Here is a 143832-nt window from a genome sequence, read left to right on the forward strand (position 1 = left end):
TTCTGGGTACTGCAGTAAATAAGATAAACAAATGGGAGAAAATGTTTTGTTTTGTACTTGTAGTCAGAAATACAAAATGTAGGCAGGGTATGAATTTTCTGGTCCAAGGTGCTGGGAAGAATATATGAATGGAGCTTGGAGCACCATGGACAGTACAGACAGTCGTGCTAGCATGTTTAGTTGGCAATAATTATTCTAATGCAGAGATCTGGAAGAGTAGGAACCAGAGATAAATCTAAAACCTAATTTGCAGCTATGAAGGTTACAGGAACAGATTCTGTCTCCAAAAAATATGTGGTTCTCCCACTTTTTTCCCCAATGAGTTGAGGTTACTCACTAAAAGACTTCATGATACTATTATTCATTTTCTGACCATTTTTTACATTTTTTTGTGTTACAAGTATAATATTTCATTCCATTATTGAAATAATGTACAATGTGTAATTGAAAAAGTAAATGATTAGACATTATATATGAATGGAGTTATAGCTGAAGCCTTGTTTATTTCTTTCCATCCAAGCAGGACCAACAGAACATCAAAGAGGTATTAAAATATGAAAAAATGTTGCTATGTGATGGAAAACAGCACCTTACAGAAAGCCTGAGAGAAAAGTGCTTTAGGATAAAAGTAAGTGCCCCTGTTCAAATTACAAATAAATATTGGGGCCCTTCCAAAGGCCTGTGGAGTCACAGGCACCTCTATGGAATGAATAGATAATGCTCAGTATTCTTCTAAACTTCATAATCTAGTACAGATATGTGTGTGCATACATGCATACATACACAAACAAAACAGTGGGGTTTGGGGCCGGCCCTGGGGCCAAGTGGTTAAGTTTGTGCTCCCGCTTCGGCAGCCCAGGGTTTCCCCAGTTCAGATCCTGGGCACAGACATGGCACCGCTTGTCAGGCCACGCTGAGGCAGCATCCCACATTGCAAAACCAGAGGCACTCACAACTAGAATATACAATTATGTACTGGGGAGGCTTTGGGGAGAAGAAGAAAAAAGATTGGCAACAGATGTTAGCTCAGGTGCCAATCTTTGAAAAAAAACAGTAGGGTTTATGACTTTGAGGCTTCACTGGAAAGGTGGTATTTCAGCAGATACCTGAAAGGAGTCAATGGTTGAGACATACAGGTATCTGGTGGAGAGCAGAACAGGCAGGGAGAACAGCAAGGACAGAGCTCCTGAAGCAGAAGCTGCCTAGTGGGCTCCAGCAACATCAACAAGGGGGAAAGCTAATGAGAAACGAGGTCAGAGTTAACAGGAGGAAGCAGGCTGTGGGGCTTTTAAAAGACTTTGGGTTTTACTCTGAACGAGATGTGGATCCACTGGAGAGTTTTGACCACAAGAGAGACATGGTCTGACTTACATTTTAAAGGGATAGCTCTGATTGTTGTGTTGAAAATTAAGTGATAGCAGGAAGACTATTTGAAAGACTAATTTCAGTAATCATGCGAAGATGGTGATGGCTTGGCCCAGAGAGGTAGTAGTGGAAGCAGTGAGAAGTGTGTGGATTCTGAACATGTAGTGAGGGTAAAGCCAACAGGATTTACTGTCACCCCTATTAGAACACAAGATCCCTAAAGACTTCTGTGTGTTGTTTATGGCTGCATCACTTAGCACAGTCCTGACAGAAGTCAGCCTTCAATATGTATTTATTAAAAGTACAAATGAATGACTAGACAGTGCTGCTCCAACCATAAGGTGATTCCTCCTAAGACCAAAGGCAAGAATCCCCTCTCCAACATCCCAGATTAATGAACATCTATCTAGGTTTTCCTTAAATTATTAAAAGGAGAGCTCATTATTGTCAGAAGCCCCTTACTCTATTGTTTAGCACCCTGAACTAAATATGTTAATACCCGATTGAATGTAAAGTGTTCTTCCACCTGTGCCCTGACCAGCTTGTCACCTGTCTGGTCTCTAGAAAGTTGAGCTGCTGGGCCTAGGCCTAATGGGTGTCTGCCATACACAAGGCACTAGACTGGGTGCTTTACCTCATGAGACAGAGTTTATTGTTCCATTTATAAACAAAGAAATTGAGGCCCAGGAGGAAGTTTAGTCATTGCCCAAGGTCACACAGCTGGTAAATTGGTAAAATTAGGATTTGAAACCAAGTCTAAGTTTAAAACTTGGGTATAGAAGCATTTCTACAAATGTAATTTTATTTCCTTTAATTTATAGTGTCTGTATGTATTTTATAGGTTATATTTAGATATTATCTAACATTTTACTTAATTCCCTAGAAAACTTTGTGGAAATTATTGTAGTCTTCATTTTGTAGTTGGGAGAATGGCTCAAGGATTTCCCCAGTCAGGAAGTGACAGGGCTAGAACCTGAACTCTAACTCTGATAAAAGGTGAGAAATCTCAGATTCTAGGCAGATAATAGAACGTAGGTCATGTGATTTGTTGTCACTCGTTTTGATGCTGGCTCAGTGAGCTGAGGAGTCGAAAGAAACATTTCTTGGACTCTCAAGGTCTGGCAGTAGTGCTCTTTTATTCAGGAAGTAGCATGGAGTAGCATGGGGACAGGACCTATGGGCAGTGAAGAGCTGCAAACATGGGTTGAGGGTAGGGCTAAATTTATAAGGCATAAGTATGTGAGTTGCTTCTTTACAAGACAAAGGAAAAATTAGGTAAAAAAAGTATCAGTGCAGGTGGAGTCTGGTTATCAGGTGGTCTTATAACTTTGGGTAAGAATCAGATTGAATGAGGTCAGGATGTCCCATGCTTCTGTGAGGATGATATAGATTGGTATGTAGGCCAGGAAGCCTTGGGCTTTTCTCCCTGAGGCATCCTTGATCCTCATCAGTTTTATCTGCTCACTCACACCACCTATTGTCAACAGAAGCTAGCATTCAGCCTTGAGCTACAATACATACTAGATTGAATTCATGCAAATTTCTCTTCCAACTTTGTAAATGTTCATTCAAATCATGGATGTTTAGAAGACTAAAAGAAAATGTATCAAAATGATAACAATGGTTGTTTCTGGTTTTCTTTGTTATAGCTGTTTTATAGAGGATTAGAATTGGCCACCCCAAGATATATCTCTTTGGCATGAAGATTATTTTGGGCTGGTTACTTTCAAAAACTGCAGACATGAGAGAAACTCTGAAAAGTAGAAGTTACCCTTTGTAAGAGACATTTCCATTTGTAAGGGAAATCTCCATCTGTAAAGATGTCTCCCTCTCTGTACCAGGAAGAAGGGGGATGACCTTACCTCTAGAAACTCTTATCAATGCGGAAGGCAAGGACTTAAATCTGCATAATAACCTTACTCTTGTTTACTGTACTTGTCTGGTAACCTCCCATACTGACTCCCCCTACCCACAACATCCTCCTTTGTCTTTAGCTGAAGATGATATTTAAGGTGAGAGCTTCCGCCATTTTGGTGAGTTGCTCAGTTTTCCTGGGTCTCTCCCATGTATACATGTTATAAAGCTTTGTTTAATTTTCTCCTGTTATTCTGTCTCATGTGAATTTAATTCGCTGTCCAGCCAGAAGGACCTAGAGCGTGTAGAGGAAATATCTTCCTCCCCTACAGTTTAAACTTCTTAAATTTCCACAATGATTATAATTATTTCTATAATCCAAAATCGACAATAACATTTTCTTTTTGTTTTTTATACACAAAAGTCTCAATTTATTTCTGCCCTATAGAAAGTGTTAAAGCATAAATTTTGTTACAATTCCAGAGCTAGGACTACTTATTGTTAAAGTAGAATGAATTATTAAATTGAATGAATTCTCACTGCCTTTAGGAGCTTCTGAAGAGATACACAGAGATGGATAGTCATTATGAGTGCTTAAATGGACTCTGCCTTGACTTGGAGAGGGAAATTGAAACCCAAAGAGAGCTTTCAATTAGAGTAAAAGCAAACCTCTCACTTCCACATCCACAAACCAGACAGATTCAGAAACTTCTCACTGTCAACCAGAGATGTTCCATGGAGTTCCACAGAGTCATGAAGAAACTCAAGGTACCACCTGTTTTAGTAATATCTTTGTAAATATTGCCATTAATTTCAGTTACAAACCAGTATATTTAAGTCCTGCTTTGGGAGTTGGTGTATTTGCTAATTAGTACATTTGCTACTGAATTAAAGATGGCATGGGTCTGAGAATAGCATGTGCAGGATCCTCAGTGCATCTAGGACCTGCTCATTCAACAAAACCTGAGCTCTGCCTTTGGCCTTAACAATGTGTCAGGGTGCTGGGGAGACAGAGATGAGCAACCGCTAAATCTCTCCTAGTCCAGTGGGTGAGGCAGACATTTGAACAGGTGAGAAGTGCAGTAGTGGACAATGTCCTGGAGAACAAGTTGAAGACAAGACTGGACTGGAAGCTGGGCTCAAGCAGTAAAGCTTAGAGTTCATTTTAGAGATGAGGAGGGGTCACTGGACAGTTATTTTAAGTGGTGGCAGTAATGTGATCAGGTTGCCATTGTAGAGACTTCACTACAGACAAAGAAGAAATGAGTCTGCAGGGGATGATAAGCCTGGTGGCAGAAAGAAGAGACAAGAGGCAGTTACAATTGTCCTGATGAGATGTGATGGGTGACAGTACTATGGGGGAAGGATTCATAGGGATGGAAAGGATGAAAGAAGTTAAAGAAATATTTGGCAGTTTACAATAGTAGGTCCATGTGCTTGACAGTGGAGGGAGGGGAGGGAAGTTCAGACTGAGCCACAGGATTTGGGCTTAGCCGGGTTTGTGGATAGTGGTGCCATTAACTGATAGAAAGAAAAAACGAAAGGGAGAAGGCAGGTGAGGCAGGAGGAGAGATCTGGTGTTTAATTTGAGATGTTTTGAGATAGAAATACCTATAATGGAACATCCAGGAAGAGAAACCAAGTAGGCTTTTAGTTGTGAATCTGAGGTTTGTCAGGAGAAAAATCAGGACCACAGATAAAGATGTGGGATCCATCAGCATTTGGTGATAGATAGTACAACAGGTGTGAATGAGGCCACCCAGAAGCATAATAGAGTGAAGATAAAAGAGAACTCTGGAAAAGATCAGTTCTCAAGAGGCAGTAGCAGAAAAGAGAGCAACACATGAGTTTGAGGTTGGAAAAGTCAGAGAGATAAGAGAGAACTGAGCAAAAGTGCCATTGGTCAAGTCAGTGGTGGAGAGTGTGTCAAAGATGAAGTGGTCAAGAGTGTCAGATGCTTCAGACAGCCAGAACATGAATGAAGAGATCCCCTCAATTGTTGACAATAGAGCTTACTGGTGACCTTTGTCAGAGCAGTTTTAGTTGAGTGGTTAGGAAAGAGGCCAGATTGTAAATTGTTAAGGAATGGTGGAAGTTGAGGAAGTAGGAAGCGGTATCTTCCCTACCTAGGTAGATTGCCCCTCAGGCTCTAATAGTCTTCAAAAGCCTAACAATCAGATATCCAGAACTTATTCATGAGGTCCATAGAACCAGGGCATTCAAATTCTTGTCCCCTTTAAGCCACACTTGACAGGTAAGTCCTGAGGCAGGGCACACTCACGTTGGCCACCCAGCTGACATAGGCAGGAGAGGATGTTGAAATGAATCTCACTGGGAAAACTGCGTGATATAATTAACCAAAAGGAGGCAATAGAAAAAGGTGGGTTTATAGGGAAAGGCATCATGTTACATTGTAAACATATTGAATCTGAGGTAACTGTAGGACATCCCTGAGGTAGCTCCAGAAGGAAGTCAGAAATAAGAAACTAGAGGTCTGGAAGTCACTCTCCGAAGACGCTGAGAGTAGAAACTTGGGAATAGAGAGAGGTTCTTCCCTTCTTCCTCACTCCTCAGAGGATAGAGACAAACAAGACAAGCCGCCCCACCTCTTAGTCTTGAGAGTTTAGAACTTCCTCTAAACGTGATAAAAGTTTCATTTCCCAATTTGTTTCATGTTTTCCTGCAAGTATGTGTTAAGCTATGTTACAAAGATAAAGGAAGAACAACATGAATCCATCAGTAAACTTGAAATGGTTTTTATTGATGAAGTGGAAAAGCAAAATGAACTGCTAAGTAAAATGCAGCATCTTCAACAAGATGATGATGTACCATCCAGAGAATTAGGGGACCTCCAGTTGAGCCAGAAAATGGATCTACATATTGAGGTATGATTTATTTAAAATGGATTTAATTAGATTTTAAGTCTTTTTATCAAATAGAAAGGTACCTCTTCATGTGCTTAGAGTCATTTTCATTTATGAAATTAAAAACAGCTTGCAGAGGGGCCAGCCTGGTGGCGTAGCAAGTGGGTTCCTGTGCTCTGCTTTGGCAGCCTGGGGTTCACTGATTCAGATCCTAGGCGTGGACCTGGCACTGCTCGTCAGGCCATGCTGTGGCAGTGTCCCACAGAGAAGAACCAGAAGGACCTAGAACTAGGATATACAACTATGTACTACTGGGGCTTTGGGGAGAAAAAAAATAGGTTGCAGGATGACAGCTGGCCAGATGTAAAGAGTGCCAAGTCATAGACTAGCCTCCTTTCAGAACTACACAGATATAGAAAAGTAGACTTAATATCAGCAAGTAGGATTTTTTGGAAGCCCAGAATAAGTTTCCAAATGCCTTCTAAAACTTCCTAGATCTGTGACTGGGAGTCACAGACATTTGTATTGTAGCAACCCCACATGGAGTGTCCTGCTCTCACCCAGCAGTGTGAGGCCCCTGCAGTTCCCAGTATGCATGCAAGGCCTGCTGTATGCACAGAAAAGCTGCATCCAGAAGCACTTCAGACACTGTCACAGATTCATAGTTTCGAACAGGTTTTAAAAATGCCAAAAGGCAGAATTTGTAGATGTGCCTCTGTTACATAGCCTATACTGCCAAAATTTTATTATTTAAATTAGAATTATATTTCTAATATAATGAGGATAAATTAGAATTATGTTTACTTCAAAATATTAGAAGTGAAAGTTCAGTAAGGTTATTTTCCCCTTTTTATGATATTTGTCTGATATTTAGATAAAAACTTTCCTAAGATTCAGGAGATTCAATGCTTATTTTTCACACAGGAAATTCTCAAAGATTTTTCGGAATGTGACTTCCACAGCGTAAAGATGGAATTTCAACAAGTACTGAATAATAGGAAAGAAATGACCCAGTTTTTGGAAGAGTGGTTGAATACTCATTTTGATATAGAAAAGCTTAAAAATGGCATCCAGAAAGAAAATGATAGGATTTGTGAAGTCAATATCTTTTATAATAAAAAGATAATTGTAAGTAGTACTTTTTTTGTGCTCATTCTTTTTTTTTGTTTGCTTTAATTTTTCTGCCTCATTCTTAAAAAGACTTAGAGCAACTTAATTTTAAGTATATTTTCTTTCATTTATTTGTATATGCTTCTTTATTTTTTTATTTGAAAAAGAGTGACTGTAAATGTGTTCTTCCTCTAACACATTTTGCTTCCTTAAGGTAATTAAATATATCAACTTGTAAAGAAGATAATAAAATGTTGCAGTATAACAATCCATTTCCACTGGTGAAACCTCAAATCTTGCCATTTTCCTCTGTCCTTTCTCGCTTCCGTAGGACCTGAGCTTTTTCCCCCAAGTATCCTCAAACAAGGTGAGATGCTAGCCTGTTTCAGGGCTGTGGGCAGCACCTGTGGTCAAGCCAAAGACAGCTCTAGTCCACTAATTAGTGAGGCCTTGTGCTTCTCACCTCGGTGCTGTTGCTATCATACGTGCTGATCCTTCAACTGTGAGGTTCAAACATGTGGTTTGTATCATTGTTCCCAAGGTGACCAGCCCTTGTGGACAGATTCATATGAACCAAGATTGCTTGAGATCAGTTTTATTAATTTGTTTTACTTTCCACTGATGAGAAAATTCATTCGGCTTTCTGAAGTAATCTCTACCTCATACACCTGGTAAAATTGTCATTAATCAGAAAGTTGCTTGTTATATAGGCAGTTGGAGCAAAGGGAGCTAGATTAATATTATAGCTCCTAAGATTGGTTTTATATTTCATTTGTTTGGGTAGTTCTTTCCTGACACTTTAATTTCATCTGGAAACTATACTTAAATCACATTGAAATGTAGATAACATTTTTAAAAAAGGTTTTCCTGTGGATAGTGAATCCCATTTGTCGAATACCCCAAGCTAGCAAAACAGTAAATGAGCTTTTAAAATAAAAAAAAATGGTCCACAATCAATGAAGAAAAGCATAAAACCAGTGTTTGGGATAAGATAATTTCCATATAATTCAGTGTTTTTCTCATAATATTGAGGGCTCACTTGTGGTTAGAAAGTAGAGATTTCTGCTCTGTGGATCAGCATGGATATGTGGCTTCTTCCACCATCTGAGCATAGCAATTGATAACTTGGTGTGGTGTGGGGTCAGTAGTCCAGAACCAAGGAGAGTCCAGGGTGCCAGCAAGAACACAACTAATTTAGGATCCGCATCTCACAGAACTACCATAAAGCCACAAAGAAAGATACAGGTAAGGCCAAGAAGGCATTCATGATGAGAGCAAAAAGTACATCCCATAAGAATAGGAAGTAAAAAGATGATAGAAGCAATTTCAGAGTGAGTCAGCCTTTGATGTAACGAGGGTATGGATTGGCTGTTACTCCCTGCACGGAAATAGAAGATTTTCAGATTATGAAAAGTCAGTAAATTTTTTTCCTTATAAACACTGAGGTTTGAAATGAAAGAGGAAAATAGATTGTTATTAAGTTTACTGGGTATGCTCTGCTATTAGATGTCAGTTAATGTTTATATATGACATTATATATGTCATAACATACATAATGATTTTAACCTGACCAGTTCTTCAGATTCCTCTTCATATGTCAGTGCTGATCTAATAGAATGAGATTATCATCTTGCAAATCAATATGAATCCTCTCTAGTCCTTATTCTTCTTTTATTCTCATAATCAATATCCAGCGTCTTCTGAAATGTCAGGAACTGGTGCAAGCCACAAAGAATGTTCACATTCTTTTAAAGTACTATTCTAGAATGTTCTGAATAATGAATTTCAACATATGCCTTGTCCTAGAACTCTAGTATTTTCCATAGTGGTTTTTTTAATACGTAATTCATTTTAGAAGCTATAGTGTTGTCTTTACTACTCAATAGGCTATAATAAATGAATCAACAGAGTTTGAGGAAAGAAATGTGACCATCACCAAAGAATGGGAACATGACCTGAAATCAGTGAAAGAGAAAAATGAAAAACTGTTGAAAAACTATCAAACTTTGAAGATCTCTCGAACATCTGGTGCCCTTGTTAATCCTACTACACAAGGCGATAAGAATCTTCATGTCACATCAAGAGCTACACAACTAACCACAGAGGTATGAGATTTCTTATAAGATGTTTTTCAATTTGCAGCTTCATTGTAGAGTTAAAGATGTATCATATGTAACATTTCAGAGCAAAATCACAGTATTGAAGGTATTAGGGAACATGCATGATGGACTTGTTTTTTAAATATAGTTCTATTGGGGCGCTCACTCAACTAATTATAAAGCTACATGTTACATAAGATCTTACCTTTGAATTATAAAATAGAAGTAACTCATGCCTTAATTTGATTAATAGGTATGTATACCACTTAAGGTGTTATTACCATACATTATAAGTTTTCTAAATCATGTGACTTTCTATTAAATTATAATCTATGTCTATAGTACCAAACTAGTTTAGAGAGAAAGAGCAATTTAGCTTTTCTCTAATTATCATCAGTGTCTTTAATATTGGTTAATGTGATCAAAACAAAAATGGAAGAGGCTAAAAGTATAATAAATTTCTTATACAGATTAACCTGTGCCCAAGAATCAGTACATTATTTGAATAATCCAATAACTGTATTAACTGCCCTTACTTGGGAATCTGTACAGCAAACACGCTGTTTTATTTTGTTAGCACACACGTCTTAGTGGGGAACCCGAGTGAATTACAACTTAGCATTTTTACCAAAATAAATATTTATAATAAAACATCAACTGCCAGTTTAATAATTATTACTAGTGGAAACTAGAAGATCACTAATATAGAGTTTATTGATTTGCTGATCACTACAGACCTCAGTCAGCTGTAGAGGTAAAAATAGTGGAAATATGAAACCCATCTTCCAAAGCAATAAGATAAACAAGCACAAGGAAATCCCATTTTCAATGACCCCAGGAAATACCCCATCAGATAATAAATCGTATGTTATTAGTTTGATAATTAGGCCAAATCAGAGTAGCACAGAGCAGGTCAGTGATGTGGAGGTAGAGCAGTGGGGCAGGCAGAGAGTTGGGCAGTCCACCCAAACAAGTAGGAGAATTCAGTGCATGACAGTAGGAGCAGTCAACTCAGGGGGGAAAGATAGTCTGCTTAATGTTTGAATCAGAACAACCAACTAGCCATCTTAGAAGAATAAGTCTGGACTCCTACCTCATTCATTAAACAAAAGTAAATTCCAGGTGGACCAAAAAGAAACGTTTTCCAGGAAAACCTGCATGTGTGTATATGTGAACAGTCTTATATTATGAACAAATTAAGATATTTTTGTACTTATAAAAAACTGGAAATAACCTAAATGTTCATTAGTAGGTGACAGGTTAACTAGTTTATAGTACCTCCATGAAATAGGATATATTTACCCATGAAAACAAAAATGCGAGAGATCTATGTGTTGATAATGAAAAGATCTGGAAAATATATTATCAAGTGAAAATAAAATTTTTAATTTTTTAAAAAGCAGGAGGCCAGCCCCATGGCATAGTGGTTAAGTTTGCATGCTCTACTTCGGCGGCCCAGTTCATGGTTCAGATCCCAGGCACGGACCTACACCACTCATTGGCAGCCATGATGTGGCAGCAATCCACATATAAAATGGAGGAAGATTGACATAGATATTAGCTCAGGGCTAATCTTCCTCAAGCAAAAAAAGAGGAAGTTAGCTCAGGGCTCATCTTCCTCAGCAATAAAAACCCACAAAAAACCAGAAGTATATATTTATTGTTGTTATGTGCTGTAGAGTCAGCTCTGATTCCTGGCAACTCTATGAATGAGTGATGTCCAATATCCTGTCCTCAAGAGCCCTACTCAGCTCCTGTAGACTCACGCCTATGGCTTCCTTTCTGGAATTACGCCATCTCGTATTTCGTCTTCCTCTTTTCCTGCTGCCTTTTACTTTTCATCATGTCCCCAAGGTAGGATAGTCTCAGTTTTACAATTTTTGCCTCCAGAGATAGGTCAGGCTTAATTTGCTCTTGGACCCACTTGTTCATTTTTCTGGCAGTCCAGGGTATCTGTAGAGCTCTCCTCCAACACCATATCTCAAATGAGTCCATTTTTTCCTGTCAGCCTTCTTCACTGTCCAGCTTTCGCACCCACACATAGTAATTGGGAATGCGAGGGTGTCGATAATCTTGGCCTTGGTCTCTAATGATACTCCCTTACTGTTGATGATCTTTCCTGATTCTTCCATCGCTGCCCTTCTGAGTCACAGTCTTCTCTTGATTTCTTGGCTGCGGTCTCCATTTAAACTGATGACTGAACCAAGGGAAACAAAACCTTTAACAATTTCAGTGTCTTCATGGTCTACATTAAAGTTGTATAGTTCTTCTGTAGTCATATCTGTCTTCTTCATGTTCGAATGCAGTCCTGCTTTGGCTCTTTCTTCTTTCACGCTATTCTGTGTGAACTTTCTTCTTACACACTATTGTGTGTGTGACTTACTGTTTTTGTAAACTGTATATTCACATGCGTAGATACATATAGAAAATTTCTAGAAGGATACACTTGAAAGAGTTTAGTAGTCATCGCTTTAGAGTCAGTGGGGGTTCTGAGATGGGGGAACTTAATCTTAATTATATGCCTTTGGATTTTTCCACATACTTGTATTTTTCAGCATAAAAACTAGGTAATAAAAATAAAGGGAAAGATATGTTACATGTATTCCTCTAAAGTGTCAATTAACAAATATACTTTCTGTAAGTAGTGTTAATTTAAAATGTAAGTGCCTATTTAATATGCTTAGCACCATGCTAACTAGTAAATAAAATAAGTACTAACCTTATATAAAATCTGGGCCTCTTTTAGTCCTAAATGATCAGCTTCTAAATGAAAAAAATAATACATGTATAAATTGAGTGACATTTGGAGTCTCCATCTATCCTATGTTGATGCAATCTGAAAGATTAATACCTATATATGATCTTTGTTTCATATAAACTGTGATTCTGTCTTCAAGGCACACCTTATATATGTGTGTTTTTTTTAATAGAAGATTCAAGAGCTGGAAACTTCACTACGTGAAGCTAAAGAAACTGCCATGCAAAAGGAAGACAAGATTATAAAGATGCAGAAAGAGCTTGAGATGACTAATGATATAATAGCAAAACTTCAATCACAAGTTAATGAATCAAATAAATGCCTTGAAAAAACAAAAGAAATGATCCAAGTACTTCAGGTAACTTAAAACTCATTTTATAAATAAAGGCATAATTTTATAAATTATGCATAATAAATATAAATAAATGCATACGTTTATTTTCATGCCAAATAATGATTGTTTTCATCTTCCTGTAAAAATTATTTTTAAAAAACATAAATATTCTTGACAGTTTAAAATATATCTTATTTTTTTAATTTTTTTTAATTTTTTTACTTTTCAAAGTAAGGAAATTTTTTATTTTCACTTTAATTTCTGAATGCCAAAAATGTAGAGGATGTATGTTTGTATATCTCTAGTAGTATATTGCAACATTTTTTCATAAATATGTTTTTTTTAAATTTTTTATTATTGCAGTAACATTGGATTATAACATTATATAACTTTCAGGTGTACATCATAATATATTTCGAATTCTGTGTAGATTACATCATGTTCACCCCACAAAGACCAATTATCCATCACCACACGTGTGTCTAATCACCCCTTTTGCCCTTCCCCCTCCTCCCTTCCCTTCTGGTAACCACCAATCCAGTCTCTCTTGCTCTGTGTTTGTTTGTCATTTTTATCTTCTACTTATGAGTGAGATCATATGGTATTTGACTTTCTCCCTCTGACTTATTTCACTTAGCATAATACCCTCAAGGTCCATCTATGTTGTCACAAATGGCCAGATTTCATCATTTCTTATGGCTGAGTAGTATTCCATTGTGTATATATACCACATCTTCCATTCGTCCCTTGATGGGCACCTAGGTTGTTTACAAGCCTTGGCTATTGTGAATAATGATGTGATGAACATAGGGGTGCATATATCTTTTATGCCTTTGTGTTTTCAAGTTCTTTGGATAAATACCCAGCAATGGGATAGCTGGATCATATGGTAGATCTATTCTTAATTTTCTGAGGCGTCTCCATACTGTTTTCCATAGTGGCTTCACCACTTTGCACTCCCACCAGCAATGTTTGAGGGTTCCTTTCTTTCCACATCCTCTCCAACACTTGTTGTTTCCTGTCTTGTTAATTATAGCCATTCTGACCAGAGTGAGGTGATATCTCCTTGTAGTTTTGATTTGCATTTCCCTGATAGCTAATGATGTTGAACATCTTTTCATGAGCCTGTTGGCCACCCATATATCTTCTTTGCAGAAATCTCTGTTCAGATCTTTTGCCCACTTTTTAATTGAGTTGTTGGTTTTTTTCTTGTTGAGACTTTCTTTTTATTTTTCAAAAAAATATGCTTCTTATCTAAATATTTAATACTCTGTTAGATAAGTACATTTTAAAATTATATTTTTTTCTACTTAATCCCCTGTTATTGAGTCCCACCTGGTAGCCTATGGGCTTAATCTAACCTGTTTTCTCTAGAAAGAGCAGAGTTGAAATGTTTTTGAGCTTGAATGCCGTTACACAAGTCGCACCCTCCTTCATCACAGCCTTCCTTCCTCGTCTGAGCCACAGCTACTTCTCACTCTTCTGCTACTTGGGTCGGATCCTAATAGGCATTTTGTTCACTGTTCCTGCTCCAGTGTCTCTTCTCTTCATTCAAAAATTAGAAACAAGCCAAGAATGCCTACTCTTTTCATTATTTAACATTGTTCTAAAAATTCTGGTTCTTTCAATGAGACATGAAACAGAGAGGCAAGAGAAAATAATCTTAATTTTGTTTTTAGAAATTGTTAGTATAGCTAAAAACCAAGAAAATCAACTGTAAAGCTTTAAAATCTTTGAGAGTAATTTTTTAATACTTCAAATAACTAAATGATCACATTTTTATTCATTCAACAAGTATTTGTTGAATACCTACTATGTGTTGGTCATTGTTCTAGATGCCATGTGTACTGCAATGGAAAAAAAATAAAGCCTCCTTGAAGAGGCTTACATTCTGCTTCATGAAGTCAGAAAATAAACAAGTATATATGTTTGTTAAACGGTGAGAAGTGCAATGGAAAAATATTAAGCCAGACAGAGGTATATAGGTGCAGGGTGAGAGTGGGTGTGAGTAGGAGTGTGATTTTGTAAGGGGAGTTGAGGAGAGCCGCACAATTAAGATGACGAAGTGATGGTGTGAGCTGTCTGGTAGGGAAGGGCCTTCTAGGCAAAAGAAGTAGCAAATGCGAAGGCCGCAACACAGAAGTAGTTGAGATGTATTCAAGGAAACAGCAAGAAAGCCAGCGTCTCCTGAGCAGCGTGGGCAAGGATAGAAGGGGAAATAGGTGAGAAGTAGCAGAGAGCCAAATCATAAAGCATCTTGAAAGCTATTTGTAAGCACTTTGGGTTTTATTCTGGATGAGATGGGAAGTCATCAGAGGATTTTGGCAAAATGATATAGTCTGACTTAAATTTTTAAAGGCTGCCCTTTGAAAATAGAATCCAGGAAGGCGTGTTTGTTAGTGACGTGCCAGCTCCTACAACAAAGGGAACCACAAAATGCAATGGCTCAAACAAAACAGAAGCTTATTTCACACGTAAAAGTGTGGGTTCCAGCTTGGCAAGTGGCTCCTTTCCACATGGTCATTCAGAGGCCCCCGTTTCTCCCATCTTGTTTCTCCAGCACTTCCTTGGTGCTGTTTTCATCTGCATGGTTAAAGCCCAGTTGTAAGCTGTCCGTGCTCAGGCTCACAGAAAAGGGACAAGATGGAGAAGCTAAAAATTGTCTTAAAATCTGTACTCATAAAGGCTCTGGCCCAGAAGTGGCACATGTCTCTTCCTCTCATATTTCTTTTTTTTTGCAAAATATTTAGATTCAATTTATCAAAGAGAAAGCCAAACACGTACCTCTCGTATTTCTTGGAGTCAGAGATGATTCCAAAGTTTTTGGCCTGAGCAGCCAAGAAGATAGAGTTGCTACATACGGAAATGGGAAAGACTGCCAGAAGAGGAAGTTTGAAACCAGGAAAGTTCAGTTTTGGACATGCTGAATTGGAAATGCCCACTGGGGACACCCAAGTTGAGATATGACTTAGGCAATTGAATATCTGAGTCTGAGCAAGATATAGGCGAGAGGTTTAAGTTTGGGGAATCATCAGCGTATAAAAATCATGAGACTGGACGAGGGCATAAGCATAATGGAGAGGAGATGTGGAGTAACCAAATGATGCTGAGATGGAGCAGCCAGTGAGTGAAAAAGAAAAGGGGGTCTGGGCAACAGAGTGGTTCCAGTTTCTTCATATAAGTGAAGCTAGTGTTTCAAGAAAAAGGGAGTAAGCGACAAATTTCTCCACACTCAGTATAGATTGGTACAGGTGTCTATGGAGAGAGGAATATCTTTCCTGCATACTAAAAGTAACCATTTAGATAATATAATAGAGTATGCCATTGTACAGCATCCATGAGGAAAGAAAACAAAGTATAGGGTATCCATAAAATCTTTATACAGTTTGAATTTTTAAGAATCTGTTTCTGTATTTTATATAAATATTCTATAAAATGCAACAGTATATTTAACTCGAGATTTGGCATAGTAAAATGCAAAGATATTAACTTTTAACCTATTCACCACTATTTTAATTCACCTGGATATAGCTGTCCAATATAATGTAGGGTTTATTAAGTGAATATAGAAGAAAGTAATTTGAACAAATGACTCATTAACAGTTTTGTTTAAATCTTGATACATTTCCTCTGTTGTATCTTTACAAATTATTTATATCAAGTAGCAGTAAATTTGTTAAAAATTCAAACTGTGCTAGTACTTTAGGGACATCCTGCACAGTGGGAAAAAAAGATCTTATTTATAACTGGCACAAAATATAAAATGCTCAAGTGACTAACCTTAACAAAAAATGAGACAACATATATGAAAAGAACAACAAAACTCTAAAAGGAAATATAGGAGAGCATGTGGTTTAAAATAAGAAATATGCCATTTCCTAGGTTGTAACCTAAATACTGTACAACCATCAGTTTTTCCCAAATTAATTTCTAAAGTTAATGTAATTCAAATCAGAATCTCAAAGGAATTCTTTTTCTGGTAGAGCAAAGAAAGTTTCTCAGCAGACTCCATCTAAAATAGGATGAGCAGGTGCTGTTCACTGAGAACACAGGCGCTCAGACTCCTCAGGCGGCTAGAGGATGTTTAAGGCTGTCAGCGCTTCTGAGTGCAGCTTGGGCACACGTCATGTGTTTGAAATAAGGAATTCTCACTGTCTTTCATTTCTAAGAGAGTATTTCCAATTTCAATTTCTTTTACTCAAGAATTGTTTTAAAACTGTTATATATGACTAATTTATTTCATTATATTGTGGCAAAAAAATTACTGCAATTTCTCCATTTTTAGAATATATTGAAATTTTCTTTTAGGTGTCATAAATGAATAAATATTTTTAGAGTTCTTTGAACTTTTAAATCAAAATGTATACAAGTAGATCAATGGAACAAAATAGAGAGCCCAGAAATATATACACACAAATATAGTCAGGTCATCTTTGACAAAAGAGCAAAGGCAATTCAATGGAAAAGGATAGTCTTATCAACTAGCGGTGCTGAACAACTGGACACCTTTCACAAAAATTAACTCAATTGATTGTAACCTAAATCTAAAACACAAAACTAGAAAATGCCTAGAAGATAACGTAGGAGAAAATCGAGGTGACCTTGGGTTTGGCATTGACTTTTTTTACATACAACACCAAAAGCATAATCTATGAAGGAAAAAAATTGATAAACTGGACTTCATTTAAATTAAAAATGTTTGCCCTATGAAAGACAAGCCACAGACTGGAAGAAAATCTTTGCAAAACACATATCTTTCAAGAACTGTTATCCAAAATATACAAAGAACTCTTAAAACTCAATAATTAGAAAGCAAACAGCCTGATTTAAAAATAGGCAATGGATCTGAACAGACACTTCACCAGAGAAGATACACACATGGCAAATAAGCATATGAAAAGATGCTCCACATCATATGTCATTAGAAAATTGCAAATTAAAAAACAATGAGATACCACTGTACATCCACTGTATCTCAAAATATAATGGCCAAAATCCGGAACACTGACTACACTAAATGCTGGCAAGGAGTGGGGCCAGGAGCTCTTGCTCACTGCTGGTGGGAATGCAAGTGGTACAGTAGCCACTTTAGAAGAGAGTTTGGCAGTTTCTTACAAAACTGACACCACTCCAGCCAGTCATATGCTCAAGGAGTCCCTGATATCAGCATCTGGTCCAGAAAGCCAGGGTATTTTACTGGTGCCATGACTGAGCAAATACTGGGCTCCTCCCAGAATGGGCTTATCTGACCTAGTCAGCAACCTCCTTAAGCTGAGCATCTCAGCTTTGGAAGCTTGCATCTTTTTAGTCTTTGCTAACTACGTGTGTGTGCAAATGTTTTTATAGGCACTGGGGGTAACGCCTAGAGGAATGAAGAGCTCTCTGGGTCCCTATTTAGATGGGTTTATTTTTGTATTCAATATATAATAGTAATCCATAGTATGGCTGTGGTAACAGCAATAAAAGAAATGAATGATTTATTCAGCAATAATAAGAAATGAGCCATCAAGCCACAAAAGACATGGAGGAACCTTAAATGCACATTGCTAATTTTAAAAAGCCCATCTAAAAACACTGCATACTGTATGACATTCTGGAAGAGGCAAAACTAGGCGAACAGGAAAAGATCAATGATTACTAAGGGTTCTGGGGGAGGGTGGAGGGATGGATAAGTGGAGCACAGGAGATTTTTAGGGCAGTGAAACTATTCTGCATGATACAGTGATGATGAACACGTGTCATACATTTGTCAAAACCCATGGACTATACAATGCAAACAATAGACTCTAATGTAAACTGTGAACGTCAGTTAATAATGTATCGATATTGGCTCATCATTTGTAACAATCATACCACACTAAGATGTTAATAATAGGAGAAACTAGGGGAGGACACGGGTATTACCAGGACTCTATGTACTCTGCTCAATTTGTCTATAAACCTAAAATTGCTCTAAAAAGTTAAACCTATTTATTAAAAAAGATTTTTGTATATGTTTGTATGTATATATGACTGATTTTTTTTCTGAGTCGAAGTAGATGTATGGCTAGATTGAACCAACCTTGAGTACAGAATATCCCCAATAATGTTATATAATATTTTGTGCCTTGAATTCAGTTCTACTTTGATATTTATATTACTGTTCATCTCTTGTCTTATTTTCCTGATTTACCTTTATCTACCCATTTCATTCGTTTCAACCTTTCTGTTTCATTTTGTTTAAGTATATTGTTTTTTAATTGGGAAAAATATTTGTTTTAAGAAATAGAAGTCATAGGTTTTCTAATTACACATTAGCTTCCAATAGCTTCACATGTACTTCACATCAAATATCTATTTGTTACTCATTTTAGGGTTAAAATTTGTGCCTTTCCTCCTTTTCATATGTTTGGAGTTTGCTGTTTTAAAATGTTCCTACTATATTAGGTAGTTAACAAGTCTTTGAAACTGCTCTAAAATTACTTTATTTCTCTTTTCTCTAAAACCTTTAGGACAAAGTTGCTTTAGGAGCTAAGCCCTATAAAGAAGAAATTGAAGAGCTCAAAACAAAGCTGGTGAAAATAGACCTAGAGAAGATGAGAAATGCCAAGGAGTTTGAAAAGGAGTATGTCTTTGTCTTAATTGAATATGACTTTAGTAGCTTAAATTTCCTTTCTAAACTGTATAAATTTAAAATATATTAAGATATTGTTATTGCTTTTTATAAAATAAATACAAACATCTACAGATTTTAAAGTTATTAAATTCTCATTATGTATGCAAAGGTTTTGAAAACAAGCACAATTCTGATCAATTACTGACATACTATGTCTTTGGATACTTCTTGTTCAATCATATAGGAACAGCTTAAAAATGGCCTTTTTTGTTTGAAAGTGAATATTAAGAACGTGTGTGTGTTTTTAGCAGTTTGTCTAAGGTTTCTGTTGGTTCTCTTAATTTCATTTGTTCTTCCTATTGTATTTTTGTGTAAGGTTTTATTTCCTTTTAAATTGTAGTACTTAGTGCCCAAGAGCATATTCCCTTTTTATTGATTTATTTATGTATAGTACCATATACAATAGCATGCCTAAAGTTCTTTGTGGTATAGCATAATGAAAAGAACATTAAACAGAGAGTCAAGGAAACTGAATTAGAAATATAATGTTGCCACTTATTAATATGTCACCTCTGACTCCTCACACTTTTTATTCTTCCTGTAAATGTTTAATAAATGTTTAATGATGATATCTAATTTTGCCCAAAAAGTCGCACTCTGAATCTTCATGCATTCTAACCAGCCTTCTATTGATAGGACTGTTGGTTTTAGTGGAGCATCATTAAAAAGGCAATTTTAGTGGCCAGCCCAGCGGCACGGTGGTTAAGTTTGCACATTCCACTTCGGTGGCCCAGGGTTCACCATCCTAGGTGTGGACCTACACATCACCTGTCAAGCCATGCTGTGGTAGGCATCCCACATATAAAGTAGAGGAAGATGGGCACCGATGTTAGCTCAGGGCCAGTCCTCCTCAGCAAAAAGAGGATTGGTGGCAGATGTTAGCTCAGGGCTAATCTTCCTCAAAAGAAAAAAATTTTTTTAAATAAATGCAAAGCAATTTTATATAGAATAGAATCAGCAGATACTTTCAGTCTCTAAGAAAGGCAGAAAGTCTCATAATTTAGCATTGCCAATTAACACTCAAGCAAATAATTAACAGAATGTCTTTTTCTCCTGGGTGCAATGAGCAGACTGTGACCTCTGACTGTGTCACCTCAGATCAGAGCTGCAGTCGAGTGTGCTTTCCTTACAGTGTATACAGAAGGTGCTTTTGGTTTTACGCTTTGGTAATTGTTGTACCTTCAAGAGGTTTCTAGGACCTCATGATAACAACCCAATTATTTGTTTTATGGTGCCCCTGAATGTAATTTTGCTCAATATCCAGTTAATGATACCTATTGGGCTTTCAGAAATTTTAAAAGAATTGGTTTCTCAATGTTAAAAAAAAATTGCCCCTGCAGCCAAACAGAACACTTCCAATTTGATGGTGTTATTTATGGCTATAAAGTGCATGATACCAGGGGGTATCGTGAGGGCTTACCTACTGCTGCTTATGCATATCATATCAATGTGATGTATCTTATCAGAAAATTCTTGACAGCAGTTCTGTTTATTCTTCCATTAAAAATTAGTTGCTGGCCTTTTACATATTTCTGTTGTTATTCTTAATAGAATTACTTGTACAAAAGCCACTGTAGAACATCAAAAAGAAGTTATAAGGCTATTGAGAGAAAATCTTAGACGAAATCAGCAGGCCCAAGATACTTCAAGTAAGTAGAAAATGCTGATATTTCCAGATCTTTTTCCATCTTACTTCTCAGTATACTTACACATTTTGAAGACTGCTATTATATATATGACAGTCAAGAATAAACCTGTTAATCACTAATTTATAAAGAACTATTTTTAAAATGAATTCATTGAGATCATATTTATCCTGTGATACCTCCTTAAGTTTCCTGTAATCTCAACTATTTATCCATTATAGATTCTTAAAAACTATGAATGTAACCTGTGCGCTATCAGATCTTTACATATTAGTGAAGATACCTTCAGTAGTATACAAGAATGACTTACCTGTCAAGGTAGACGTACCCTTCCCAATAAAACACAAGCATATCTTAATAGATTTTAACCATGTGCACTGTAAAAACATAGTCAGTATACAGTAAATATTATCCTACTTGTTGTTGGTACTGAAAATACAGACTTGATGCTTACTGGCAAACTCTTTGAAACTTATCTTAGATACAGTTTTCAAATCTAATCATCAAATTTCTGCATATACATTCCTCAAACTGTATCTTTTCCCATATTTCTGTCTCTTATGTTTCATTTGAAAAGAGAGAATGCTGAACAGTACTTGGGGCAGCTTTGTGTAGTGGGTCCAGCATCGAAATAACGTCACGAACAGTTCTCTAAGCTGACTGCCCTCACTTAACAGCCTGTGAAATCATGAGGAGAACGCCTGACCTTCTAGATTGGATATAGACTTGTAAGGATCAGGCTAAAAGTTGTGTGTGAAAGCACACTGAAAATTCTAAATGTCAGGCAAATGCAAGATGATGTTTGTGTGTATTATTGTCCACGCATTGTCTGGTGCTTGTTTAGTTTGAACTGCCCTAGTGTCCATTGCAGGATAGTTGCAGCTCCTACCTGGAAAACTTCAAGGGGTAAAAATAGAACTTTTGTTGTTAGAGAAGGGTCAGGATGATTCCTTCTAATTTGTGACTTTCAGGTACGTGTTGTACCTGAATTCAGAATAATTCAAAAGGAAATGGACATTGAGTGTCTTCCCCACACTCATCTTGCCCCTCCCTTGTAAACAGTCAGTGACCCAGTGGATCATTCCACTTTCTAAGCACCTCACACTTTTATGCAATTTTACCTAAAATTTACAAAACAGTTCTTTACATTACTTGTACACATATGGTGTAAAATACTGAATAGTATATTCTTTAATAGCAGTCTAAGGTTTATTTAGTTAACAAATACGTGTTGAGTATTGGGAGCACATTGACTGCCTTGGGGTGGACCCCACACACGCTGTGTGGTGGAAGCAGCCCTCCAGGGGACCCCACTGGCGTCGAGAGTAGACAGTGAAGGGCAGCTCCGACTGCTGCCGTCACCGTGAGTGATCCTAGCAGGTGGTGGTGGTGGAGGTAGTGGGTGGAGAGAAGCAGGGGTTCCGCAGATACTTAGAATCCATGATGGAATTGGCATAGGAGGTGAGGGAAGAGGAGGAAGTCAAGGATGACGTTCAGGGAGATGGTGCTGAGATGTTTTGTTTTTTATAGTGATTTATTGAACTTACTAATGTTTGCTTTATTGTGAACTTTGGAGATAATTAAAATTATCACCTGTCTGTGTGTTTGCCTCCCACAGTGATATCAGAACATACTGATTCTCAGCCTTCAAGGAAACCCTTAACCTGTGGGGGTGGCAGCGGCATTGTACAACTCACAAAAGCTTTTATTTTGAAAAGTGAATATATATGGCTAGAAAAGGAAATTTCTAAGTTAAAGCAGCAAAATGAACAGTTAACAAAGCAAAGGAATGAACTGTTAAGGTAAGATCTGCTTACCTGATACAGGAATTATGCTTATGGTGGTACGTGTGGGAGAGGATGATGCCTACACATGCATATATATTTTTTGCAGTGGGCAACCCCTCACACATATAGGGGAAGTAATTTTTAGAGCTCATGTAATGTGTCTTTTTTAAAAGGAATGAGAATATGGTAGCACCATTCCAGAGGTTTGCTATCCATCAACTGACCTTTTTTTTTTCCTGAGGAAGATTCGCCCTGAGCTAACATGCCAATCTTCCTCTATTTTTAGTATGTGGGCTGCCAGCACAGCATGGCCACTAACAGAGTGATGTGGGTCCACACTCGAGAACCAAACCCAGGCTGCCAAAGTGGAGTGCCCGGAACTTAACCACTAGGCCACAGGGCTGGCCCATCAACTGATTTTAGCTAAGCCTGTTTTTAACTAAGCCAAGAACCAAAAAGTAAACCAAGATCTTTGAGGGGAGCTTAAATATGCCACAAATATGCCCAAGTCAGTGAGGCTTTACTCAAAGGAGAATCCCTGAGGTCCATTATTGTAGCCCATTAACCTTTATAAACAGTTGTAAAAAATTTAATTAATTGGCTTCTACCAAAGATTAGAATCTTGTGCTAATCTTTACTAATGATGCAATAGAAGAAAAATAGGCATTAAATAAATATGCAAATAGCTACTGTTCTGTGTGAGGCTATTAAACAACAAAAAAAGCAAACAGGACATTATGAAAGGGTCCAACAGAGGGATCAGACCTTATCTAGATGTGGGGAGGGGCGGTGATCAAGAAACTAATATGTAAGAGTAGATCTGAAAATGAGTAGCAGTTAGGCTTGATGACAGGAGAGATGGCTAAGCCTTCTAGGCTGAGGGAACAGCATGTGCACAGGCTTTGAGTCAAAGAGGAAAGTGGAACAGAAAGACATGCAGTGTGGCCAGAGCATACAGAATGAGGCAGAGTAAGTGCAAGATGCGATGCCAGAGGCCACTGGTCCAGATTACACATTGCAGGTCATTCTGAGGCAGCTGGGGTGGTCTCCTAAATGTAACGGGAGGATTACCACCACTGGAGGATTTTAAGCTGGGGCCTAATGAGCTCATACGGCGTCTCTAGCTGCTAGAGCAGAATGGGGGGGAACCCAAAAGTGTGAGGTTGTATCAACACACTTGGCTGACTGATCAAAGAAAGGAGAGCAGGGCCTAGGATTGCTTCCCAGGCTTCTCTGAAGGAGTGAATAAATGCAGGCAGCATTTCCTGTGGGAAGCAACACTATAAGTAATCCAGAAAAGCACAGTGTAATATATCTTTTAAAATAACAAAGGTACATTAAAGATTCATCCATCCAGAAGACTAACTTATCAAATTATTGCCACAGAGTATCAGTAGATAAACCATGCTGGACGACATCACTGATTCATTTGAAACCTAATATCATACTTTTCAAGATTCTGTGATCACGGAGATTTAGTACAATTTTTCAATTTATATTGACCTCATTTCATTTTCTGAACTGTGGAAATAATCCAAACTTAGGAAGCATTAGGTTGAAATTAAAATGTAAATATGATAAAATGGTAAATTATATGTCACATATATTTTACCACAATTAAGAAAAAAAATTTTATGTAAATATGAATATATTTCTGGAATTGAGCAGTCTTACAGTCTCTTTTATTTTTCCCCACATTTAAGCAATAATCATCATCTTTCCAATGAGGTCAAAATGTGGAAGGAGAGAACTCTTAAAAGAGAAGCTCACAAAGAAGTGACTTGTGAGAATTCTCCAAAGTCTCCTAAAGCGACCGGACCAGCTTCTCAAGAGAGACAGCATACGCCTTCTCAATGCAAGGAACAGAATTTACAAGATCCTGTGCCAAAGGACTCACCGAAATCTTGGTTTTTTGATGGCCGATCAAAGTCTTTCCCAGCACCTCACCCAGTTCGCTATTTTGATAACTCAAGTCTAGGCCTCCGCCCAGGTGGGTAAATATACTGGTTACTTGGGGATCGGGGATAACGGTTGGAACTCATTTGTCACCTGTGGCCCCAAAGGGCAAGTTTAGACAAGAGAAGATGTCATGGAGAAGCTGCTCTGCAGAGATGTCATTTGCTGTCTCTGTGAGAAGTTTCTCCAAAGCACAGCACTGAAGTGAAATCACTTTTTACCCCGAGGGAAGTCTTATTCTGCCTCCTGAACCTTCAACTTTTCCCTCAGATAGACAAGCAGCTCTCGAGGACACAGAGAGACACCATCCTACAAACATAACTACTTTTACTGCAAAAGACCTTCTTATCAATTCAATGGGCCAGTATTTCCAGTAGCATTATATTCATTTTACACAAGCCAGATCATAGACTTATATCATTTACATATTCATTCAATGAACAGAAATTTTTGGTCTCCACCTATGTGTCACATATTGCACCCTGATGGTACATTGATAACCAAACCAGATATGGCCCCTGCCTTCCTGGAGTTCACAGTCTAGTGGGTATAGACAGTGATCAAGTAGTCAAAAAAGGTACAGTTCTAGAGTTCAAAAGCCTATGAGTTTTTAATAGGTTGTTTTAGGAACATAAGGAAGTCTTCCTTGAAGAAGGGGACTGAGATCTAACAGGTTAAGGTGAGTTAGCTTAACAAAGAGGGGAGGGGAAGGCGATTCAGGCAGAGGGAACAGGGTCGGCCCAGCTGGGAGAGACCGTAACCAGGGGAAGGGTTGGAAAACCACGTGTGGCCAGAGCGCAGTGCACACAGGTTCCTCTGGGTGAAGTCGGTGAAGCCAGAGAGAGAAGAGCCAGATGCGCAGGACTTTGTGGGTTGTGGAGAGGAATTTTTACTTCATCCTGGGAGCATGCTAGAGGAAGCTGTTAAAAGATGTTAAAGAACAGCAGGAGAACATAATGGGTTATCAATTTGAAAACATTACCTCAGCTGTAAGGTAAACTGTATATAAGCTGTATGTTGTGTTGCAACCAAACGTGTTTTTTAATAAGATGACTTTTGCTTTCCATTTTTTTCTCAGAAGAACAAACTGCTGGAGCAGAGAGTGTGGATCCTCAGCCAGGCCCTTGGCACGCCTCCTCAGGACAAGCTGTGCCCGAGTGCAAGACTCAGTAAACTCTGCTGTCACTTTTCTAGGGGCCTAGTGTTCCTTATTTAGAAATGACTGTATTTGTTACTTTATTTTTCTATCCCTGGCAATGATGTCACAGTCCAACTTAATTTCAATTCAGTTTGCACTTTGCCATTAGAAATTGAGGCATTCCAGTCATTTAGAATGGTGATAGACTGCCTTCTTCCTGAATGTGGTAATACTTTAGAAGTTGAATTGTTTTATTTATTTATATATTTTGTGAAGAATAAAGTTATTGAAGGAAATTTCCAGTCTTTCCGTGTATACATAAAATGTATACATTTTCATTAATCTCGTTATCCACATGTGACTTAGATAATACATAAATTAAAGCATCATTTAATTAACAAAATTCCTAAACCTGGGCTCCCCGCAACACATAAAGCATCTATGGATGGGCTTCACACAATCTGTAAAACCTCTGAAATTTTATCTTTTGTGTGTGGATTCAGTTTTCTAGGATACTAGGGTCCCTACTTTCTTATAACATACTCTCTGAGAGGTCTGTTACTCTATAAGAGGTTAAGAACTGTGGTTTTAGAGAGTATCTGATAGTACTTTTATATCATATGACTTTGAAAAACCATATAAAACAGCAAGTTGCATAAGGTTTAGAACAGAGTTAGTGATTTCAAGGCATTCTTGGCTCTTTGGTAAGAAGACTTATTCAAAGGGAGAGATTATTAATTGTATCATAGCCATCACTGTTAAAGTCTATGAATTGGTTATTTCCCTTACCTTAACACACTGTCACAGGTTCACTAGGGTGAAGTGAAACTGTGCCTTCCTATAACGCTGTCCCTCAGGCCTGTCCCTTGGGAGTTTGGTTTCTCCTCTGCACCCAAACCAGACATGATTACAGAGCTGCAGGTTGATTCTCTACGATGTTCACTCCTCCACTGAATAAGAGTATTGCAAAGTAGTAGGTATGTTCACCTGGGTAATAAAACGACTTTAAGGCCATTAAAAATATAATCAGTCTTAAAAATAGATGATGACATAAAGAGATGGAAAGAGATTCCATGCACATGGATTGGAAGAATAAACACGGTTAAAATGTCCATACTACCCAAAGCAATCTACAGATGTAATGCAATCCCAATCAGAATCCCAATGACATTCTTCATGGAAACAGAACAGAGAATCCTAAAATTCATATGGGGCAACCAAAGACCCCAAATTGCTAAAGCAATCCTGAGAAAAAAGAACAAAGCTGGAGGTACCACCATCCCTGACTTCAAAGTGTACTACAAAGCCATAGTGATCAAAATGACATGGTACTGGTACAAAAACAGACACACAGATCAGTGGAACAGAACTGAAAGCCCAGAAGGAAAACCACACATCTATGGACAGCTAATCTTTGACAAAGGAGCTGGGAACATACAATGGAGAAAGGAAAGTATTTTCAACAAATGGTGTTGGGAAAACTGGACAGCCACATGCAAAAGAATGAAAGTAGACCATTATCTCATGCCATACACAAAAATAAAATGGATCAAAGACTTGAAGATAAGTCCTGAAACCATAAAACTCCTAGAAGAAAATATAGGTAGTAGACTCACTGACATCAAACTTAAAAGGATCTTTTTGAATACCAGGTCTTCTCAGACAAGGGAAACAGAAGAAAAAAATAAGTGGGACTTCATCAGACTAAAGAGCTTCTGCAAGGCAAAAGAAACTAGGATCAAAACAAAAAGACAGCCCACCAAGTGGGAGAAAATATTTGCAAATCATATATCTGACAAGGAGTTAATCTCCATAATATATAAGGAATTCACACAACTGAACAACAAAAAGACAGCACAATCAAAAAATGATCAGGGGATAAGAACATTTTTCCAAAGAAGATATACAGATGGCCAAGAAACACATGAAAAGATGTTCAACATCACTAATCATCAGGGAAATGCAAATCAAAACTACACTAAGATACCACCTTACACCTGTTTAAATGGCTATAATCACTAAGACTAAAAATAACAAAAGTTGGAGAGGGTGTGGAGAAAAGGGAACCCTCATACACTGCTGGTGGGACTGCAAACTGGTATAGCCACTATGGAAAACAAGATGGAGGTTCCTCAGAAAACTAAAAATAGAAATACCATATCCAGTTATTCCATTACTGGGTATCTACCTAAACAACTTGCAATCAATAATCCAAAGAACATATGCACCCCTGTGTTGATAGCAGCACTATCCACAATAGCCAAGACCTGGAAGCAACCCAAGTGCCCATTGACCAATGATTGGATAAAGATGATGTGGTATATATACAATGGAATACTACTCAGCCATTAAAAGAAGACGGATCCATCCCATTTGCAACAACATGGAAGGACCTGGAGGGAATTATGCTAAGGGAAGTAAGACTGAAAAAGACAAACACCAGATGATTTCACTCACATGTGGAATATAAACAAACACATGGACAAAGAAAACAGTTCAGTGGTTACCAGGGGAAGGGGGTGAGGGGTGGGCATAGGGGGTGAAGGAGAACACTTACGTGGTGACAGACAAGAAACAATGTACAACTGAAATTTCACAATGATGTCAACTCTTATGAACTCAATAGAAATTATATATATATATAAGATCAGTCTTCAGATATCCAGTCTAGTAGAATGTTGCTTAACTCTTGAATTTGGATATCTTTCATTCCTCAGATTTGGGAAGTTTTTGGCCATTATTTCCTCAAATAAATCTTTTGTCCCTTTCTCTTTCCTTCTGGAAGTTCCATGATGCATATATTGGTCCACTTGCTGATGTCCCATAAGTACCTTAGGCTCTCTTCACTTTTCTTTATTCTTTTTTCTTTTTTCTTCTCTAACTGAGTAATTTCATATGACCTGGTTTCAACTTATTGATTCTTCTGCTTGATCAAGTCTGCTATTGAACCCCTCTGTGAATTTTTCATTTTAGTTATTTGTATTCTTCAGCTCCAGAATTTCTGTTTGGTCCTTTTTTATAGTTTCCATCTCTTTAATATTCTCATTTTGTTTGTGCATCATTTTCCTGATTTCATTTAGCTGTCTATTGGTGTTCTCTTGTAGATCATTGAGCTTCCTTAAAACTATTATTTTCAAGTGTTTGTCAGGTATTTGTTCATAGGTCACCATTTCTTTGGAGTTGGTTTCTGGAGATTTAGTTTGTTTCTTTGATTGCATCGTGTTTCTCTGTTTCTTTGTGTGCCTTTTGATTTTTTTGCTGACTTTTATGCATTTGAAAAATAGCCACCTCTTCCAGTCTTTATGGGCTGCTTCATACAGGGGAAGACCTTCATCAGTCAGCCCAGTTATAGATTGTGGGCCCTCTGAAAGCTTTTGGGCAGATGTGACTCTCTAGGCTTGTGTGTGTGATTTGCCAATTAGAGAGGTTTGCCAGTTTCTTTTTCAGGAGCTCATAATCTCTTGCTCCCTCTAATATCTGTCTGTAGTACTGCAGCTTCTTTGGTGCTGCAGCAGGAAGCCACCCCACTCTCCTTTGTTCTCATTGGCCCCCAGGCATCCAAATTACGTCAGCTCCCATCAGCACCCCAAATCAGGTGAGATAGAAACCAGTCCCAATGGCAGCCCTCCAAAACGCTGGCACATAAGACACACGCTCTGCTCTCCTCCCTCCCTCCCTCCCGAGGATGAAGCTTCGAGTTGGGCACCTACTCCTGATGGTGCTGAGCCACGCTAGGCTCTGTCTGGTGCCAGACCATGCCAGTTCCATCAGCAGTTCGGGTCAAGTGAGACAGAAACCAGTCCTTCAGGCAGCTCTCCAAAAAGACGGAACTGTGAATGAATTTTCCTCTCTTTTCTTTCCCCTGCTCCTCACGATGGAGGAGCTGTAAGCAGGGGTGAGCTGTGCTGGCTTGGGGGAGAGGTGGTCGCAGGGAAAATGAAAGGGCTCTTCTGCCTAGTTTCAGGGTGGAAGTTGTTAGCTTTGCCCTTACCCAGGGGACTGCAACTTCTTACCTGGCTTCTGAAGTTCTCACAAAGATACTTTGGTCCATGTATTGCTGTTAAGACAGTGTCTCTGTCAGGGAAGAAGAGCTGGGACTTTGTATTCCTCCATCTTGCTGATGTCTCCCTCAGAATGTTGCTTAACTCTTATGACCTGAGTTTCAGTGTCATGATGAAAGATTGTGAAGGAACAATGATGAAAGTTAGCAATGGAAACTTGCGAGAATGTTAAAAAGCAGTAAGATGGTCAGACGACGCTAAAATCTGAAAAGTCAAGTCAGGACCAGAGAAGACAAAATACAGTATTGTTCATAGGAAACATTTTCTTGAGAGCCTAGCAGAATCATGTTCAGGAAACTTATTGAGAGCCTGCCATTCATACTCAAATATTTAACTACCTTCTACTGTGTGCTGATCACTGGTCTAGGCACCGAAAGGCACTGCCTTTGTGGGACTCATGTTGTAGCTGGAAAACAAATAACTCATACTTTTAATATGAGCTGATCACAATGTAAGGGTGAAAAAGATATGGTCCCTAACCTTAAACAAATTTAGTCCACTGACTATACAGGGGGTAAGCAAATATCTGCAATACCATGTGACTTAGGCGGTCGTAGAGTAAGCATAATTGTTGAAGATCTGTGAATAAAGGGAGGCTGAAGACAGCTGCATCGAGAAAGAGGTACCTGAGTTGGCCTTGATTAGGGAACTCTCATATTCATAAAAAGTCTATTCCAAAATCCTCAAAAGTCAAAGGAAAGGTATTGGCGCTGGCCCCATGGCCAAGTGGTTAAGTTCGCATGTTCTGCTTTGGTGGTGTGGGGCTCACTGGTTCAGATCCTGAGCGTGGACCTACCACCGCTCATCAAGCCATGCTGTAGCAGTGTCTCACATAGAAGAGCTAAAATGACCTACAACTAGGATATACACCTATGTACTGGAGCTTTGGGGAGGAAAAAAAAAAAAGGAAGATTGGTAACATGTTAACTCAGGGCCAGTCTTCCTCACCAAAAAAAAAGCATAAAAAAAAAAGAAAGGAAAGATGTTGTTAGGAACACAAGGAGCACAGCTGCGTGTGATTACAGTCATTAGACCCAGTGTTAGAAGCTACAGTGGGGCAATGAGAGACAGTTTTACCAAAGACCTTATGTGAACACAAGCAGAAACTAGGGCAGGGTTTTAAAAAATCTTTAAGGGTAATTTTTACCATCCATTATAATTGAATTTCTAATAATCATTCACATTTTTAAGTACAAATGTAACAACTATTGTACATGCCAAGTCCTTCCTCCTCACAACATCCCTGAGGTAGGTGCTATGCCTACCTTCATTTTACAGATGTGAAACAGGTTTGGTCAGCTGGGTAACTTACTCACTTAGCTGGTGAGGGAAAGATGTGGGACTTACCTGCATCTTTCTGACTCCACAGTCTGTTCTTAACCACTGTGACTGTTACGGATACACTTAGCTCCAAGAACAAAAAACCTGAAAAGTGACTAAAGTTTATTTTTCTCACATAAGAAGTCCAGAGGAGTTACTTTAGGGATTTTGTCTTAAGCCTGTCTTCAAGGAACTAGGTTCCTTTTCTTCCCTATTGTCCTTAGTGTGTGCCTCTGACCTCAGACCAAGTCACAAAATGGCTGCTAGGTCCCAAGGCATCATATCCACGTTCCAGGACCGCCCCCCCCCCTCAAAAAAGGAAGGAGCAAAAGCCAAAGGCCTTTCTATCCAAGAAGAAAGGCCTCCTCAGAAACTCCAGCCCACATTTCATTGGCCAACCCTAGCAGCAAAGGAAGCTGGCAATTTGAGAGTTTTGTTTTCAGCCCCTTGACACAAATAATCCACATCAATCTACAAATCAAAATTGGGGTGAATTTATTATGAGTCAGGTCTGAGGACTAGCCTGGGGCCTTCCTCCCCCAAGGAAGGAAGGGCACCAAAGAAGTGGGGTGTACCGAGTGGTTATACACAGTCTTGGAACAAAGAGCATCCATCATATATGGCAGGAATATCCCTTTTACAATTATCGTGAGATGCTTTGCTGGCCCAGCAGGTCAGAGGTCAGTAGGTCAGTGGTCACAAGGTGGGTGGTCACACAGTGAGCACAGCAGGTCCATAATTAATCCTTAGTTTAGGGAGAGATGCATATTAAAGGAAATGCCGATGTGGGGGGAAGCTACCTCCTTATCTTTAAGGGCATTGTTCTTGTCTTTGGGACATTGTAAGCGTTTAAAGCAGATGTACAATGCATGCTCAACAGACCTTTCTGGAAAAACAAGGTCAGGTCAAATTAGTTTCAAACCAAATGGCTTCCTCATATCCTCCAATATAGCCTACTGCTTGTCATTTATTTATCACCCTTACAGTGTAGGAGGCAGGTGAAAGTGAGTTGGGTGGGTGCTGAGTGAAGCCACTTAAACAGCACGTGCACAAACAACCTACACACTCACTCTGCTCAGTTACCTGCCTGAGAAAGTTGGAGTTACGAAGCCTAGTGTAGAGGGCTCACGTGACCCAGTCCTTTCTTTTCCTTCTTGTGTCTCTGTTCTCTTCAGCCAGACTTGGTTTTTTGCTCTTACCCAGCATGTTCTTTCCTTGAAGCCTCCACACTCCCACTGAGGCTCAACCTGCTCCCTGACGCCACCGCCAGTGCAGTCAGGACGCCTGCATTCCGCCACTAAGCGTGTATTAGTGTTAGAAGAGACGGCGCGTCACAAGAGAACCACAACCATACCTTCAACGCGAGAGAACGTGTGCTGCCCTCTCAGCAATCATGTCAAGGGCCAGGAGAGAAGGCTCTAGTGTCTTCAGTGACCTGGGCTCCTTCTGTTTCGCGGCTCTGCCGTCTTCCACATGCGACTTCTGCCTCATTCCATCTTGAACACCGCAGAACGGCACGTAGTAGACACAAACGACAGGGACTGAGAGGGGTCAAAGCCAAGGGAGTGGTTTCCAGTCCTGAGCATGCTGCGGGGGCTTTTTCCGCTTTTCACCGTTTACTCGGAGTTAGCAGTTCGACCTGAGCTCCACTAGACGGCAGCACGTACACACATTGAGTATACCAATGTGCGAATCCTTAAAAACTCAAGGAAACAGAACCAGCAAACTCGGAAGAAACCTGAACTACACATCCCAGCATTCATCATTAAGCGCCTGACTTGTCTGCACGAAGGTCGGTCTCCGTTTGCCGCTCGCGCAGTGACCTGGAGGACGCCATCCACCTGCTGCTACTCTAAAGTAAGATTTCCTGGTATTTTTTCAATGAAACTTTAAATGGACTGGGAAAAGGAGATGTTTAATTTTTATGTGTTGCTTTGCTCTGCACGTTACTTATTTCAGGAAATCTTAGCAGTTAGATCAGGATTAGGGTGCATTTGGAAGTCTGGTATCTTAAGTTTTTCAAAATAACCAAAGAAGAGAGGATTTTTCAGTGAACATTTTTCTTCCGGGTTCATGAAGACAGAATTCCCGAAAATGCTCTGCCTCTGATAACGAAAAATTAACACTTTGATTCCAGTGTTTACAGTAAGAAAGCCATCACGTTTGCTTTTCATGTTGGAATTTACCATTTCAGGCCATGTTTGCAACTCATTTTCCCAAAAACTCTGTTTTAGCGTGGCAGTGCAGTTGACCTAACAGTAAACCTTCGGCTCCAAACTCCGGGCCCAGAAAGGCGGGGAGGCCGCCCGGAGCCCGGCGCCCAGAGCCGCGGGGCGCACGGGCTCAAGTCACAGCGTTTGATCCGCACGCTCAGGACTGGGGGTGGGTAAAGGTTCCTGGAGTCTCTCATTCCTAAAGTACATATTGAAAATATCTCAACTCTCCCCAAGTTTAAAGTGAGTATGAACCTCTCGTGTAAGAAGGGGGAAAACCAGTGAAAATTTCGTTGCCTCAGAGTGGCTGGGCTTCTTGGTGGCTGGCGAGGGCGGCCGCGGTCGGAGCGCCTCCGGCAGCGGCGAGCTGGTCCCGGAGTCGGGCGCCGGCAGCTCGGGGCAGCGCTGGGAGCAGAGGGAGCGAGCGCCCGGGCAGGGGCGGGGACGGCGGGGCACCCCCTGGAACGCCCGCCTCCTGTCCGCGCGTGGACGCCGCGGGCCCCGGGCGGCCGAGGGCTGGACGGCAGGGGTCCGGGCGACACGAGGCCCGCTGGGCCGGCTGGTGGGAGGCCCGGGTGCGACGCCGGCTGGGACGCGGGAAGGAGCGCGCGAGACCGGGCCACACCTCGGGCCTTCGCCCCGCGCCCCGCCTCCCCCGGCGCGCCCGCCCCCGCCTGCCTGACGCCCCCCGCCCCCGCTTGCCTGACGCCTGCCCGCGTGAGCGCCCCCGGCGGGCGGAGCCGCGCGTGGCTGAGGAGCACGGAGTGGGGCTCGGGAGGAAAGGGCTTAGGGGCCCAGGCCGGAGAAGCCGCCTGCGCCTTCTCGGGCGCGGTGTGTGTGCGCGCGTGCTGCTTGAGTGCGTTCGCTCAACGCCCTCCCAGCTCGTTTCCCTGCCTTTCCCATCCTGAGGGGGGAAGACGGCGCCCCCACATGCCGGCCCCCGCGGCTGCTAGGGCTGGCGGGTGAAACGTGGGCCGGGGTTCTGAGCAGGCCTTCCTTCTTGGGTAGAAAGACCTTTGGCTTTTGCTCCTTCCCTTGGTGTTTTTTGGCGCGGATGCGGATATGGTGCCTTGGGACATAGCAGCCATGTTGTGACTTGGCGCGAGGTCAGAGGCACACGTTGAGAACAGCAGGATGGGGGAGAGAGCCTGGCTCCTTGAAGACCACCTCATTTGATCATCGTTTGACTCCTCGCCACCCCGACCTCAGCACTAGCCGTTCCGCGCGCCCTGCAGTCGGCACTGGTCAGACCTGATGCATGCCACCTTTCCCCCGGTCACAGTGTCTCAGTCCTGCCTGTCAGAAGTGACTGACTGTGGCTGTTAAAGCGTTAACTCCCGCCGGCTTAAGCTTGAGAAGAGGATCGGCAGCGTTATGGGGAGGCCTGCGTTTCGTCTGTCTCTCTCACCTGGACCAGGCCACATCAGTTTCCTCATCTGTAAAATGGGGGTATTGGACATGATTTGATTTTCCGGTTCTTTTGTTCAGTGACTTTCTGAGGCCGATGGTGAAATCTTTCCAAGGGACAAGGAAAAACCACAGATGAGAGCCAGCCCTGATGGCTTAGTGGTTAAAGTTTGGTGCACTCCACTTCAGCCTCCTGGTTCAATGTTAGCTTAGGGCGAATCTTCCCCTGCAAAAATAAGAATATAAATAAACAAACTAGAAATGATTGATGGTGCAAACCCAACGGAAGTTTACAGGACAGAAAGCAGGAAGGACATGCCCAGTGGCATAGCAGTGCGTGCGGGCACAGCGGGGAGGATGGGCAGGGGAGGACTCCACCCCTTCTGGATCAGCATTGGGTTCTCAAAAAACCGAAAGGTGGGTCAAGTCCAATGTCTGTCTCTTACTGAGTATCAGTTGAGTGGGCTGTGCCAAATGGTTTTGATGTACAAAGCTAGGTATCTAGAGTGGGCGCTCTTGGAGAATTCTCATGGTGGGAATATTTGTGCTGAGGTGCCATCTTCAGGTTCTTAAAGGAGTACATTGAACCATTCATTCTAGATGTTACTGCATAGGACCATGTCTACAGTGCATGCCATTAAATACACGTGTCTGTAGATTAAACCGCAGGTTCCGTTATGGGTCGACTTGATGGGAAGGTCATCGTCCTGACAGCTGCTGCTCAGGGGATCGGCCGGGCCACTGCCATAGTAAGTTACTATCTCTGTTTGCTTCCTGCCTTTGGAGGTGTTGAATCACGTGGACAGATCCCATGGCTGTTTAATTCTGCTCTACTTTTTTTTATTGGCTTTTGTGCTTCTGTTGTCTTAAGTTACAAAAATAAAAGTTGCTACTCCTGATCCAAGGCGGATGAAGCAAGGCTTACCTCACATATTTATTATGTGACATCTCATAACTTTTGACTCTGAGAACTTATTTCTTTGCCTCAGTTTCTCTGCACTGTAATAAATTTATTACAGGGGGCCTAAAGGAGTGCATAGCCCTCTGAAATCATGTCAGTTCAGACATAGGACTCCAGAGTTCTAAGACTATCAGGTTACCGTTACCTTTACCTTGTAATTTATAGCAGCTTCTTGCACATTATATTCCTCACCTGAGCTAATAATGCAGCTTAACTGTAACGGTAGGATATAGTTTGATATTTGTGAAAACACTAGTATACTCTTAGGAGGAAAAGTGTTGAAATAACCCATTTTTCTCATTATTTGGGGTTTAGTCACCTCAGAAATGGAATAAAGGCTATCAAATCACAGAATAGTAGTATTTTGAGAGGTGTTAATAACAGAATCCTAGTTTTTTAAAAACACTATTGTATTTGATGTTACTAAAAGGGACAAAGTCAGATGACAAGCACAATGTATGTCATGTTGTACTAATTAATGATAAAAATAACAAAGGGAAGGGCTAAGCGAGACTAGATAGTTTGAAATTCCACCCATGTATAAGGAAAACAATGAAAATAAGATAAAGGGAGAAAAGGCTAAAGGATTTTCTATTCATGAGAGCAGCTTAACCAAGTAAACAAAGGATTCATTTGTGTGTTGTCTTCCAGGCTTTTGCAAGAGAAGGTGCCCAAGTCATAGCCACAGATATCAATGAGTCCAAACTTCAAGAACTGGAAAAGTACCCGGGTAAGCAACTCAGCAGCTTGAACTTGGGATTCAGAGTCCATAAGGTATTATAAAAAACAGTACTCGTCTGCTGAAAGAAAATTACTTGGCTGGTCAGCTCCACCGGCCTTCTTCTTAGAGCCTGATTCTTTGATATCAAATCTATATTCTGTGAACCTACAGACAAAAATCTGTATACTTAAATATATAAAAGTTGTATACTTAAAATTTTTTTTATCCAGCATGTTGAAGGATTCAGTACCTAATTACAAAGTTGTATGTGAAATTTAACAGTTGTTGCGTTAACTTTTAATGACAACTTTCACTTCTGTGCCCTACTCAGCACAGTGCTGTCCAGTAGGAAAATGATGTGAACCACGTGTGTGATTTAAATTTCCTGTGGCTACATTTAAAAAGTAAAAAGAAACAGATGAAAATTAATTTTAGTAATGTATTTTATTTAACTAAATATATCTAAAATACCATTTTAACATACTCAATATAAAAAAAATTTATGGAATATTTTACATTCTTTTTTCATACTAAATCTTTTAAATTCACGTGTGTTGTACACTTACAGCGCATTTCAGTTCTGACTAGCTGCATTTCAAGTGCTTAGTAGCCACATGTGCCTGGTGGCTACCATATTGGAGACAGCTCAGCCCTAAAGCCACATATGATCAGAAACCCTAAGAGATCATGCAAATTATTTCGCTGTGTATCACCCCTTACTGCACCACACTGAACTCAACTCCAGCATCAAAGGACTTCAACTAGAGTTCCTCTGAAAGAAATCAGAACAGACAGCTCATTTGAAAGTTAATTCTTCCAGCAAAATAGAACAGGTTATATAATCAAATGCAAATTAGCACATTGAATTCATGAACGGAATTAGACTATGCTATTTTAATTATTGGATTGTTTATTTATTATTGGAAAATTATTTAATTTTAATAATAGGGAATTTTAACTCCAAGTCAGAAAAACGCTGTTGTACTGAAAAAGTACTAAGGGAAGAAAGTCCTCCCAAAACTTTCTCCCCTTTCTCTCCTTTTCTATGTTTATAATCTTTTCTTTCTATATCTATAAAAGAATAATAAACCATATTTTTTTTAAAAACATTAAAATAGTGACTTTCTTTTATTAGAGAATGTTTGGGGTTTTTTAGTAACTATTACAGTGTGTCTCTGAGATCCAATGCTGGATCTCTCATGTCTAGCTTTCAAGTGTTTCATCCCTTCTCCTGGCCCCTCATTTCTTCTCCTTGCAATTTAGTGCAGAAATAAGTGATTATACCCTTGACTGACAAAGTTGTTTCCAATAAATAATGGAATTGACATGAAGGTAAAGTGCACAAATGGAAACAGTCTCCTGTCTCACTGCCCTGCCCTTCCCTACCCCTCACTCAGATAGGATTCAGTGTTCCTGGGGCAGTGACTCACCTCTGGGGAAAGAGCAAGCCTGCGCTCTGTTATTACTGCTGGCTCACTGAGAAGCATCTAATATAGATCATACTTCACTGTAAAGTCTTTTCTCAGAAAAGGCCTTTAGTATTCAATTTAGAGAGTGAAGAGAAAGGGAGGGAAAGAGAGGTGTGTTATTGGGAGTTCAGGATGGGGAGGATTTTAAGATTTTTATTAATGAGATTCTTAAGATTCTTAAGACCCTACCAATGGTCAACAATCCTATGAAGGCAAAATGGACAGATACTGTAATCTTTGTACTTCAAAGCAGCTACATCTACAAGACTAAACATTTTTTATGGGTATAAGTAAATAGTTTCCCTTGTTTTATGTTTCAGGTATTCAGACTCGAGTCCTGGATGTCACAAAAAAAAAAACAAATTGATGAGTTTGCCAATGAAATTGAGAGAGTTGACATTCTCTTTAATGTTGCTGGGTAATTCATAACTTTTTAATTTCATTCTCCTCACAGAAAGTTTTCTATGTCTTTTATTAAAAGAAATTTGATAATATGGCCAAATTATTCTTTGTGAACCCTAATATATTCCTTAGGAAATAAAGCTGGATTTTGGACAGAATTTTTGTTACAAGTAAGATTCAGCAAGTAAAACAGCCATAGAAGTTGACATGTGCTTGGGGCCTAAAGGCACTTAAGGATACTCAAGACAACTGCTACCAATCCAACGCTGTTGATCTACCTAAGGCTGGGGACAGGCTCACACCAGTGGACTTGTCACTGATGTTCCACTAAGACTTATAAAATAAAATTAAAAACTGTTTTCCAGGAGTGTCTTTAAGGCAAAGTATATCTGCCAAAAACTGAGTACTCAGTTTATTGAAATGCGAATGTTCCCCATTTGTTGGCACAACATTCTGGCAAGTTCTTTCTACCTCCCAAGCGCAGCATTTCTTATTAGGACAATTAATCCCAGCAAAAGAAGTTTCACTCTGTTGCTTTATATACAGCACAAAGAGAATGGCTTAATTGAACTTGATAGAGTAGTACCAAACTTGCTGAACCATGCTTGAAGGATGAGAGACTGGAGCTGGAGCAGCCCCATGTGGAGCAGCTAGTGCTTGTGCTCACTCTCCCTTTTCAGGCATGACAGTAGAGATGAGGACAGTTGAGGCTTACGCAGGACTAAGTAGATAGAGTCTGATGTTCCACTTTTCTTGTGTGGTGTTAACGTTTATACTGTGGCATTGATAGAAAAATCCTAGAGCCTTCTTATGTATTTTTATGATTCTTCCTAATCATGTTTCAGTATGAAAAAAGTCTGTCTATTCATAGTTTATCATGTGTTACAATGTATGGAAATTAAAGCAACAATTTATGATTATCTATTTTATAAATAATCTGCTCATCTTTCATAGAAGAATATATTCAGAACCATGAAAAAATCAACTAGCAAAATTATTTTTTGAGCATCTATTAAATTTTCAGCAAAGTAAGGGATATAGAAATATAGCATGTGGTTCTTGCTGTCATTTGATTGAACTGGAAGTACAGTGGTACATGGGAATCACAACTGACAATATTTTATAAGTAATTACATAATCTTGGTCCAGGGGACAGTGAAATCAATTAGGACCCCATTGTTATAAAGCTTCCTTGAGGAAATGTGACTTGGAAAATAGCAAAGGCTATTTTGAGGGTTTTCTTTTGTTCTGCTTTGTTTACTCAGTATGTCAGAACTGTACAGTAGCGATATTACTTTGCTGCCCTGAGATGGTGAGATACTTGTTTTCCCTGCAACTTTGATTTCCCTTGAGAATGATAAGTTCTTGCCACCTGAGGGCACTGCTGCTCTTGAAATCAGAGTCCACTGGGGCAAGTGTCCTCAGTTGTTTGTAATGGCGTTGATATTTCCTGTGCATTTGGTATAGAGCTTCTTATGTTTGGGGGCTCCAGACACTTGCCGCCTTCTTTTAAAAGAAGGATCTTGTTTTCAAATAACAAATTTTTTACCTTAAGTTGTTGAGACACTTACTTACCTAATGTACCAAGTGATACTATGTTTGAATTGTTAAAAGTCTTGGTTAGGGAAGGGACAATGGTCTAAGTCAATAAATGAAAATAAAAATGAAAAGGAAGTGGAATAGAAATCGTTTTTAATGATAATTTTTCCCCATTGTTTAATTACTCTTCCAGTTTTGTTCATCATGGAACCATCCTGGACTGTGAGGAGAAAGACTGGGACTTCTCAATGAATCTTAACGTCCGCAGCATGTACCTGATGATCAAGGCCTTTCTTCCTAAAGTAAGGTGACCACCACCAGGATGACCACCACGTTAGTCTCCAGGTCTCCATCCTGGGCATCCAGAAAGAATCCTCACATGTGCTGAAGAGTAATGGTAGTTAACGTAATGACTAACATGTAGTGAACATAAATACCAAGGCATTTAGTATAAATTAATTCGTCTGACCTTCCAGTTCATCCATTCAAAGAATATTTATTAAGCACTTTCTACATGCCAGGCTCCATTCTAGGTGCAGAAGACAAATCAGAGAACTAAACAAAGTCCCTTCTGTCAGGGAACTTCCATTTTGGAGAGGTGAGACAGGATAATATGTAATCAAATAAACATATAACATGTGAGGTAGTTATAAGTACTATGAAGAGAAAAAAAGCTCAGTTATTAGAGAGGTCCCAGAGGGCCTCACTGATAAGGTGAGATTTTCATAGAGGCTGAATGGAGCAACGGAGCTAACCATTCAGGTGTTTGGGGAGAAGCTTCCAGGGAGAGGGACAGCAGGAGGCCTGTGGGACCAGAACAATCCGATGAGGTAGGTACTACTTTGTCCCATTCACTGTACAGAGAAAGAAACTAGGAGGTTAAGTAACTTGCCCAAATCACATAACTAGCAAGTGGTTAGAGCTAAGATTAGGCACACGCTCTCAGGATGGATGTACCCCACTGCTTTTCTGTACCTTGAGTACCCTCCTTACTCTCCTGTCTTTAGCTGAGCCACTGAAGTTCCAGAGAGGTGAGAGACAGCATGTGCTGAAGAGAGAGTATTCCTCCTGAGTCTGCCACCCTTGAATTCTCCAGCCTTCACACAGCTCATCAATGTTTTTCATTTTGCTATACAAATAAGCTTTAAGTACCTTTTGATACAAAGCACCACACCAGGTGCTCTAGGGGAGACAGGTGTAAATATGAAAAATGTTGACTTCAAATGAGCTTGTAAGCCAGCAGTAGCAGACAGCACGGGCTCAGACAATGGACGGGTTGACTGTGTACAGAACCAGCTCAGTTCAAGGTTGTAAATTAAATCCTAGTGAAATGCAGAAGAGCCATTCTTTCCATCCATCCCTGCTGGATGAGATGACTGGAGTACTGAATGCTGCCCTGTGCGGGACAGGAGAAGAGCTTTTTAATGGCTCAGCAGGACTGATACTTTGCTCTGAACATTCAACCTAACGTCAAGAAGGATGCAGATGAATGCTAAAAGGAAAGTTAGAGAAATTGACTTAGTAACAAAGGAATTTGTTTTTAATCTATTTGTTTAGTGCCTAGAAGGGATCTTTGGGTGGGCCCACAGATTGTTGAACTAGCAAATTTTTTAAAAATATAAATTGCCTTTTTTACCTATCTGGAGGTGATGAAAATCTGTTATTTGGAACTTGGATGCATTTTTTGAAGGCTGGTCCTTAACACAGGATTTGGGGAGAAGCAGAGGCTGTGGTAAAAGGGGAGAGCGTCCGTCACAGCTGGTGAGACGTGTGAGACTCATTTGTAAAATGAGCTTGTTCGTGTCTGCAGTGCTTCACGAGTATCAGTGAGGAACGTAGGTGTGAGGCACAGTGGAGCTGAAATTTACACTTGTAAGTGTTAACTTTTAAAATATCGAACAATAACTTGCAAATTAGTGAGTTTGCCTGTGATTTAAAGCACCTTAACAATAATCCATATGAAACAATGACACTCGTTTGTAAAAAACGAAAAGAAAAAAATCCCCCAAAATATTAACCAGTGGGATGGGGAATCAAAAGGAGTCAGTGCCACTTGTTAAGGTGACCCTAACCAACCTGACCCCAAGGTCAGACTCTGGTGTCAAAAAACCTTCGGCACAGCCTGAGCTCTGCCCCTAATTCGCCAGGTGCCCTAGGAGATGGTACTTAGGCTCTCTCAGCATCTGTTTCTTCTATTTATTTATTTACTTTTTTTTTTTCTAAGATTTTATTTTTACTTTTTCTCCTCAAAGCCCCCTGGTACATAGTTGTGTACTTTTAGTTGTGGGTCCTTCTAGTTGTGGCATGTGGGATGCCACCTCAGTGTGACTTGATGAGCAGTGCCATGTCCACACCCAGGATTCAAACCAGCAAAAGCCTGGGCCACCGAAGCGGAGTACGCAAACTTAACCACTCAACCGCAGGGCCAGCCCCATGTTTCTTCTGTTTAAAATGAGGGTGATAGATTACACAATCCCTTCCAGCAGTAATTGTCTAGGATCCTCTTGTGTTCGTTAACCATGACACACATATACCCAGTTAGAACTTTCCAGAGGAAGCCAGGATTTGGTGTCCAAGCAGATCTGCAAGGTCAGGTGGTCAAAATATAGGAACACTTGTAGGAAATTTCTGTTCATGGATAGACATTCCAAGACTGAAAGATCGGTCAAAAGGCAGAGGACAAATTGAAGATTCTGTAAGAGGTCAGTGCAGAATCCAAGGTCCACTAGAAAAGAAGATCCATTACGGCAAGGATCTGGGGAGGGCTTGGATGTTTGGGGATTTTTCCTCCTTTGCTGTATTGTAGAAGAGTCCCTAGCACACGGAAGTGCTTAGCAAATGTTGGTTGAATGAGTAAGTGAATCTAGGTTATCAGTCCAGGTTGGGGTCAGGCATGGAATCACTGAAGACCCAAGGAGCCAAGGTCTGCCAAGTTTAGGAGCTGAGTTCTGGTTGATGGGGACAGAAGAGCTGAGTCAGAGTGGGACTGACTAGATACAGCTAGAGGAGATCTTTAGAGACCTTTGTAGCCCTGCCTGAGCTTCTGGAAGATCAGTCCTATGTGGCCTTACTATGTACAGACACTCCACTTTATGGGCCACAGAGGGCTGCTGCTTGGCAGGCAGAGGGAGCATCACACGGGACAGCAGGTTCTGAGCTGGGGGTAGGAAGGCAGCATGGAGGGAGGCAAGGACTTTGGGCTGGAGAATCAGCAGACAGGCCCAGCCGAATGTATGGTACCAGTGTTGGGGCAGCAGTAGCATCTCTAGGCGCGAAATTCTAGTTTGCCTGAGAGATTATTGCATTTCAGAAGATTGGAGACTGAACTCACTTAATAGCCCATTTTTATATATTAAGTTGGGCTGTATGTATTAAAAATGGATTATGTATGTTAATTATATTTCAATAAAACTGGAACAATAAAGTAAAATGGGTTATTTGCTAAAATGGATAAGAAAGAATAATTTTAAGGCTTAGTTTTCAACACCATTCTACTCTACTAATTTTCCTAGTGTTTTTTATGAGGACCCCATTTCATTATGATTCTCTTTATTTTATAGACACACAAGTTGAGTTAAATATATTCTCCCCTCCATCTTCCTTGACTTGGTGGGTCACCTCAGCCTCTCCCGGTGTCCTTCGCTGTCTCCAGCACCATGCCATAGGCTGGTTTCAGACTCTCTGCTTTTAGTATGATTGGTAGCTAAGTATCAAAACGGAAAGTAGGAAGATGACCATAAAGAGATGTATAATCTTGGCAGCCTCATCCCTGATCCATTCGATCATTCACCGTCTCCATTCCTGCCTCTGTCTGAAAGCTACTGGAGAAACTCACCCCAACGGAAGTGACTTTTTTCTCTAGACCCTTTACACTGCCTCTCAAGACTCTGCTCTTTTAGAAACTTCACTTGATTTTCATGATAGAGTATATCCTGGTTTTCCTTCCTCTGTTCTCTAGTTGATATTCTCCCTTTTCCTCCTGGCAGTTATTTGAACTCTTCCCCACTCTCTCGTGGCCACCATCTCCCCTTGTTCTCTATAGTCATCCTCCCAGCCTCTGACTTCCATGAAAAGTTAGTGCCCATTAGGCCCATTCTCTCAACCTCTTGCTTCTTCCTCCAAAACGTTTATGAGTACCCATGCCCTTGCATGTACAAAATATTATCTTGAAAACATACGTATATGTTATAATTAATAAAGTGTAAGTACATTGAAAACAAAACATTTTTTAAGTCATAGCAGCCTGTTTCATTATATATTCTTTTAGGTCTGGGGCAGGGCCCAGTAATCTGCACTTTAAACTAGCACCTCAGGAGATCTTAATTCATCAAAACGTATTGACCGCCTACTGTGCCCCTTGTCTAGGAGGACAACACAGCCCCAGACCCTCCTCTCTCAAAGTTCACAATTGAGTGGGGAAATCCTGCAGGACGTATTTTTAGGAAACACTGCCCTTGACAGGAGGCTGCCATCAGTGCATGTGGCCATGGACTGAGCTCTGCCTGCTGTGTCTGCTTTTACCACTCCTTTCCCGAACCACTACTGCAGCTTCCAGTCGTCTCCAGCATAGGCTGCCAGAGGAACCTGTAATCCCCGGATCTAGACATACCGCTCCTCCTCTGCACTAAGGCCTGCCTTATCTTCAGGGGAAATCCCAAATTCCTAAATTTAGTCCCTGTTGGCCTCTAAGGCCTCTTTCCTCCCAGGGCCTGCCTTCCAGCCAGACCCATCCCTTCCCCCCAGTTCCATAATAGAACCTTTATACCTATGGTTCTCATTCCTTAAAACACACTTCTCTTTTGTTTTTCTGACTGTTACTCCACAAAAATGGGGTTCTCCTACCCAATGCACGTAGAAAAAAAACAATTAATTACAGCATCAGATTTGGGGAAAGAAAAAAGCTTTATTGCTAGCTTGATCTGCAAAGAGACAGGAGGCGTATTCTCTCAGATCTGTCTCCCTGATCAAGGACTTGGGGCAAAATTTATGGGATGAAGGGCAGGGTGGTCTGAAGGGTGGAGACGGATACTTGGAGGTGAGAAATGAGGTGAGTGATGATCTGTGCAAGTGCAGTCAGCTCCATGGCTCTTCATAGGACGCATATTCACAGAATGGTGATGTTGGCATGATCTGAGGGTGGAGTTTTCAGCCCTTTGATGTCAAAAAGATTACTTAACAGGCATTTGCGCAGGCCCACTTGATGGAATGGTGGTCTTACCTGGCCTGAACTGGACAAGGGGGGACTCTCAGTTCCTGAAAACCCACTCTTATTACTCTGTTGGTAAGACGGGGTCAGTTGAACTGGTCCTGGAGGGCCCACGGTTACACTAATACTCTAGTTTTCAAAAATCGACCCACATATTTCCTCCTAGGAGCCCTCCTCTGAGTATCCAACAGTGGATTGGCCCCTTCCTACCACCCACCACCTGTTCTCTGTGAAGGCCCATGCTGTCTCTGGATGCTGATTATGTCAGCCACCCAGTCAGACTGGCAGCTCTCCATAGGCAGGGACTGTGTCACTTATCTTTGAATCTCCTGGACCTACACAATACCCAGCCACTGTAGGTATTCATCAAATAATGTGTTCACTGGAGTAAGAGTTTTCTAACATCAGGAACACAGTAAATATGAACATTCATTTGCACTGGCTTAGAGTTCATCCTCGGTCTTGCTGATACTCTTGTGACAGGGAAGGTGGTAGTCCCCCTGGGAGATGTTCTTGCCAGTGAGAGTGTACTCTGCCATCAGTTCCCAGCAGTGATGAGGAGGTTAAGACTGCTTAATAGTACTTCATGTTAACAGCTAATAAGATGGTTCTGCAAACCCAGAGTAAATGCAGATCTTTTAAAGAGGTAGTATTTTTAGCCTGCAGAGTGGCATTTTTTTTTTATTATTTGTTTTATTTTGGCAGATGCTCACAAATCTGGCAATATTATCAACATGTCCTCTGTGGCTTCCAGCATCAAAGGTAAGTCTGTTTTCCTCTGGGGGTTGTGATGAACATACTCATAATCTTCACAAGCTAAGGGTTTTGGAAACAAGCATAGCAGATATGATAAAACTTACCCATAACTTCAAAACTGCTCTTTTAAAATTAGTATTAAGTTCCTTGTCTACCAGTCCTTTCACCTTACATGTGATCCAGTGACATTAAATGAAAGTTTGTTTTTTGTGCTCTCCCGTTTAGTTCTTCTAATGGATATGGCAGTGGAGATCAAAGTGGGAGAAGGAAACATTTATTCATTTGATTAATCAAAAATGTATTGAACACCTACTGTGTGCCCCTGCCCCCAGAGAGTTCACAGTCCAAAACGGGGAGTGGGGAGAGGCTCAGGCAAACACACGTCTTCCACCATGTGATAGTTCCACTAAAGCGGAACACGCGCACTTAACCACTGAGCCACCAGGCTGGCCCCAGCTATTTCATTTTAAACTTGAAAATCCATGTGTGCCAGACTGTGCCCTTATCTCCATCTTGCACTGCAATCCTGGCCCTTCAACTTGACTTCTCGTTTAGGGCCCAGATCAACTGTCTTTGTGAAGCACCCCCCCAAGCCCACAGGCAGAGTTACTTCCCGTATTGTCACAGCACTTCATACAAAGCTCTGTTACAAAAAAAAAACAAAAAAAGAAATAGCCACTGCTGAGAGAACATTCCTTCTCTTTGCGAGGATACACACATTAAGCCTGCATGAGAGAGAAATGCAAAGAAATGCCTAAGCTTCTTGGTCTTTTGTTTTGCTTTGCTTTACCCTAATTTTCTTTTCTTTTCTTTCTTTTTTTTTTTTTGAGGAAGATTAGCCCTCAGCTAACATCTGCCGCCAATCCTCCTCTTTTTGCTGAGGAAAGCTGGCCCTGAGCTAACATCCATGTCCATCTTCCTCTACTTTATATGTGGGACACCTGCCACAGCATGGCTTGATAAGCGGTGCTGTGTCCGCACCCGGGATCCAAACCGGCGAACCCCAGGCTGCCAAAGCAGAACGTGCAAACTTAACCACTGCGCCAGTTTTCTTTTTTTATCTTTTTTATTTTATTGAGGTCATAATAGTTTATAACACTGTGAAGTTTCAGTTGTGCATTATTATTTTTCAGTCACCATATGTTGCCCGCAGCCGCAAAGGGCAAGGAATGACAGGCACCGCCAAGGCTATTTGGTTGTTTCAGCAATCAAAGGTTTTGGATAAAGGGAAACAGAACAAGGAGTGGGCATAAGGGAGAACAACAAATCGGTACTTACAACATCCACACCACAATCAGCTGGGGAAGTCCCAATAGTTTGTACGGCGGGTGGGAGTGCCGATTGTCCGGGTCTGAGGCAAGGTGTCCTTTCCTCAGTGAGACTCCCAATTGTTCTATGCCTGTGACTCCCTTTTACCCTAAGGTTTCTCTGGGTTCTGACTCAGGGTTTTAGACATTTGGATATTTTGAGTTATTTCTTCTTGTTCCCACAGATGGGGTGCTTCTATCTTTTTCGTTCCCATGGATAGGATGTTTCTAAAGTCCTGTCAGGTGCCCGTCAGGGTGGCCAGCCCAGACAAGGAACATGACACAGGACTCATTCTTTGTAACTTGTGCCTTAGAGTCAGGGCCGAAGTGGCCCTGAGCCCAGACACATTCCTTTGTGTAGGGCCCAGGCCCAGTATCCTTGGAAGGTGGGGAGGTCAATGAACTCTGTGCACCTTATAAATGGTGCCTCTTCACCCCTTGTGCCCACACCCTAACCCCCTTCCCCCTGGTAACCACTAAACTGTTTTCTTTGTCCATGTGTTAGTTTTTCTTCCACATATGAGTGAAATCATATGGTGTTTGTCTTTCTCTATCTGGCCTATTTTGCTTAGCATATTACCCTCCAGGTCCATCCATGTTGTGGTGAATGGGACAATTTTGTCTTTTTTATGGCTGAGTAGTATTCCGTTGTATATATACCACATCTTTATCCATTCATCAGTCGGTGGACTCTTGGGTTGCTTCCACATCTTGGCTATTGTGAATAATGCTGCAGTGAACATAGGGGTGCATATATCTTTACACATTCATGTTTTCATGATCTTTGGATAAATACTCAGTAGTGGAATAGGTGGGTGGTATGGTTATTTCTATTTTTAACTTTCTGAGGAATCTCCATACTGTTTTCCATGGTGGCTACACCAGTTTGCATTCCCACCAGCAGTGGATGAGGCTTCCCTTTTCTCCACATCCTCTGCAACATTTTTTGGTTTTTCTCTTGGTAATTATAGCCATTTTAACAGGTAAAAGGTGATATCTCATTGTATTTTTGATTTGCATTTCCCTAATAATTAGTGATGTTGAACATCTTTTCATGTGCCTGTTGGCCATCTATATATCTTCTTTGGAAAAATGTCTGTTCGTGTCCTCTGCCCATTTTTGGATCAGCTTGTTTGTTGTTGAGATGTATGAGTTCTTTGTCTATTTTGGAAATTAACACCTTGTTGGATTTATGATTTGCAAATATTTTCTCTCAGTTGGTGGGTTGTCTTTTTGTTTTGTTCCTGGTTTCCTTTGCCTTGCAGAAGCTCTTTAGTCCAATGAAGTCCCATTTGTTTATTTTTTTCTTTTGTTTCCCTTGTCCAAGTAAAAATGGTATTCGAAAAGATACTGCTAAGACTGATATCCAAGAGTGTACTGCTTATATTTTCTTCTGGGAGTTTTATGGTTTCACATCTTAGCTTCAAGTCTTTAATCTGTTTTGAGTTAATTTTTGTGTGTGGCAAAAGATAATGGTCTAACTTCATTCTTTTGCATATTTCTGTCCAGTTTTCCCAGCACCATTTATTGAAGAGACTTTCCGTTCTCCATTGTATGTTCTTGCCTCCTTTGTCGAAGATTAACTGTCCGTAGATGTGTGGGTTTATTTCTGGGCTTTCAGTGCTGTTCCATTGATCTGTGTGCTTGTTCTTGTACCAGTACCATGTTGTTTTGATTACTACAGCTTTGTAGTATATTTTGAAGTCAGGGATTGTGATGTGTCCAGCTTCATTCTTTTTTCTCAAGATTGTTTTGGCTATTCGGGGCCTTTTGTTGCCCCATGTAAATTTTAGGATTCTTTGTTCTATTTCCACATCATTGGGATTCTGATTGGGATTGCATTGAATCTGTAGGTTGCTTTAGGTAGTATGCAAGTTTTAACTATGTTTATTCTTCCAGTCCATGAGCCTGGAATATCTTTCCATTTCTTTATGTCATCATCAATTTCTTTCATTTAACGTCTTAAAGTTTTCATTGTGTAAGTCTTTCACCTCCTTGGTTAAATTTATTCCTAGATATTTTATTCTTTTTGTTGGGATTGTATATGGGATTGTATTCTTAAGTTCTCTTTCTGTTAGTTTGTTATTAGAGTATAGAAATGCAACTGACTTTTGTAAGCTGACTTTGTACCCTGCAACTTTGCTGTAGTTGTTGCTTGTTTCTAATAGTTTTCCTATGGATTCTTTAGGGTTTTATATATATAAAATCATATCATCTGAAAACAGCAAGAGTTTGACTTCTTCCTTGCCAATTTGGATTCCTTTTCTTTCTTTCTCTTGCCTAATTGCTCTGGCCAAAACCTCCAGGACTACGTGGAATAAGAGTGGTGAGAGTGGGCACCATTGTCTCGTTCCTGTTCTCAGAGGAATGTCTTTCAGTTTTTCCCCATTGAGTATGATGTTGGCTGTGGGTTTGTCATATATGGCCTTTATTATGTTGAGGTACTTTCCTTCACTACCCATTTTATTGAGAGTTTTTATCATAAATGGATGTTGGCTCTAGTTAAATGCTTTCTCTGCATCTCTTGAGATGATCATGTGGTTTTTATTCCTCATTTTGTTAATGTGTATCATATTGATTGATTTGCAGGTGTTGAACCATCCCTGCATCCCTGGAATAAATCCCACTTGATCATGTTGTATTATCCTTTTAATGTGATGCTGTATTTGGTTTACCAATGTTTTGTTGAGGATTCTTCGTCTATGTTCATCAGCAATATTGGCCTGTAATTTTCCTTCTTTGTGTTGTCTTTGTCTGGCTTTGGGATCAGGGTGATATTGGCCTCATAAAATGTGTTAGGAAGTATTTCATCATCTTCAATTTTTTGGAATAGTTTGAGAAGGATAGGTATTAAATCTTCTTTGAGTGTTTGGTAGAATTCTCCAGAGAAGCCATCTGGTCCTGGACTTTTATTTTTTGGAAGACTTTTGATTACTGTTTCAATCTCTTTACTTGTGATTGGTATATTCAGATTCTCTGTTTCTTCTTGGTTCAGTTTGGGAGGTTGTATGAGTCTAAGAATTTATCCATTTCTTCCAGATTGTCCAATTTGTTGGCATATGGTTTTTCATAGTATTCTCTTATAATTCTTTGTATTTCTGTGGTATCCATTGTAATTTCTCCTCTTTCACTTCTAATTTTATTTGAGCCTTCTCTCTTTTTTTTTAAATTAGTGAGTCTGGCCAAGGGTTTGTCAATTTTGTTTTTCTTCTCAAAGAACTAGGTCTTAGTTTCATTGATCCTGTCTACTGTTTTTTTGGTTTCAATTCATTTATTTCTGCTCTAATTTTTATTATTTCCCTCCTTTTGCTGACTTTGGGCCTTTTTTGTTCTTCTTTTTCTAATTCTGTTAGGCGTAATTTGATTGCTTATTTGAGATTTTTCTTATTGGTTAAGGTGGGCCTATATTGCCATGAATTTCCCTCTCAGGACCACTTTTGCTGCATTCCATGTGAGTTGGTATCGTGTATTTTCATTTTTATTTGTCTCCAGTTGTTTTTTGATTTCTCCTTTAATTTCTTCAATGATCCATTGGTTGCTCAGTAGGTTGTTGTTTAGTCTCTGCATGTTTATCTCTTTCCCAGCTTTTTTCTTGTAGTTGATTTCTAGTTTTATAGTATTATGGTTGGAAAAGATGCTTGATATGATTTCGATCTTCTTAAATTTATTGAGGCTTGCCTTATTTCCCAACATGTGGTCCTTCTTTGAGAATGTTCCACGTGCACCTGAGAAGAATGTGTATTCTGCTGGCTTTTGGGTGGAGTGTTCTATATATATCTATTAAGTCTGTCTGGTCTGTAATTCATTTAGTTCCACTATTTCCTTGTTGAGCTTCTCTCTGGATGGTCTATCCATTGATGAAAGTGGGGTGTTAACATCACCTGCTATTACTGTGTTGCTGTTAATGTCTCCTTTTAGGTCAGTTAATAGGTGCTTTATGTACTTTGGTGCTCCTGGGTTACATACACATATGTGTTAAATCCTTTTGGTGGAGTGTCCCTTTTGTTGTTATATACTGCCCTTCTTTGTCTCCCATTGCCTTTTTTTTTTTTTTGGGTGAGGAAGATTGGCCCTGAGCTAATGTCCATGCCAGTCTTCCTCTTTTGTATATGGGATGCCACCACATCATGGCTTGATGGGCAATGTGTAGGTCCACGCCCAAGATCTGAACCCATGAACCCTAGGCCTCCAAATCAGAGCACGTGAACTTAACCACTACATCACCAGGCTGGCCCCATCTCATTGTCTTTTTTATCTTGAAGTCTACTTTGTCTGCTGTAAATATGGCAACACCTGCTTTCTTTTGTTTGCCATTGGTTTGGAGTATTGTCTTCCATCCTTTTACTCTAAGCTTGTTTGTCTTTAGAACTGAGACGTGTTTCCTGGAGGCAGCATATTGTTGGGTCTTGTTTTCTAATTCATCCAGCTATTCTATGTCTTTTGATTGGGGAATTTAATCCATTTGCATTTAGAGTGATTACTGATATATGAGGGCTTAATGCTGCCATTTTATCACTTGTTTCCCAGTTGTTCTGTATTTCCCTTTTTCTTATCCCGTGTATTTCAGACGGATGATTCAGTTTGGTGGCTCTCTATGATGGTTTTCTCAGTTTTCTGCTTATTTATCATTTGTGTCTCAGTTGTGATTTTTTTAGTGGTTAACCTGCACTTTGTGTACAAGATCTCATAGATGAGATAGTCCATTTCTGATAGACTCTTATCTCTTTTGACTAAGCAGTTTCCATCCCTTTCCCCTTCGCCTTCTGCATTATTGTTGTCACAACTTGTTCCATTTTGTGTTGTGAGTTTGTGGTTAAAATGATGAGACTATATTTATTCTTGATATTTTCCTTCCCTTCATCTTTAATGTTATGCTAATCTGTTCTGATAAAGAGTTGCAGTTTTCTGATTTTGTCTGCCTGTTTATCTCCTTGCTGAAGGCTGTGTAAACCCTTTCTTCTTCTTTTCAGGTATGAAGGCCTTCTTGATCAAATCTTGTAGGGGGCCTTGTGGCAATGAACTCCCTGAGCTTTTGTTTATCTGGGAAAGATTTTATTTCTCCATGATATCTGAAGGATATGTTTGCTGGATAGAGTATTCTTGGCTTAGAGTTTTTGTCTTTCAGAATTTTTAATATATCATTCCAGTCTCTCCTAGCCTGTAAGGTTTCTGCTGAGAAATCCAATTAAAGCCTGGTGGGGTTTCCTTTGTAGGTGATTTTCTTCTGCTTTACTGTCCTTAGTATTTTTTCCGTGCCATTAAGTTTTGCCAGTTTTACTAATCCATGCCTTGGAGAAAGTCTTTTTACATTGATGCAATTAGGAGTTCTCTTAGCTTCTTTTACTTCTAATTCCAGCTCTTTCCCCAGGGTTGGGAAGTTTTCAGCTATTATTTCTTTGAACAAGTTTTGTGCTCCATTCTCCTTCTCTTCTCCCTCTGGAATACCTGTATTTCTGTTCACTAAATTGCTAATTTTATCCTCCGTAATATCAGCTCTGTCATTCAAGGTCTCCAAATTTTTCTTTATCTCATTTATTGTGTTTTCATCTCCAACATTTCTGATCGTTTTTTTCTTTATAGTTTCAATCTCTTTTGTGAAGAATTCTCTCCGTTCATTAATTTTGTTCCTGATTTCATTGAACGGTCTTTCTGAGTTCTCATAACTTATTGAGTATTTTATGATGGCCATTTTGAATTCTCTGTCATTTAGATTGTAGACTTCTGTGCCTTCAGGATTGCTTTCTGAGTATTTGTCTTTTTCCTTCTGGTCAGGAGTATTAATATACTTCATACCATTCAATGGGGTGGATTTGTGCATTTGCATACTGATAGTATCTGGTCATACATTCCACCTGCCACCACTGGAGAGGGGGCAGCACCTGTGTAATCTGAGCCCACCGTGATCCCTGTCAGCCCTGCTTGTCCGAGCCTGGGCCACTTGTTGGGACTGCAGAGGCCCTGTGGGCTCTCCCACCAGACAAGAAAGCGATTATGCAGGAGCTCAGGGCTGCTGCCTGCTCCCACAGTCCCACTGAGTTGCAGTCCACCCCTTGGGGCCGCAGTGGTACTATGGGCATTCAAGGCAGCTGGGAATTTGTTTGCCTGGGTGCACAGCTCCACTGCCATCTGCTCCTAGGTCACACCAGCCATTAGTGCTTTGTGGGCAGGGCCTCCCCACTGGGTCTGAGCCTAGCCATTCCCTGGGACTGCAGTGGCTCTGGGCTCTCCCACCAGACGAGAAAGCGATCGTGCGGGGGCTCAGGGCTGCCATCACCTGTTCCTGTGGTCACGCCGAGGCACGCTCCCACCCTTGGGGCTGCAGCAGTACTATGGGCCTCCAGCTGGGAGAGCAGCTGCATGCGTGTACAGGTCTGCTGGGGGACCAGAAGAGTACTCACCTATCTCCACCACCTCTCCAGGGGTAGTCCATCCCCCTTCAAATGTATAGCTGCGCAGGTCTCTCAGGCATCCTGAGGTGCTGTGTGGGTATCTTCTGCTGATCAATGAATGACCATTTAGTTGTAGTTCGAAGAGGGAGAGACAAAGGGAACAGCTCACTCCACCATGATGCCGATGTCACTCCTAATTTTCTTTTGGAATCTGCCTAAGGTTTCTCCCAGCTGATGATGAAAAACTAAAACCACTTGTCATTTAAGTGCAGCATCTCAACACCTGAGTCTCAGTTGAGTTGTGCCGATAATGATACTATTTTCCTAAATTCAGAAACTCACCCTATTAAGGGAGAAAACCTGATATCAATTTTTAAAAAACAGTGGGGTGAGAGGAAGCATGACACTGGTTACTGGGGACACTAATTTGTGTTCCCTTTCTAGAGGAGACTGTGTTTTTCATTCCTTCACTTGTCGAACCTTCTCTTCATCCTCAGGAGTTGTGAACAGATGTGTCTACAGCACAACCAAGGCAGCCGTGATTGGCCTCACAAAGTCCGTGGCTGCAGACTTCATCCAGCAGGGGATCAGGTGCAACTGTGTGTGTCCAGGTGAGTTAGGCTCCACAGGGCTATGAAATTGTCCTTTGTGACATCCCACTTGCCACTGTGAGAGAGATCTCCATAAGCTTGTTTACTACCTGTTACTGTGGCCTGTCATTGGGACAAGTTCAAAAGGGAAAGAGTCCCATCCTGTTAAGGTAACAGTCTAACAGTCAGTTGGGAGAGAGATCCTAAGTCATCAGGAATAAGCCACTGAGGCAAACAGTTTACATGCTGCTCATGCACGTGGCGGCAATTCTAAACCACTGGGTTAAGAGACATGAGTCACCAGGGCTTACTGTTTTGGAAGCAGACCAGGGATGACTGTGTCGGGGGGAAGATGAAAAGTAGCCCATGCTCACAGGACAGCGGAAGAAAGTAAGAGGAGCCTCCCAGAACACAGGGGCTCTGCCGTGGAAATCACCTGGGTTGGCCCAGGGATAAAAAGGAGGGATTAATACCTTCCTTGATGCTATACAAAGTGAGTCAGCAAACTATGGCCTGCAGGCCAAATCCAGCCCACCGCCTATTTTGTAAATATAGTTTTATTGGAACACATCCACACCCAGTTTGCTTCTTGTATTGGCAATGACTGCTTTCATCCTACAACAGCAGAGTTGAAAACAAATGGTTCTTAACACCAAGAATATTTACTGTTTGGCTCTTCACCCAAATGTGCTGACCGCTCATAAAAGAAAGGAGAAAAGCAGAACTTAGTAGCAAGGACATTCAATGTGTCCAAACTAAAGCATTCAATAACCTATTTCTTAGGAATGACTTCTCATTTTCTTAATATCTGTAGGTGTGTCTATTAATTAGATATGCCCTTTCACCTGGTTCCACTGACCAACATGAATATAGGCTACCTAAGAAGAATTACTAACTTCCTCTCTGGAAAGAAATGAAATGAACATCCAGGATCCAGGTTTTTCTCAGTAGTTCACAGCTGGTGTGGGGATTGAGGAGGGGAAGCATTGCAGTTCCCTGTGGGACCTTTCACGACCTGGAGGGTATGCTAGGATCTGGGGGGGAGTTGACGGGGAATAGGCTGGACAGCCCCACAGGAGATTCTGATGTAATCCAGCCTGGTCTCCCCTCAGGTTGAAAACCACTGATTTATTAAAGAGGGAAGACGACTATATACCTTTTGTTGACACAGAATAACCAATAACCATTTTATAGATAAGAAAGATAAGGTGCGTTTTACTTGAATCAGGCAGTCTCTACAAAGGAAGAAAGCGTTCCAGAGAGGCATGGTTTTCAGTACAGTTTTATACCTTTTTAGAACACAGAACATCCATAAAACACACCCAGGATACATATTCATCAAAGTTTCAGAGAGATACTCAGTTGCAAATTAGCAAGCAGGTCAACATGACCCTGATGTCAGGAAGGGGAACTTATCTTTAAAGAGTTCTGATACTGGTGGGCACAGGAGGGGAAGTGTGCATCCTTATCTTCAAAGAGTGCCTTCTTTTACTTTGAGATAATGCATAATGCCCTCTTTAATGGTTAAGGCAGATGTTTGATAGGCTATAAGTCAGGTGTCTTTAGTTCAAGCCAAATCAGTTTTAAACCAAAATAGCTACCCCATATACCTCAATATGTGAAAATTTCTTGTCACTTTCAAGCTACAGCATTCCCCTTATGGAGGTGTTGTGTATAATTTTTCTTGGACTAAAAAGGTAAACATCGGTAGCACTAAGAAACAGGAGGATACAGAAGAGACAGTTTCACTTGGTTTTAACATACAAACTGGTGATACCTGAGCCTAGCTGTTCTTGGTACCATTTACCCGGTGGAATAAATGGCAAAATGATTTGGAAAATGTGATTGTTTTAGCAGCTAGCCTTTTCAGAAGATTGGAAAATATGTTATCAAATTCTCTGGGACAAGGAACTAGCTGTGACTCACTGACCCAGTCCCAGAAGGAAACATGATGGGGAATGAGTGTGTGTGGGATGGTGCTGATGGCTGTAGAGTCACAGCTGGTCAGCACGACTTGGGTAGACAGTAGCATGGTGTGTCAGCCTGTGCCATGGACACAGCAGAGTCAGGTGACAGTGGAATGAAGCAGAAGGCATAGGCTTGATCCACAGCTCTCATTTAATGGCCATTCATACTGGCCACATGTAAGATGTGACGCTCATTTTCCTCAGTGGGAGGAAGCTGTAGAAGCTGTAAGGATTTTGAGGAGAGTGTTAGAGAAGCTCAAGGCATCTTGAGCACACTGCTGGTGAAATTTTGGACTTTAAGGAGGCTGTTGATGAGAGAAGTAAGCAAAATGTTGTCTGAGGGGCTGGCCCCGTGGCCGAGTGGTTAAGTTCGCGAGCTCCGCTGCAGGCGGCCCAGTGTTTCGTTGGTTCGAATCCTGGGCACGGACATGGCACTGCTCATCAGACCACGCTGAGGCAGCGTCCCACATACCACAACTAGAAGGACCCACAACGAAGAATATACAACTATGTACCGGGGGGCTTTGGGGAGAAAAAGGAAAAAAATAAAATCTTTAAAAAAAAAAAATGTTGTCTGAAACTGGATACAAGGGGGTCTTTGTTATGTGGTTTCAGAAATTTTATCAGCACTATTGGCTGCAGTGACATGGAAGGTATAAAATGTTTCTAATGAACCAGGCAATGTAGCGAAGGCAATTTCATCCCAGAGTGGGGAGAGTGCCGCCCCTCCGAGTAAAATGTGAGAGGAGAAAGAAGCTAAAGAAAGGGTTCTTAGACAGAAAAGTGTCAGAAAGTGCAAATTTTGAAGCTTCCCAGCCTCTCCAGAGAAATGGCAAATGGTCATAAATTTAAGGAATTATTTCTGAGCAGACCTCAAATCTGCAGTGCTGTGAGGAGCCCGCTCTAAAGATGGACCTGAAGGATGACTGCAGATCATTTTCCGTGACCGTAGGAAGACCGTGTGGCCTCCTGGAGTACTGTCAGTCAGAAAGAGGCTTCCTGAGAATTTACAGGTTACATACGTTAACAAAAAAAGTCTGGGGAACTTGCTCTGTAGGAAGGTGAACTAAGTGGGGTTGTAAAAATTTTAGTGTCATTCTTATTTTTCTTTTTTTAAGTAAAATATTGTAAATTATATTTTTCAATGAAAAACATGAAACAATGTTAAAATAGGAATTTGAAGCCAATGAAAACTGGCAAGATAATGAGGAAAATTTAGAACCAAGGACTGTGACAAGCATGGAGCTGTCCCTGAGGATTCAGAGTGAACGTGACAGCAAAGAATGGTTTTGAGATCATTGAGACAATGTGGGTCCTTGTACTGGTAAAGAATTGTGTGATATTACCTAGCCCTCAGGGTTGTTGTGAGGATTACTGAGATAATACCTGTAAAACTGCATACAGTCCATAAAGTATCATGTCAGTGTAATGCGACTAAAATGCTGGTGTTTCACTCAGAGTCCCTGCCTAGTGTCATAGTGAATTGTAGTCTGTGCTTTTAAAAATCATGGAAATGCTGTTAAAGAAGTTATAAGCCTATGAAATAAAAGGGCAGGCAGAAGAGGTGAAATTGCTGTTCCAAGTTATGGACAGGATTTCTCTGGTACCTGTATCCTACGGAAAGGAAGTTTAAAGTTGAGTTGCCAATTTCTTTTTCAGTCTAAGTAAGTAACCAAGCTGAATGTCACCCTTTGATTTAGGAACCGTTGATACCCCATCTCTGCAAGAAAGAATACAAGCCAGACCAAACCCTGAAGAGGTATGTCTCCTATTTTAAATGTGTTTAAATCTTTTAGTTAAAAAAAATGCCCTCTTCCTTACGCAGAGTAGACAAATGCATAGAGACAGAAAGTAGAAGGGTAGTAGCCGGGCCTGGGGGAGGGGCCTGGGGAGTTAGTGTTTAGTAGGCATAGAGTTTCAGCTTTGCAAGATGAAGAGACTTCTGGAGATTGGTTGCACAACAGTGTGAATGCACTTCATGCTACTGAACTGTACACTTAAAAATGGTTAAGATGATAAATTTTATATTATGTATATTTCACCACATTTTCAGAAAAATTTTAAAACCCTCTACTTTAAGATTAACTTCCTGATCTGTCACAGTGTCTGTAGGTTTTAGTATAACACAAATAGTTTGAGCAGCGTAGGAGTCACCATAGTCCTGCGTGGCCCACAGTTAATAATATTAATGATACTCTCATGTATCATGCGTGAATAATCGAGGCAGCAGGCCAGTGGCCTCTGTAGATCTCTCTTGCTTTGCCTCCTGAAGGAGCTGCCAGTGAGTTCATACTTTAGCTCACACCACTGATGTCTGGTGTGGTGTCTGGTCACAGGCACGGAGCGACTTCCTGAAGAGACAGAGGACGGGAAGATTTGCAACCGCAGAAGAAATAGCCCTGCTCTGCGTGTACCTGGCTTCTGATGAAGTAAGCGCTATTCTTCCCAGGGAGGTCATTATTCTCAATCACATTGGCCCGCTATTTTTGCTCATCAAGTAATGTCATTTTACAGAGTTACAGCATATGATCGTTAAGTTGCTGCATTTACGAGGTAGGGATAAGTTCTGATTTAATTTGCTCAAAGAAAGACCACTTTGATCTGAGCCACTAACTCTTCCTCATTCAAGTTTATATGTCACCAAATCTTGTAGCAAATAAAATGGAGGATGGAAAAAAGTTAAATCACTCAATTTTATGAGAAACAGTTACTTTCAAAAATTACAGTTGGGGAAGCCTTGATTAAGTGTAAATCAAACGAACCTCCAAAATCATGAGAGCTTCAGGTGAAATGGGGAGAGAGTTAACCAGATATAATTGTGTCCAGGAGACACAGAATTGGCATCTGGTGTTCTTAGTTTTACTGGAAACTTATTTAGAAGAATCCCACTGACTCTTTTCCTATGAATTTTTACTGTTTGTCATCATATATGGAAATTCCTAATTCTGTCTCTTTCCACTTTGCATCTATTTAGTAACCAGTTTCTTCCTTTTTTTTTTTTTTTTGAGGAAGATTAGCCCTGAGCTAACTACTGCCAGTCCTTCTGTTTTTTGCTGAGGAAGCCTGGCCCTGAGCTAACATCCGTGCCCATCTTCCTCTACTTTATATATGTGGGACACCTGCCACAGCATGGCATGCCAAGCGGTACCATGTCCACACCCAGGATTCAAACCAGCGAATCCCGGGCCGCTGAGAAGCGGAATGTGCGAACTTAACCACTGCGCCACCGGGCCAGCCCCCCAGTTTCTTCCTTAATGGCTATTGTATATTTTTAAATGGCTTACAACTGTGAAGGCAGAAACTACATTTATAAGGAATAGAGCACAAGAATATCCCCCTATGTTATGTCTTGAAATGTTACATGCCCTGGAAACTAACGTGTGAGCAGAAAGAAGGAAAAGGGAGCAGGCAGGAGAGAGGTGTGTCACTGGCCACTTAGCTCCTCTTTACAGTGATTTGGTGCACATGAGGTGGTTGATGAATGTGGCAGATAGAAGGGTTGAAATGTTTTAGTGACAGAGCAGTTACTACCTGTCAGAACTATTACAACAGCTGTTAATAGCTGGGGAAATTGCTAGGCATTTGATTAATGGAGCATACATTGGCTTTTGTGATTTCTCTGAATCTATATCTTCAGAAGAGCTCACTTGATTTTGAGGTACTGCTGATAAGCTAAATTGTCCTTGTTTAGCCAGAACTTAAGTTACCAAATATTTAGAAATGTTCTGGCTTGAAATGTGCAACAAAAGGACCATTGGCCTTTTAGAGGAGACCAGAGGAGTCCATATATAAAACAGAGAACTTGCCTTTTTAAAAAAACTTGAGGGAATTGGGGTTGTTTCTTGATAAACTGATTTATCTGCTTTATATGATCCGTTTTCATATATTGAACTTGGGGCCAGCCTGGTGGCGCAGCAGTTAAGTTTGCAGTCTGCACTTTGGTGGCTAGGGGTTCACTGGTTTGGATCCCAGGTGTGGACCTATGCACCGCTTGTCAAGCCATGCTATGGCAGGCATCCCACATATAAAGTAGAAGAAGATGGGCATGGATGTTAGCTCAGGGCCAGTCTTCCTCAGCAAAAAAAAAAAAAAAAAAAGAGGACGATTGGCAGTAGATCTTAGCATAGGGCTACTCTTCCTAAAAAAAAAAAATTTCTGTTCTTCTATTATGATGTCTTTCCTTCTTGCCTCTTCCATCGTCTCAGGCTTTAGATGAGTTTAAAACTAAGAACACAAATTTGAGTCTTTATTATCCATGTTTAAGTTAAAAGACTGTTAAACCTCTACCACAAGGATCACTTCACCTTGAATTCTTTAGAAAATGAAAAATTCTGTGGGGAAAAAACAGTAATATTTTTAACTCCTTTAGTTTTACACAGATTTAGATGTCTGAAGTTAGTATAGAATATTTTTTTGTAGTTCAATAGATAATTATTAGTATTCACATAAATTTTAAAAACACATTTAGCATGCTCCAGTTCGTGGAATTACCTGTGTATGTTGACCAACTAAATATACACCATCTTTTAAAACAATTCTATTTGTAAATTGACACCACCACTTTATGACTGACACACTTGATTATGTTCAAAAGTTTATTAGTGGCATAAAACTCAGCTAGTTTAGAATAGTTCTGAGTCTCAAAATTAAAGTGTACTATTTTAGCCTCGACTTTATCCTAATTTGGAGAATGGGTATATATCACCAAACTGCTTAATTTTCTGATTCTGAGACCAAATACCTAATAGCCCCTGCGTAGAATGTGATACATGCTCAAACACCAGCTAGAGGCCACTTAGCTCTGGATCACAAGAACACTCAGAAGTTTTAAATCACCCGAAACTTAATTCTAATTTTCCTAAATTCTGTTTGTTAAGTGAAGTTTCCTGTTACCAGGAGAGTAAATTGTTTAGTTATCTCAGTCATACAAAAATTGAAGAAACACAACCTGTGTTAAACCTGGCTAATTGTTGGGTCTCCTTGTGTTTATCACTACAGTCTGCCTACATCACAGGTAATCCTGTCATCATTGATGGAGGCTGGAGCTTGTGATTCAGGATCTCCTTGCTGGGAAGGCAGGCCCTTCCTATACACTGTAAACCCGGCTATGAAGAAAACTCACTCATCATCTCTTTCCTATTAATGGAATATTAATGAAAACAAGCCCTTTTTAAGGATGTCATTGTTCACAAGAATTTGATTCTTTAAATATTTTAATCTCTTTTGAAATCATTGTAGCTTAATAACATCACTGCAAAAGAATAGTTTTTAAAATAAGCCTCAATTTGTAAGCATATAAAATTAAAATATGAAGGAAAAAAGTAAGTTTTTTAAAAGAAAAGTGTATTCATTTCTATTTCCAAATATTCAGATGTTTTTGTTCAGGTCTGCATTGGTCTGTATGTGGATACTAATTTAAAATTTTTACACCGTTATAAATGAACAGCAAAGGTAGGAAGGAGTTTGGCTTCACTAACTTATGTTAAAAGAACTATAGACTATTCAGAACTATATGTTGGTCTGTTATATAAAATAAAAATAATCATCAGGTGTTTATACTTAATGGATGTTATCACTTGTAATTAAGTACTATTTTCTTAGTCTAACTAAAAGATCTTTATTAAAATAAACAATGACATTTGACATGAGCCTAAGAAACATAATAGTTAACTAACGCAGTGATGCAGGCTTGGCGAGCCGAGGAGTCAAAAGAAAGATTTCTTGGACTCTCGAGGTCTGGCAGAAGTGCTCTTTTATTAAGAGAATAGCATGGAGTAGCATGGGGACAGGACCCATGGACAGTGAAGAGCTGCAGGCATGGGGACAGGACCCAGGGGCGGTGAAGAGCTGCAGCATGGGGACAGGACCCAGGGGCGGTGAAGGGCTGCAATGGGTTGAGGGTAGGGCTAAATTTATAAGGCATAGGTATGTGAGTTATTTCTTTACAAGACAAAGGAAAGATCATGAAAAAAATGTTAAAATGGTGTCTTTGCAGGTGGCGTCTGGTTATTGGGTGGTCCTAGAACTTTGGGTAAGAATCAGATCAATGAGGTCAGGATGTCCTGTGCTTCCCGGAGGATGATGTAGATCGGTATGTAGGCCAGGACGCCTTGGGCTTCTCTCCAGCGGGCAGCCTTGATCTGCATCAGCAGTATCATCAGTTTGAGGGATATTTTTTAGATTAAGTATAGATTTCTTCACCAAATTCCAGGATAACAGACAGGAGGATATAAAACTTAGAAATAGTCTCTGGATAAATAAATATAAATGAATCATATAACAGGAAACAAAACTAAAGAAAATAAAAGTTCCAAGAAAAAGTTCAAGTAAATTCATGTATGAGAGAGTACTAGGAAGTTTTTTCTTGTTCTTTTAGTTTTAGCGTTTTGTGTTTGTTTTTTATTTGTAGCTACCTCAAAAGACCAAATGGTATGATGCACATATAGATAATAAATGAGCAGTCTTTTCTCTTAGAATGTTAATTAACATTAACAAGGAAATTTTTAATGGACAATGAAAGGATAACATTTTGTTATAATAATTGCAGTGGATTCTAACATTAACTCATGACCCTCAGGGTCAGTTCTCTCAGAGCTAACTGTGAACTATAAAACAGTGTCAACAATAAAAGTAAACTGGAGCCCAAAAGTTCATGTTCTCTAAAGTAAGGTTAATTAATCAGGTTGATGGATCAATGAGGAGCATATGACTGAAAGAAAAGGAAAAATACATTTCACTCCTGTGGTAAGAGGAAGCTGGATGTCACCAGAAGCCTTTCAAGCTTTAGGGAGGAAGAGTCAGTGTAGGAAAATAACCATTGTAGACGGCCTGAGCCAGGTCATGGGACGGGACTTGGGTTCCTCCATCCTGTCCACAAAGGAGCACCTGAGAGACGAGGAGGAGCGGCTCCTGTCTGCTGGGGATGGTCCTGGACACTGTCTGTCTCGCCTGAACAGCGGTGATTAAAACTGGCAGTTGCTTAAAGGAGCAAAAAACAGGTAAGAAATTCTTTATTTCTGAAGGACATGGAAATGCCCCGGAAGGGGCGCGCGCCCAGGCTCACACTCGGGTGGCGGGGTCAATCAGGGAAGGCAGACCCGAAGCGGAAGGGAGGGGAGGGGAGGGGAGGGACGCGGGCTGCCGCCGGCACCGCAGCATCCACGCGGGCCAGCGGGAGGCTCGAGCCAACACGCGGCCGAGGGGACGAGCCGCCCGCCACGCCGCTCGCTGCAAGGGTCCTGTTCTCGCGGCGCCTCAGAGAAGACGCGCCGCGGTGCGCCCGGAGCGCGCGACGGCCCGGCCCGGGAACCGGGCTCCCCGCCGCGGGCTGCCGGCCCGCCCTCCCCGCGCGGCCTCGCCCGACCCTTCCCGCCGGCTCCCCGCCCGCACAGCGCCTAAGGCCGCCAGCGCCGCGCCGCCGAGCCCCGGACCCGTGGAGGCCGCGGGCCCGCCCGGGTCTCCCGCGCCGAGAGGGCGGGGCGCCGCCTGGGGCGATGCGTGCGGGAGCCCGCCCGGTCGTCCCTGGGCCGCGGCGCAGCCGGGTCCCCCGCGGGCCCGCCCGTCCCTGAGCCGCGGCGCAGCCGGGCCCCCCGCGGGCCGCGAGCTGGGCCCCCGAGACACCAGGGTAAGCGGAACCGGCGGGGCCTCAGGGCTTGCGGGCCGGGGGCGCGGAGGCGTGCGCGGCCCTGGGGTGCGTGGCTGTGTGCGCGCTCACTTGTTAGTTGTTGCTGCCGTGGGTTTCTCTCGTTTATTTTAGTTCTTAAAACAACCGGAGGGTGTGGCTCCTGTGGGCCGAGGTGCCGCTGCGCCCAGACGCCGCCGCTGGAGCCGGCACCACTGTCGAGTTGGGGGCGGCCGTGCTGCCCGGGCCTCCCGCGGGGGCGTCAGCGGCCCTGCAGCCGGCGGTGCGGGCTCTGCCGCCGGGGCTGCGTGCGCGCTGCGGGGCGCGGAGAGATGCTCCTCTGCCTTCTGGCTCTTCTGGCCGCTCTATGATCAGATCGCCACGAGAGACTCTAACGGGAGAAGGAAAGCCTAATAGCGTGTGTACACGAGAGAAACCCAGGAAAACAAGTAACTTGCCAAAATGGCCGAGGCCCTCGCCTTAAATGCCATCCTCAGCTGAAGACAAAAGATGTTGGGGGTGGGGAGAGCCAGGGGCTTCAGAGGGTAGGAAGGCAGTTCACAGGTAGGAGAAAAGGAGCAAACATTTGGAAAACAAGTGTTTGGCCACGCAGAAACAGAAGACAGAGGGGAGCCCAGCAAACAGGCTTTTCTAGGCTCCTCCCGCTCTACTGCCTCGTTCTTGTCACACCAAGGTGACATAGCTCGCTTCCTGAGACAGGTTTTTGTATCACTTTTAGGCGCTTAAAGTGAAGGTAACAAGAAAAACCTCTGAGTCTTTTTTTTCTTACAAATAATCCTAAAATAATGTTCATGTTGAAAGAACACATTTTGGGGTCACACATTTTGTTCCGCTTCAGTACACTCTGATGCTTGCACAACAAAATTGCCCGAGAACGCATTTCTCAGAACTATCAACATGTCAAGTGACTGTACTTCCCAGGCAGCAGCCTGTTATCTCACCCTAGAAGCTGGTGTACTTGTTGCCCTAGAAGATTAACAGCAGGAAGCCGCATTTCCTTTAGCCTCCGGTCAAGAAATGGATAACATGAGTGGATAGAGAGAGGCAGATACCCTACTGAGACAAGTCAACCTCTGTTTCCACTGAAAGACTAAAAGCCCTTTTCAACCCCACTCCATCTCTCTAATGGGGCCTCCGCCTGAAGTTATTGCTGCTACAAAGTGCTCTCGTGAAATTCTAGTTTACTGTTTCTCTCCAAGTCAAGAATGTAACGTTTCAATTCAGCAAGTACCCGTGTGTCTTCTCTGGGCCACGCAGGCATGGGGACAGGAGATACAAATATGAATTAAATAAAGTTTCTGCCATTCAGTAACTCAAAATCCAATGGATCAGAATATACCTAACAAAAAATTAGGTAGTGGATTCATGGTATGCTAATGATGTGAGCAAAGTGACTGAATCGCATAATATATTTTCCAGCATATTTTGCCTGTATTTTTATTTTTTAATTTTTTCCTTTTTTTAGGATTTCCCTAGAAGGCATTGTAGAATAAGTGGGAAAAGGTCGATGATGTAGGTCTGAGCCCTGGGGCCTACACCAAAAGTTGCTATCCTGGATGTGGAAGTTTGGCCCTCACATCCATTCCTGCTTGCTTCTTGTATGCCTCTTTGTACAGGCGAAACTGGAAAGCTAAAGTATTTCCTAGACTCCCTCGCAGGTAGAGTTCTGGATGTAAAATTAGCGTCTGGCAAGTAGATGACTTGCCTGAGATTTCGAAGGCAGGGATGAGGCAGAGGCATCTCCCTGCTATTTTTGGCGAATTTCTGTTGACAAGGACGGTGCAGGAGATGCGAGTGTCCAGTCTCCAGAACTGTGGGTGTTGGGAGGGCCTTACAGCAGCAGGGACAGCCAGGTCAGCGTTGTCGTGTTGAAGCACCAGCTCTCTGGCTGTCCGGAGGTGGTTGAGGGAGGTGGGAAACATCTTCTGTGTTCTCTGTCCAGGCAGCTTCCAGATCCCAGCCTCTCTGGGTCTCAGCTACAGTGTTGTTCTTGAACGCTGTAGTCCCTGTGGGGTCTCCTGATTGAGGCAAAAATAGTACATTCCCCAGTGGTTCAGTTACTAGTGTTCTAGAAGTCCTTCCTGGAGGCCCAGCGTAGACCCTGCTCTCTAGCCTTTTCAACAGTTCACTCAATTCCCTGTAGAATCTCTTTCTGCTTAAAATACCTGGAGTGGTTTCTATTTTCTGCGCTGACTCATTAATATGTTTGCTCTGTAGCCTCCAAGAGTCATCTAAACCTAATCTCTTCAGTTTCTTTTGATGGGAAGTGAAGACATGAGATGAGGCCCAGGGGCCTGCAGTGATCTGATGCCTTCAGCTGGGCTGTGCCCTCACCGGGTGCTGCAGACCCCACATTGAGTTTATCCCTGAAGGTATTTGAGTTTGTTACGCATAGACTAGATTATCTCTGACATCTCTTGCTGTACAAATATAATGTAAACGCCTTCTTCATTTAAAACATTTACAGAATGTATTCTGTAACAAGAAATTGTTGAGTATCTGGTTCATGCCCAACTGTTTCCTAGTCCTATTGATAATTGATAGGCTGCTCACAGACCCCAATGATAGAACAGATGTTTCCTCTAGGGGAAAGGGTTTACATCTTTTGCACACAAAGCCTAGGAACACAGTATGTGGGGAATGGAGCTGCCTGTATATGCACTTGTGTGAGGCGGTGGTGTTCTCAGTGTTTTTAGAGTCATGTATCCTGCATGTTAAAGAAAGCACAATTATGATAAGTTCTAAAGAGTTTTTAACAGCTTTATAAAGTTATTAAAGATATCTTGTTGATATCATAAAAGCTCTTTGCCTTTTTCGAAATCCATTCCTTTATTTTTCTGTGGTTTACATGAAGGACTGAAAGGTTTGAATTTACCAGTGTCCCTTCAGCACATGTATGCTTTCTTCTCAGGGAAAATCCTATAAAAGGAGGAGAAAGCATTGAGGGGACTATTTTGGGACTGCATGATGTACTTAGTACTTTTTTAAGATTTTCTGTGACATAGGCATTTTCACCATTTTACTGATGAAGAAACTTATCTGTACTGGTTAAGTAACTTGCCCCAAATGGCCCAACTAGGAGGCAGTGACACAGGATTTACAGTAAGGATTAATCCCATTGTCCTCTAACCACTCCGCATCTTGCCGTTTATGGTGTAGTTGATGCAGATATACACAGAGTTCCCTACAGACACATTCTCTTTCACCTCTCATCCTTTAATCCTGTGGTTTCTCTGCCTGTACTGGTCTTTATTTTCTTCACAAGAGTGGGTCCTCTTTCAAGGCTTGACCCCAGCCAAGTAGGCAATACCTCCTTTCTCCGTTTAACTATGTGACTGTACTTCTCACATCACAATTAAATTACCTTGAGGTAACACTAGCTGCTATAACAGATAAACTCAAAATCTCAGTAACAACACAGAGGCAGCTTATTTCTCCCTCATGGAAAGTTCAATCAGGTGTTCAGCTAGTGGCCTTCTACTCAGTGATTCAGGAACCCACACTCTTTTTATATTATGGCTGTGCCATCCCCTAAGACCGTCGAGTCCTTAGTTTCCAGGCAATGGACAGGAAAAGAGAGGGTATGTGGAAGACTGCATGAGAGGTTTCTTACAAGTGAAGAGTAGAAGTAGCAGACATTGTTCATGCCCACGTCCTGTGGCCAGAGCTCAGTAACATGCCACACTGACTTGCAAGAGAGGCTAGGAAATGTCAAATACCTGTGTGCGCAGGCAGCAGGGGAAACTGGTTTGATGAACACATATCAGTCTCTGTGCCTCCCTTAAAGAATAGAGACTGCATCTCAGTCATCTTGGTATCTTATCCAGTGAAAGTCTGATGAACGTCACTGATTTTGAAGTGATGGGGTTGCTGTCTTATGTGCCCCAAATTGAAACTTACTACATTCTATTATAGTTGCTTAAGGAATGATCTGTCATTCTCTGATTAGGTTTTAACCTCTGAGTAGAGGAACTATGTCAGACTGTTTACTTTTGAATCCCCAGCACAAGGACTAGAACATAGCAAGAGCTTAATAGATGTTTGTCAAATAAGTGAGTGAGTCCTCAGAGAGAAGAAAGAGGGACAGAGCTAGTCTATGTGGAGTTAGGAAATACTAATTGACAAGGTGACTTGTAAGTTAAATGTTGAATGACTGATAGAATTTTACCAAGTAGAGAGAGCAAAAAGGAAGTGCAGGCAGGGATGGTAGTGGTGTTGTGTTACTGTTTTGTTTGTTTCATGGGTAGAAATTTAGAAAACAATCACATGTTTATAAGCCCAATTTTTTTTAATTCGATATTCAAATATTACAAATGAACTTCAGGGATGGGGAGGGAAAATATGCAACTTTACAATGTATATGATCTCTATTGACTAAAAGGGTGGTCCTAAAAACCTTGGTATTGGTCTTTAGCTACTAAAATTGTTATTTTCGGTTTATTTGTTGAGATATATCAATACAAAGGCAGTGTTCTGGTTGTGTGTCCTCTGAAGATTTTGCACCATGTCAAGAAGCTAGGGAGATAGATATGTGTGAGCCAAAGGTCCCTCATCACTGCTCCTCATCAGAACTTCTCAGAGCTGGCTCTGCGTCAGAATCACCTGTTGGATTGGTTAGGGTGCTTTTGGCTGCAAGTAACAGGATATTTGGCCAAAATTACTTTCAAAAATACAGGTTTAATTTTTCCCACACAACAAGATGTCTGAAGGTAAGCGTGTCCAGGGTTTGTTCGGTCCCCAGTGATATCAGGCTCTAGGTCACTTTCTATGAGCCAATCTTGCCTTTTTCTTCATGGGTGAATGATGGCTGCTAGAGTTCCAAGAAACATAGTGCCCCTCCACAGCTCCATTTCCACACACACACACACACACACACACACAATTTAAAGGCACAAAGAGGAGAGGGTTCTCTTGCTTCCCTGTCTTTTTATTAGGAGTCTTACCCAGTGGCCTCCAATAGCCTTGCTCACAAACTTCATTGGACAGAGTGAATTACGCTCAGCTCTGAACCACCAGCCGGCAGAGAGGAATGGTGTTAGAGAGATTGATTTAGCCCAGTCGTGATTTACCCCTTGGGGTGGAGGAGGGCCCCACCGGCATGCCTGAGCAGTGGTTTTAGGTAGTTAGTAAGTCCTGTCTGCCACACTTGGGGGGTTCAGTCTCTGGAGATTCTGATTGTAGTAGGCCTAGAAATAATATTTTAAACTTTCAATTAAATGCTTTTTTCCTAGGTGAGGAGAGAGATTACAAAGGAGAAAAGCAAGTACTGGGTCCTTTCTTACCTAGGGATAATTTCCTTTCATTCATATCTCATTATACAGTGTTTTACTTTACGTGTCTGTATCAGTTAACCAAACAGCAGAGCAGTTGTTTTTCTCTGATAACTTGGTCCCATGTGGTTGGCACGCTAACACTTTCAGATGAGGTCGTTCTTGTTCAGGGAAACATTCTCAGTCGTTTCAGTACTTATTTATCAAGGACATTTTAAGCCCTACTCTTCACTTGATCTGAATTCGTCACGGCTGGGCAGTGCTCCTTTTGGAAAATGAGCCTTAGATCAGAGTTGGTTAGCAGGACCCAGGAACTGGAAGGTTTCTGTATGTTCTATATAGAAGTACTGCGTGAGACTGAGAACCCCCCCTTTCAACACGTGAATGGATAAACCCCGAAGGTAGGTGATGTTTATCATTGTAATCATTATAGAAGGCTTCATGAACAGTCCTGGAGATGCTCCTTCAAATGTACGAATACAGCACATATTGTACTCCAGCAATATATGTAAATTCTCAATAAGAACATCCCAGTAAATGTTGGACAGTCCATATCACAGACAACAAACAACAGGAATAATCAGCCTTTATCCATGTAATGATCTTTTAGCAGTAATTCAGTCGATAGCAGTAAGCCTTTGGACATTTGCAAATCATAGTTCTTTTATTTCCTCTGAAATATTACTGAAAGCACTTTTTTTTTTTTAAGGAAGATCAGCCCTGAGCTAACATCTGCCTCCAGTCCTCCTCTTTTTGCTGAGGAAGGCTGGCCCTGAGCTAACATCCATGCCCATCTTCCTCTACTTTATATGTGGGACGCCTGCCACAGCATGGCTTGACAAGTGGCATGTCGGTCCGCACCTGGGATCCGAACTGGGGAACTTTAGGCCACCGAAGTGGAACGTGTGAACTTAACCACTGTGCCACCAGGCCAGCCCGCAGAAAGCACCTTTAAACATTTAGATTAATAAGATAACCTGAAAAAGAGAAGGCTGATTTAACAAACATCTCCTCTATGTGAAAGCGTGTTTACAAAAGGGTTTTAATTGTGCTTCACTTGCCAGAAGGAGCAGGGCAAGTGATAGGCTCCTTCAGCTCCACCTTTTCTCTGTCCCATTTGTTGGGTTTCAGGAAAAGGTTTCATTTGGTGAAAGATTTTTGGCTTAAGAAATATTTGAAAACTGCTGTAGAAGATTCTAGGCAGTTCTCCATTTTCTTAACCACAAAAACAAAAATGACCTTAAATTGTAGCGGGTGGGATTAAGTTACCTAAAGTCAAATGACGAGATTCTATCTCTGAAAAATAGTGTTACCAAGGAAAGCTGTATTCCTTTTCTCTAAAGCTTTAAGAATTGCATAAATTTTTTCAATGTATTTTAAATTGCGTAAGAAAGTCTTCTTGTAAAAATCCTAACAGTACAGAAATATAGAGAATGAAAATGAAATTTCAACCTCTTCAATTCCATTTTCCACCCCAAAGGCAACTACTATTAACAGACCTTTTTTCTCTATTTACATCCATACTCATATACAGAACTGCTCATCTTCTTGATGTGCAGTTTTCTCTCAGGTTTGGAGGAAAGACTAAGGAAACTGTTCAGGTCCACAGCTCTATGATTTTGGTGGCATATATCCATAATACTGGAAAGCAAAGCTCAAATTGAGCCAAGATTGTTTCTAAGTGTTTGGGTCAGTCCTGTAGGAAATTCTGTATACTAAGAATGCTAGAGAGTCAGCAGCCGTTGGCGTGTGTATGCAGGTGACACCTGACCTACTGACCTACATGCAAGTGGACAGGCAGATGGTCTTAGCAGCCACGTCCCTGGGCTCAGGTCAAACCTCCTTCTTCTATTGAAATCTGTATTTGAGTCACAGAATTTGATTAAATTCATGTTATTTACTGAATTTATGAAATCTATAAAATTTCACCATTTGACGCAGGATAGGTTTTTTTTCCTAATATAGTGTACAGGTTGTGATATCAGTCTGAATAAGGCACTACCTTGATGGAGAAGCAGAAAAAAACTTGTTTCTGTGTATAGGCGCTTTTATCTAAAATATCTTCCGAGTTCTCAGTGTAATTTTCTGATAAACAAAAATCTCTCAAAGCCTCTCAGCTTAACTGGATTTTTTTAAAAGAAAACCTCCTTAATTCTTAGAATCTTAAGACATGGTTAAGTGGCAAGGTGTCAGCCAGTTAACTATTAATTGAGAATATGTAAATAATATTTGTCATGAGAATAGGACAAAAGTTCTTGTTCCATTCATTTTGTCACCAATGTTGTACAACCATTTAGGTTAGTACAATTTTTTATTCATAATAAACTCTATTAACATTTCTAACAATGGGAAAGAGTAAAGCTGAACATAATACAAGGTAGAAAATAAAAATATTTGTATTTGCTTGTAGAAGATGTTTTCAAACTTCTTGTGGAATGTGTTTTCAAACTTAGAATTAACTATGAGTATATATGAGTGGGATTTTAAATAAAATATTATAGCAAAAATGTAAAAATATAATGTAGTGATTTGGTAGAGATGCATGAAGTCAATGATACAGATTAAAGAACCAACTCATTTCACAAGTTTTTACACGGTTTTACTGTGAGGCTTGGCTGACATTGGCTATTAGTTGAAAAAGTTACTTAGCTTCTCTAGGCAGTAGTTTTCTCATTTGAATGTTAAAGAGATTAGACTAGGATATTTCTAAAGACCTTTCCAACTTTTTTTATACCATTACCCTGTGATTCTTAATTTCTTGGAAACCACCTAGTTTCTCTGAATTTCCCCACTTTTTCATTTTTCCATCCCAGATACTCAGCATCTCAGATGCTTAACAGCTCTCTTAAACCTTCCCTGGGACTGAGGACTTCAAAAGTCTTCCGTGAACACAATGAAAAAATAATTAAGGTCCATTAACTAGAGTATTTTATTTAACCAACATTGTTTAAAAAAAGAGCATTTCACTTAAATTTATTTTTTGGATAACTGACACCTATTTTATTGAATACCAGATTTTTGCTTATTTTAACATTCTCTTTAAAGAAAATCTCTAAATTGTATTATATATTTTAATGCCTTTAATAACAGAAAATATCTCCACATCATTTTCTTTTCTTTTCTTTTCTTTTTCTTGGAGATGTAGAATCACCTTTCTAAACATCTCTTATAATACTGGGGATCTTTCAGGGCAGTTCAGGTATGAAGGTTCTTATGAAGGATGCATTTGGTGGCAAGTGACAGGAACCCAGCTCGAACTGGTGAGGAATTAATTGGCTCATCTAACTGAAAGGAGCTGCTTCTAGGTGTACCAACAATATGAGTATTAATCTGGAGCTCTCTCTCTCTCTCTCTCTTTGCATATTCAGAATCTGCTTTGCTCTATGATCATTCTTTGGAAGGCTTTTCTTATATGTCACAAAGATTGTCAACAGCAAGTCTGGGCTTAGCAACTCTAAAAGAAAGCAAGCTCTTTCCCAGTGATTCCAGGAAACACCATAAAGCTGACTCTCATTAGCCAGGTATGAGTCACTTGCTCATGCCTAGAACAGTCAGTGTGACCAGGGAAGGAGCTCCTCATTGTCTAGGCCTGTCCCCCTCTCTGGAACATTGGTGCAGTAGGGGGTTGGGGAGGTGAGGATGACGTGAGCCTCACATGAACCATGGATGGAGACTAGGGGAGCTGTGGATTCCACAAGAGAAAATTAGTGTGCTGTTGCCAAAAAAGGAGGGGAAGAGACACTTGGCAGGACAAAACTGTAAATACTCCTGTGGAAAAGACATTTATCCCCACGTTTTGTACACCTAGATTGCTCTTTTCCATCTCTTTCACTGTCAGCTGTCACTCGTGCTGTTGTCAGTTTGCTTCTTTACAATCTCTTCATTCGTTTGTTTTAATTTATAACGTCTTATCTTCTGAGGGTTTGGAAACCAGATGAGCAGAGTCATTAGAGTTGTTTTCAAAATAAGAGTTAATGGGCTCTGAATGAGGACTGGAGAGCCTCTCTCTGAGTAAGGGGTATAAACTTTCTACTTTTTAATGGATTTCATCACATTTCTTTTGGCCCTTCAAAAGTCATTTCTGGGGGCCAGCCCTGTGGCCGAGTGGTTAAGTTCACACGCTCTGCTTCGGCGGCCCAGGGTTTCGCTGGTTCAGATCCTGGGTGCAGACATGGCACCGCTCATCAGGCCACACTGAGGCAGCGTCCCACATGCTGCAACTAGAAGGACCCACAACTAAAATATACAACTGTATACTGGGGGGAATCTGGGGAGTTAAAAAGCAGAAAAAAAAAAAAAGATTGGCAACAGTTGGTAGCTCAGGTGCCAGTCTTTAAAAAAAAGTCATTTCTGCATATTTTCTGATTTCTTTGCCAAAACTGCTTTCTTAATAGGTGATATACTATTGTAATTTTAAGATCCAATGACTATGAACAGTAAATGCCATGAACACGGTTGCTTTAAGTAAAAGTTACATTTTTGTGATTTTTCTAAATTTAAGTGGGTTTCTGACGATAGCTTACGTGTTCTTTTGGAAATGAAAACAGCAGAGAATAAACAAAGCTGAGCAGCTGTAAGTTGCTTTACTGGACTTACTAAAAGACTGGCATTTTATTTTACCTTTCCTCTTTGTAATACTGCTCTGATTGCAGATAAGTAGTTTAGCATTCATGGTGGAGTTTAGGGGAGAATAGGGAAATTTTTTTGAAACACAAAACTATGTATTTCCACAAATATCATATACTGTGCAACACACCAAGTTTTGATCATTTATGTTAAAAAGGACCAGAATAACATTAATAAAATAAATTCTCAAAGGCTTCATTTTAGTCAATAGTTTATCTCTACTAGAAATAATCAGTTGTACTTGTTGGCTGTTTAAAAATACTCTTCGTAAGTAGCATAATTGGCTGATTTTGAGAATTTGGTGGAGGTAGTTCTAGTGGCGCTGCCCAAGAGTTTCTATGTAATTCTACTAAAGAAAAAGGTGAAGAAATGACAGTGGTGAGTGTTACATCCACCTAATCAAGAAGCTGGCCTTGACAGAAAGAAGTAAAAAATATGGTCAAAGAAAATCAATGGGCTTAAGTAATAAATTCTTCAAGGTTAATAGGAAAAGCAGAAGGATTCTTAGAGATTTATGATAATTAGAGAGAAGGAATATGAGTGGCTTATAACCAACACTGTTGGATGCTTATCGTGTGCATGGTTGGAACTACTCTTGTCTCCATTTTGTAGATAAGGAATTAGTTAGAAAGAGGCTAAGCGATTTGGTATATGATGGAGCTGAACTTCAGACCCAGGTTTGTCCAACTCCAGAGCCAGCAGACCTGGTCACTTACTCTGAGATGAAGGGTCATTCTCTACAGAGGGTAAAGGCCAAGCCCCATGGTTTTGGACGTGATATTCCAAATCTCTACCCTCCTCCCCCGTTACTCTCAGCCTCCTCCTACATGCAAAGTGGGAGCAGCAAAGTTTCCCTCACACCCCACTGGCTTTCATGCTTCTATGCCCTTAAGACAAGGGTTTTCTGAGCCCAACATTTTCCTGTCAAAATGCTGTTCTTTCTCATTATGAGTCTAAATTTTGGAGTAAGTTTTTTAATTCAAAAAATTATATATACATATATATAATATGTCATCATATATGCATATGTTTATTATACATAATAAAAATCAAGCTGAAGGTTCTTTGAGATGCCTTTCTGGCTAACACTGTGTTTTGTAAGGAAGAAAAATGGTGGTGGTGATGGTGGTCGTGGTGGAAAGGATATAATTTTCTTTGAAATTTTAAATTCAAACATCTTGGCACTTTGTTAAACAGAAAATGATTCCTTGAGGCAGGAGTCCTGTCTAATTAATCTTTGTCTTTATGGCCTAGCATAGTGCCTGGCACATATTAGGCACTTAAATATGTGTTGAATTAGATTTTCCCTTATCTTACATAATTTTTCCTTTGGTCCTACCTAGGTTTGTAGTTTGTACCTCTACTATAATATTCATCATACATGTTGCATTAGGAATAACTTTGGTTACTAGTAAAAAGAAAACTTGACTAATAGTGGTTTAAACCATTACCTCAAAGCTTGGCAGCCCAAGACTGATGCAGCAACTCAAGGATGTCATCAGGGAACCCACTCCACTTCTGTACTCTCTTTGGTATAAGGCTTTTTATTCTCTTGGTGGAAAGAGGGCTGCTGTCCCCCAGGTAGTGTATCTACATCCAAGGAAGGAGAAAGGGAAATGTTAGAGGTGAAAAGTAAACAGTATGATTCTCAAAAGTCCTTCCCTTATTATTTGGGAATGAAAGCCCTTCCCAGGGACTCCCACTTATGTCTCATTACATAGAGCTGGGACACATGGCTACCTCTAGCTGCAAACATGGCTAAGAATTGGATTATGTGGCTTTTCAGCCTCTATAGCCTGGGCAGCCAGGGGAGAAAAGGTTGAAGTGGGTGTTTACGAAGCCAACCTTGTAGGTCTGCCCTACAAGTTTTTAGTTACTTGGTATAAGTTTATGTTTCCTGGCATACCATAAGCCTATGGCAAACAAAGAATGTGTTTTGGCAATCTTTGAGTTACCCATAATAACCAGCAGGAGACTACCATAGCACTTATAGTGTCTAAGACATTGTGGCTACTCAATCAATGTTGTATTTTTTTACTTTAATTCAGAAATAAGAGCCGGGCAGGAATTAGTGACTCTGGTTTCTCTGAAAATGATGGAGTCCATAGATTTCTCTTTGGTGACTCATTTCCTCTATCAACATTGGAAAATTACCTGGAGCTTTCCTGCTTCATCAAGTTGGCCCATTACAGAGGACAATTTAACAGTAATATTGCCTGGAATGTGTAAAGTATAACTCAAAAAACAGGATGGGAGAGAAATCATGAACATATGATGGTCAACAAGGGCTTTTTTAAGAGAGATAAAAAGGTAGATAAGCAATAGGATAATATATTGTAATCAAAGAAAAGATTAGCAATTGAAAGTTAAGAATAATCTAAAATATCTTAGCCATTCAGAGTTCTAAGGGGAAAAATAAGTACAATTCATTCCTTTAAATGGCTCAAATTGCTGTCTGATTCATTTATTTAAATCCCAAATTGCTATTCTATATCTATACTGTTTCTCCTTCAGAACAGATCTTGTTCCTTTTCCCTCTATCATCTTACTCTTAATTATCAATCATGGAGAATGAAGATAAGACAATTGAACATGAAGATTTGGCACCATCCACAGAGATGAATAACATAGCCTCTACGGATCAAGAAACCCAGGTAAATCTGTGATCAAGTGTAGACCGTCTCAACCATTTCCTTAAGGAAGGGACTTCCAAATCTATGATAGCAACGTGTCCTCTTCGTTCTCTGTCACTCAGTTAACAATTCTCCCATTCTTAATCCCCAAGCTTGTACAGTAGGTGTGACTACCAATTTTCCCAGTCATTTTAGCAGCTAGCCCTACATAAAACTGCAGAAATAGAGAGCCTGTGAAATGCTTTGTGTTCGCAGCCTAAACCCTAGAATGCTTCTGGTTTCTTCCCTCTCTGTTTTTATTGCTTAAATTTAAGTAGATGAATGAATGTGAATTGTTTTTCATCACAGATAGTTATTTTTTTTCTGAACCACTTTGATATATTTACCAACTATTGCTTTGAATCATATCTTAAATAGGCTAATTTTTAAACAGTATTGCAAATGTAATGACATTGTATGTGACTCAGGCATTTATAATGCTACAATAGTGACTCAGTGGTAAACACCCCTAAGAGAGTTCTTGTTCCAAGCAGTAGCTGATTAGCTAGAAATGAAGCTGTATATTTCCCCTATGAACTGTTACCCTTAATTCTAATAATGGAAATTTTATTCGTGATGTGGTGGCTCAGTGAGTATAAAAATGGACAGCAAATATACAGTTTTAAGTATTTTTTTAATTGCTTTAAACACAGGAGGAGACAGTTATGAACCTCAAAGGTACAGAGGGAAATGAACCAACAGAAGGAAGTAACCTATTGAGTAGCAGTGAAAAAAGGCTGCAGGAAACACCAACTGAATCAACTCATTTGCAAAGACTGAGACAAACATTTGCTTGCCTCCACATGGTTTACTGGATAGAGTGATAACAAATGGTATGTAAATGGTACGGGTGAATTCAGAAAGATGGTAAAAGATGAAGTTGTCATATAATGAAAGATTTCAAATAATATGGTTTAAAGGACAAAAAGAAGTTTATTTCTCTCACACATAAAAACTACTAGGTGGGGTCAGCCAGGTGATGTACTGGTTAAGTTCACATGCTCCCTTTCAGCAGCCCAGGGTTTCACCATTCGGATCGTGGGTGCAGACGTAGCACCCCTCATCCAGCCATGCTGAGGCAGCGTCCCACACAGCAGAACTAGAAAGATCTTCAACTAGGATATACAACTACGTACTGGGGCTTTGAGGAGGAAAAAAACAAGAAAAAAGAGGAAGATTGGCAACAGATGGTAGCTCAGGGCCAATCTTTCTCACCAAAAAAAGGATACCTTAAAACCATATTTAAAAAAAAAAGAGGGGTCGGCCCCATGGCCGAGAGGTTAAGTTGGCAAGCCCCACTTTGGTGGCCCAGGGTTTCACCAGTTCAGATCCTGGGCGCAGACATGGCACCACTCATCAAGCCACACTGAGCGGCGTCCCACATGCCACAATTAGAAGGACCTACAACTAAAAATACACAACTATGTACCAGGAGGCTTTGGGGAGAAAAAGGAAAAATAAAATCTTAAAGAAAAAAAGGGGAGAGTAGAAACAGGTGGGCTTCCCTTCTGAAAAGAAAAAAAAAAGTTACTGGGTGAACAATTCACAATGGTATGTGTCTTTATTCCACACAGTCACTAGGGGCCCAGGCTGAAAAGCTCCACCATCTTCAACATGGAGGGCTTCCAAGAGCACTGTGGTCACCACCATTCCAGCTGTCAGAAAGAGGAAAAGAGCAGAGATCAAGGACCTTTTCCTCTTCTGCGTCAGAGTAATCTCACAGGATTATGTTAGACCTCCAATGAGAAAAGTGATTGAGAAATCAGTTGTAAACAGAAAAGCATTACATAAATGTTGGTTGTTATTACTGTTAAGTAATGCAACTAAGGTTTAAGCCAACACAGCTACACTTCCAAATGTCACATCATTTTATAAGGAAGAATCCTCGTTTGCAATTCAATTTATTCCCATAGAGCTGCTATTACTTAAAACATTTGGGAGGAGTGACGTCAGCAATATGGCTGAGTGAGCTAGTCCCTTCCTCGCTCTCCCTTTTGAGTTATAACTAAATGGACACTTACTGACCAACAGAGGAAACCCACACAGCACAACAGGATGCCTGAGAGACACACGCAGCTATAAATCTGAGGGTGGGTGGACTGGCCCCCCAGGAAGTGATGGAGACAGGTGAGCACACCCTGTTCTCCCCGCTAACCCTGTGCATGCAACACGAACACTCCAACCTGGTGCAAGCACCTGGAAAGTGGGAACACGCAGCAGGGCAACCATAAGAGGAGGCAGCGGTAACCCTTAGCCTGCACTCGTGGTTGATCTCCCAGTGGAGAGAGGGAGCCCACCACACCCCTGTGCGGTAAAGGAGCAGCCATAGCCCAGGTCCCAGCAGGGAAGCCCTGACCACCAAGCTCAGCAGCCCCACGGACTGCAGATCGTAAACAGGGACCTCAGCAGATTTCCAAGCTGGGGCAAATACTTCGCAGGTGTGCATGAATGCTCACAGTGCAGCTGTGCTCCCAAAGAGGTAACCAGTCCAGGCAACTGTGGGAATAGGTGTGGCAGCTTTGAACCCACATGCACTTACTTTCCTGGCGGGGAGGGGGAGCCCACCATGCCCCAGGGCTGTCAAGGAGCAGCCATAGCTCAGGTCTCTGCCTGGAAGCCCTGCCCACCAAGCTCAGTAGCACCACGGACTGTGGATCATAAGGGACCTCAGCAGATTTTTGTGCTGGGACAAACACTTCCAGGCACACATGAGTGCTCCCAAAGAGGGAACATGTCCCAGGCAGCTGTGGGAATAGGTGAGGTAGCTTTGAGCCCACTGGTGATCACTTTCCGGTGGAGAGGGGGAGCTCAGAGTGCCCCTGAGGCAGCAAAGAGTGGCCCTAGCCTAGTGAGGAAGCCCCGCCTGACAAGGACAGTCCACACAAGTGCCTGAATGCATCCCAGGCTGGGGCAAGCACCCATAATACCCCCACAGCTTCCAGCAGATGGGGTACGGCCAGAAACACTACTCCTGCTCCCCGCTAGCGGTAACAGGGGGAATCTGCATCCTAAGAATACCACAAATGCCACAACAAAAGATTAGTTCATCAAACACCATGAGAAACTGCAGCAACAATTCAGACCAGGAGGAAAATGACAATTCTCCAGAAACCAACATGGAAGATACAGAAATATACAAGCTAAATGACCGAGAATTCAAAATAGCCATCATAAGGAAACTCAACGATTTACAAGAAAACACAGAAAGACAGTTCAAGGAGCCCAGCAACAAAATGGATCTCTTCACCAAAGAGATTAAAACTATAAAAAAAATCAAGCAGAAATTCTGGATATGAAAAACACAAATAATAATCTAGAATCATTAAGAAATAGAATTGATCTTATGGAGGAAAGAATTAGTCTTCTTGAGGATAAAAATGTAAAAATTCTACAGGTGGAGGAGGAGACAGAACTAAGATTTTTTCAAAATGAAGGAATTCTTCAAGAAATATCTGACTCAATTAGGAAAAGCAACATAAGGATTATAGGTATCCCAGAGGGAGAAGGGAGGGAGAAAGAAGCAGAGAGCTTATTCAAAGAAATAATTGCTGAGAACTTCCCAAACATGGGGATGGTTTCAGATTTACAGATAAACGAAGTTAATCGTATGCGCAACTTTATCAATGTGAAAAGACCCTCTCCAAGGCATATAATAGTAAAAACGGCAAAAGTTTGGGATAAACAAAGAATATTAGGAGCAGCAAGGTACAAGAAGATAACCTACAGAGGAAGCCCCGTCAGGCTTTCAGCAGATTTCTCAGCAGAAACCTCACAGGCTAGGAGAGAATGGAATAATATATTCAAAATACTGAAAGACAAAAACTTTCAGCCAAGAATACTCTATCCAGCAAAACTTTTCCTCAGATACAATAGAGAAGTGAAAGCTTTCCCGGATGAACAAAAGCTGAGGGAGTTCACTGCCACCAGACCTCCCCTACAAGAAATAATTAAAGATGCCCTCACACTGGCAACAAAAAGGCGAAGGTCTACAAAGCTCTGAGCAAGAAGGTAAATAGACAGACATGATCAGAAACCTGCAGCTCTCTACCAGAATAGGAAGGTAAAGACTCAATTACAACTTAAAAGAGAAAGGGAAAGAAAGCATCAGAAGCAATGATAAACACTTCAACTTAGCCACAAACTCAGGAAATTAAAAACAGAGCATTGTGTAACAGCAATTACCCAGAAGGGGAGAGGAAATGGAAGGAACTTGCTTAGGTTAATGGCGATAAGAGGCTATGAGAAAATGGACTGTCTCATCTCCAATATCTTTGATACAATCCTCACGGTAACCACTAAACAAAAAAATCAGAGCAAAACCACAATTCACAAAGAGAGAGAACTGAGAAATCCCTCTTGGAAAACCAACAAAATGAAATGGCAGTCAGAAATGCAAAGGAAGAGAAACAGTGGAAACATAGAACAACTAGAAAACGAGATAAAATGGCAGCATTAAGCCCTCATATAACAATAATCTCTCTAAATGTAAATAGACTGAACTCTCCAATCAAAAGACATAGAGTAGCTGGATGGATTAAAAAACAAGACCCAACAATATGCTGCCTCCAGGAAACGCACCTCAGCTACAAAGACAAACATAGGCTTAGAGTGAAGGGATGGAAGACAATACTTCAAGCTAATGGCCAACAAAAGAAAGCAGGGGTTGCCATACTTTTTATCAGACAAGGCAGACTTCAAGTTAAAAAAGACAATGAGAGACAAGGAGGGGCAGTATTTAACGATAAAAGGGAAATTCCATCGAGAGGACATAACACTTATTAATATATATGCACCTAGCACAGGGTCACCAAAGTACATAAAGCGATTATTAACAGACCTACAGGGAGAAATTAAGAGCAACACAATCACAGTAGGGGACCGCAGCACCACACTTACTTCAAGGGACAGATCATCCAGACAGAAATTCAACAAGGAAATTGCAGATTTAAATGAAACACTTGACCAGATGGAGTTAATGGACATATATAGAGCATTCCATCCAAAAACAGCGGAATATACGTTCTTCTCAAGTGCCCATGGAACATTCTCAAAGATAGACCATATGTTGGATAACAAGGCCAGCCTCAATAAATTCAAGAAGATTGAAATCATCCCAACCATCTTTTCTGACCACAATGCTAGGAAGCTAGAAATCAACCACAAGAACAAAACTGGGAAAGTCGGAAATATGTGGACATGCTATTGAACAACCATTGGATCATTGAAGAAATCAAAGAGGAAATTAAAAAATAACTGGAGACAAATGAAAATGAAAATACAACATACCAATTCTTATGGGATGCAGCAAAAGCAGTCATGAGAGGGAAATTCATAGCAACACAGGCCCACTTCAACAAGCAAGAAAAATCTCAAATAAGTAATCTTAACATACAGCTAACAGAGCTAGAAAAAGAAGAACAGATAAAGCCCAAAGTCGGCAGAAGGAGGGAAATAATAAACATCAAAGCAGAAATAAATGAAATATAGACTAAAAAAGCAGTAAAAAGGATTGATGAATCTAACAGCTGGTTCTTTGAGCAGATAAACAAAATTGACAGAACCTTAGCCAGACTCAACAAGAAAAAAAGAGAGAAGGCTCAAATAAATAAAATTAGAAATGAAAGAGAAATTACAACAGATACGGAAGAAATACAAAGGATTATAAGAGACTATTGTGAAAAACTGTATGCCCACAAATTTGATAACCTAGAAGAAATGGATGGATTCCTATACTCATATAACCTCCCAAAACTGAATCAATAAGAAACAGAATCTGAACAGACCAATCACAAGTACAGAGCTTGAAAGAGTAATCATAAACTTCCCAAAAAACAAAAGTCCAAGACCAGATGGCTTCTCTGGAGAATTGTACCAAACATTCAAAGAAGATTTAGTACCTATTCTCCTCAAACTATTCTGAAAAATTGAAGAAGAGGGAACATTTCCTAACACATTCTGTGAGGCCAACATTACCCTGATACCAAAACCAGACAAAGACAACACGAAGAAGGAAAACTACATGCCAATATCACTGATGAACTTAGATGCAAAAATCCTCAACAAAATATTGGCAAACTGAATACAGCAATACATTAAAAGAATCATACACCATGATCAAGTGGGATTCATTCCAGGGATGCAGGGATGCTTCAACATCCATGAATCAATCAGTGTGATACACCACATTAACAAAATGAGGAATAAAAATCACATGATCATCTCAATAGATGCAGAGAAAGCATTTCACAAGAGCCAACATCCATTTATGATAAAAACTCTCAATAAAATGGGTATTAAAGGAAATTACCTCAACATAATAAAGGCCATATATGACAAACCCACAGCCAACATCATACTCAATGGGGAAAAACTGAAAGACATTCCTCTGAGAACAGGAACGAGACAATGGTGCCCACTCTCACCACTCTTATTCCACATATTACTGGAGGTTTTGGCCAGAGCAGTTAGGCAAGAAAAAGAAAAGGAATCCAAATTGGAAAGGAAGAAGTGAAACTTTCACTATTTGTAGATGATGTGATTCTATATATAGAAAACCCTAAAGAATCCACCAGAAAACTCCTAGAAATAATCAACAACTACAGCAAAGTTGCAGGGTACAAAATCAATTTTAAAAAATCAGTTGCATTCCTATACGCTAACAATGAACTAGCAGGAAAAGAAATCAAGAATACAATCCCATTTACAGCTGCAAGAAAAAGAATAAAATACCTAGAAATAAACTTAACCAAGTAGGTGAAAGATGTGTACACTGAAAACTATAAGTCATTACTGAAAGAAATTGAGGAAGATGTAAAGAAATGGAAAGATTTTCCATGCACATGGGTTGGAAGAAGAAACATAGTCAAAATGTCCATACTACCTAAAGCAATCTACAGATTCAGTGCAATCCCAATCAGAATCCCAATGACATTCTTCACAAAAATAGAACAAAGAATTCAAAAATTTATATGAAACAACAAAAGACCCCAAATAGCCAAAGCAATCCTGAGAAAAAAGAACAAAGCTGGAGGTATCACAACCCTGACTTTAAAACATACTACAAAGCTACAGTAATCAAAACAGCGTGGTAGTGGCACCAAAACAAACAGATCAATGGATCAAAATTGAAAGCCCAGAAATAAAACCACACATCTATGGACAGTTAATCTTTGACAAAGGAGCAAAGAATGGAGAAAGGAAAGTCTCTTCAATAAATGGCGTTGGGAAAACTGGACAGCTACATGCAAGAGAATGAAAGTAGACCATTATCTTTCACCACACACAAAAATTAACTCCAAATGGATTAAAGATTTGAATGTAAGAACTGAAACCGTAAAACCCCTACAAGAAAAAACAGGCAGTACACTCTTTGACTTTGGTCTTAGCCACATCTTTTTGAATACCGTGTCTACTCGGGTAAGGGGAACAAAAGAAAAAGGTAACAAATGGGACTACATCAGACTAAAAAGCTTCTACAAAGCAAAGGAAACCATCAACAAAATGAAAAGACAACCCACCAACTAGGAGAAAATATTTGCAAATCATTTATCAAACAAGGGGTTGATATCCAAAGTACATAAAGAACTCACACACCTCAACAAAAAAAAAAAACAACCCGATCAAAAAGTGGGCAGAGGATATGAACAGACATTTTCAAAGGTAGATATACAGATGGCCAACAGGCACGTGAAAAGACGCTCAACATCACTAATTGTTAGGGAAATACAAATCAAAACTACAATGAGATATCTCCTTACACCAGTCAGAATGGCTGTAATTGCCAAGACCAAAAACAACAAATGTTGGACAGGATGTAGAGAAAAGGGAACCCTCATCCACTGCTGGCGGGAATGCAAACTGGTGCAGCCACTATGCAAGACAGTATGGAGATTCCTCAAAAAACTAAAAATAGAACTACCATGTGACCCAGCTATGCCACTACTGGGTATCTACCCAAACAACTTGAAATCAACAATCCAAAGTAACATATGCACCCTTGTGTTCATTGCAGCGCTATGCACAATAGCCAAACATGGAAACAATCCAAGTACGCAACGACCAATGACTGGATAAAGAAGATGTGGTACATATATACAATGGAATACTACTAAGCCATAAAAAGACAAAATCTTCCCATTTGCAACAACATGGATGGACCTGCAGGGTATTATTTGCTAAGCGAAATAAGCCAGACTAAGAAAGACAAACACCATATGATTTCACTTATATGCAGAACATAAACAAACACATGGACAAAGAAAATAGTTCAGTGGTTACCAGGGGAAGGGGGCTGGAGGGTGGGCACGAGATGAAGGGAAGCACTTATGTGGTGACAGACAAGAAATAATGTACAACTGAAATTTCACAATGATGCAAACTATTATGAATCTCAATTTAAAAAAAAAAATATTTGGAAGATTTTTCCTTGAGAATTTATCTCAGCACAATTTTGGATATTGTTAGAGTTGGGGTATATTTGTCTTTTAGGAATGGATTTGGTCTTTGGAGGCAGCCAAACATTAAGCTGATATCAATTTGATTAATAAATGGATGTTCAGATTCAGTAATGCTGTTTTTTGTTCAAAAAAGAAGTGTGTGAATGTACCTGTGTGTGTATGTACGCTCTGAAGCTCACGAAATGAAAATGAAAGACATTTTACCATTCTCAACTGGAACAATGGTATGTTATACTTTAGACTCTGGATATGTTTTTACTGAAATTAGTTAATTTTCTAAACTAGCATGAGAAAAAAATCTCAAACTTTATTTAAAACACATGGAGAAAACCAGGTTCCAAAATGTACACTAGTTCATAAGGCAACAGATAATTTAATACCTTTTCTGTCCTTTTTATTATTTTTTTAAACTTTTACCCTTCAAATTATGGCACATTTCTAGTTAAAACATTTACAGGAAAACTGATACAGATTGACATAGGAAAGGTGTAAATGAACGATGTGGTCTGGAGACTCACTGTTTTGAGTTCTGTAATCGTTGTCCATCAGCTGCCTGAGAAGTGGACTCACGTGTGTGAGCACCTCTTCTCTTGTTTTCTGTACTTCTGTTCCTGAGGCTCACAAGAGGGCTTTCTCCTATACTCCTTCCTGTGCCCATTCAGAATACATAAGTATTTGTCTTAAGAAGTCAATCTTACATGTGAAAAAATGATTTTCCAAAATCATAAATGAGAAGTAAATTATTAACTAAATTAAAGATGATTTAGAGAAACCTTATACACATATATTTACTGTGTATTTAGAACTGAATTTTGAGTATGGGAGAGGAAAGGAAAATTAGAGATTTTTTTTAAAAGTGGTCTTGAAGTAGAAAACTACCTTGCTGAATTTAGTATAAAATCAGGTTCATGCTGTGATACAGTAAAATTTAGTAGCTGGTAATTCCTACTTTCCCATTATACCTTCAATACTGTATAGAAATTTCAGCCCCTATAGCCAACTGGAAAATACTGAAGGCCTTAAGTTATTTATTTCATTGTAACATCATCATAAGCCTAGAAAATCAGGAAGAATTCTGTGAGGATGTAAAAACTGGGGCATTAGATTCAGTCTCTAGCAGTATGGTAGACAAGATTCAGTGAACAATTCTCTCACTTATGCCAAGATGAAAACAGTATTTTAAGTCTTTTTAAATGTACCTTTTTTCTGTGAAGAAAACAGGAAGTCATTGGACACCAAAACCAAACTGAGCAGAGGAGATAAATATGCACTCAAGCTGGCCTTCACCCTGGAGGCTTCTGCAAAACACCTGTGAGCTTGAGAGTCATTCTGAGGCCCTGAGAGCATAGGGGGCTGCGCTGGAGCTGGTCCAGGTGGGCAGAAGTCTCAGGAGCATTCATCCTCCCTCACCCACACAAAGCTGGAGCCCAGCGTGGCAGCTGCAGATGGGGCCTGCACCCACACCTATCTCAACTATGGTGCTGGCTGGGGGAGAGGAGCGTCCCACTAAAAATGTGTAACTCCATGCTGATCTGTGCTCCAAATTCACATAAAAAACACAAGCTGAAAATATATCTAAAAGTGATCCCAGATTGGAAGCTTCTAAGCACATGGTAGAAGCAAATGCAGATCCGATCCAGGAAAACTCACATTCAACCTAAGGCTCCAACAATCCCCAAAGGTAAAGTTCCAAGGAAGAGGTCACTGTCACAACAAATTTTAAAAGATCACAACATGCACAAGGAAACAGAGATTTCAAAAATTTGCATTATCAGAAAATAGAAAATATTTTTGGTATCTGTAAAGAAATTAAAGAGGAGATAGCAAATATAAGTACAAAACAAGGAACTATTTTTAAAAAATAAACAAACATTTTGCTAACGACCAAGTCGAATTTCTAGAAATGAAAGATATAGTACAGTAATTGAAATGTAAAACTCAGTGGATAGATGAAGCAGTGGGTTAAGTGACAAGAGAATTGGTGAACTAGTAAGAGATCTGAAGAGATTATCTAGAATGCAGTTCACACAAAGATGGAAAATGTGAAAATGAGGGATAGCAACATGGAGAAGAGTATGACTGTCTGATCTTAGTTCCAGAAAAAGAGAATAGAGAATGGAGAAGAGGAAATATTTGAAGAAATGAAGACTGAGAATTTTCCAGAATTAGTGAAAAACTTAAATCCCAAGCAAACCGAAAGGAAGTCATACCTAAATACATCAAACTGAAATTGCAGAAAACCAAAGAAAAGGAAAAAATCTTAAAAACAGCCAAAGAAAAAGAATTCCCTAAAAAAGCAGAAATTAGACGTAAAAGCAGCAATGAAAGCCAGAAAGCCAAAGAGTAATATTTTCAAGGACCTGAGAGAAAGTAACTCTCAACCTAGAATTGTATATGCAGAAAAACTCTGTCTTAAGAATGAAAATGAAGATAATTTCAGACAAAACTAAGACTTTACTACCAACAGAGCCTTATGAGAAACATAACATGCTTTGCTACAGAGAGTTTCTGTACCATCAATTAGCTCTTATGCGATGGTAAATAGGGAATTGTGTGAGTGCCAGATGGAATTTGCATTTTTGTACATAATTTTTCCTGTCACCTTAGTATTTTTCATCATCAAGCAATAGCAAGTGAATACAAAGTGAATTGAAAACAAAAATCAGATAGATGTTTTCTTACAATTAAAGATAAAGCCTTATCAACTTGAGGACCTTTTAAAAAGCTGAAATCTCTGTGAAAGTGCGTTCTTTTTGGGCAGTTAGTTGCTGGTTTAGGGGCTTCAAAGACTTTTTAAACTTCCCACAATGTTAAGCTATCTAATGAAACCACACGTGGATGAAGAAGCTGACAGTACAGGTGAAGAAGCTGCCAACACTTTTCCCTCAGTTAAAAACAAACAAACCTTTGTTTGATGAATAAGCTACAATCTGCATAAGATTTTGATGGAGCTGCTCTCTATTTAAAGCAAATGCCCTCAAGATTCTACATCTCGGGAAAAAGGAAGTGTGGTTCCAGGGTTTAAGTCTGCAAAGAAGAGACTGACTTTAGATGCGATGTCAGTAGAGATTTAACTGTGCTGATACTGTATTAGAATTGTTACTGTTTTTTAGTGCTTTGGTCACAAGTTTTGAGTTTTGAGTTTTGGGTCGTCTGCTCCAACTCTGTTTTTCCCATAAGTCTTTTTGTTTTCAGTGTCTGATTTTGTAGAACACAAGGTTTTTGAAACAGGGAAACATATTTTGCATTCTAACAGAAATGCCTCTACTAAAGCAAATACTTCAGGTAACCAGATGATTGTCCCAGAGGAAAGGTTTGAGGTGCCACAATGAATGATGGCCCCCCAAAAAGGTAAGTATCTGAGTAATTCTAAACAAACGTCAACATAGAAGAGAAACAATGCTAATGTTTAATTCAAGGCAGAGCTAAAATAGGGGAGTGTGGTTGTTCAAGTATTCTCATGCTCCTGTGAAGAGGTTAAAGATAGTGATTGTTTCTCTTTTTATTAACTACTGATATATTTATAGTAAAATTAAAAAGAATAATAAGGGAATGGTAAAAAGAAAAAAAGTTCAAGGTAGTAGTTGTAGCAGTGTGGAAGGCGATGGGGGATGGGATTAAGAGGAACACAGAGGTGCCTTCAAGGCACTGGTAGTATCCTATTTCTTCAGATGGTTGGTAATTACCCAGTTGTTCATATCACTGGTGTTCTTCAAAACTTACACATGGTTGTAAATATTTGTATGTGTATTCAGTATTTATTTTTAAAAACTTTTAGATTATATCAAAACCGACATATGACAACTTATTGATAGAAGTTTTCCTGGTTTATTTCAGTTACCATCCTTGTTCTTCTGTGGGCTGTAGTGTGGTCAATTACTGGCAGTGAATGTCTTCCTGGAGGAAACCTATTTGGAATTATAATCCTGTTCTATTGTGCCATCTTTGGAGGGAAACTTTTGGGGCTCATTAAGTTACCTACGTTGCCTCCACTACCTCCTCTTCTTGGTAAGTACCAAACACTTCCTGTGTCCTTCAGAGTAAATCATATTTTTAAAATAGTAGTTTGGGAAATAAAGGAATAAACTATTTCTGTATTTGCTGTGCTGGCCCTTAAAGCTGATTGTTAAATTGTGATGAGTTTTATGAGCCAGTTGGTAAACAGCAATTTGAAAATTAAATTATATATACTTACAATTAAATAACTTGCATTAAACACAAGAGCAATACTCAAAACCAATCACTTCTTAATTATTTTACTACATTTTCCTCTTATCTCTCCTCTTGAGATTATGGAAATACTATATCACGGTGTGTCACTGCCCATCTGTTCCCAGCTCCACGTTCAATGACGTCAGGTTGGTAGGTTAACATCAGCCCTGGTAGAAGTATCTGTAATACAGAAATCAGCAAATGCTGCAGCCCAGGGCTTAATATGTTGTCAGTCACTCACATCATTGACAAACGAGTGAAGTTCCAACATGTATTACAAAACTATTCTTCCAGAGGCCATGAGAACTGTGCAGATACGACACGTAAAAATTAGTCTTAAAACTAGGTATTATATCTTTAATGTTTCTTTTAAAAATTCCATATTACAAAATTTCAGTGTACTACTTTCAGTATACCACAAAAGACATTTTGTGTCCCTTTCTCACAGATTTATAAATCATTAAGTTTTATTTAAAAACCATGTACCTTTTACACATGCATATTTGCACACATCTCCTTTTTTTATTTCAAAAGATTGGCCCTCGGCTAACATCTGTTGCCAATCTTCTTTTTTTTTTTATTTCTTCTTCTCCTCAAGGCCCCCCAGTACATAGTTGTATATTCCAGTTGTCGGTTCTTCCAGTTCCTCTATGTGGGACACCACCTCAGCATGGCCTGATGAGCGGTGCTAGGTCAGTGCACAGGATGCGAACCAGTGAGACCCTGGGCTGCCAAAGCAGAGTGCATGAACTTAACCACTCAGCCACAGGGCCAGACCCCCCCACACACACACATTTCCTAAGTAAAAATTTTTTTCTATTAGTGAGGACCTCAGGATTGGTTAACATAGACCAAAATTATTTTCTTGTGAATTTGTGGTGAGCAATTGAAACTAAATGTAAAAAGAAGTAGAATTATTTACATCTTACTCTACACTGTTTCTCAATATATTTTTCAATTTAGGTAAAATTCAAGTTATTTCACTTAATTCATATTGTTTATCATGGGTGCTTTTTGTTAAAGTTTTTAATTGAATTATTATGACAATGGGTTGTTTCTAGGCCAGCCCGGTGGTGTAGTGGTTGAGTTCCGTGCACTCTGCTTCAGTGGCCCAGGTTCGTGGGTTCCGGTCCTGGCTGTGGACTACACCCTTGTCAGCTATGCTGTGGTGGCGTCCCACATACAAAATAGGGGAAGCTTGGCACAGATGTTAGCTCAGGGCAAATCTTCCTCACCAAAAAACAAAAGGGGGGCTGTTTCTAAATATGCCTGTGTGCTATGATAAAGGGTTGGCAAACCATCTCTTCTTGTAAATAAGATCTTATTGGAGCACACTCATGCTCATTCATTTACATATTGTCTGTGGCTGCTTTTATACTACAGTGGCAGGGCTGAGAACTTATAACAGACACCATGTGGCCCACAAAGCCTGCAGTGTTTCTTGTATGGCCCTTTACAGAAAATGTTTACTAACCCCTGCATCTAAGTCAGAGCTTCTCACACTTTATTATCCAGAGAATGACCTTGGATCTTGTTAAAATGCAGACTCTAATTCAGTAGGTCTGGGGTGAGGCCTGAGATTCTGCCTTTCTAATAAGCTCAAAGACCACACTTTCCACAGAAAAATCATAAGTTTTCAAACCTGGCTGCACGTAGGAATCATCTGGGAAATTTTTTAAAAAGCTGATGCCTGGGACCCACCCCAGAGATTCTGAACTAATTGAATGGAGTAGCCCTGGGTATCAGAATTTTTAAAAGCTCCCCAGGTGATTCTAATATGCAACCTAAGTTGAGGACTACTGTTCTAGACGCCATGAAAAGGCCCTTTACACCTCATCCTTCTCTTTTCCACTCCATGCCTGTTATTGCAACAAGCAAAATACACATGTTGCAAAATGATAAATCCTTGGGCTTTGTGATTACATGAAATCTCCTGAGGTCACTGAAATCATTCTTAAAAGTCACGTACGTAATGTGTCTTACCATCCCTTTCTATAGTGGTACGCTTGTGACAGAAGTTTACTGGCTCTTAGCGTATTAGGGCCAGTATCTAAAACTGAAACATTATCTGAATCCATAAAGAAGACTTGTTAAGGCAGACATGTGTGGTGATTGCCTATTCCATATTTTTAAAAATTCATTGAAATAATTGCCAGAGATGGAGGATGAAGGAGCATTTTTTATTCCAAAAATGAATGTGAAAACAACTTTCCTAGGACATTGTTTCCTTTGCTGATGGTCTGGGTTGCTGGAAATTTTTTTCAATAATGATTTGCTTCAAAATAACTTGAGAGTAGATGAAATAAGATTGGCCATGTATTGATAATTTTTGCATGTTTTAAAAAATTTCCGTAATAGAAATTAAGGAGGAAAGAAGAATACTCCTTATCAAAGAAGGTATTCTTTTCTCCACACCCAAGGGAAAGGCCCCCCCCAGGGGCTCAGAGGCCAGAGGGGGCGCCTTCCTAATCACAGTCAGGTGGCCACATCAACGGAGGCCATCGGCAAACAGAACTGTCTCAGGGAAATTGTTTGTACATTCATCTCAGAAATGAAAAATGCTCCTTCATCCCCTCCAAAACTCCAAAAGAAACTCCTACATATTTGTGAGTTCTTATTAGACTATTATTCCTTTTGATTTCAGGTAGTTGTATGCTATAATCAATTTAGGGCTGGTTTAGATTCACATTTTAAGTTTCAGTAAAGAACTGTTGACAAATTAATGAAATGTAAGGTTAGTGCAGCATTTTTGGCTGGTAATTCATTAATATCTATAAAAATGATATACACTGTACCCTGGAGCCTAACATTTCCACTGCTAAGAATTATCCTATGGATATACTTGCACAAACCTACAAATATGTAAGCTCTATGTGGACAAGGCCCATGTTGGTGTAGCTCGCCTCTGCATTACCAGGGTAGAGTAAGGGTCTGGCATGCAGTTAATAAATACTGTGCTCATTTCAGCACTGTTTGTAATGAAAAGTCTGGAAAGTTCCTTCAAGTCCCTTACTTAGTCCAAAAATTATGGTACTTCCACACAACGAGAAACTATTCCAACTATTAAAAAAAACAAGGCAAATATATATGTGCATCATTGGGAATATGTCCACGATATATTGTTAAGTGGAAAAGAAACAGATTATACAATGGTATTTAAACATGCTCTCATTTGTGTCCAGTGCAAAAGAGCACACGTACACACACACAGAGAAGCATGCTTTAATAGGTAGAGAAACTTTCTGGAAGGGCACAGAAAACTCTGGACAGTGGAAACCTTTGGGGAATGAAGCTGGAAAGTTGCACTTGGGGTAGGACATGTACTGGTCACTTTACATTGTCTGTCATGGTTTAATTTTATCATGAGCAAATATATTATTATTCTTTTAAAAACAGCTATTGTAGGCTGGTTCTTACTTTCAAAAATTCTAGAAAGATCATGACTGCAGAATTCATAACTTCTTCTAGATTAAATGGCAGCAATGAGAAATGCCTGGAAGAGATGCTTCCTTGCCTAATGGTGTCTGGAACAAGTCACAAAAAGCTATACTTGTAATTCATCTCTATTCTCATAGCTTACATATAAAACAACCCAAAGTTAGTAAATTTATTTAGTCCTTTGAAGTGTGGTCCATATAAGGACGTGGTAAGAAAAGAGTCCTGCTGGAGAAGAACGGAGTGTGGACGGCTTGCAGTCTCTGAGGAGAAATCCTTCCCCTATCTGGGCATGTGGTATCAGGGAGGGCAGGATTCTCTGACAAACTACCCGGCTTCCTCAGGCACACTCAACTACTTGCAGTTCCCAGAATGTGTCACACTTTCCCTTCATACCTTGGAAGAAACTGTTATTTCTCCCAGAAACTTCTCAACTTCTCCAGCCCCTTCTTCATTCCCCTTCCCCTTCTTTGGCCCCTGCTGACTCACCCTTCCTTGTCTCAGCTTGTATAAGGCCTCCTCATGCTTCCATAAAATTGAGGTTGCCCCCATAGACTGAAAGCTTGTTGAGGGATAGTACTGAGCCTTTGTTCATTGCAATATCTCTAATACCTACTATAGTGTCGAAAGTACCGAAGGCATTTGATAAATGTTGAATGGCTGAAGGAAAGAAGAGCCACCAGCTGACATGACAGAACAATGTCTATTTCATGATAACTCACTTCTAAGCCTTTGCAAAGCAGGTTATATGTTTTTTATTAAATTATCTGGTTTGAAAATAGGTAAAATAGAGCCCATATAGGTATTGATATTTCAAGTAATCTGGCATGGTAAATAATTTTAGAATCTTTCTGCTGTTTGCATACAAAGAGATGACTGAATTGGGCCTTGTATTAAAACATTTTATATTCAGAATTTGATCATACTTTCTACCCAAATACTACATCCTGTTTCTCTCTTTCAGGTTCAATTATTAATGAATTATTAATTATTCTAATCTTTCATTTTTATCTGCATATTAAAGCCTTTTCTTAGCTCCTGTAATTTTTTTTTCATTAAAAGTTTGACATAATTTCATCTAAGGACTAAGCATAAAAGAAGTGGTTCCTGGGATTATAATCCTGGGATAGTCTCTTCTACATCTAAAGTACTGAAAATATTTTCTGTATTTGAAAACTAAAGATTTGTTTGATTTCTCCATCCCAGGCATGCTGCTTGCTGGGTTTCTCATCAGAAATATCCCTGTCATCAATGATAACGTACAGATCAAGCAGAAGTGGTCTTCCGCTTTGAGAAGTATAGCACTATCTGTCATATTGGTTTGTGCTGGCCTTGGGCTTGATCCACAGGTATTGAAGTATAAATTTCTAATTATTGACTTGGAATTTTGTTCTTCCAATATTGCAAGTATTTAGAATGACTGAGCTTTAGGAAATGGATGTGGACACTTTGCACAGCATTCAGAACGACAGAATGAAATTTATTTCATACAGGACTGTCCCCAAAAGATGTTCCCATACTCTCTCTTGGAGAAAGGTGGAGTTACTGTCTATCTAGGGACAGCACCAAGAATAAAGGCTCCCCTTTTCTCTGACAGAGATACAGGCCGTAGTTATAAATAAGGGTTGTGAGAGAGAAGACATCATATTTTTGGTGTGGAAAGCCCTATACGAGTGTTTAGGACTAACTATGCTGGCTCAGAAAACTGCCTAGCATACAGAATGAGTCTCAAAGTGTGCTTTTTTCGTGTTTGCTTTTGAAAGCAGGAATGAATGTTCTTGAGGATTGCCTTTACATCAGGTTCATTCTGGGGCCACAAATTATACATATGGCCAACACCGAGACGGTTAGATCAGCTAGTGTGGAGGTTATGAGCACAGACTCTGAAAGCAGCCTGGCCGAGCTCAAACCAAGCTCCACCACTCACTAATTTCATGATCTTGGAGAACAGCTTTAACTTGTGCCTTTTTGGATGAGAAAATCTAAACAATGATGATAATATTATCCCCTGTGTCATAGGTTGCTATGAGGACTAATAAGCCAACTCTAAAACACTTAGAACACTGAAATGTTTGTTAAATAAAACTCATTACCTGGAAAATTCATGATGGATGATCCAGACAGTCTGAACACTGAAGAAAAAGCATTTAATGTCATTCTCTCTGTGTGTCTTTAGAGGGTTATTTCGTATGTCTATTTTTATATTTCAGGCCCTGAGGAAGCTGAAGGGTGTCTGTGTAAGATTAGCCATGGGTCCCTGTCTTGTGGAGGCATGCTCATCTGCTCTTCTTGCCCACTTCCTAATGGGTTTGCCGTGGCAATGGGGATTTATACTGGGGTAATGATTTTTCTTTGTCGTATGAAAATACACACGGACATTTAGGACTTTCTCTGACGCTATACAAGTGAATGCATAATATTTTCGTAAGGACATCAGAAAATACAATACAGATATTCCAGCATAATATTATGACTATTAATATACCAGCATATAAACATTATAACTTCAAAATATAGTGTATGTCTTTGTAGGTGCTAACTTTGACAGTTTTATAATAATTTAAACTATTGAGGAAGTAATAGACTTTTATTATGCCTGATTCCATGCCAGTGAGAGATGCCAGATCTCTCCTCAAAGTCCATACAAAGGATAACGAATGCTCAACGGTGATCCACACCTAGCACAGGCCTCCTCCTCCTTTCACCAGGCTCTTATGATTATCTGTTCTGCTGTATTTTCCTCCTGCTGTTAGTTCTTTCTTCTTCTTCTTCTTCTTCTTCTTTTTTTTTTTGGTGAGGAAGATTGGCCCTGAGCTAACATCTGTTCCCAAGCTTCCTCTTTTCTTTTTTTTTCTCCCCAAAGGCCCAGTATATAGTTGTATATCCTAGTTGTAAATCCTTCTAGTTCTTCTATGTGGGATGCCACCACAGCATGGCTTGATGAGCAGTATATAGGTCCACACCAGGATCTGAACCAGCAAACTCTGGGCCGCCGAAGCAGAGCACATGAACTTAACCACTATGCCACTGGGACAGCCCCCGGTTCCTACTTCTAAGATTTAAGAGCCATAAGAAGTAAATAAATATGAAAGTACTTGGTAAGAATTTGGTGTTGGGGCCAGCCCCACGGCTCATGTTGAGGTGGCATTGGCGTCCCATATAGCACAGCCTGAGGCACTCACAACTACAGTCTACAACTATGTACTGGGGGGCTTTGGGGAGAAAAAAGAAAAGATTGGCAACAGATGTTAGCACAGGTGCCAATCTTTAAAAAAAATAATAATAATTTGGTGCTGATAAGTAGGCAAGAAGTAAGAACTACTTACTTCTCACGGTTAACACTCTCGAGCTATACTGCCTAGATTCAAATCTCGGCTCTGACTTTCCAGTATGTGATCTTCGGCAAATTACCTAATCTCTTTGTGCCTCCATTTCCTCATTTGCAAAACAAAGATAATGATTGTAGCTACCTCATAGGGTGGTTGTGAGGATTAAATTAGTTAATATATGTGAAGTGCTTAAAATGGTGTTAGGTACATAGTGAGCTTCATAAATGCTTTCTGCTATCCTACTGCTGCCGTTATCAGTGTCACTGTTACTGTCACTATGGCCTTCCTCTTCTAATCTGTTGTCTGATTTTTACATGCCAGGTCCTGATAGAAGGCCTCGCATCACTGGATTCCAATCCAAAAAGTCCATGGCCGTGTTTTTCAAACCTCATGCCGTGGATGTTTTGTTTAGATAGAAGGCAGATTCCTGGGGCCTCACCCCATTAGGTCTCCCAGACCAGCCGTAAATACAGATTTCAGACAGGCTGCGTAGTCCCAACGCAAGTTGTCCATGGCCACGCTCAGAAGAAGTGTTCTGTAGAACTTGTAGCTGTGCGTGTGTTTCTGTTTGGGACCTCACTGCCTTTGAAAGACTGTAATTGTCTAAAGTGTAACCTCTGAAAGAGTGGAGGTTATTATAATTTCACTAATAATAGTAATAATGAAGAAGATGCTATCATAAATATTTAAAGTGCTGCCTGCTTAGTTTTGTCTTAGGTGCTGTGTCTCCAGCTGTGGTGGTGCCTTCAATGCTCCTTTTGCAGGAAGGGGGCTATGGTGTTGAAAAAGGTGTCCCGACCTTACTCATGGCTGCTGGCAGCTTTGATGACATTCTGGCCACCACTGGCTTCAACACGTGCTTGGGCATGGCCTTTTCCACAGGTAAACTGATCAGTTCATGTGTGCTGTTCTCTTATGCTCTAGCGACATAGATATGATGTTGTGAGTGTGGCATATTTCCTTGATAATTGATTAAGGCAAATTAAAATAGAAAAAGCAACTCCAAGAGTTAGTTCTATACCTAAGGAGAAACCAGTGGCTTCTTGTCTTTACTCCCTTCACCCTCTAAATATAAAATGCTCAAGTACTGTGGTAGGTGCGTGAGGGGGCTTCAAAAGAGCAAAGTCGAAAGAAGGAGAACAGCTTCTGCATGCAGCCACCCGGGAGGGTCAGCCTTCGAGACTGCGCACAGAGGGTGAGCAGGTGTTTCAGTGAGCACAAAGGACAAAGTAGTCCAAGTGGGAGGGACAGTTTCTGTTCTCTCGTCTTTAACATTTTAGGGGAAATAATTATTTTAATGTGTATCTTATTAATACTTAATAACTGTCTGATACAGACATATTTTGTTTTAAGTAGTAATAAAACAGGAACTTAAGGCATTTTTTCCCTACTGTTATTCAACACCTTTATTATCCTTTGGGACAGCACACATTTAAGTTCACTTTTTAATCTGTTTCCAAGACTGGAAGATAAGATTTGCAATTTCATATTATTGACAAAATGTAATTGTGGGCTAAGTTTAGCTTCAGATTATTTAGTGGGAACACACCTTAGAAAGTCTTGTGTTCTCAGTCTCTCTGCCCCATGGTTATCCTCCCATTTTATGACTATATTTGACGTATGCCAATTACCTAGTACTTCACCTCTTCCCACACCCTGAAGTTGCCTTACGTCTAGTCCCCACCGTGTATCACTGGTGAATTAATCTTCTCAAAGCATTGTTTTGATAGTCTTACTTTCTTGTTCAAGCACCAGCAAGGATTCTCTATTACCAATTAGGTCGAATCTACACCCTTGTCTCTATTTTAACTCTACTGTACCTGTCCAATCGTACATTCTCCCTGCTTCCTGGTATACACCTTTAAAACAATAGTTCTCAGCCTCAGCTGCACACTATAATTACCTGGGAACTTTTTAAAAATACTCATATGTGGGCCCTACCTTAGGCCACTTAAATCATAATCTTTGGGAATGGAAACCACAGCTTTAGAGCAACAGAGTTTGCATTAAAATCACACAGGAGCAGGGTAGGGAGGGCCGTGGGGAGCGGCTGCTGGGGTTTTCATAATCTGAGGGGTGGGGGTGGGGGTGGGGCTAGCCTGAAGAACCTTCCTACTTGACAATACTCTGTACCCTCTGCCCTGCCCTACTAAATGCAGTCTTTAGACCATCTGGATAGGAGCTACCTGGAGCCTCTTTAAAATGTGGATCCCAGGCCCGGCCAGACTTACTGCATCAGAATTTTCAGAGGTGGGGCCCAAGAAGTCTTTTTTTCTTTTAAACAATCTTACTATACGGGAGACTGAAAGTGGTTAGTTACTTTCTACACATTTATAGTAAATTATTTACTGTAATATCTTGCAACGTATACTATTATCACAGATAAATGTTTTTGACAGTCACACTATTACCTAATAGAGAGCTGTCCTAGCTAAATAAAACTACTACAGAGGTAATCATTTTTTTAAATACAAGAGATAATTGAAACTGTAGGGGAGGAAAAACCGTTTCCCACACCAGGTTCGTTGACTGGGGCCCTGTAATCAGACTGACAAGAGACAGACTAACAAGAGAAAAACAGTTTATTAACGTGTGCATTGTGCTTACACAAGACCTCAAAGATGAGTAAGTCAAAGGAGCGGTCAGAATTTGGGCTTGTTCAGCATTTTAGCAAAGAACAATAATTATGTGGAGAAGCACAAGATAAAGGAGCTTTGAGCTTCTAGAGGCAGCAAATTGTGGGAAAAGAAACATATGGGGACCTAACGGTAGATAAGGGCTTGTTTTAGCAAAGTTTGTGATGTGAATTCCTCTGGTGCTGTCTTGGGGCTGATAAGGGCCCATAAGTGTCCCAAGTTGTCTCAGTGATTAACTTCTGTCCTTCCTGGTAAAAAGGAGAGGGGACACCTTTATGAATGTATGTCCTGCTTTTGGGCAAATAGTGAGAGGGCAGAGAGCTTTTCTTATATCTGCTTCTTCTCAATTGCCTTCAACTCAGAATAATCCTTATGCCCCAGTGGCATATTTGGGGTGACATATTGTGTACTCTAAACCACAATGACAAAAACCCACAATAACTAGTTAGTACATTTTTTCTTAGAATAGTGTGTGAAGAAGGGCTTTATGTGTTGAACAACTTTTTTTTTTTTTTTGAGGAAGATTAGCCCTGAGCTAACATCTGCTGCCAATCCCCTTTTTTGCTGAGGAAGGCTGGCCCTGAGCTAACATCCTTGCCCATCTTCCTCTACTTTATATGTGGGACGCCTACCACAGCATGGCTTGCCAAGTGGTGCCATGTCTGCACCCGGGATCCAAACTGCCAAACCCTAGCCGCCAAAGCGTAATGTGTGAACTTAACCATTGCACCACTGGGCCGGCCCCTTTGAGCAACTTTAATATAATTTTCTGCACAATGTGTTCACAAAGTTTTTTTAATTAAAGTTTCCTAAGTTCTGTATGATATGGGGGAAAATATTGGTTCTACTTACCTCTCTATTATTTCAAAGAAGCTGAGTAAGAAATAAAGATTCTTCTAAGAGCAATTTCAAAAATAATTTGTTTTCAGTTTGCTTTTAGAATAAACATTCAAGAAGGAATGAGTCCTTTACACTCATCATAGTAAGAAAAGATTCTTGATTTTAATTCTCAAATTAAGTTCCTGTATTCTATACATATCAAACCTACTAAAATCAGTGTACATTTGTTATTTTAAAATCAGGCTCGTAGGGCCAGCCCTGTGGGGTAATGGTTTAAGTTCGTGTGCTCTGCCTTAGTGGCCCAGGATTCGTGGGTTCAGATCCCAGGCACGGACATAGCGCTGCTCTTCAAGCCATGCTGTGGCGGTGTCCCACATAAAATAGAGGAAGACTGGCACAGATGTTAGCTCGGCGACAATCTTCCTCAAGTAAAAAGAGGAAGATTGGCAACGGATGTTAGGTCAGGGTCAACCTTCCTCACACACAAAAAAATCAGGCTATTAAATGGCTGTTTGAAAACTAGATCAGTCTACTCACCCAGCCTATGCATATCATACCAATTAGCTCTGAATCATGAATTTTATCTTTCATATTTTCTTAGGCCCTTTAGGTAAAGTTTTTTGAAGTAAATGTACAAAAAAGTGCACAAATCATAGTTTATGCCTATTTTGAAGTTTATCTCTAATAATGCATACCTTTCTTATAAGATAGGCCCATTTTATTAGACACTTTAAGTCACATATATTTAAGACTGTGGAGAGCAGGAAATATCTGTAAACTTTTCCTTCTGTGTAATCAGATGCTTTGTGTGATGATTGAAGTAAAGTCTTTGTATTTATGGATTTAGAGTTCTGACTGAAGATTTTTTTTTATGTGTGTCTAAGGTTCCACGGTTTTTAATGTCCTCAGAGGCATTTTGGAGGTAGTAATTGGTGTGGCAGCTGGGGCTCTTCTTGGATTTTTTATTCAGTACTTCCCAAGCAGTGACCAGGTAAAGGAAACCATCTGTGGGAAAGTCGTGCTCTAAAATGTCACGGGAAAACATTCTGGAACACTCCCTCAGAGCCATGTGAAGGACGTGATTTAGCAAATGACCCCCATTTTAAAACTGCTTGCTGCTCTGTCAGTGCTGTCTGTGAGGCTTAGGAAGACAGCTAAACCTTGAAGATGTTAATGCAGTCCTGGGATTTTCTTCTCCTATTTATATTCTGTACACTTCAGCTTGCACTGTAAAACAAATAACATGAATTCCAAACTAATAGGATATGCAAGTCTTATTTTTATTTTCATTTTTTTGAGGAAAGATTAGCCCTGAGCTAACATCTGCTGCCAATCCTCCTCTTTTTGCTGAGGAACACTGGCCCTGAGCTAACATCCGTACCCATCTTCCTCTACTTTATATGTGGGACGCCTGCCACAGCATGGCTGGACAAGCAGTGCATAGGTTGCACCTGGGATCCGAACTGGCCAACCATGGGCCGCCGAAGTGGAACGTGCGAGCTTAACCACTGCGCCACCCAGCCAGCCCCGCAAGTCTTATTTTTTTAATTAATTTATTTTTTATTTTTATTATTATTCATAATACTCAACTAAATCAAGATATAAAATGGTTCTTTGGGCCCACGGTTTTAGTGTCAAAATACCTTAGATTCTAATACTATCAAATAGATAGACCTTAACATTTCATTAAAATATAGTCTCTTTCTCACCGAGTAGATTGAAGTTCTTTACTGTACATAGTGATTCTTAATGAGAAACAAAGGCTTGTTTGTTTTCCTTTACCCTCTTTAGTCTCTTCTGATAGGTAAACATATAAAAACCTTTTCTTTTCTAAAAGAATTGGTGTTATTTTGAGATTTCAGAGCATTTTGAATGGAATTCAAATCTTAACTGAAGTAAAACTTTAATTAAGAAAATTAATGTTTGCATTATCAGAATGTATGTTGATTTGAATTTTTATTGTGCTGCAAAAAAACTCCAAGTAAAATAGTCTGTAAAAGATTTTATGAATGCATAAAAGAAAATTCAAGGATTTTCTAATTATGCAACAAAGTGCAAAGAAAAATGATGGCTTACATTTTGTTGCTTACTGTGTATAAAATGACAGGTGAGTTGAGTAAAGTCCCGCTGTGCTCATCAGGGCAGCGACTATCTACATGCAGCTCCAGCAGACACAGGACATTTCCAGAGACAGTACAGACATAGAAATTTCCAGCATAACTGATCGTTCTGTTGGGAAGCGCTGATCTAGTGCAATCCACACAATAACCCATGAAGAGAATACCTTTAATATGACCATTTCACTGCTGAGGCTCAGGGAGAGATGACTTAAACAAGGTCACGTAGCTAGAACGCCGTAGAGCTGGGTATGAACTCAGTTCATCCACTGCCAGGGCCTGTGCGCTTCCAGTCGAACCCTTCTAAGGACCTGCTGCCTTCTAAAGCAATCAAGAAGTTTAAAGGCTGAACAGGGACAAGTAACGAAAGAGAGGAGCACATTGCTTAGATTTTAAAAATCAACACCACAGACTCCTCTCAGTCTACAGCCACCTAGAGTTTCTTGGTATTCAAAGATTTAGAAAGAAGAACTGGAGAGCATCACATTAAAGAGTAAATAGAGAACCTAAAAATAATAGAGATATCATATCTTTAAGCTTCACAAAAACCCCATGATGTAACTGCTTTCAAGGAGGAGGAAACAAAGCTTGGAGAGGCTAAGTAATATGGCCACTGCATAGCCAATGGTGGGAAAGAGCTTGCATTTTAACCCTAATTTGTCCACTTCCAAAGCCCACACACTCTTTTCTGCTGCTCCGTTCAGCCCTGCGGACTTCTGCGTCAATGACTTCAGAGGAGGCTCACTGAGGTTCCTGAACGGGGAAGCTGCGTTTGTACACATGCTAACTCTACTTTTGTTAAGGAAAAGAAAGTAAATGTTATGTCATGCATTTATGTGCACAGATACAGACATTTTTATTTTCTACTAAGTCCTGAATATGGAAAAATCAATAATTAAAAATCAGTTCTATGAAATAATTGAGCTAACCCACGTTTTTTCTCCTCAAGGACAAACTTGTATGGAAGCGGGCGTGCCTTGTTTTGGGGCTGTCTGTGCTGTCGGTGTTCAGCAGTGTGTATCTTGGTTTCCCTGGGTCAGGAGGACTGTGTACGTTGCTCATGGCTTTCCTTGCAGGCATGGGATGGAGCAGTGAAAAGGTGAATTTCATTTTAAGTTCTTCTTCTCATGACTACTTTCTGATTAGATTAGTTTTTTTCCAGATACTTTCATAATATCAAGTTAATAAAATTAATCATAAGAGCTATTTTCTGTACATATACAAATGTATGCCCAAATGCACACATACACTTCCTTTTTTCCTGTTACATACCAATCTATAACTTGATGTTTTTACTTAAAATGTATCATGGTCATATTTCCATGATGCCTCCCTTATTCTTTGTAAGGGTTGCAGAGTATTGCATTGTATAGCTGTACTGTACTTTATTTAACCAGTTTCCTGCCTAAATTTAATTTAACAGACATTTAAATTGTTTCTAATTTTCTGCCAAGACAAAAAGTGCATCAATAAAATATCCTTGCATATACCACTAAGACACTATCAAGTCTAAGAAGCACCATTATTTTACATGCCACCAAGAGAGAAAAAGAATGCTGCCAATTAAACTATGACATCACTTCCTAATTTCAGAAATGAAAAAGTGTGTTTCTTAAAATCAACAAAATATAGCATATCTTTGAGTGTATCTATAGGATTAATTTCTAGAAATAGGATTTCTCTATGAAAGAGTATGCACATTGATACTTTTGATAGTATCAATTTGCCCTTTTTTTAACGTATGCTTTTTAAAAATTTTTTGGTGAGGAAGATTGGCCCTGAGCTAACAGCTATTGCCAATCTTCCTCTTTTTTTCCTCCCCAAAGCCCCAGTACGTAGTTGTATATCCTAGTTGTAGGTCATTCTAGTTCTTCTATGTGGGACGCCGCCACAACATGGCCTGACAAGCGGTGTGTAGTAGGTCTGTGCCCAGGATCCAAACTGGTGAACCCAGGCCGCCAAAGCAGAGTGCACGAACTTAACCACTCAGCCATGCAGCCAGCCCCTTGAGTTGCCCTCTTAAACAGCAGTACCAATTTATATTCCCACCAACAGTTTGTGAAAGGATCTGTTTTTCTGATCTGTGTACTTTCAATCTTTAGATATTTTGCTAATCTGACAGGTGAAAAATGTTTCTCATTATTGATCTGATTTGTATTTCTTTACAAGTGGAGCTAATCATCTTGTCATATATTTACTAGCCAGTTTATTCAAAAGCCTGTGCCCATTTTTTACGATTGTCTGTTTTTCTTACTGACTTTCAAGATCATTAAAATTATTCATTTCCTTTATGTGTATTATGGAAATTAGCTGGTTGCCATTTATTTAATTTCAAGGTACATTTTTATGGATTTGAACTTGAGAGGATCATATACTATTCTGCTTCATGAAGAAATTAGATGTGGGTGACCTAAACTAAATACACATATATCATTTGGGAAAACCAAAGACAACTGTTGAAAATAATTCAGCTTAAAATAATACTACATGAAAAATATATGTTGATTATCAGTCCTGAGGTTGGGTGTGCAGTGCCCTGCAGGTGAGCGGTCTCTGCAGAGGTCTGTAGAGGCAGGGCTTCACTGTGGGCACATGGCACTCCGTTGGAGGCTTTCACTCTCGGGAGGCAAGACATGTGCAGTTGGGCATCCCTTTGCTGTAGAGGAGGGTGGATTGGTGGGGCTGCCTGGAGCCTTGTGTAGATAAGGGACTGAGGCCCCAGGAAAGCAGGCCGCAGTGGATTGGGCTTTGCAGGCAAGGAGCAAGGCTCTGCAGAGCCCTGCTGCAGGCACTGCATGGGCCCAGGGCTGCTGCGTCCTCCTGGGGAGGCTTGGCTGTAAGGCTTATTTCAGGTCTACTTTTTTTTCCTTAGCAGCACCCGTATTATTAAATTCTCCTTTGTGATTTCACGTAACTTAACATCTGACAAGAGGAAAGCTAAAACATAAACTTCCCAGTATAAATTGGGTCCTCTTATCATCCCTCATCTCTTGTAAACATTTGCTCTTGTCAAAATTTGCTTTTCCGTGGCTTCACTTTCCTTGCAGGCCGAGGCAGGTGATCACACATTGCTGTTCAGTCTCGGGTCTGATCTCAGCTCCCTGGCTCCTCGCTGAGCGCTCACTGCTGAGTGCCTTCCATCCTGCCTGGGCTGCTGACCAGCGCACTGCTCTCGGAGCACTCTGGCCCCCTTGTCCGGGACAGAGCTCGCAGTCTTCACTCCGTGAAGGCATGCCACTGTGTGTGCACTGTGACCCTTGTCGAGCATCTGGGAGCTTGCCTGACATTAGCATTTTACAAACTGTCCCTTCACTTTTGAATGGTAACCTTTTTTAGCATTTAAAAAAATAAATTACCAAAGAGAATATTGTTTAGAATAAAGTTTATTTGATTTCTGAGTATGAAAGCGGTATATGCTTATTGTAGAACTTTGAAAAATTTTTTAAAAGTCAGATAAAAGGAAAGAAAAAATGATTTGTAATTTCTCCACCTAAAGCCAACAGCTCTGTAAACTATTTTGGTTTATTTCCTTTCATTTATTCAACAGGAAAATTCTCAAATATGCTTGTAGTAAGTTTCTTCAAATTGAATTTTATAGGTAAATGCTTTCTGTTGTCACTTGTTTAAAAGTCTTCAAAAATTACAACCAACTCATTATATTATACTGTCATGGGTGAAAAGAGGGAAGAGAATTAATCAATTTTTATTGCCACTCCGTATGGCCCTGTGCTAGCCAGTGAGGGGATATTCTCATTTATTCTCATCAAAAAAACCTTTGAAAAAATATTACCATTTACATTTTATAGAGACTGTAAGTCAGAAGGACTTAAATAACATGTCCAAGGTCACAAAATTAGAAAGTGGCACTGGGATTTAACTCAGGTTTATCGACTCCAAAGTGACCAGAATATACCATCATTGTGCAGGGCACGTTTTTATGTTTCGACATCTATTCGAATAACATATAGCAAGTGTATTAAAAACATTATACTTCCAAACTTTGCAATTTCAGATTGTTTGTAAATTAATAAATGATAGGATAAAAAATAAACAGTGAAAAGGAACCATATCATTTGGAATAGAACATAAAAGAGTAGTTTTAGCAACAGACGTCGAGGGGAAGACGGGTGCCCACCGCAAGTGGACGTGAGCCACTCGCGCAGAAGACAAGGGAGGGGGCCCGGCCAGTTCCGGTTACACGATTCTTCAGAAAACGAGGATGTGAGTCATGTAGAAAAGACCGTTATAAACCAAACAAATCATCTGTTTTTCTGCATTTGCCATAACTTTGCCTGAATTGCCAGCAGCCTGGCTGATTACATAGAAGATCAATGTAATCCCAAAACCCGGAGAGAGAACTGACAGCTTTTTTTTTCATATTTACCTCTGGTTAATCTCCTATGTATGTCTCTTTACACACACACACACACACACACACACACACGTGGATGCACCATAAGCTTTTTAAAACCAGTCTCTGCTATTTTAAATTATGCTGAAATCCAATATCGTTTCCTTAGGGCAGATTCTTAATGCTAAATTTTTTGGGTCAAATAACATGAACATTTTTAGGTTTTTGACACGTATTACCAAACTGGTTGCTTTCTAGAGTTGTATCCATTTACTTTTCCACCAGTAATATGTGAGGTACCTATATCATTACATCGTCATCAGCTTAGAATAATGTTTATCCAACTTTAGCACCACCTGGAAGTCTTGTTAAATTGGACTTGTGGACCCCACTCCCGAATTTCTGATTTAGTTAGACTACGGTGGGGCCTGAGAATGTGTACTTCTGATCAGTTACCAGGTGATGCTGATGCTGCTTCCCTGGGGACCACACTTTGTGAAACACTGCCTTAGAATATTATTGTTTTTAATTTTTATCCTTACTGATAGTCAAAAGTGGTATCTTTTTTTGTTTTATGCCTCCTTGCTTAACAATAAAATTGAATGCTTTTTCATATATTTAGCTATTTGTATTTTTTCTTTTTCTTTGATAGGTTTTTTGTCCATTATCTCCTAAAGTTGAATGTACTGATTATATATATGATATTAGCCCTTTGTGCCTTTTTTTATTGTTCATTTTTAACACACAAATATCTTATAGTTTCACGTGGTCCGATCTATCAATCTCTTATTATGACCTTTCCTCAGTTTATTTTTTCTTAAAGATTCCTTTCCTAGTGAAATCTTACCTATGTTATCTCATTTATTCTTTGCAATAACCTTGAGAGGTAGATACGAGACCCATTTTACAAATGAGGATACCAAGGCCTAGAGATAGTAGATAGAGTGCCTAAGGTCACCAAGCTAATAAGTGGCAGAGCCAGGATGAAAACACACTGTTTGAGTATATGAAAATGATTTCCTAAAGACAGGGTAAAAAAACCTTCATTGAATCACTTATATGGCAGACACTCTCCATATCTTTTCTAATTTAGTACTCAGGCAAGTCCCTACTTCTGGAGGCACCAAATCAATGAGTCCAGGTTTTGGACTGCTTTTCCTCCTTGTTCCATGGTGTAGCATAGGGTCTGAGCACTCAGACTTCCTGGATTAAGCTCAGCCCTACACCTGAGTAGCTGTATGCCCATGTACAAAGTATCTGACTTCTCAGTCTTCGATTTCCATATCTCTCAAGTGGGGAATGATAATAGCAACAACTTCGTAGAGTGGAGGATTAAGTGAAATAATCTATATAAGGCAAAGTGCTTAGTCAGAACACACTAATAATTTTTATGACTATCTCTGAGCAGCACAATGTAATAAAAAGAGCATAAAATTTAATCTATGGAAATTGGGATTCCAGTCCCAGAGATTCTACTGTCTAGATGTGTAATCCCAAGCAAGTCACTTACCTTCTCTAATACTCAGTTTCCTCAACTGTACACTGAGAAAAATAATAATAATCACTAAAGAATTATTGTGGCTATTATGTGGGAAAATGGAAATAAAACACTTGTAAACTCAGTGCTGTAGCTATATTGTTGTTGAATTATGCTTTGACAAGCTACAATATTTTATAAAATTTGGTTTGCGCCTGTAGTTTTCTGACATTATCTCATACTTTCCTGCTTGGTTTTCCTTGTAATCTTGCCATTATTGTATTCAAATGCACTCACTTTTTTAAGGCCTTTTTCATCTATATTTTTCATCTGTTTTCAAATGCAGTGCTTCTTCTGATGACTTTAACAGCTACAGGATGTTTTTCTTGATATATTTTCAATCTTCTGAATCTTGAAATCTTCTCTCTAAGAAGAGAAGTGTCAGCTTAAGTAGATATTTAACTCATGATGAAACTTCTGTTTCTCTTAACTTTCTCTTTTTGTCCATAATGGAAAGTGATTTCCATTGTTGAAGATTCTTACTAATGGTGCATACAGATAGGTAAAGTGGCCTTAACTTTCAGTGGACACCACAGTCTTCATTCCTCTGAACTCATGTCTTCTTTTGTACTTAGCCTATTTGATGACTCCTTTTTCTTTCTTTTTTTTTTCCTGAGGAAGATTCACCCTGAGCTAATATCCATTGCCAATCTTCTTTTTATTTTTGCTTGGGGAAGATTGTCACTGAGCTAACATCTGCACCAGTCTTCCTCTACTTTGTATGTGGGTCACCACCACAGCATGGCTGATGAATGGTGTAGGTCCACGCCTGGGATCTGAACCTGCAAACCTGGGCCACCAAAGTGGAGTGTGCCAAACTTAACTACCACACCACGGGGCCAGCCCCTCTATTTTCTTTATAAACAGATTCATTTTAGTTTTGAAGTTACAAAAAAACCCACAAGAAGGTACATTGTGGCTCCTCTCTCATCTTTAAGTTTTACAATATATAGGGCCATGTCTGATATTAAATTAGTCTACAGTATTACAATCAAAAACCAAATCGTGGGGCCAGCCCTGGTGGTCTAGTGATTAAGTTCAGCATGCTCCGCTTTGGTGGTCTGGGTTCAGTTCCCAGGCGCAGATGTACACCACTTGTCTATCAGTGGCCATGCTGTGACAGCAGCTCACATACAAAATAGAGGAAGACTGGCAACTGATGTTGGCTCAGGGCGAATCTTCCTCAGCGAGAAAAAAAAAAAAACCAAATTGTGGCCTTTGTCCAAGTTTAGAAATAAAAACAATTTGATAGAGAAAACTCAATATGCCTCTGCTTTCATTGGAGTTCTCAGTACATGAAATACTTTCGAGGACTTCTGTTAAGCCATTAGTCATGGCAACAGAAGGCTAAGTAACCTAAAATTAATGGAGTTGATTTTTGTTCTTTACAACTATGGATATCAGCTAAAGTCTGAACTTTAGCTATGATATACTCTAAAAACTAAATTAAAAAGTAAAATTTAAAGATATGTAGAAGGGTGGCATCTGGACCTTAGTTTGGCAGACGATTCACTGTCATTAAGTGATAAAGGATCTTGGACGTTATCTAATGTAAACCTCTCATTTTACAAATGAGGAAAATTAGGTGCTGAGAGGCGAGTGGCTTGCAGTTGGTGTGTGGCAGAATTTGAACCTCAGTCATGATCTGATTCCTTACGATGTGAAAACATAACTTTATAATGATATAGGAATAGAACTATATAAATAAATCAACCAACCCCTCATATACGGTGTCTTTAAACATTTATAAACTAAGAGGAAATAGAATCTTCACCTTAATAAACATACCAGAAATAACAAAAATTAAGAAAATAGGGAAACGAGGTAATCCTCCTTTGTCAAACTGCTGAGTACGTAAATGAAAGTATAGATCCTTAGATGTGTAAAAATGGTAAAAAAATGTTAAAATGTCGTTCAAAAACATAGATTCTTATTAGTTGATTGAAAAAATCTGTTAAATGTAAATTCTTAGACACTGTTAAGGGTACTGCTAAATTGCCCTACAAAAAAAGCATTATCAATTTGCTCTCCTACCAATTGCTGAGTTTCCTTACAGTCTTATAAATACTAGACATTATTAAAACTTTTTAGTGTTTTTTTCCAATATGATGGCTCCCCCCCCAAAAAAAATATATGGTATATCATTTTAATTTGTGTTTCTCTGATTACTGAGTTTTAGTATCTCATGTTTTTTGGCCCTTGTCTTTCTTCTGGTACAAATTACTTGTGCGTATGCCTTGCCCATTTTTCGATTAGGTTCTATGTCTGTTTCTTATTGATTGGATATTGCTCCTTATTCTGTTACACATAGTACAGATATTTTCCCCTGGTTTGTCACCTATCCTTTTTTATGGTTTCTTTTGCCACAAAATATTTTCGTTTTATTCTAGTCAATTATGTCAATCTTTTCCAAGGGTTTTTGTATTGTGTGTTATAAAGTTAGTACTTATATCAATTAGGGTCTTAGAAGGAATGAGAAACCATATAGTAACTGGAATAGGGAAAGCTTATTATTAACCATACTAGGGATTGTCTTGTAAGATGTAAAGAGGCCCCTAAAGAATATAGGAATAGCAGCTATAAACCCCTAGGGCTGAGATGCAGCATCCGCTTCCACCTCCCCACCCCACCCCACCTACTTCGGCACCCAGGGCTGAGAATCCAAGCCTTGTTAGAGCCTTGGTTCACTGGATGGCAGAGAAGTCACCATGGTACCCTGCCTGCAGAAGTTGCTGGAAATCTACCCTCTAAAGGTGTATGGGGTGGTATGTTGCCCAGGGCAGTTGGCTATGAAATCACCCGAGGAGGAGGCTGGGGGCAGCTGCTGACCGCTGAGTGCTGCTGGCCGCCATACACCCTAGGAGCCTGGCTCTGGAGAAGCCACCCGGGCCGCAGGACCCGGTGCGGAAGCATCCTGCTAGGAGGAGCCACCGAACCAGACGAGCGCCTTCCTCTTGGAGTAGCTCTTGGGCGCCCTCTAGTGGCAAAATTTAATATGGTCCAGCTAGCAAAGGGGAAAGACTTAAAAGGGTCCAGCTCCATCTTCTTTTTTTTTTTTTTTTTTGAGATTTTATTTTTCCCAAGCCCCCCGGTACATAGTTGTGTGTTTTTAGTTGTGGGTCCTTCCAGTTGTGGCATGCGGGATGCCACCCCAGCATGGCTTGTTGAGCAGCGCCACGTCCACATCCAGAAATCGAACCGGCGAAACCCGCGGCCGCCAAAGCAGAGCGCGCGAACTTAACTACTCGGCCACTGGGCCAGCCCCTGGCTCCATCTTCTGCAGAGCAACAATTGAAAGGAGGATTTGGAGCCTAGGGGCAGTAAGTTAATAACTGGCACAGCACTTCACTATACCGGAATTTTATTTTTGTGCATGATTTGAGATAGTCATAAACAGTATTCTTTTATAATAAAATAAAATTGGAAACAACTTAAAGGTCTATTAATAAAGAAATGGTTGAATAAACTATGGTACTTCCATATCATACATTATTATGCAGCAATAAGGTGCATTTCTAGATATATGTATAAATATTACAAGATCTTTTAATCATATTGTTGAGTGAAAATTAACTATAAAGTAATACTAAGTATTATGGACACACACATCATGTATTCAGAAGTCGAAGTCCTCCTGAGATGACTTGATGAGATTCTTTATAGTTAACATCCTTTTGCAAACCAACACCAACGCACCTTATGTAATACCTTAACTGTTAGAAGTATCTTTATGCAATTTTTTGCTGTATTCTAGCTACCTTCTTATTTATAGATGCCACATAGATAAAGCCTATCTCAGGTCAAATTGACTCAGATTTCAAATTAGTAAAATTCTTAGATCTTCTAACTTCACATAATAAAAATCCCTGTATGTGTATGTGTGTTTCTTTTAGGCAGAGGTTGAAAAGATTATTGCAGTGGCCTGGGATATCTTCCAGCCCCTTCTCTTTGGACTGATTGGAGCAGAGGTATCTATTGCATCTCTCAGACCAGAAACTGTGGGTGAGAATTTCAAAGTAGTGTTTTTGCTAAAATCAACTTTTTATATTCAGTTGTAGTATCTGTAGTAGGTTTATATTTGGTGGTTCCCATTGTCACAATTATATAAAAAGTTAATACTGATCTTTTAAGCAGTTGGTTAGAAGAGAATGTTTGTCAATCTAAGACAGTAAATTTTATGCCTTAAATATTGTTGCTTGTAAAGAAAAGTGTCGCTCTTAACTACTATCAAGAAAATGCAGGCCTTAAAATTTTTTTCCAACGATAAGAATGTTCATCTAGGCTTGTCCTGATCAAGGGCCAGAATTTTAAAGATAATTAGGCAGTTCTATAATATGTATCCATGGGATAGAAATGTTTGTTCATTCATTCTTTTATTCATTCATACATTCAAAAGCCATCATATTAAAACTGTTGACTTTTAGTACCATACTCAAAAATTAATTTGTACACGTATACAGATGGTCCCCGACTGACGATGGTTTGACTTAGGATTTTTTGACTTTACCATGGTATGAAAGTGATATGCAGTCATTAGAAACCATACTTCGAATTTTGAATTTTGATCTTTTCCCCGGCTAGCGATATGCCATATGATCCTTTCTCGAGATGCTGGGCAGCCGCCAGTGAGCTGCAGCTCTAGTCACCACAGGATCATGAGGGCAAACGACCCATACACTTCTACCCTTTCTGTTTCTCAGTTTCAGTAAGTATTCAAGAAATTACATAAGATAGTGAACATTTTATTATCAAATAGGCTTTGTATTAGATGATTGCCTAACTGTAGGCTAATGTAAGTGTTCCTAGTACATTTAAGGTAGGCTAGGCTAAGGTATGATATTTGGTAGGTTTGGTGTATTAAATGCATTTTTTTCTTTTTCTTTCTTTCTTTCTTTCTTTTGGTGAGGAAGATTGGCCCTGAGCTAACATCTGTTGCCAATCTTCCTCTTTTTGCTTGAGGAAGATTGTCGCTGAGCTAACACCTGTGCCAGTCTTCTTCTAATTTGTATGTGGGATACCGCCACAGCATGACTTGAGAGCGGTGCTAGGTCCACACCTGGGATCCAAGCCTGGGAACCCTGGGCTGCTGAAGCGGCAGGTGCGAACTTAACCACTATGCCACCAGGCCAGCCCAAAGTGTATTTTTGACTTACAATATTTTGACTTAAAGTTGACTTTCAATTTATGATTGGTTTATCAGGATGTAACCCCATCGTACATCAAGAAAGACCTGTACTCATTATTTCCTTCTTTTCTTGCATCACAGTATTATTCCGTCCATACTAGGGATCCCATCCCTGCCACCTCCTTCTAGATCTCACACAGAGTCTCCCCTTTTTCTGACACATCTTCAGATATCCTTGTCACAGCTTTCTCTTCTGCAGAATTGAAACAGATTTTAATCTCTCCTATCTTAAAATAGTATCTTTCTATTCTGACGCATGTGACAACATAGATGAACCTGAGGACATTACACTGGGTAAGATAAGCCAGTTACAGAAAGACAAATCCCGCATGATCCCACTCCTGTGAGGCATCCAGAGGAGTCAAATTCATAAGGACAGAAAGGAGAGCGGTGGCTGCCAGGGTTTAGGCGGGGAAATGGGGACTTGCTGTTTAATGGGTGTAGAGTTTCAGCTTTGCAAGATGAAAATGTTCTGGAGATTGGTTGCACAAAAATGTGAGTGTTTAACTTAATGCTGCTGAACTGTACACTTAAAAATTGTTAAGATGGTAAATTTTACGTGTATTTTACCACAGTCAAAATTTGAATAAATATATATATATATATATATCCCTTCTTCATTTCACTTCCCCCCTCACCTACCACTCTCTCTCTCTCTTCCTCTTTTCAAACTTTTCTAAAGAGGTAACTGTGTCCCCCTTTTCCATTTCAACTCTCATGCCCTCCCTCAGAACATTTCAGCCCAGCTTCTGCCCCATTCCACAACCAGCCCCGCCCTCACCACGGTCGTATTGCTGGATACACGAAATACGTGTTAGTCTTGACTTGACTTGATCTCTCAGCAGCATTGGACGCTATTGACCTCTTTACAACACTTTTTACGTTGAATTTTTACATTTTCCAGTGCCCTCTGAGTCTTCCTTTACACTATATATGGCTTAAGTGCTGCTCTTCCTCCAAGTTCTTTCAAAAGATTTCTACACTTCACGCTGGGTATCATTTCTCTGAGCTCAGCTACACTCAGTGGCTTCGATTATAAACTGTGTAATTGCAAAATCTTTATCTCGAATTCAACATAGCCAGTTGCTGCTTGGACATCACCACTTGTAAATCCCACAAAACTTGAGGCTCAGTGTGTCCAAGGCTTCCTCATCATCCTCCCCAGACTGCTCCCTCCTGGGAATGGGATCGTCCCTTTTGTATCTTGTACTTAAGGCAACAAATACTTTTGAAAATCTACCACGCTGGGAAAAATACCCTCCAATAAAGAGCCACAGAACCTTTTCATAAAGAAACCATGTTGCAGATTCACAATAGAGCATCAAGCAATGTCTGTCTGGTGTTTTACCAGCCTCTTGAGAAAGTTATTTATCCTTTCTGATCTTCATTTTTTTTCAACTGTAAAGTGAGAATAATTACTCCACAGGTTGTAAAGATTAAGTAAAGAGATGCATTTAAAGCTTAATACAGAACCTAGCACAGAGCAAGCACTCAACAAATGTTACTTTTTCAAAAACCACCCTATTACCTAGTACTCACCTTAGCTTTGCCTTTCTCAGGTCCGGTAGCTTGCCTTGCCCTAGTCACAATCTCTTATTTTGCAAATCAGAATGAACTTACCTTTATCAGCAAAGGATTCTGAAGGACTGAACGAAGTAGCTGTACACATCAGCCAGGGTGATGGGCAGTCAGTGCACACACCAGTATGGGGAAACAGGTGTAGAAGCCAGTGTCTATTCTGACTGGTCAGTGCCCAGCCAGCTCTCTTCTGACTGCCTGATTGCCTCCATACTTGCTGATAAATATTTTGAATATCACCTCTGGTCTTATCCTCTGTAAAGAATTCTCAACCACTTTGATGAAAATATTAAGTTTTTTCTCTTCTTCGCCCTCTTACCGGTATATTTACACTGCACTCACCTTTTGGTTCTTTATGTTTCTGTCTTCCTCTGACTTTGGAGTTCATGGAGGCAAAGTCTGTACGTTATGCGTGTTTGGGTATCAGAACCTAGTCCAAATTCTGTTATGCGTAGTTATAGTTTAATAAATTCTTGTTAAATAAACACATGGGAAAAAGTGTGGTTCTTGCTATAAAGCATAAGATAAATAACATTCAAATCTCCTTTGTGGAAATTCAAATATATTTAGTTAATTTCTGGCTTTAATTTAGGGCAAATACCTTCTTTTAAACAAATGGTCTGATTGATCCTTAATATTGATGTTTTGACAAATTATGCCTAATCATTTTTGTCTTTTTAATTTTTTAATGTTTTTAGATTATTTCTGTTGATAGAATTTTGAATCAATAATCAGGAGATTCCATTTCTTCCCCAGTATTTCGTTATGTCTAAAAATTGAGTATTTCTTACAGGCCTTTGTGTTGCCACCCTGGGTATTGCAGTACTGATACGAATTTTGACTACATTTCTGATGGTGTGTTTTGCTGGTTTTAACATAAAGGAAAAGATATTTATTTCATTTGCATGGCTTCCAAAGGCCACAGTCCAGGTAATGATGGATCTTAACTCCTATTTCAATATGATCCCTTAAAATTTTGAATAAGAGGGCTTGTCCAAATTTGGTGAACAAAAGTAACTAAAGTTTGATTTATGAAAAGAATTTTTACTAATCTACTCTAAAAGTTTTATTTTTGGTATGCTGATTCCTTTAATATGATGGCTCATTTAAATTTCTTTAGATCTCCAGGGTACAACTGAAAATCCAATAAATCCCTATGTTACTAGAAAGCAGTAGTAGAGGGAGGGAAGAGTTTGAATTTTCATCAGTCAGAGCTCTCTGAATCACCTAGAGATTTTTCGTTTTGATGTCTTCTAAGAAGAGAGTGAAACAGAAATAGCGCGGCCCATGTTAGTGTTTGGAAATACTTCACTGTCAATATGATTGATGATCAGTTATGCTCAACCTCGGTCTTTATATATAATGGAGAAAGATTTATTGAGAAACAACTCAGAAAATGCTTTATTGATTTCCTAGATTATTAGTTAATATTAAATTTTTCAAACTAGCTGTACTTCCTGTCAGTTGTCTCAATCACATGACCCAAAATTTGTGCACTCTAACAAGGCACTAACAGGTGCTTGAAATTATTGACCATGCATTTGGTAGAATACCTATAATTGCTAATTAAATTAGAACTGTATAGATTATCATTTGTTGCAAATAGCCCTGATTGTATTGTATATTTTCAGACTAATTATAGCAAACAAGATTTAACTGTTGCATCCTTGATTATTTTGCAATTATTTAAATATGTAAATTTCTATTTCATGAGATGAAAATCAGATATTTTTAATTTAGGAAACTTTGAGGGTTGTGTATGCTCTGTAACTATATGCCAGATTTGGTGTGGCTATAGGTTTGGGCATTATCCCAGAGAAGTTTTTTTTTCATCAGACTTTGAAAGATGTCTGGGACATAATGGCTAAGAATACTGTGAGGTTTATATGGTACAATAAGTGGAATAGTTTCTCCCTCAGTGTCTCCAGCTTCTACACTACTTCTGGTAACTTTATTAGGTAACTATCAAAATAATTACTCTAGTAGCTTTGGTTTGAAAGATTTGTTTCTAAAGGTTAAAATTTGAAAGACAGCACTTTCCTGCTGTCAAAGCAAATTTATAATAAGGAGAAATTATCTTGGATGTGGTGAATAATGTATGTACTGTGAAGCAAGTATTGTATGGAATTTTCTTTTTTCTTCTTTTGCCACTGCCTAAGAAACAAGACTTTCTTGTATGTTTTTTTCCATATTAGTGTTCTTCAAACTTTTTGGTCCATGACCTGCTGTAAGAAATATATTTTAAATCACAATATATTTTAAATCAGCATACCTACAAACCTCAAAACATACACACACAATGGAGAACTGAAAGAGAAATATACATTGTAATGAGTGCAGTTCTTGCCAAGAATTCTTGAAATGTTGAATTAGTTATGGTACAAGGAACCTGAAATAACAAAGAGCCCTCACATACAGGGACTAAGTGAGATAGATTTTTCCTTCTCTCCCACCAGCAGTCCAGCATGGACACTCCAGAGCTGGCAGGGTGACACTGTCCTCAGCATGTGCCTTCCATCAGTTCACCATTTCTCATCAGGGGGAAGGGGAAAAAGAATGATGTGCAAGTGTCCATTTCTCTTCAGGGAACAATCCAAAAGTAGCATTTATCACTTCTGCTCACCTCTCAGTGGCCAGAACTTAGATATATAGCTTCATCTAGTTGCAGAGAAGGATGAAAAAAAGTCTTGGTTTGGACAGCAATGTGACCAGCTAACACTCAGGAGTTCTAGTTTAGAAGGGAAAAGGGGCATTCAGATATTTGTGGGCAATTAGTAGTCTCTGCCATTGTGTCTCATCCACACCAGCATTCTCTCTTCTGATTCATTGTCCTAGAGGACAACATTGTTGTGTTTTGTGGAATAAGGGAATAACCAGATTGATTAATATATTATTTTCCCAAGTGCACTAATATGGCATTTTGCCTCTAAAAGAAAATGAAGGTTTTCATAATACTTCCCAGTAGACAAATTTTAAATAAAACATTTCACCAAGACCTAAGGCAAAGAGTTCACCAAATACCTAATAAGATTACCTTCAAGTTTTGACAGTGCCTACCACTTTCAGGTTTCTTTATGTTTAACAATTAGTTTAGCTCTATAGCAATACATATTCTTATGTTTTTTCATTTAAAACTTTGCCATCTTCCAGTAAGTATCACTACACTTTTTTTAAAAGATTGGTATCTGAGCTAACATCTGCTGCCAATCTTCTTTTTTCTTCTTCTTCTTCTCCCCAAAGCCCCTCAGTACACAGTTGTGCATTCTAGTTGTGAGTGCCTCTGGTTGCGCTATGTGGGACGCCGCCTCAGCATGGCCTGATGAGCGGTACCATGTCCACCCCCAAACTAGCAAAACTCTCAGCCGCTGAAGTGGAATATGCAAACTTAACCACTCGGCCACAGGGCTCACTGCACTTTTTCATCTTGTTCTTTTTTAATTCCAGATTCCTGAAGATAAAAGAGTGAGATGACCAGTGACTTTCTTTACTCATAAGGAATTTAGTATACAGAATTGTCTTATAGTCAATTATATCATGAGGCTGTATTTACCTTGTGTTTTGAAATATATTTGCCTGATATTTTTGTAACCCTGCCTTCTGCAACTAAGTACATATGAATCACCATCCCTTCCCCATGCCAGGGCAGGAGAATTTTCAGAATACCAAAACCAATTGCAGTACACTTTGAAAGAAAGAACTTTCTTAGTTGAACAAAAGAACAAGCAGTTTGTTTTTGCAAATGATAAAATAATTCACCTTTTTTCTATGTGCCTGTCTTATATGCCTGTGTCCAACTTTACCATTAAACTTTTACAGGCTGCAATAGGATCCGTGGCCTTGGACACAGCAAGGTCACATGGAGAGAAACAATTAGAAGAATATGGAATGGATGTGTTGACAGTGGCATTTTTGTCCATCCTCATCACAGCCCCAATTGGAAGTCTCCTCATTGGTTTGCTGGGCCCCAGGCTTCTCCAGAAAGCTGCACATCAAAATAATGATGGAGAAGTTCGAGGAGAGCCCTCTGAAGAAGTTTAGAGGTGAAAAGAGAGAATGCTAAATATATGATTAGAAAGCTGTACCAGAGGCTGCTTTTATCAAGATAGATATTGAAATATATAATATTTAAGCTTAAAATGTAACAGAACTTAAAGTGTGGTTATTTCTTTAAACAGCATTTTCAGCCATTACCCTTTCCATGTAGGTGGTAATGTTCTACATTTCTAGCCTGATTTCTCTATCTTCTTCTTTTTGCTTCAAACACTCCATCATTATCTTAATCTGTGTGGGGAGAAATACTCTTTAATGTACTACCACGATATCAGATTAACAGGGGAAAGACCGAGTTCGGTGTGGCGTTCTGCTGGCCAACAGCTCGCTCTGAGTGACTGTTGCCGCCACAGTTTTATGATGCGTGGCCACCTAGCCTCTCATGCCTTGAGTTGTTTTTGGATCCTCTTTTCTTTTTAAATACATTGTAATCTCTCATCAGTTTCTCCCCTCGCTTTCCCTGTTAATCTGCCTCTTCTCCATTTCTGCCCCTCTTACTACCTTTCTGTGAAGTATTGTAACTGATTGGCCCCACCAAAATTTTTATGTACACAAAGTATCTTCATTGGCTCTTCCTCTTGCACCTATTTGGATGACAAAAGCCCTCATTCAACTTCCTGCCTGGCTCCACAGAGTCCCCCACTTCAGTGGCCCCTCTGAGTTTGCCTCCCGCTAAGACGTGCCCTGGTCTAGCCCTTTCTTAGTTGTTTCTTGTGACCCACATCTTCAGGCTCTTCCTGTTCTCTAGGTGACAGAGAGCCAATTTTCAAATCTATGCCACTCTCAAGAATATCATATTAATCAGGGTAAGTTAAGCTGCTATAATGAAGAAACAAGAAATACAGTACTTAAAAGAAAATGGAAATTTATTTACCTCTCATGAAACTGGCTGCCTGGTCGATGCTGACAGGGTTACTCTGCTCATGAGGTCTACTGAGATTTGTGTCCTTTTTTTTTTCGGAGGAAGATTAGCTAACATCTGCTGCCAATCCTACTCTTTTTGCTGAGGAAGGCTGGCCCTGAGCTAACATCTGTGCCCATCTTCCTCTACTTTATATGTGGGACGCCTGCCACAGCATGGCTTGCCAAGTGGTGCCATGTCCGCACCCAGGATCCGAACCAGCGAACCCTGGGGCCGCCAAAGTGGAATGTGCGAACTTAACCGCTGCGTCACCAGGCCAGCCCCGATTTGTGTCCTTCTGTCTTGATGTTCCGCCACGCCCTAGCTTAGGACACAGGTTGGAAGTAGATCTCTCCCATGTCTCCTTTCTAGCCTTCAGGAAGAAGGAAAAAAGAAAGTCCAAGGCAAGCAATTTATTTTTAAGAAAGTTGTGAGGAAGTTAGACACATCTCTTCTCTTACCTTCTATTGGTGATAACCACACCCAGCTATGAGGAAGCTGAGAAGTGTCTGTCAATAAACATTCACATTCCTATGAAGATGGAAAGATCAGATTTGGGAGTCAGAGGTACCATTGTATTGGGTGTTACCATCACTTAGTAGCATGTTCTTGCATGTTAACAAGGGCTTTCTAAAGATAGTACCTTTGACCAAAAAACTGACTTCTGTGGCAGGAATTTCAGACGTTGTGACATGACAACAGAGATGATATTAGAAGAAAGGCTTATCTGCATAGGTCGTATTTTATCCCACTTATTCAACAGACCATCTTGGCTTTTGTGTATCACCCGTAAGTTTCTCTTTAGTCTAGGTCAACTCCTGCCTAGTTGCTAGAATAATCACGTTTAAATACAGTTTACACCTTTTATCATGCTGTATACCTGAAGCGTTTATTACTTATCACTTCCCATCTAAACTCTTTAATCTAGAATTTGAAGTTGAAGCTAATCTTGAAGGAGATATTAAATACGTATTAAATGAATGAATTAGAATCTTCTGATCCCACCAAGCTGATCTGCATATGGCCTGTCCACTCCTCTCGTCATTAGACTACCATTCCAGCCACTGCCACCATGACTTTCACCCCTGTCCAAAACTAGCTTAATTCTTATTAAGCTAACACAATATGAAGCCTTAACAGGCTTAATTTTTATGTCAGCCTGACACTGGTTACTCCATGGTAATATATTCCCTTAGTGTTTGTGCTGTCAGTTTGGACTGGGTTAATTCATCCCGAAGTTCAGACAGATGTTTCAAACTGCACTTCGTTGGTTAGGTGCCCCTTGGTGGTACCATAAACCGAATGCTCATCTGGTCCTCCACTTTCACAGACTCTGAAACTAGATCCATTCAACAAATACTTACTAAAGGGCTTTGGTGACCCAGGCACATTATTAAGACTAATATTGTTCGTGTCCTTAAGGATCTGACAGTCTGATAGAAGAGAGAGACAATTAAACAAGAGATTGAAGAATGGTGTGATAAGTGCTGTGAGGCAAGAAGTACAGGAGTGCTAGGGAGCTCGCAGCAGGAGCCCCCAGCTAATCCAGGGGGTGGCCTCGGCTGGGACATGGGGGACGATGAGGACCTGGACAGCAAAGGGCACGTGAGACCGAAGGGCGCAGCAGTTAGCGCTCGTTCCCACCTTCACCAGTAGTTTAAGTACCAGGCTTTGAATACTTACTAACTTATACAAAGTACAGTTAGTATAAGTAAATGAGAATGTTATTATAAATATCCAAGTCCCCAAAGAAGTATCAGAAATGGAACTTCAGTGTGAAGAAATAGTTGAAGAGCCCACTAAGCCCCTGCCGATAGCGTGTTCCATTTTGCACAGCAGGCAGCAAGCTCTTTCCTCCCTCTCCTCGGTGGATGGCCACTGTCTAAATCTCTGTGACTCTGTCCAGTACTGGCCTCTGCAGGGCTCACCGTGTGAAGTCTCAGGTTCATCACCACATCCTAAGTCACAGCTCTTGACTTGGTTGGTGAACTCAGAGTTAACTTGATACAGAGTGTTGACTCCCACCAAGCTAATTTACTCCACCCCAACCACAGATAGAAAGGGTTACTTTAACCTCTGGGTGCCTGAAAGAAGGCTGTATGTACCCTACACACACTTCTGTCAGAGGACTTAGAACCTTTTTTCAGTTTTTTTTTTTTTTTTAACAGGTTTGTCTCCTATTAAATCAGCCCCTTAGGGGTGGGAGCCTTGCCTTGGTCATCTTTGAATCCTCAGCACTTTGCACAGGGCATGGAACACAGTAGGCATTTAATAAATGTTTGTTGACCAAATCAGGAGATCCTCTTCCAGTATCAGAAAACTCCTTGCCACTTAAGAGTTCAGATCTTAGACTGCTTCATCTGTCTCAGTCAGCGCGGGCTACTACAGCAAAACACCATAGATGGAGGGGCTTAAACAGCAGACGTTGACTTTCTCACAGTTCTAGACACTTGAAGTCCAACAGGAGGGTGCCAGCACGATTAAGCTCTGATGAGGGCTCTCTTCCTGGCTTGCCGATAGCCTCCTCTCCCTGTGTCCTCACATGGTGGGGAAATAGAGGGGTTTGGGGCAGAGTGTGCAGCCTCTCTGGTCTCTTCTTATAAGACACTAATCCCATCATGAGAGCCCCACCCTCAAGACTCGTCTAAACCTAGTCACCTCCCAAAGGCCCTACCTCTAAATACCATCACACTGGAGGTTAGAATTTGCTGCGACACAATTCAGTCCACAGCAGGGGTGTCAGAGTTCCAAGGATGGTGCTAGATAAACAGAATAAATTCTTGTTCTTCAGTGCCCTTTTCTCCTAGGGCTGGTGTCATCCATCTTCCCTCTGAGAAGCTCTTTTTTTTTTTAAGCAGACTAAGTTTCAGCTCTTTAAGTATTAACTCCAAATAACCCTGATGAGATTTGAGTGTCCTCAAAATTTCCTCAGCCATAGATTTGCAAGTGATCTCATCCATTACATTCTTTAAAAATAATATTATTTTTTCTGATTACAAAATAATATATTTCCATTGCAGAAAATTTAGAACACAGAAAAGTGCAAAGAAGAAAACTGAAACTACTCTTAATGTAAACACCCATTTTATGATTCTTTTAAATTTTGCTCTTACAGTTTTGGGAGGTGTCTTATTTTCAGAAAGATATATCATCCACTGAATTAGTTGGGTGAAAGGTAACATAAATACTTTATATTTGAGTTCCGTGAAGATATATAGATTGAAGAATTTTTGTTGTCTATAATGAATGCTAAGCTTTCCAAAAAAATCATTTATTCACCTGGTAATATTCAAATATTCACTTTGCAATGAATAAAACAGACAAATCCCTGCCTTCATGGAGCTTATGTTTTAAAATCCATTCATTCACTCACTCGAAATATTCTCATAACATGCCTACTATGTGCCAGGCATTATGGTTGCTGGGGAATACAGTGATGAACATGATAGTCAAGGGCTCTGTTTGGTGGAACTTGTATTCTAGTTGGGAGATTGACCCTGTGGGGAATACAAATATGAATGAGACATGATACTTGCCTCCAAGAACCTTACAAGAAAATAAAATATGTACAAATAGCTGTAATCCAAAGGAAGGATTCAGAGTCTGAGTTAGGGGAACTTCTTAAAGGAGATGACACTTGAATTGGACCTTCAAGGGTGGCTATGGTTTGCATTGGTGGGTTAATATTAGGGAGTAAGGTGAAGAAAGGATTAAGTAGGTGGAGGGCCAGTATATTAGCAAAGTTTAAAAACAGTAAAGCTTAGGATATAGTAAATGATTGACACTTAAGGTTGATAGAATTAGTGAGAGGTAAGACTGGAAGAGAAGATTGGCACTTAATTCATACCAAATATATCATTAGCCAAATTTCTATTTTTATTGAAGTGCTTTCAGAAGTACAGAACCATTTATATAGAAGATATTTTAAAAACTATTTTTGGGGCCGGCCCCGTGGCTGAGTGGTTAAGTTTGCGTGCTCTGCTGCGGTGGCCCAGGGTTTCGCTGGTTTGGATCCTGGGCGCAGACATGGCACTGCTCGTCAGGCCACATTGAGGCGGCGTCTCAAACTCCACAACTAGAAGGACCTGCAACTAAGATATACACCTATGTACCAGGGGGGATTTGGGGAGATAAAGCAGGGGAAAAAAAAAAAAAAAGATCGGCAACAGTTGTTAGCTCAGGTGCCAATCTTTAAAAAAAAAAAAACTATTTTCATCATATTAAATTTATTGAAAACTGCTGTCATGAATAAGGTTCTCCTTGTTCCTCAGAAGTTTTTTGCTTTCAATGGCATTGATGCTAATATAAACAATTTAATTATTTTTAAGTTGCTGTTAATTTTTTACGAGAAAAAATATCAGATGTTTCTTTAGATGTTGTTTAATCCATTATTAGATGTTCATCACATTGTCCTTAAATAAATGAAGGACATTATTTTTTAAACATTTCTGAACGTATTTCTATATGAATAATTTCTGTAGTTCTCCGTAGCAGGTGGGAATTGCTTCATGCCATTTTGGGAGCAAGTAACATCACAAGTGTTAGTTGACTAACTCAAATCTGGCCTGAGCCCTCTGACCTGATGAGAATTCCAAAACGCCATTTGTTGATGTGCCCTTCACTTCTTTAGATGGACCCGGAAGCACTTCACCTCCAGCAGTCCACTGCATCTGAGGCACAGAGCTGTGCCCTGGAGGTCATCGGACTTCTCTCAAAGGTCCTTCCTCCCAGTATCCTTGGGGATCTACCTGCTTTCCCTTTCCCTACCATGAGAACAAAGCGTTTAACCCTATAAGCACAAAAGACTTTGTCTACTCTTCTAAAACAAGGAGGAAAATAACTTTCCATCTTTGCTGAGATGTCTACACCATGCTGAAGGTGGGAGGGGGTTACAATGAAAAGAGAATTTCTCATTGTCACCCAAGAAAGAGTTGTAATCTGAAGCAGATCTTAAGTGATAAATAGGAAAAGGAGAAAGAGAACACTGCCGATAGACAAACTAGAAAAAACACAGAGGCAAAAAGGAGTACTGTCTGCAGGAGGAAAAGTTCGGATTATCACAAGAAAAATTAGATACAAAAGAGCAGTTTGTCCTTCTAAGAAGTTTGGATATTCTCCCATAATAGTTGTTTTTGTCTATATTTTAGGAAGCTTGGAGATTCCATTAGAGGAACCTTATAGACAACCTTTGGGATTGAGAAATCAAGGCTTCTGGGCCCACCTTCAACCAGAGCAGTTCTGCTTTCATTTGTTTCCTATGAAGGTTATTTTGTGAGGGGGGAAAAGCCAAAGGTTCTATACTGATAACAGGATATTGTGTTTACTTTGTACCAAGCCCTATTCCAGACACTTGCCAGGTATCAATTCATTTATTCTCACCACCACATCCTTTACAGTGAGAAAACCGAAGCTCAAAGAGATCATGTAATTGCCGGTGGTCCCATAGCTAAAAAGTGGCAGCGCTGAACTTTGAACCCTGACGGTCATGACCCCACAGACTATGCCCTTTTACGATTGCACTATACTTAAGCTGATTTAAGGGGAAATACGATCTGAGTTTTGATAAATTACTTCTGGCACGTGCAGCCCCTGGCGCTGTTTTTTGGCTAACGGGCTCTGTGACGTCAACTCTGTCCCTGGACTTGTATAACCCAGTAGGTCAATAGTCAGAAAAGACTGAAAACACATCAGGCGGTCCCAGGTGATCCTGGAACCCACGCCTCCGCAAGCCGAGGCGGCCGCCAAGCCACTGGAAGGCGCCGCCGCCGCCAGCCCCGCCCCGCCCCCACCGGCCTGCACCCTCAGGCTCCGCCCCCGACCCCCGACCCCCGACCCCTGCCCCCTGCCCCGCCGGCCGGCCCGCCCGCTCAGGCCCCGCCCCCGCCCCGCCGCCGCCACCCGCCCCGCCCCGCCCCGCCGCCCCCGCCGCGCCCGCGGCCTTCAGCCTGGCCCCGTGACCCTCGCAGAGGTCCGCTCCTGGCGGCTTCTGCCAGAGCGGCGCGCGGTCTCCGCGGCGGTTGCTGGGTGCCAGGGCCGCTCCTGGGGCGGCGGGGGATGCTAAAGGAATTGTAGGTAGGGTCCATTTTTCTCGACACTGCCCCTTTCCAGGCCCCGGGGCACCAGCGCCTCGTCCCCCGCGCTGGTCTCTTCCGGCGGCCGCGGGAACGCCGCTCCCCCTCCATTCGAGGGAGCGCCCGTCTTCTCCCCACGACGCGGGGCACAGCCGCGGACCCCTCCTCTCCCCTGACTCGGTCCTTCACGCCCTCGCGTCCCTCGCATCGCTGCTCCTGTTCGCTGCCTCCTCTCTCTCGTCTTACAGGTACTCACAAGTAAGAAAAAAGCGGGTCTGTCAGTCCAGACCGCACAATCCATTTTATTCAGCGCAGCCTGTTGTACAAATAGTGAATACCTGCACAGGAGCCTTCACGCGCGCCTGTGACTGGAGACGTGGCCCAGGATTGGCTGCTGATGCAGGGAGAGCGCTCCTCCGTGCTCCTTCACCCTGCCCCGCTCCCGGTGTTGGCTTTCTCACAGTGGACCGCGCTGTAGCTCAGTGCGTTTAGAGGATGGGACAGCTGTTGCACATGCACCGTGTGTCAGGCGCATCATTTAGGAGGCCGCCCAAGAGCTCTGCAGGCCCACGCCAGGCCCCTGACGCCCTCCAAGTGTGCCCTGTAGTCTGTGACAGATCAGACGCAGTGATGGAGAGGGCGATTGGCCCGGTGGCACTGAGGGAGGCCACACCCTACTCCCTGGTTTTTCGCAGGGAGGTAAATAGAACTGTTATTTGTGCAATACAAATGCAGAAAATTAACAGATTACTATCACATCTAAAACATTAATGCGCCAAACGTCTTAGTCGTTTGGCACATTATGAAAACCTATGAAATGCTATTCATATTTGTTACTTTCTATGAGTACCAGAATTTATACTTGTGTTTCTGTCAGTTGATTCTCTCTTGTCATAAGCTCCTGCCCATTACCAGACAAAAAGAAAGAGGCAGGTGCAGGGATAGTAATATATAAGGTAACATTTTGATAGCAGTCCTCTTTTTGTGCATAATTTTCATACTCATCCTGTTTATACACTCTGTGAGATAGAGTTAGTTAACAAAACTCCATTTTACTGAAGAGGGAACTACATAATGACATTGAACAGGACCTGGAACATAGTAAAATATGCATTCAGTATATATTTGTTGAAGAGATAAATGGATAAGATTCTCAAGGAGCCATGCCTTATTCACCTTTGTAATCCCGACACCCAGAGCTAAGTCTAGCAATAGTAGCCCCACAAATATGAGTCAGAGAAGTTGAGTGACTTGCTCAGAGATGGGCATATGTCACATCTTTTTAAGGAATCTACTGCTTTGCCAAGCGTTGTGAATACAACGGTAAGGAAGACTGGTAAGATTCCTGTTCTCATGGAGGTTAAATTCTGGTGAACAAAGATAGAAAATAAACAGGTAATATATGAACAAGGAAGTGTTGATAATGGTGAGTGCAGTGAAGAAGTAAAACCGTGTGAAGTGAGAAAGACTAGGGGAGGGGTTACTTTAGATTGATTGGTTAGGGAAGGCCTCTCTGAGGAGCTGACATTTGTGCTGGCCTCAGTGATATAAAAAAGCCAGCCACAGGGGCTGGCCCCGTGGCCGAGTGGTTAAGTTCGCGCACTCCGCAGCAGGCGGCCCAGTGTTTCGTTAGTTCGAATCCTGGACGCGGACATGGCACTGCTCATCAGCCCACACTGAGGCAGCGTCCCACATGCCACAACTAGAAGAACCCACAACGAAGAATACACAACTATGTACCGGGGGGCTTTGGGGAGAAAAAGGAAAAAATTAAAAAATCTTTAAAAAAAGCCAGCCACAGAAATATTTGGGGCCAGAGGATTTCAGGTAAAGGGAACTTCAATTGCAAAAGCCGTAAGGTATGAAAGAGCTTGACTCTTTCAAGGAACATCATAAAGACCGCTGTAGCTGGAATGTAGAGACAGCGGTACAGGATAAGCATGAAGAGATAGGGAGGGGCGAAATCAGGTAGTGCTCTGAATCAGCCATGGCAATATACCCGTGGTATACATTTGGAATGTATGTAAAGTGTGATGAGAAACTAGTACAGAGTGTTTCGGAAGGGAGTAATCTGATTACTTTATGAAAAGGTTTGTTCCACCTGTCATGTGAATGGGTCATAGGGATGGGGAGCAGATTAGTAGCAGAAGACACTTGCAGTAATCCAGGAGGGAAGGAAGGACAGTAGCTTGGGCTAAAGTGGTAGGAAGTAGATGGCTGTGAGATAGATTTGGAGGCAGAGCCTACAGACTTGATGATGTTTTAAATATAGAGGTGAGAAAAAAAAGGGGAGCTCCTGATTTTCATCTTGAGCTTGAGTGGATGGTTGTGCCCTTTACCAAATGGAAAAGACTAGGGAAGAAATAGTGTGTGTGTGTGTGTGGGGGGGTATATTCTTGTTTTGCTCACCTTAAGTTTGATGTGCTTATTAGAAATCTAAAGTAATTTGGGAGTCGAGTTCTGTGTAAGGGACGAAAGATAAAAGTTGAGAGTCATCAGCATGTAGGAAAAACTACCTAGAGAAAGTGTGTTTGTAGAGTATTCCAATGATCAGAGGTAACGCCGAGGAAAAGAAGCAACCAAAGGAGATGGAGAAGGAGTATCTGGTGAAGAAAACCTGAAGAGTATGATGACTTAAAAGCCAAGACAACAAAGCATGGCCAATGGTATTGAAACATGCTGAAGAGTCACATAAATAAAGAGATCTGACCATTGGATTTTGGCAACATATGGTGATGTGCTCTGACAAGCACAATGAAGACGAAACGTGACGTGAAGAAATGGACATAGCACAGACTTCTCAAGATACTTTACTATGAAGAGTTGAGAAACGGAGGTAACAGAGGAATATGTGGGGTCAAATTAGGGTCTTAAAGATGGGGATAAAAAGGCTGATGGGAACGATCCAGTAGAGAGGGGGAAAAATTATAGTATAACAGAGAATGTGTATATTAGAGGAGTAAAGTCTTTGAGGAAACAAGAAGGAATAGGATCCAAAGAACTTGTATGAAGTATTGGCTTAGAAATATGAACATAAAATTTACAGTAATAGGAAGAAAGGTAATGAGTATAAGTAGAGATGCAGGTGGATGGGTAGATTCAGTGATTAGAAGGTGAGAGAGTTTCTGCCTGATATTGATTCACTTTTTCTCAATGAATTATGAGCATGATCAGTAAGAGGAGACTAGGGATGTTTGGGTAGGCAGTTTAAGGGGCAAAGGGAAAGTAGAAAATAATCATTGGGAGGACAGAAGGCAATCATACTTGTCTTAGTCTGGGACGCTGTTATAAAAATACCATAGGCTTATAAAACAACAGAAATTTAAGAATTTTTTTTTCTCTAAGTATACTTTTTTGGTGAGGAAGATTGGTCCTGAGCTAACATCTGTTGCCAGTCTTCCTCCTTTTATCTTTTTTCCTCCCCACAGCCCCAGGACATAGTTGTATATGCTAGTCGTAGGTCATTCTAGTTCTTCTATGTGGGATGCTGCCACAGCACGGCCTGATCATAGGTCCACACCCCGGATCCAAACTGGCAAACCCCAGGCCACTGAAGTGGAGCACACGAACCGAACCACTCAACCCTGGGGCTGGCCCCTAAACAACAGAAATTTATTTCTCACAGTTCGAAAGGCTAGGAAGTCCAAGATCAAGGTGCCAGCCTATTTGCTGTCTGCTGAGGGCCCAATTCCTGGTCCATGGATGGCCAAAAGGGGCAAGGGAGCTCTCAGGGTCTCTTTTAATAAGAGCCTTAATCCCATTCGTGAGGGCTCTGCCCTCATCACATAATCACCTCCCAAAGGCCCCACCTTCTAACACCATCACGTTGGGGGTTAGGATTTCAGCCTAAGGATTTTGAGAAGACACAAATCTTCAGTATATAGTAATACTAGAGGAGCATGGTAGCATCGCTGGGCTCGATGGAGTGGCCATTTGATATTTGTGGCCTTCTGAGTGTGTGGCTGAGATAGGGTGGAAAAAAAGATGATAGGAGCCAAGGAGATCAGGAGCTGAAAGACCAGAGTGTGGGGTGGGTAGACTGCCTGGGGATTAGTGGTTAGGTTCGTAGCTAAACTAGTTCTTGAACCCAATCTCCTGACTTTGCAGCTCAGTGGGTTACCATTTTACTGAGAAGTGATTCAGATCATTACTCTTTTGTGCCACTTACCCTTCTAGTTAATATAAAAATAAAAAAGTAATTGTGGCCTGATTTTTTTTGGTCCATATATCCAAATTCTAGACTTCATAGGCTGGTGCTTCTGTCTCTCTTGTCCCTTTAATATTTACTTGTTAAATTTTTTGGCTTGGTTTTCCTGGTGTTGTGGGGTGTTTTTTTTTTAACCATTTCCATCAATATGTGTTTATTAAAGTACAGAAGCCTACCTCTTAAATGATAAAGGGAAGGTGAAGGATGAGATTTGGAAATCTCGTTGCCTGTAGAGCTGGGATGACCAGTGACAGGGAGGCCTGATCTGTGTTCACTCTAATAACAATCGTAATAATGGCATTTGGATAGCCCTTTACATTTTGTGCTATGCTTTTATTTTCTCATATCTCATTTGACTTTGTAACTAACTTTTACAGATGAGGAAACTGAGGCTCAGAGGGGTTAAGGCTCTTGGCCATGGACACAGCCTAGTAAGCGGCAGCATTATTACACTGTTCTGATACTGAGGCTCACGTTTTTCACTGCAGAAATTTGCCTAAGTGTTTACACTCCATTATATCCAAAGTGATATCAAAGAAAAACTCTGCTAGGTAGAAAGTAATGGCTGGGTGCAGTCCTCTTACAATGCAAAAATTGTTTGTATATGTTTAAAATCCAACAGTTAATGAGATTAGATATTTATCTACCATGCACTGTGTTAGGTAATTCAAAGAACTCGGAAATGATTATGAAATTTAAACTGGTAGGGAAATAGATGGAAATGCAAGTCATTAAGAGACATTTCTTGGACCGTCTCCCACATACCTTAAGTGCTTACACAATACCCTGAATTGACTAAATTCTATATGCAGAGGAGAATGCAGTACCAGTGACATAGCAGACTCTCAGTGAATATTTGTCAAATAAAAGAATGATAATAGTTAAACAAGCAATTACAGTAGTAAGGTGGATGCTGTGAGAAGGGGTAGATGCTATGATAAGGATGCATCCTGGGGGCCGGCCAGGTGGCATAATGCTTAAGTTTGCACACTCCCCTTCGGTGGCCTGGGGTTCACAAGTTCGGATCCCAGGCATGGACCTATACACTGCTCATCAAACCATGGTGTGGCAGCATCCCAGATACAAAATACAGGAAGACTGGCACAGATGTTAGCTCAGTGGCAATCTTCTTCAAGCAAAAAGAGGAAGATTGGCAACAGATATTGGCTCAGGGCCAATCTTCCTCACCCCCCAAAAAAAAAAAAAAAAGAATGCAAAGTGAAGAGAGCTTCCACAAGAAGGACTTCTTACACTGACATAGAGTTTGCTGAGCAAAAAGCAGGGGTGTGGGGTTAGAAGGCAGCATACAGAATGTAAAGTCTCAGAGATGTGATGCATGGCAAGTTTGAAGAACTGAAATTTCATATGCCTGAAGTTTAGAATGTCAAGTGAAGAATGAAGAGATAGGCAGGGACAAGGTTAGCCCTTATTACAGAGGGCTCTGTAAGCTATGTTTAAGGAATTTGGACATTTTTCTTCTATGGGAAGCCATTGATGAATATTAAGCAGGAAGTTCTCATAATTGCCCTACATTTTAGAAGATTACTCTGGATTGTGGAAATTCCACTGGGGAGGACCAAGACTGGAGGCCCTTATGGTGTTTTGGGGGAAAGGTGCTTATGGCCTGGACTGAAATAATGGCAATTTATATGGAGAGAGATGGACAAAGTTTTTAAATATTTAGGAGCCTGATTTAACATGATCGAGTAACTCAGTGGATGTCAGCAAGGAGGGGTAGTGCATAGAAGGAATGACTCCTCGGTTTCTAGTTTGAGCAACTAGGTAGATGGTGGCTCCAATCTCTAAGACAGGAAATTCTCTGAAGAAGGAATAGGTTTGGTGGGGAAAGGTCTTGAATTCAGTTGTGCGTATGTTGAGCTTAAGATACTTGTAAAGACAATCAGGTAGAGATATCCAATGAATAGTTAAATATGCTAGTCAGAATCTCAAGAGAGCTTCTCTAGGCCAGGCTCATTAGCATACTGGTCACCATTAGAGCCACAGGAGTGAAATACATTGCTTAAGAAATGTATGGAGAGCAAGAAGAGAAGAGGGCATAGGGCAGAATGCCGAGGAAGTCTAACATTTCAGTGCGCATTGAGGAATGGACAGAGGAAAAGAAGCCTGTAAAGAAGACCAAGAAGGGACAAGCAGAGGGAGAAGGAAGACAGAGCAAGTGACAAAATGATGTAAGAATTCCAAAGGGGAAGACGACTGCCAGTTTGGTGGTACACCTGCAGGAAGCTTTCCTTGGAGTGACCCTCAAGCGATAGACAGATATCATTTACAAAGAAGAGATGCGGTGGGAAGGTATTCCGAGCAAATAAAAGAAAACAAATAATGCGTGGGAGAACATGTAACAGTTTAATTGACTGAAATGCAGGGTCCAGAGAACTCAAGAGAAAGCTGACAAGATAGTTTGTGCCATGTTGTGGAAAACAGATTCTGGGTAAGTTGTTGGCAACTGTTCTATAGGTGAGAAAAACCAATGTGTTTGGTGCTAAGGGAAAGAGAATAATATAAAGCATACTCTGAACCGTGGAATGCCATTTTATTGTGGAAACAAGATCTAGGCACTTGAAAAGAATATAAATTCAAGATAATATCTGATTATTGAGAACAAACACCAAATACTATAGGAATTTTAACAGTAGCAAAGTCTATTTGAATTGGAATAGTAGTTTTGCCCAGAGTTGTATTTTTCTGATTGAACAATAATGCCAGCTAGTCATTATCTTAAAAAAGAAAAAATAGATCTAGTTTGAATGCTCTTTATAAAGAATATTCTGTTTGTGGGTATGACTCTCAAATTCATTTGTTAAAAGATTTATACTGTAGTTGTTTTTAGTTGATGACCTTTGATGTAAACTCAGACTTGTCTGAAAGACAGCAACAGTTCCAAAGACTTCAAAGGAATACAGCCTCACAAACACAGAATTGATGCACATTGATTTGATTTTGGAATGCTGATACAACCTTGCATACCTGAATAAATTTCCTCTTTGTCCTGGTGTATGATTGTTTTACATTGTTGGCTTCAGTTTTCTAATATTTGTAGAAGACAGTAATTGCTCATTTCTGAGACTTGCTGATCTCAAGTTTTCCCTACTTTTAAACTCTAGTTTTGCTTTTAGGGTACTGCTGGGCTCATAAGATGAGTTGGAAAGTGTTGTCTCTGGTTATATTTTCTGGAACAGATTGTTGGGAGCACTAGGTTTCTGGAGGGAGACCTGGCTGAGGCCCTAAAAGCTGCATCCCACAGCTTTCCCCTTGGATAGGCAACAAGCAGGAAATGGTATTCGGAGTCAGGGACCAGAAGCCCAGGGGGATCCAGTCTAGGTCAGAGGTGAACAGGGAGCCCCTAGTGGGCCCGAGAAGGAAGAGTCCTGCCTGCCCATGGTCCATGTCCACAGGACCTTCCTCTGGCCTCGTCCTCTCTATGTGCACGTTTTGAGCTTTTGACGGTATTTTCCCCACTTAGAGCTGAAGCCATTGCGGAGACTGAATCAGAAAACAAGGTCCTAATCTGTGTGCAAGAGAAACCGGGAAAATGTTCCCTCTTCCGGCAGAGTGTCGAAAGGCAGCCACTGTCCTGGGCAGGACGTGTGCTAGGGACAGGCACGTGCTAGTTTGACAGACACGCCCAGCTTAGTGGTTGTGGCTCTGCCTGAGAAAACGCCTCCAACCGCTTAGTCCCAAGAGGTCGGAGGGGCCCTCTCTGCTCCTGGACAGGGTGAACCACACTGCAATGATCCTGTCCTCGGCGGGAGGGGCACTTGGGCACGTCCTTCAGTAGCCAGGGAGGGGACTGGCACTTCTCCCTTCTCCACATAAACTGAGCCGCTCACTCTGGGAGATTTCTAAATTCGAGGAGGAATGTGAGTTTCTGGATCTGGTTTCCATGAGCGCTGCGAGCGAAAGACTCACACCTCCACTCCCAGGATTAGAAAGAAGCAACAATTTAATATAATACTCAAACGGAGCATTTACCATTGACAACAAAATATGGCCCCGCCAAATAGGGAAATAGGTGCTGGGCAAAAGGGGGGAGGGGGAAGAGGGGTTGGTGCCTTCCCTCGTGGCCAACAGGGGACCCCAAGAAACGGATCACAAAGTTCTCCTCATCAGAATCAGGGGAGGTGGCCCTGTGCACCCTGAGTATCAACGCTGTGTCCCCGCTGTAGCTCAGCTGGTCTCAGGAGGGTCATCGACCACCACCACTGGGCCCTTGGTTGGGGGTCTGGTGTCTGGAGAAAGAGAGGCATTTCCTGAGCGGCCTGCCCTGGAACCACAGTGCACACCGCATCCCGGCCCCCACTGCGCTCTGTGCTCCAGCCCTGTGCTCAGTGCTCAGTCAGCCAACAGCACCCCATCTGTCCCTGACACAGGGGCTGATATTTAGCATCACCCACTTCACAGAGGAGGAAACCAGTCCCAGAAACGTGAGTGCAATCGCCCAGGACGGGACTGCTCAGCAGTGGAGCTGGAACCCAGGGCCAGCTGTCTGCCTCCCCAGGCCCACGCTCAGCCTGAATGTTTCCTGAGCCCATGGTTTCAGCCACTGCCGGTCTGGACACTCACTCTGGCCTGAGCGGTTCTTCTTGCCTTTGAAGAAGAGTCGAATCTTTCTGACCCAGTGGTATCGGGGCTCCAGCTGGCAGGACAGGCTGTAGCTACGGGACAGAGCGGAGCTGGGAGCTCTCAGGAGCCACACATCACATGTGCGTCCTGGAGCCTGCCAGCAGCTGGGGTCGAAGAGCCCCAGGGGTCGCCATGCAGTCAGATCAGGGGCTGACCATGGAGCAACGGCCATGGGCTCTGGAGCTGGTCAGCAGAGAGAGGCTGCCCTGCCCTCCCCCAACTCCTGACCCGACTCACCTCTCCTCCTTGCTCAGGGGCTCCACGGCCTGGAACCAGGCCCCAAAGTGCTCGTCGGGCTGCACGGTGTACAGATTTGCAGCCTCCTGAAGCAGCTCGATCTCGTCCATCAGTTTGAATTGCTAGGACAGAGCAAGCACAGGATGCCCACAGGGCCTGAGTGGGGGACCCTGCAGGGCTCGTGGAGGGGGTGAGGAAGGGGGCAAGGGGCCAGTCTGGGGCCTTTGCCCACTTGGGAGCCCTCCCTCCCTGCGATTCCAGTCAGGGCTTGCCTGCTCTCACACTTGGCCCAAAATAGCTCCTCCTCCAGGAAGGAGTCTTTGATGCCAGCCCTTCCCCCACCCGCCAATGCCATAGGATCCCTAGCTCTGTATATCGAAGTGGGCAAATAAATGTTCCACCCTGGGGATTGGGCCAGAGGGGGTCCTGCCCACTGCGGGGGGGGGTCTCTGATTTCCAACCCCCACCCTCCCCACCGGGAGGCCGCAGCCGCTTACCTCATTCCATTTCCGACAGTTGAGCACATTGCCCTGGAAAGCAGACAGCCGCAGTCCATCAGAAACAGCCCCCTGGGGCCAGCACTAGCCCCCGTCCACACCTCTTGCAATGTTGCACTACTGCCAGTGGGCAGGCCCATCCAGAGCCCGGACTTGGACCTGGGCCAGTCTCTGGGCTCCAGAGCAGGGGGCGCAGAGCAACTGAGGCAACAGACCTTGTGACCCAACCCTCTCTGATGACACGTGGGGAGACTCAGGCCTCAGGCAGGAAGGGACAGCTCAGCCTCTGATGTGCTTCCTGACTGGGAGGGGCCCGACTTCTCTTCCCTCACTGGCAGGGCCAGAGGGAGAGGCTGAGTCCTGCTCAGACACCACGTCCTGCGGCCACACAGTCAGGCAGCTCTGAGCCTCATCAGCCCAGGGAACCTGGACGGTGGCTTATGCAGAGCCTGCATCACCCACTGGGGAGATGGGCCTGACACCCCAACTCCCACACGAGGCTGGAGGCCCTGCTGAGAGGACCTTTGCCAAACGCAGAGAGCTCAGGGCTCAGGACAGGACTCTCTCCTCCCCACCCTCAGGAGCCTGAGCCCCCGGACCCACCTCCGGGCTCACTCACCTCCACATAATCCTCCATCGTAGCGTCCAGCAGCTCCAGGGAATGGAAGAACGTCACCAGGGAGGGGACGACACCCTGTGCCGCCATCGGGATGGGCATGGCGATGAGCTCCCGCTCTCAGGTGCCCCCATGAACCTTCCCCTGAAACCCCTCAGCCCAGCCTCCTGCCCACCCCACGCTCCCACACAGAGCAGCCTAGGATCCTCGGGACACCCCAACACACACAATTCCCTCCCCCGCTCCCCGCCAGGAACACCAAACTCCATCAGTCAAGTCCCAGGGCTGGCTGTTGGCCCCGCCCAGGGGCAGTGGCCCCTGCCCTTCCCCACCCCAAATCTGCCCTGCTGCCAGCCCTTCCAGGCCTCCTCCTGCTCACTGCCACTGCAGGCCCGTCATGCTTGGCAGCCACAGCAGATTCGCCTGAGGAGGAAGGCCCCTCTCCTGAGGGAGGTCTCCAGCTGGGAGGGGGAGCCCCATCTCCTCTGACTCCTAGGCCCCTCCCCCACAGTCACCCTCACCTGCTGCCGCTGCCTCTCCTGGGCTCCCTGGCGGGCCCTCTCTGCAGTCTTTAACACGGAGGTCGCCTCCTGTCAGGGCCGAGGACAGGGTCAGTGCGCCCATACTCCCCTCCGCATGTCCCCCCAAGGCCCCTGATCTCAGACCCTGGCCATCGGCTCCAGTCCCCTGCTGCCTCTGCTGCTCCCACCTCCAGGGTGCTCTGATTCTAGACCAGTCCCAGCTCCAGGACTCAGCCCTGTGTGACCTTGGGCCTGCCCAGGCCTCCCTGGCCCTCTTTCCTCAGCTGAAAAGTGTGAGGAGAACGTCACCTGCTTCCAGGAGTCTCCTGAGGACTCAGAGTCATCTGCGTGTCATCACTGCTCTCCCCTCACCTCTCGAGGAGGAGCCGGCACAAATCTCCTTGCGTTCCTGTCCTCCCTTGGATGGTAGCACCTCGCTGGGAGGCCTGCACCACTGATCAGTTCCCTCCACTTCCCAGAGGAGGAGATGGAGGCCCCCAGAGGGGCAGTGACTGGCTCAAGGACCCACTGGGAGAGGCTGCTCCCCGTGCCAGCTACAGGCCCTGTCCCCGCTGCCTTCACCCCAGCCCTGGCTCCAAATCTGACCAAGGCCCCGACCTCTGGACTCCAGGGGTGCGTCCAGACCCCAGCTGAACAGACAGGGAGGGGGAGGGCAGGGTGTCTTGGGGGACCTGGCCGAGTGGCCCCGGCCTGCCCCACCCTCACAGGGCTCTCTGACCCCCAGCCTGGGCCAAGCCTTGCCATAGCCTCACCTCCTAGGATCCCCTCAGGATGCTCCCCTCCCCTCTCCTTCTGGCCTCCTTCCAGATCTCCAGCCTCCAGGTTACCTGCACTAGCAGCTCCCTGCTCACGCGTTTCTCTCTCCTGACCCACTTCTTCCAGGTTCGAGAACTCTCCCTGCGGGGTGGGGAAAGAAAGCAAGCAAGCAAGCAAGAAAAACTGTGGGATGCTTGAAGGCAAATCCCATTTGTTTGAGAACCCAGCAGATCCAAACTGCCTGGGGCCTGGATGAGGGATTTCACTGGGGTGTTCTGAGCTCTAAGGTCCCCATGGGACTGCGGAGGGGCCTCTCCTCTTGTCCCTTGGGGCCTCCATTCCCAGATGTCCCAAACAGATCTCTTTGGAACAGTGTTGGTTTCAGCTGCATAGAGGCTTCTGTTGCTGCAAAGGAAACACCTGAGAATCTCCACCTGGGCTCAAGCCAGGATCTGGTCTGGAAGGAAATGAATCCCTGGGACGGAACTGCTGGCTTAAGGGCGCTGAGAGACTCAGAGACCCAGCACCCAGGTCAGTCCCTGTGCCCGGCGTTCGCTGTCTCCCAGGTGGTCTCAGCTGACTTTGGGGGACATGCCGGCCCAAATCAGGCTGCCTGGGCCACCTCACCCTCATGGTGCTTGGCTGGAGAGCAGACCACCCACTACCCACCTGGAAACTTGTCCCCAGGTGTCTTGGAGATGGGCAATGGCAGGGCTCTGCAGGGCAGAAAGGATTGTGTGGAGGGAACAGAAGTTCCCGAGGCCTCGACACTCCTGGGGAAGCGAAGAGTTGGAGCCGTGAGGGGGAGCTGAAGCTCTGCTGCCTCTGGTTTCTGTCCCCTCACGGACTTCCCCTGTCCTGGAGGAGACACATGCCCAGGGAAGCCAGGGAGGGCACACCTGCCACCCGATGAGTAACACTGCCAGGCACAAGGATTTGTAGCTCAACACAAGGGAGGAAGTGAGCTTGTCCCCACTGGGACCTCAAGTCAAGGTCAACGTGGCCCTGGCATGAGGGTCAAGGGACAGTCCAGGGACTAAGACCCCAGACTTCAATCCTGAGAGCTGAGAAACAAGAGGCAATTCCCACGCATCCAGACAGAGCGTGCCAAGGCTTACCTCAGCCACCCTGATCCACAGCTCAACCACCCTGGCCCTGTCCCGCGCTGTCATGCTGGGGTCCCCAAGGCAGGTGACGAGGATGCAATTGGCCACGGTGTTGTCGTGCATCACACTGTCACGGACAGTGGGTGCCAGGTACTCTCGTTCCCTGTTGTCGCACTCGGACCAGATGGAGCCGAGGCAGTGGGCGGGCACCAACGTCTTGAACAGCTCCTGCAGAAGATTCGGAGTGTCACCCGGTCCTGCCGCACCCCAGCTCGGCGTCCACAGTCCCCCATAGGCCCAGCAGGGTGAGATCAGAACTGGAGCTCAGGAAGCAGAGCATGTGGCCTGAGGCTTGTGGGAGTCCCTGGGTTTTGTCTGTGTCCACTGAATGCACCCAGTCCAGGATGACCCCGGACACAGTACTGTGGGGAAGGGAGGGGACATTTGCTCCCAGCCCCGTCTCACTTCCTCCAAGCTCCAGAAGGCAGCCCACACATGCCCACCAGAAGGGCCATCATCCACCCATCCCAGTGCCCCTCGGGTCCCACTCCCCATTCCCATGCACATTCCCCCTGAGGCAGGGACAACCCCCGGCTTTGTTTGACTGTCTCCACTGGAGTCAATACACATCACCTTCCTGCTAAGTGCTGAGGCTGTCCGGGCCACCTGCACAGATGGGGGATCCACCCAAGGACCTGGCAGCACTTCAGTGAGTGCCCATCCCCCACCAAAGGGCCAGACTCTGCCCACCTTCCACTCTCTCCCACCTCATTCACCGGCACAGCCACCCTGTACAGCAGGTGCTCTGAGTGTCCATCTCTACTGTCCCCTGTTCTCTAGGGGACAGCGAAGGCTTGGGGAGAAAGAAAGCTGCCCAGGTCACAGTGTTGATAAGGGAGGGAGCAGGGATTTGGACCCAGATCATCGGAATCCCGAGCAGGGAATGGCAGGTGTGGGGCGGCTCATGGCACCGGGAAGGCAGGGGCCACCCGCCCCGTGAGCTCCTCTGCTCACCGCAGCCATCCTCGTCAGCTGCTCTGCCACCAGCTGGGGAGGGAAGTCCAAGATGTTCAGCTTCTCCTCCCGCAGCTGGTCCTCGGTGGTCACGGCCCGGGGGCAGCTGGGCTCTGGGGCTGCCTCTAATGGTGGCCCTTGCTCTGGTCCTGGAGTGGCCGACTCAGGGGCTGCTGGCTCCAGCTCTACCACACGTGGTGAGACTGGAGGTGCAGCTGGCTCCAGCCCGGGGGCTGGCACTGGCTCTGGCTCTGGAAGTGGCAGGAGCTTTGGAGCTGGCTCTGGAGCAGGATAAAGAGAAAGTTGCACCCACACACCTGACAGTTTCTGTGCCTTTCCAAAGATAGGAAGGGCTCTACTGCCTCTAAGGGAACGCTAGCCCATGAACCTCAACACAGACAGTCTTCCCAGACTCCAGTCCCCTCACCTTTCCGTTCGGCCTCAATGGCCTTGAGATGCTCCAGGTGGCCTGGCAGAAGGTAGGCATGGCCCTCCACGTGGGAGCCACCAAAGCTGACGTGCAGAGTGGCCAGCTGCAGGGTCCAAGAGGGAAACCGCAGGGGCTCCCTGCAATCCTGCCCTTGGCCCAGCCAGATTCCCAGCAGGAAATAGATAGCACTGCGTGGAGGCAGATGGGCCAGAGAGTCAGTGGCCTGGCCTTTCCTTAAACACCGTCCTCCCAAGGCACTCTTGTTAGCATCTGCGCCCCTTTGCCAGACCCTCCCCCTCCAGAGGAGGGCCCCATCCCAGCCCTGAACCCTGGCTGGCTGTCCTGGCTGTGGCAGGCCTGCTCATCCAGCAGGCTGAACACAGAGTCTGTGAGAGTCTCTTGTTCCCACCGATACTCTCCTCCCCAAGGGTCTGGACAGAGCCCACCCAAGCCCTGCATGAATGTGGGCCACTGGAATGAAGACTCCAGCAGATTTGGGAGCAGCTTGCTCACACACCTCCTACTATGGACCTGGCGGTGGTGCTCACAAGGTGTGGATGTGGAGAAAGGGAGGCAGGAGGGGCTGGGACTCTGCTGGGAGTGGGTCTCTTGGGGACAACGCAGCCCAGCCTCCCTTCCAATTCTCAAGGGGCCTGGGACCCATGCACAGCTCTCTTTGAGTCCAGTCCTGCCGGAGTGGAAGCCACCAGAACTCAGCCCTCCCATGGGGATCAAAAGATGGGTGAGATGCAGGGTTCTCCCAGGCCTGACCTGGCCACAGCCTCCATCCTCTCCCCACACCCTGTTTGCTAGAGACAGGAGGCCCTCCTTCTCGACCCAAAGACCACTCACTTTGGGAGGTGGTCCTGTCCTCCAGCATCCCGCACGCAATGGGCCAAGCTGCCTCCATGTGTCCCAAAGGGGATGAGGGCATCGCCCGGGATGGAGGGTAGATGGGACCTGTGAATGATGTCAAGTGTGACTGTCTGACTCTCAGATTAGAGGGGAGGGCCAGGGAGGCTGTCTGCTTCAGTCACTGAGTGACACTTAGTGTGTCCAGAAGTCCTGCTCAGAGTAGGTCCTTCATACACATTGTTGAATGACCTCCAACCAGAACCACCCCGGCTGTCTGAGTGGGCCTGTGGCCCCTCTGTGGCCCTAGAGATCCCTAAGTGGCTACACCAAAGACAAGCACCAGGACCAGCTGGATGGCATCTCAAACTCCTTGACAGGGTGCTCTCCAGGTGCTTTTCCAAACTCAAAAAGCCACAAGCCAGTGAAGGGAGAGGAAGACTACTTTCCGTGGGGGACAGAGAAATAATCACCACCAGCAACCACAGCATGGCCCACCACCCTCTCTGCAGAGCCGGGCACCAGGGCAGCACCTGGAGGGCTGATCCCATTCATCCCTGGGAGAAGCCTAGCAAGTTCATCCTCTGCCACCCCACCTTTCAGAGGAGCCAACTCAGGCTCAGAGAGATGCGGTGACATTCCCAAGGCAAGACACACAGCTGGCAGTGGGCAGAGTCACCACTGTGCTGAGGAGGAGGCGGGCAGTCACCTGGGAAACAGCTGGTCCAGCACCTGGTGGGCTGTGCTGGAGCCTGAGTAGCTGCAGAGGGAGGTGATGACACTGCGGAGGACTCTGCTGGGGAAGGCTGGCAGCACAGTCTCTGAGAGCCTCTGCATCATGCCTGCCCGGAGGGCACGCATCCTGCAGGCCTCAGTGACAGACAGAGTGGACTCATCTTCACTCTGGGTGGGACGAGGAGGGACACAGAGTCAGGGTCACCACTGCCAACCACCAGCGTTATCAGGGTCTGCAGCTGACCCAGGAACTCCTAGCCCCTCCCAGACGTGTGCGACAGGAGAGACAGGGGTCCCAACTCAGCAAAGTTCTGGGCTCTCAAAGCACAATCTGACTTTGGTCCTGCGAAGGATTCCACATTGATCTCCCTCAAGGCCATTTGCTCGCTGAGGGACAACAGACCTCCGTCTGTGCAGGGCACCAGCCCAGTGAATCCTCAACAGACACCCCTCTCTAGAGAGGAGAACAGAGGCTTAGGCATGCCAAGTGGCTTCTCTAGGTCCTGTGGCTCAGAACTGAGAACCGCCCAAAGTGAGGGCTGAGGGACATCCCCTGTAACTGCCTGAGGCTTCATCAGACCCTGACCTGGAGGGAAATGTTATGTGGCCACCTCACCCCTCCCAGGTCTGGAAACAGTGTACAGGGCAGTGACACGTTCTGAGAATCCCTTTGACTTTCAAACACGCTGATGGTTATTTCTTTTACATTAAAGGGAGTTTGGAGACCCTTGTTATCGAGGTTTCATTTTCCAAAAAAGGCAAAATTCAAAGATACTCAGGGCCTATTGGGAAGTGACAACGACATCAACGTTTAATCTTCCTAGGAAAATGCAAAGAGTGCCCTCCTACCCTCCTATGCAGCTGGTGGGGAGGAGCGGAAGTCCAGATTCCTTTGGGAATGGGACTGTGGGACACTCATGGGGGACAGCCCTGTTAGGGTCCCAGGAGAACGGCAGTTTGAGGTTGGATTCTGGGCCGGCCCTGGTCATCTCAGGGGCCTGGGTGGGAAGAACCCTCTGTGCCCACTCTCACCTCAGAGCAGCCCTGGTTATTGATGGTGGCGCGGTGCAGCTGGTCCCTGTCCAGGGAGATGGAGTACCCGAAGCCATCCGTCAGCTCTTCCACCACCTCCTGCGTGCAGCTCTGCAAAGACAGTGCCCCAGAGCCGGGCCGGGAGGTCTGAGGGGCATGCCTCGACTTGGCCACAGGAGGAAACCCCAGCACAGATCAGGTACCGAGCAGCATCTGCATAGACCTCCAGCCAGGGAGGGAATGAGATGACACCTGGATGGCTCGGGACTAACCTATGGGTAGAGGAGCTTGGTTCCCAGCACCCACTCTCCCATCCTGCTAGCCACCACCTAGGCTGGGGACACGACACACTGCCAGGCTTCCAACACCGAGCAAATGGCTCCTGCCCAGGGTGGGTCCCCGCTCAGCACCGCCGTCCATCTCTCACTCCCCTCCGACACACAAGGAGGCTCAAATTGTTGTGCGGGTGGCATCCAGTTGTGGCCTAACCCGGTTGGCTTTCCCTGTGTTACCTGAGTGCTCCTCCTGCCAGTTGGACAGAGGCGGTGCAGGTGAGGGCCAAGCCAGTGTCTATAGTGACTGAAAAGGCTCTTTTTCTTGGCTTTCCTGAAGCCAGAGCCTCCACAACTCGGGAGACAGCAGGAGAACATCCTCTTGTCTTCAGTGTCGCCACTCAAGTGGGCTCAATAGGATGCTATGTCTAGAATGTGGGTGCCTGGAGACCTGTGTGCTAAGTTCTGTTGGGGTCTGTCTCCAAGGAAGTGAGGTCACTTCCTCAAGTTTCCCTTACCTGGGCGCCTTCTTCAATCACACCCACCGAAAACCTCTCTGGGATCTTGGCTGCTCACCCTCCTTGCCCATGTCACCTCCAGAACTGTACACAAATAGCCAGCACAGATCCCAACACAGGACCTTGAGATGGAACCAGGGTTCCAGCTTGAGGACATGCAGCTGAGTTCCGACCTCTTTTTTCCTACAAGCTCTGTGTCCTGGAAATGCCAATGGGCCTCCCAGGGCCTCCTCAATCACCCAACCTGCACAATGGGGACGAGGCCAGAAATATCTCCCTCGGGACGTCCTCAGGTGTAGAAGAGACAATAGCAACAACACCTGTGGTCTGGTTTGCATGTGTCTGATGCACACACTTAGAGATGAAAGAATGACAAGAAGGGGTGGGATGTAGTGTGGAGTACCCCTCAAAACAGGACTGGGTTCCAGCTCTGTGACCTTGAGAAAGTCACTGCCCCTCTGGGCCTCGTCTCAAGGTCTGCACCTTTAAGAGGTGGAAATTAGGGGAAATTCAGATACTTCCATTCACTGGCATGAAACCTTGCAAGGTCTCCTGTTTGACTTAGAATCAGACCCAAGTGCCTCGTGTCGGCCTATGTAGTGGGCAGCCTCCACTATGGCTCCTGGTGCTCACTGTCTTCTGCTGTGCACGTCCTTGTGGAACCACAAGTGGTCAGGAGCTGCCTTCTGAATAGAATGCAGCCAAGGTGATGGGATGGCCTGCAACCCAGGGTTAAGAACAAAAAGCCTCAGGGGGAGGAGCCAAGATGGCGCCGTGAGTAGTCCTCTTTGTCTCTCGCCCTTCGAGTCTACAATTATTTGGACACTTATCGCTTGACAAAGGATATCCAGACAGCATCTCAGGACGTCTGAGACACCCACGCGACTATACATCGGAAGGCGGATGGACTTTCCTCCGGGAGGATGTGGAAATAGGTGAGGGCTCTCCGACCCCGACGGGCAGCCTGGTACCCGCAAGCGGCTTTCTTCCAACGGACGCCCCCAGAGGATCCACGCACGTCTAGGGCAGGAGCGAGAACACAACAGAGGAGCGACGGTGGAAACAGGTGACCAGAACCCTACCTAAACCCCCTGTAATTACTCCTAAACGCAGAGGGAAATTTTGGAGTTGCACACCTGAGCCCGCGGGGAGAGTCTCTCCCCGCCATTGGCGGGGGGATTCAGCCTGGTGCTCGGGGCGCCCGGAGGGTCCCAGAGAGAGACACGGAGGGCACGGAGATCTCCCAGCTGCCGTTGCCCGCCCCGTGGGACTAGGGATTGCCGGAGATCTCGGAGAGGACCGGGGCGGGGGGAATTTTCAAAGGCCGGTCCTGCGACCCGGAGGGGAAGCGCCGGAGCTCCGTCCGGTCAGCAGACAAAACTCTCTGTCTGCCATTAGCAGAGGGGCCACGCTGAGCATTCACGGCTCCGGGAGAGGCCCGGAGAGAAGCCCTGAGGGCGGGGCGACCCCCAGCTGCCGTTGCCCGCCCCGTGGGGCTAGGGATTGCCGGAGATCTCGGAGAGGACCGGGGCCGGGGGAATTTTCAAAGGCCGGTCCTGCGACCCGGAGGGGAAGCGCCGGAGCTCCGCCCGGGC

General features: G+C 41.9%; 4 protein-coding genes and 1 long non-coding RNA gene across 22 annotated transcripts; 4 read left to right on the forward strand and 1 right to left on the reverse strand.

The window, feature by feature from the left end:
- Positions 1–9085: 9085 nt before the first annotated feature.
- Positions 9086–25862, forward strand: LOC139044381 (centromere-associated protein E-like). The gene is made up of 7 exons (XM_070503877.1): positions 9086–9298; positions 12223–12408; positions 18876–18988; positions 20591–20688; positions 22304–22487; positions 24176–24462; positions 25507–25862. Exons 2-7 carry the CDS (start codon positions 12271–12273, stop codon positions 25599–25601), a joined length of 915 nt encoding a protein of 304 aa, XP_070359978.1. The 5' UTR covers positions 9086–9298; positions 12223–12270; the 3' UTR covers positions 25602–25862.
- A 6533-nt stretch (positions 25863–32395) lies between these two features.
- Positions 32396–62875, forward strand: LOC139044382 (dehydrogenase/reductase SDR family member 6-like). 17 transcript variants are annotated; one of them, XM_070503885.1, is made up of 10 exons: positions 32396–32804; positions 35225–35316; positions 36180–36258; positions 38039–38136; positions 39853–39966; positions 45571–45627; positions 53815–53928; positions 57575–57633; positions 58211–58303; positions 62754–62875. In XM_070503885.1, exons 6-10 carry the CDS (start codon positions 45600–45602, stop codon positions 62838–62840), a joined length of 381 nt encoding a protein of 126 aa, XP_070359986.1. In that variant the 5' UTR covers positions 32396–32804; positions 35225–35316; positions 36180–36258; positions 38039–38136; positions 39853–39966; positions 45571–45599; the 3' UTR covers positions 62841–62875. The 17 variants fall into 17 exon arrangements, with proteins under 17 accessions (XP_070359986.1, XP_070359984.1, XP_070359989.1 ...); XM_070503883.1 differs by having other exon boundaries at positions 39853–39961; XM_070503888.1 differs by lacking the exon at positions 62754–62875 and adding an exon at positions 60873–62194 and having other exon boundaries at positions 39853–39961.
- A 426-nt stretch (positions 62876–63301) lies between these two features.
- Positions 63302–117907, forward strand: LOC139044380 (sodium/hydrogen exchanger 9B2-like). The gene is made up of 10 exons (XM_070503876.1): positions 63302–63498; positions 88378–88548; positions 93394–93536; positions 94398–94525; positions 96223–96398; positions 99877–99983; positions 102059–102208; positions 110891–110999; positions 114554–114690; positions 117577–117907. The coding sequence occupies exons 3-10, from the start codon at positions 93396–93398 to the stop codon at positions 117796–117798; spliced, it is 1170 nt and encodes a 389-aa protein (XP_070359977.1). The 5' UTR covers positions 63302–63498; positions 88378–88548; positions 93394–93395; the 3' UTR covers positions 117799–117907.
- On the forward strand, positions 65749–80381 carry LOC139044383 (uncharacterized). Of its 2 annotated transcripts, XR_011501334.1 has the most exons (4): positions 65749–65888; positions 75927–76066; positions 76738–76917; positions 77659–80381. It is a non-coding gene; the product is annotated as an uncharacterized lncRNA (long non-coding RNA). The 2 variants fall into 2 exon arrangements; XR_011501333.1 differs by lacking the exon at positions 65749–65888 and having other exon boundaries at positions 74525–76066.
- A 15027-nt stretch (positions 117908–132934) lies between the features above and the next one.
- On the reverse strand, positions 132935–134624 carry LOC139044349 (ral guanine nucleotide dissociation stimulator-like). Its single transcript, XM_070503782.1, has 4 exons — positions 134365–134624; positions 133868–133989; positions 133571–133662; positions 132935–133236 (listed from the first exon to the last, which is right to left on the reverse strand). Exons 2-4 carry the CDS (start codon positions 133975–133977, stop codon positions 133175–133177), a joined length of 264 nt encoding a protein of 87 aa, XP_070359883.1. The 5' UTR covers positions 133978–133989; positions 134365–134624; the 3' UTR covers positions 132935–133174.
- Between the last annotated feature and the right edge of the window lie 9208 nt (positions 134625–143832).

This window comes from Equus asinus, unplaced genomic scaffold (assembly GCF_041296235.1).
Source record: "Equus asinus isolate D_3611 breed Donkey unplaced genomic scaffold, EquAss-T2T_v2 contig_803, whole genome shotgun sequence".
Classification (NCBI taxonomy): domain Eukaryota; kingdom Metazoa; phylum Chordata; class Mammalia; order Perissodactyla; family Equidae; genus Equus; species Equus asinus.

Coding starts and splice junctions, on each gene's coding strand:
- LOC139044381 (XM_070503877.1), top strand. CDS start 12,271: ATGCAAAAGGAAGACAAGATTATAAAGATGCAGAAAGAGCTTGAGATG. Junction 12,409..18,875: donor AAATGATCCAAGTACTTCAG/GTAACTTAAAAC, acceptor TAAAACCTTTAG/GACAAAGTTGCTTTAGGAGC. Junction 18,989..20,590: donor GCCAAGGAGTTTGAAAAGGA/GTATGTCTTTGT, acceptor TATTCTTAATAG/AATTACTTGTACAAAAGCCA.
- LOC139044382 (XM_070503878.1), top strand. CDS start 53,718: ATGACACTGGTTACTGGGGACACTAATTTGTGTTCCCTTTCTAGAGGA. Junction 53,929..57,574: donor GTGCAACTGTGTGTGTCCAG/GTGAGTTAGGCT, acceptor CCTTTGATTTAG/GAACCGTTGATACCCCATCT. Junction 57,634..58,210: donor CCAGACCAAACCCTGAAGAG/GTATGTCTCCTA, acceptor GTCTGGTCACAG/GCACGGAGCGACTTCCTGAA.
- LOC139044380 (XM_070503876.1), top strand. CDS start 93,396: ATGCTGCTTGCTGGGTTTCTCATCAGAAATATCCCTGTCATCAATGAT. Junction 93,537..94,397: donor GCCTTGGGCTTGATCCACAG/GTATTGAAGTAT, acceptor TTTATATTTCAG/GCCCTGAGGAAGCTGAAGGG. Junction 114,691..117,576: donor TTCCAAAGGCCACAGTCCAG/GTAATGATGGAT, acceptor AAACTTTTACAG/GCTGCAATAGGATCCGTGGC.
- LOC139044349 (XM_070503782.1), bottom strand. CDS start 133,977: ATGGACGAGATCGAGCTGCTTCAGGAGGCTGCAAATCTGTACACCGTG. Junction 133,663..133,867: donor CCCCTGAGCAAGGAGGAGAG/GTGAGTCGGGTC, acceptor TCTGTCCCGTAG/CTACAGCCTGTCCTGCCAGC. Junction 133,237..133,570: donor GAAGAACCGCTCAGGCCAGA/GTGAGTGTCCAG, acceptor CTCTTTCTCCAG/ACACCAGACCCCCAACCAAG.